Source organism: Balaenoptera ricei, chromosome 5, assembly GCF_028023285.1.
Source record: "Balaenoptera ricei isolate mBalRic1 chromosome 5, mBalRic1.hap2, whole genome shotgun sequence".
Classification (NCBI taxonomy): domain Eukaryota; kingdom Metazoa; phylum Chordata; class Mammalia; order Artiodactyla; family Balaenopteridae; genus Balaenoptera; species Balaenoptera ricei.
Genome location: NC_082643.1, coordinates 92,598,868 through 92,743,046, shown reverse-complemented (window position 1 = coordinate 92,743,046; position 144,179 = coordinate 92,598,868). Strand labels below are relative to the sequence as shown.

Here is a 144,179-nt window from a genome sequence, read left to right as displayed (position 1 = left end):
AGGGGAAAACTGTGTGTCATCCTTAGAAAGCCTTCCTGACTTCACAAGACTCACAACAGTGACACCTCGGGGACTGCTCCAGCGGATGTTTTATGAAAAACCTAAGCATTTACCTTCTTCCATGGGCTCATGTTAAGTCTTGCCTGGATGCAAGTGGGTTAGACTAAATGACCTCTCGACGTCCTTTCTAACCTGGTGATTCCATTTGATGAAAGGTCATTTGGTTGGATTGATTAGAAAGTTAAAATTGCACTCCTGGATCAGTGGATTTGTACTGCAAGAGAGAACCCTTCAGTTCTGTGTGGCCAGTTCGAATTTCATCCTGTTGGCAGCGACCCAAAGTTATACCACACTGCCAGCGCAGCCGGGCACGCTGCACTATCCAAAGTAATAAGCCTTGTTGGCATTGCACTGAGAGTGTTCCATCTTGCCTTTGAAAAAAAATGTTTCAGGGCTGCATGAACGACAAAACCACAGCATCTTTTAGATTTACCTCAGGTACTAAGACAGCAAAGCCTCTGCAACAGAGCATTGTGCCAGAAGAAACAAGACAGTCTAGGCTTTAACCTCTAAGAACTTCAGAGGGTCTGAAACAAATAGAATCAGAATAGGGATTCCTAGAACATGAGTGTCAAATATATATGTGAGGGACTTGCAGTTTCTATATTGTCATCTAAAAGATAGGACGGTCACAAACTAGGGATCCTGAAAAGCTACTCTAGTAAACATAACAGTGAAAAGTCTTCTTGAGAAATTCAAGTACTCCCCTAGACCTGAAATCAAGGCGACATTCTTGACTCCTTCCTCTCTCCCCACAAGTCCCTCCCAAATCTGTATCCAGTATCCAGTTACTCATCCAGCCCTAGGCTTCTTTATTCTGTACAACTCTTGTGCACAGCCCCTTTTTGCATCCTTATTACCACCCTCTGAACCATCTTCTTTACAAATTTCAACTGTAGCCTTGAAGTAACCTCCTCACCTGTCTGCCTTCTTCTTCCAGCTCACAAACCACTGTACACACAATAGCCAGAATTTTAAATTGCAAATCTAATCATATCACTTACCTGCTTGGGGATCCTCAGTTGATTCTCCTGAATTCCAAAATAAAGGTCAAACTCCATCCCAGTAAGACTATGAAAGACTTTCATAGTCTTACTGGTGCCCACTTCCTTAGCCATACTAATATCCCCAGTTGAAAAGTAATTTTCTGTTCCTTCAATGACTCATGGTTTTTCAAACCTGTATGGCTTGGCACATATTACTCCATTTGTGTAAAAATGCCTCTTGATTTCCTACCGTAGCTCCCTGCTCCATACTTCACACAGATAATTTGTTTTCATATTTCCGTTAAAGCACCACTTCCAACAGAAGACTTCCTAAATCCTTCAGGGCTATTCCAGTGCTAACAATGTGTACTTCTACATTCTCCTGATATAGAGCTATTTTAGTGGTCATTACTGTGTTTTTGTTTGTTTGTTTGTTTGTTTTTGTCTGCTCAGAATCCATGCCCTCTTTTTCTAATTTTCTTTTCCCTGTGATGTGAATTCTTGGGTGGTTTGCCATCCAGAATGCCCTGCTTTCCCCTAGCCAACTGGGGAGTTGAGATAAAGCTAGGCCAATTGAGCTTACTCTCTTGGAAACTTGAGATCTTGAGTGGAGAACTTAAGGATGGAGAATCGTTAGTGCTGATTAACCAGACAAAACCACTGATTGGTCCCTGACTTTTATCATGGAGTCCCTCTGGCTCCTATCCATTTGGAAGCCTTAGTTACTCAGATTTCCTTTTAGTACTGTGAGCAACTCCATAGCCTTCAAATAATTTTTTAATTAAATTAACTAGAGTTGATTTCTATTGATTACAACCAAAAATCCTAACAGATACGACTCTTCTAGAACTTATCTCTTATTTGTTTGGCTCACATTATAGGCTGTTTTCTCTTAAAGGGCAGGGAGCAGGCACTTAACATCCTTTTGCACTCATCATTTAATATAATGCCTGCCTTATAATAGGCGCTCATAAATAAGTGAATGAATGATTTACCTTATAGAATGAACACGGGCAAGAAGCAGTGATTAATACCAGCCTAGTGGAAGGATACTAATGTCTCTAGTCTGGTTTACATTATTTGTCAATGACTAGGACGATGATTTAGATGACATACATATCACATTTGCAATCTACACTTAACTGAGAGGGATAGAAAATATATTAAATGACCAAATCATGTCCCCAAAAGATATAAGCAGGCTAAAAGGATGAGTTACATTTTTTTAAAGTTTTATTGAGGTATAATTCACATACCATAATATTCATTTAAAATATACCATACATAGGTTTATAGGATAATCATAGAATTGTGAAGCCATTGCTAAAATCTAGTTTTAGAACATCTTCATCACTCCAAAACAAGACCTCATACTCACTAGCAGTCACTCCCTATCCCCCACTACAATCCTCAGCTCTAAGCAATCATTAATTTACCATCTGGCTCCATGAATTTGTCTTTTCTGGACATCTCATATAAATAAAATCATACAATATACCACATGTGTGACTGGCCTCTTTCACTTAGCATAATGTTTTCAAGGTTCACCCATGTTGTAGCATGTATTTATACTTCATTCCTCCCTATTGCTGAATAAATATTCCATTGTATGAATAAACCACATTCTGTATATCCATTCATCAGCTGATGGACATCTGCGTCATTTTAATTTTTTGACTGGTATAAATAATGCTGCTGTGAACATTCATATACAAGTATTGTGTTGCTATATGTTTTTCTTTTTATTTGGTGTATTTTAGAAGTGGAATCACTAGTCATATGGTAAAGTTATGTTTAACTTTTTGAAATACTACCAAACTCTTTTGCAAAGTGGCTGCATTTCTACCAACAATGTGCAATGGTTCCAATGTCCTGGAAAAATATTTTGCCATTTTTTTAATTGGGTTGTTTTTTATTATTAAATTATAAGAGTACTTTATATAGTCTGGATAAAAGTCCCTTACTGGAAATATGATTTGCAAATAATTTTCTCCTATTCTGTGAATTGTCTTTTCACTTTCTTGATGGTATCATTTACAGAGCCACTATTTATTTAATTCAATTTTTTTTTTCTTCATTTGTGCTTTGGGTGCCATGTCCAACCCAAGGTTACAAAGTCTTACTTTTAGGTTTCTTCTGTGAGTCTTATAGTCTTTGCCCTTATATTTAGGTCTATGATCCATTTTGAGTTAATTTTGTGTATATGGTGTGAAGTGTGTGTTCAACTTTATTCTTTTTCATGTGGCTATCTAGTTGTTCCACACCATTTGTTGAAAACACTATTCTTCCCCCCTATTGAATTGTCTTAGTACCTCTGTCAAAAATCAATCAAACAAATATGCATGGATTTATTTCTAAACTCAATTTTATTCCATTGAACTATACATCTATCTGTATGTATGCCAGTACCGCAATAAGTTTTGAAATTGGAAAGCATGAGTCCTTAAACTTTGGTCTTTTTCAAGATTGTTTTGACTCTTCTAGGTCTCTTGCATTTCTATATGAATTTTAAGATCAGCTTGTAAACGTCTGTAAAAATAAACAGTTGGAATTTAGATGAGTTATATTTTATACTATAAAATATAATCTGTTTAAATACCTAAAAGCATCATTAGTGAATGAGGACGGGGTAATTTAAGGTCCTTGTCAACTCTGGAATAGCAGGATTCTGAAAATTAGCCATGGTAAAAGAGAATAAATATTTACAAACACAAGTACAAAAAATAATAATTTAATTTAATTAATTTAATTCTTAAGTTAGAAATTTCATTTACCCTTTTGCCAGCCCCAAGCTTCAAGTCTTTTTTAAAAAAATTTGCCTGAGGCTCATTATTGTTATCACCATCAAACAATATTTATAGCTATTGATGATCAAGCTGTTAGCTCACCATTGTGATTTTAGCTAACTTAAAAGAATAATAATAATTTCTTTTAGAGAGGCAGGAAAGGTTTCCAATCCTGAGAGGATGGAGACCATGCTCTATTTCCCTTTAGAGAATCAGCATTAAGTGTCTAGTATCTACATCTAGCACTAGTAGATCTCAGATTTTCCAGGCTGAACCTGATGTTTAAAAAGGTTGGTTTATAACAGCACCAAATGACATTCATTTGGTTGTTCACCCACAGATTATCGCAATGCCTCTAAACATGTTTCTTAAGAACCTTTCCCAATTCTAAACCGACCTTTTCTGAAAAGCCCAGAAAATGCTCACAGATGGCCATCAGGACTATCTTCTTGGTTATTAAGCATTATCTGTCATTTTCCTATTATTCAGTTCTAGCTCTCTGAAGAGGTGTATGAGACTTCAAATGCACAGAAGCTCCAGAAAAGTCTGCACAGCTCTGGGGACAGTGCTATCCCATCAATCTAGAACTCTATTCCATTCTCAAAGCTACTATGCTACATTCCCTTGAGGCATTTTGCTTCTCCAGGCTAAAAGTCTTAATAATAGCAGGAAGGATTTTAATACTACTATTAATAATAATGATTTATTGATTTTCTTTTCTAATAATTCTTTATTCATATCTTTTAACTACTTTTTTAAATCAGTTCTTTTTTCTTATCTTTTCTCCTTGACTTGCAGGAGTTTCTTTTATATTCAATATTAATCCTATATTGGCTTGTGATACTGTGAATAATTTTCCCAGTCTATTATCTATCATCATCAACTTTATCAGTGGTTTCCTTAAGCAGATATCCTTTATTTTTAAGTATTCATAATTACCAGTTTTTCTTCTTATGTTTTGCTATTGTCATCTTGTTTAAGAAGTGCTTCATCACCCTTAGGGACAAATATGTCTCCTACTTTTTATCTAAGAGCTTTATAGATTTTTCTTCATATTTAAGTGCTTAATCCACCTGTGGGACAGGGTGGGAGCTCTTTTATATGGTGTAAGATAGGGATCAAGGTTTCTTTTTATTTTCTATAAATTGAGCCAGTCTTTGTTCCTCAATGATTTAAACCAAATTGTGATATATAAATGGGATTTATTTTAAATTCTTTTTCCTAGCTTTCTCTATTTTATCACACTGCTCATATATATTTTCTTTTCCTTTTTTTTTTTTTTAACTATGGCTTTGCAACATAACTTTCCAGAAAGAATTCTCTCTTGCTGCTCTTCTTTTTAATATACTCTACATAGCACTTTCATCTTTCTTTTAAATTTTGGAATAAATGTTTCAATTTTGTCAAAATATTAAGTTGAATTTTTTAGGATTATATTAAATTAATTGATGAAATTTGGAAACTACCCCTTTAAAAATGAATTTCAATCATCTAATAGCATATATCAATCTTTCTACTTGTCTTAGATTTTCTTTTAGGTCAATTCACATAATTTAAGTTTTTCTTTTTAAAAGTATTTTACATTCTTGTCAGATTATTTCCTGGATACTTTATATAAGGTTTTTATTGTTATTTGAATGTTATGTATTGTATACTCTTTTCTAGATAAATATTATTGGTTAAAAGGGAACACAATTGATTTTTATAAATTTATCTTGTATCTGGTAATCTAACAGATTACTCAGGTAAATCTAATATTTTATTTTAGGAGTATGTTGGATTTCCTACACAGATCATCTTACCTAAATCATAAATTGTATTTGTGCTCTTCTAATCTTTGCATTTCTTATTTCTATTTTTTTCTCACAGCATAAGTAAGGAAATCTATGTTAAACAAGAGTGGTTATTAAAAAACCTCATTATTTTATTCATAAACTTGAAGGAATGTGACTCAAGTTTTTCCATTGAATAAGAAGTTGTAGGTTTTAACTATAAGGCCTTTATTTATTAAGCTAGGGAAGTTTCATTCTACAGGTGATGATCTGAGTCTATGTCAAAAATAGACATTGAAATTTAGTAAATGATTTTTTGTACCTATTAAAATAGTTGTATGATTAGTTCTTTACATGGTAAAACAAAAAATGGATCTATAAATGCCTTATTTTGTATTCTACTTATCCAATTCCAAAATCAATATTTTACTAGTCTCATAAAAACTTGGGTGTCTTTCTCTCTTTTTTTAGTTTCCTTAAAGCATTTTATAACATAGGAACCATCTATCCCTTGAAGGCATGGAAGAACTCAGCTATGAAGCTATTTGAAACTGAGGCGTCTTTGGAGGAGAGCCTGAAATTACCGTTTCAATTTCTGTAATGGTTATTGGTCTACTCAGGTTTTTTATTCCCCTTGCTTCAATTATGGCTTTTTTTATAGTTTTATACAAATATCTCTCTTCTTTCTAGGTTTTCAAATAGATTAGTGTATAGCTGCTATAATAATTTTTAAATTATTTCCAAATCTTTTTTGTATATATATACATACAATATTTTTTTCATTCTGTGTTTTGTTGATTTGTATATTTGCTTTCATTTTTTTCCTAGATCACTTTTGCCAGAGATATCTGTACCGTATGAATCCTTTCAAGAAAACACATTTTGGGAACTATTATCTCTGTATTGTTGGGGTTTATTCATTCATTTATTAACGATGTATTGAGTACCTGTAATGTGCTAGTCTTTGTTACAGGCACTCTGATACAGCAGTGAATAAAGCAGACTAAAAGCCGTGACCTCATGGAGGTTACATGCCCATGTTATACTCTAGATCCAGCTAAGATTATGATCAGCTCCTCTTGCTTCACTCGCTTTCTTTTTTTGTTTGTTTTTCCAACTTTTTACATTGGATGCATATGAATTTCCCTCCTCAAAATGCATTTACATTATCATTAAGTGGTTAAGTATTGTATGTTTTAATTTCCTTTATGATTTCTTCTTTATATATATTTTATTTTTAATCTCCAGTTAATTATGTCTAACATAAATATTCACTAATATATCATTTTAAACTTACTAATAGCTATATCTTCCCCCATACAGAGACCTTGCTTCTTTGGACAATAAACTTGATTGAACTATTTATTCATCCTTAATGTCATTTACATATTATATCTATCTATCTATCTATCTATCTATCTATCTATCTATCTATATCTATCTCCTCTAGGATTTCTCTTACTATCTAAGTACTTTCTCCAAAAATAATCTCAAAGAGGGTTATGTGGGGCAAACCTTATGAACACTGAAAATAGTTTTATTTGTTTATGTATATTTAAATAATTTCTAGCTTATTAAAAATTTTAAGTTTGATGTTCTTTTTTTTCAACAGTTTGAAAATATTACCCCATTATCTTTCCTTGTTTTGCTATTGAAAAACTTAATGTTCATGATTTTTTTTTATCTAGAGAGTTTTAGCATATTTTATTTTTGCCATTTTTTAATTCTTGTCATTCACCACAAGTTGTCTATATATAGGGTTTTTTTAATCTAACTACTTGGCACTCTATAATCCCTTTCAAATTGAGGTCTTTCGTTATCCACTAACTCTTACGAATTCTCAGCCCTCATTTCTTAAAATACATTTTCTCCTCCATTTATGAGTTTTCTTACCTTTAAGGAATCATATAAAAAGTTAAAACTGCTAATTCTATTCTTTGTATCCTCCAACTCTTTATTTTTTTCTTTTTCATCTCTCAATTTCTTTCTGTGCTCTTGTGGGGACATCCCCAAACTCTATATTCTAGGTCAGCAATCCCTGTTGGATGGATACATGTTGCTATTTATCCTTTCTATTGAGTTTTTACTCTTAATTCATATTTTTATTTTTTGTATGTGGATGGCACCGGGGTTTGCCTCACCCTGGTTTGCCATTTGCTCCTCTTATAGTTAACAATGCTTCCTATGACCTCGAGATTTTTCACATGTTTAGAATTGATTTGTGTATTTTAACCCTCCTCTCTTTCCTATGTGATATTATCGGGGTGCAATTCAGGGGAGGGAAGCACAGTATACTAATTCCCACTCTTGTCAAGAGTATTCTTTTATATCAAGAGTAGCAAGCAGAAGGGGGTTGAGAATTTAGGTGTGAATCCTAGCAGGTTATCCCCATGGACAGGCTGGGTGTCTTCCAAGAATGTCCCAACCATCATGTCTACCTGGGACCTGCCAGTACATTGACCATGTCTGAAGAAGATTGAGGACTTGAGAAGAGTGACATAAAAATCAAGCGACAGGGAAACGAATTCCAACAACAAATAACATTTTGACTGAGAAACCAGTGATCAATATTCTTATTCTTATTCTTATACCTACAAAGGCAGTGACTGAAAGATAAAAAGAAAATATTCTCTGCTCTCACCTAAGCAGTCACCATGGAGGGTTTTAGGAGGCACATGGATTGATCCTTAGCAATTGGAAGCCTTCAGAATTTGCTCTCCTCTTTCTTCTATCTCCTTTCTTCTCCTTGTCCTTATTTACACACACATACACACACACACACACAGAGCACTTCTTTATTTCCCCCTGAATTCCACATTACTTGAAAACTGATTACTCATGAACAGGTTGTCACAATTGATTTTGCATTTTCTTCCACATTTTCTACCCTCTATTGAGAAGAGCATCTTACTATGTATTCCAAAAGAATATACAGTAAATATATAATAATATGTATTTACTATATAATAATAAAATATTAAATAATAGTATAGTATTAACATATAATGCTTTACTATAATAAAGTATATATTATATACTTGCATATATAATATACTAGCATATTCTATGTTATAATAATTATTATTATTCTGTACTACATAGTATAGTAAAATATAGGGGTACCTGTTTTTCTTCTGATGCATTTTCTAGGTGTCTTTGGGAATCTGTATATTCATATTATAGAAAAAGGAGATGTGGAATTCTCAGTAGTTTTCCACGTTAAAAGTGCTCTTGGAGGAGCTTCAAGATGGCGGAAGAGTAAGACACAGAGATCACCTTCCTCCCCACAAATACATCAGAAATACATCTACATGTGGAACAACTCCTGCAGAACACCTACTGAACGCTGGCAGAAGACGTCAGACCTCCCAAAAGGCAAGAAACTCCCCACGTACCTGGGTAGGGCAAAAGAAAAAAGAAAAAACAGAGATAAAAGAATAGGGACGGGACCCGCACCAGTGGGAGGGAGCTGTGAAGGAGGAAAGGTTTCCACACACTAGGAAGCCCCTTCGCGGGTGGAGACTGCGGGTGGCGGAGGGGGGAGCTTCGGAGCCACGGAGGACAGCGCAGCAACAGGGGTGCGGAGGGCGAAGCGGAGAGATTCCCGCACGGAGGAGCGGCACCAAGCAGCACTCACCAGCCCGAGAGGCTTGTCTGCTCCCCCGCCAGGGCGGGCGGGGCTGGGAGCTGAGGCTCGGGCTTCGGAAGTCAGATCCCAGGGAGAGAACTGGGGTTGGCTGCCTGAACACAGCCTGAAGGGGGATAGTGCGCCACGGCTAGCCGGGAGGGAGTCCAGGGAAAAGTCTGGAGCTGCCAAAGAGGCAAGAGACTTTTTCTTACCTCTTTGTTTCCTGGTGAGCGAGGAGAGGGGATTAACAGCGCCGCTTAAAGAGCTCCAGAGACGGGCATGAACTGCGGCTATCAGCGCGGACCCCAGAGACAGGCGTGAGATGTTAAGGCTGCTGCTGCCGCCACCAAGAAGCCTGTGTGCGAGCACAGGTCACTCTCCACACTGCCCTTCTCGGGAGCCTGTGCCGCCTGCCACTGCCAGGGTCCCGTGATCCAGGGACAACTTTCCCAGGAGAACGCACTGCGCACCTCAGGCTGGTGCAACGTCACGCTGGCCTCTGCCACCGCAGGCTCGCCCCGCCTCCGTACCCCTCCCTCCCCTGGACTGAGTGAGCCAGAGCCCCCGAAGCAGCTGCTCCTTTAACCCCGTCCTGTCTGGGTGGGGAATAGACGCCCTCAGGCGACCTACACGCAGAGGCGGGTCCAAATCCAAAGCTGAACCCCGGGAGCTGTACCAGCAAAGAAGAGAAAGGGAAATCTCTCCCAGCAGCCTCAGAAGCAGCAGATTAAAACTCCACAAACAACTTGATGTGCCTGCATCTGTTGAATACCTGAATAGACAACGAATCATCCCAAATTCAGGAGGTGGACTTTGGGAGCAGGATATATTAATTTTTCCCCTTTTCCTTTTTTTGTGAGTGTATATGTATATGCTTCTGGGTGAGATTTTGTCTGTATAGCTTTGCTTTATAATAGCTTTATTTTACTTCACTATATTATAGCCTCTTTCTTTCTTTCTTTCTATTTTTTCTCCCTTTTACTCTGAGCTGTGTGGATGAAAGGCTCTTGGTGCTCCAGCCAGGCATCAGAGCTGTGGCTCTGAGGTGGGATAGCCAACTTCAGGACACTGGTCCACAAGAAACCTCCCAGTTCCATGTAATACCAAACGGTGAAAATCTCCCAGAGATCTCCATCTCAACACCAAGACCCAGTTCCAGTCAACGACCAGCAAGCTACAGTGCTGAACACCCTATGCCAAACAACTAGCAAGGCAGGAACACAACCCCAACCATTAGCAGAGAGGCTGCCTAGAATCATAATGAAGCCACAGACACCCCAAAACACAACACCAGACGTGGACCTGCCCACCAGAAAGACAAGATCCAGCATCATGTACCAGAACACAGGCACTACTCCCCTCCACCAGGAAACCTACACAACCCACTGAACCAACCTTAGCCACGGTGGACACACAACAAAAACAATGGGAACTACGAACCTGCAGCCTGCAAAAAGGAGACCCCAAACACAGTAAGTTAAGCAAAAGGAGAAGACAGAGAAACACACAGCACATGAAGGAGCAAGGCAAAAACCCACCAGACCTAACAAATGAAGAGGAAATAGGCAGTTTACCTGAAAAAGAATTCAGAATAATGAAAGTAAAGATGATCCAGCATCTTGGAAATAGAATGGAGAAAATACAAGAAACATTTAACATGACCTAGAAGAACTAAAGAGCAAACAAACACTGATGAACAACACAATAAATGAAATTTAAAATTCTCTAGAAAGGATCAATAGCAGAATAAATGATGCAGAAAAACAGATAAATGACCTGGAAGATAAAATAGTAGAAATAACTACTGCAGAGAAGAAAAAGAAAAAAGAATGAAAAGAATTGAGGACAGTATCAGAGACCTCTGGGACAACATTAAATGCACCAACATTCGAATTATAGGGATCGCAGAAGAAGAAGAGAAAACGAAATGGACTGAGAAAATATTTGAAGAGATTACAGTTGAAAACTTCCCTAATACGGGAATGGAAATATTTAATCAAGTCCAGGAAGCACAGAGAGTGCCATATAGGATAAATGCAAGGAGAAACATGCCAAGACACATATTAATCAAATTATCAAAAATACATACAAAGAAAAAATATTAAAAACAGCAAGGGAAGAACAACAAATGACATACAAGGGAATCCCCATAAGGTTAACAGCTGATCTTTCAGCAGAAACTCTGCAAGCCAGAAGAGAATGGCAGGACATACTTAAAGTGATGAAAGGGAAAAACCTACATCCAAGATTACTCTACCCAGCAAGGATCTCATTTAGATTTGATGGAGAAGTTAAAACCTTCACAAAAAAGCAAAAGCTAAGAGAATTCAGCACCACCAAACCAGCTTTACAACAAATGCTAAAGGAAATTCTCTAGGCAAGAAACACAAGAGAAGGAAAAGACTTACAATAACAAACCCAAAACAATTAAGAAAATGGTAATAGGAGCATACATATTGATAATTACCTTAAATGTAAATGGATTAAATGCTCCAACCAAAAGACATAGACTGGCTGAATAGATACAAAAACAAGACCCATATATATGCTGTCTACAAGAGACCCACTTCAGACCTAGGGACACATACAGACTGAAAAAGGTATTCCATACAAATGGAAATCAAAAGAAATCTGGAGTAGCAATTCTCATATCAGAAAAAATAGACTTTAAAACAGAGACTATTACAAGAGACAAAGAAGGACACTACATAATGATCAAGGGATCAATCCAAGAAGAAGATATGACAATTGTAAATATTTATGCATCTAACATAGGAGCACCTCAATACATAAAGCAAATACTAACAGCCATAAAAGGGGAAATTGACAGTAACACAATCATAATAGGGGACTTTAACAGCCCACTTTCACCAATGGACAGATCAACCAAAATGAAAATAAATAAGGAAACACAAGCTTTAAATGATACATTAAACAAGATGGACTTAATTGATATTTATTGGACATTCCATCCAAAAACAACAAAATACACATTCTTCTCAAGTGCTCATGGAACATTCTCCAGGATAGATCATATCGTGGGTCACAAATCAAGCCTTGGTAAATTTAAGAAAATTAAAATCATATCAGGTATCTTTTCCAACCAAAACGCTATGAGACTAGGTATCAATTACAGAAAAAAAATCTGTAAAAAATACAAAAACATGGAGGCAAAACAACACACTACTTAATAACCAAGAGATCACTGAAGAAATCAAAGAGGAAATCAAAAAATACCTGCAAACAAATGACAATGAAAACACGACAAACCAAAACCTATAGGATTCAGCAAAAGCAGTTCTAAGAGGGAAGTTTAGAGCAATACAATCCTTCCTCAAGGAAAAAGAAACATCTCAAATAAACAACCTAACCTTACACCTAGAGCAATTAGAGAAAGAAGAACAAAAAAACCCCAAAGTTAGCAGAAGGAAAGAAATCATAAAGATCAGATCAGAAATAAATGAAAAAGAAATGAAGGAAACAATAGCAAAGATCAATAAAACTAAAAGTTGGTTCTTTGAGAAGATAAACAAAATTGATAAACCATTAGCCAGACTCATCAAGAAAAAAAGGGAGAAGACTCAAATCAATAGAATTAGAAATGAAAAAAGGGAAGTAACAATTGACACTGCAGAAATACAAAGGATCATGAGAGATTACTACAAGCAACTATATGCCAATAAAATGGAAAACCTGGAAGAAATGCACAAATTCTTAGAAATGCACAACCAGGAAGAAATAGAAAATATGAACAGAACAATCACAAGCACTGAAATTGAAACTGTGATTAAAAATCTTCCAACAAACCAAAGCCCAGGACCAGATGGTTTCACAGGCGAATTCTATCAAACATTTAGAGAAGAGCTAACACCTATCCTTCTCAAACTCTTCCAAAATATTGCAGAGGGAGGAACACTCCCCAACTCATTCTACAAGGTGACCATCACCCTGATACAAAAACCAGACAAAGATGTCACAAAAAAAGAAAACTACAGGCTAATATCACTGATGAACATACATGCAAAAATCCTCAACAAAATACTATCAAACAGAGTCCAACAGCACATTAAAAGGATCATACACCATGATCAAGTGGGATTTATCCCAGGAATGCAAGGATTCTTCAATATACACAAATCAATCAATGTGATACACCATATTAACAAACTGAAGGATAAAAACCAAATTATCATCTCAATAGATGCAGAGAAAACTTTCAACAAATCAACACCCACTTATGATAAAAACCCTCCATAAAGTAGGCATAGAGGGAACTTACCTCAACATAATAAAGGCCATATATGACAAACCCACAGCCAACATCATACTCAATGGTGAAAAACTTAAACCATTTCCATGAAGATCAGGAACAAGACAAGGATGCCCACTCTGGCTGCTATTATTCAACATAGTTTTAGAAGTTTTAGCCACAGCTATCAGAGAAGAAAAAGAAATAAAAGGAATCCAAATTGGAAAAGAAGAAGTAAAGCTGTCACTGTTTGTAGATGACAGGATACTATACATAGAGAATCCTAAAGATGTTACCAGAAAACTACTAGAGCTAATCAATGAATTTGGTAAAGTAGCAGGATACAAAATTAATTCACAGATATCTCTTGCATTTCTATACACTAATGATGAAAAATCTGAAAGTGAAATTAGAGAACACTCCCATTTACCATTGCAACAAAAAGAATAAACTATCTAGGAATAAACCTACCTAAGGAGACAAAAGACCTGTATGCAGAAAATTATAAGACACTGATGAAAGAAATTAAAGATGATACAAATAGATGGAGAGATACACCATGTTCCTGGTTTGGAAGAATCAACATTGTGAAAATGACTATACTACCCAAAGCAATCTACAGATTCAATACAATCCCTATCAAACTACCACTGGCATTTTTCACAGAACTAGAAAAAAAAATTTCGCAATTTGTGTGGAAACACAGAAGACCCCGAATAGCCAAAGCAATCTTGAGAAAGAAAAATGGAGCTGGAGGAATCAGGCTCCCTGACTTCAGACTATACCACAAAGCTACAGTAATCAAGACAGTATGGTAGTGGCACAAAGACAGAAATATAGATCAATGGAATATGATAGAAAGCCCAGAGATAAACCCACGCACATATGGTCACCTTATCTTTGATAAAGGAGACAAGAATATACAGTGGAGAAAAGACAGCTTCTTCAGTAATGGTGCTGGGAAAACTGGACAGCTACATGTAAAAGAATGAAATTAAAACACTCCCTAACACCATGCACAAAAATAAACACAAAATTGTTTAAAGACCTAAATGTAAGACCAGACACTATCAAACTCTTAGAGGAAAACATAGGCAGAACACTCTATGACATAAATCACAGCAAGATCCTTTTTGACCCACCTCCTAGAGAAATGGAAATAAAAACAAAAATAAACAAATGGGACCTAATGAAACTTAAAAGCTTTTGCACAGCAAAGGAAACCATAAACAAGACCAAAAGACAACCCTCAGAATGGGAGAAAATATTTGCAAATGAAGCAACTGATGAAGGATTTATCTCCAAAATTTACAAGCAGCCCATGCAGCTCAATATCAAAAAAAACAAACAACTCAATCCAAAAATGGGCAGAAGACCTAAATAGACATTTCTACAAAGAAGATATACAGATTGCCAACAAACACATGAAAGAATGCTCAACATCACTAATCATTAGAGAAATGCAAATCAAATCTACAATGAGGTATCATCTCACACCAGTCAGAATGGTCATCATCAAAAAATCTATAAACAATAAATGCTGGATAGGGTGTGGAGAAAAGGGAACCCTCTTGCACTGTTAGTGGGAATGTAAATTGATACAGCCACTATGGAGAACAGTGTGGAGGTTCCCTAAAAAACTAAAAATAGAACTACCATACGACCCAGCAATCCCACTACTGGGCATATACCCTGAGAAAACCATAATTCAAAATGAGTCATGTACCAAAATGTTCATTGCAGCTCTATTTACAATAGCCAGGACATGGAAGCAACCTAAGTGTCCATCAACAGATGAATGGATAAAGAAGATGTGGCACATATATACAATGGAATATTACTCAACAATAAAAGGAAATGAAATTGAGTTATTCGTAGTGAGTTGGATGGACCTAGAGTCTGTCATAAAGAGTGAAGTAAGTCAGAAAGAGAAAAACAAATACTGTATGCTAACACATATATATGGAATCTGAAAAAAAAAAAAAGGAAAAAAAAAATGGTCATGAAGAACCTAGGGGCAAGACCGCAATAAAGACACAGACCTACCAGAGAATGGACTTTAGGATACAGGGAAGGGGAAGGGTAAGCTGTGACAAAGTGAGAGAGTTTCATGGACATATATACACTACAAAACGTAAAATAGATAGCTAGTGGGAAGCAGCCACATAGCACAGGGAGATCAACTCAGTGCTTTGTGACCACCTAGAGAGCTGGGATAGGGAGGATGGGAGGGAGGGAGACGCAAGGGGGAAGAGATATGGGGACATATGTATATGTATAACTGATTCACTTTGTTATAAAGCAGAAACTAACATACCATTGTAAAGCAATTATACTCCAATAAAGATGTTAAAAAAAAAAAATGTGCTCTTGTTGGAAATCACCAGTCCCACATATTCAAAGCCCAATCTCAGCATTTCTTATGTCCTTTGAAGGGTGTGGGAAGCACAGACGGAGAGAAAACAAGCAGAACTCCATAAATACTCAATGCCTCCCTTAGACTCCCAAGCTTTGTAGGTGGCTGGACTTTCTGTAACCTTAATCACTGGAGCCTTGTTAGTTTCCGACCTGGCCATCAGGAAACAGAGATGAGTTAATCAGACCAAATGTGTTAATAAAAGCAGATTGCACTACTAAAAAAGAAAAATCAGCTACCAGTTGTCAGGTGACTCTTGTACAGTTTTTATTATGCTCTGACAGAATGATACATCCTTTCTTTCATGTGTTCCTGGGGCAGGAGAAAAGACAAAATTCTAAATTAGACATGGTGAGGCCAAGGGAAGATTGTTGTGTTGGATGCGGGCTAGTATTTGTATGGTCTCTGTACAAGCCAAGTACTTTATAAGCATTACTTCATTTTATTTTCCCAACAACACTGTTAGATGTATGTTATTATGAACATTTTACAGAGGATGAGACTGAGCTTAATGACATTCAATATCATTTTGGTTTCACAAGTAACCATGGGGGAAGCAGATTTCCCCAGAAGAATGTTTAAATGTAAAGTTTGTACTCATTTCACTCTTACAAAGAGAGGATTCCTGCCTTAGAGAAGGGTTTGCCCTTGATTAAATATGAAGCAGCTTAAGAATACCTGTGATACCTCCCACCTGTAACATTCCTGTTATAGATCTTATTTTCCCTTTGTAGTACCCCGCTCCCTACCATTTAGGCATCCAGTATTCTTAGCCAGTATCTAAGTTTCCTAGAATATCTCTGATATTCTAATTCTCACTTTGGTGTTAGCCAAGAAGTTGTTCTTTGTTGTTGTTGTTTTTTGCTTGTTTGTTGTTTAGATTGTTTTGTGTTTGCCTTACTTAGAAAACCATAGATAAAGGGTAAATCATTTCTTTCCTATCTCCTATTGTTTAGTTCAAAGACATGAATTTCTGAAGGTAGAGTTTCATTCTCTCGAACCTAAGAACAGACTGTGTAAACCTGGGGTCCCCAATGTCTGGGCCGTGGACCAGTACCAGTCCTTGGCCTGTTAGGAACCGGGTCGCACAGTAGGAGGTGAGCAGCGGGCAAGCGAGCAAAGCTTCATCTGACGCTCCCCATCGTTCCCCATCTCTCACATTACTGCCTGAACCATCCCCCTGGCTTCTGTGGAAAAATTGTCTTCCATGAAACCAGTCCCTGGTGCCAAAAATGTTGGGGATCGCTGATGTAAACATTAAATTTACTATCATCAAAATGCAGTCAAATCTAGGAAATTATCAATGCCCCATGGTCCTTTTGGCACAAGAAGGCCTAATATCTAAAAACGCAAGAGAAAGTAAATCAGGTGATCTTGAAAAACATTCCCTTGAGACAATCAAGGTAGAAATAAAGAAATCTCAAAAGTTTGGTGTGTGGATGTTTATCTTGCTAGATACCGTCAGTAGTTTTCTGTAGCTGCTTATTGAGCTGGCTAATGTTTAATTTGAGTAACCTTGTGGAAAGACCTGTTTAAGTGGCACTATCAAACAATAGCAGCAAGAGGAGAGATAAGGAAAAAGTATAAAAGGATTATTAAAGAAATGCTGGGGGTGGAATTTATCTCTCCAAACAAATCAGGGTGTTCTGGGCTTAATAGAAAAATCCTATAATAGGTAGACAGATAGGAAACTGTTATTTTACAGAACGTAGTAGCATGTAGGTGGTTTAACTCTGATTTCGTGGAGGGGAACTGGGGAGGGGAGACTGACTTTCAGTCATTATTTTTATAACACATTTTCTAAGATCTTGACATCCTAAATACTTTTATTTTTAAACAAGGGATCAAAGTGGAGGGAGGGAGAGGGGTTTGAGAATGCCTTCCCTAACTCGCCTTCCATAATGTAGTTGCATAGGAAAGAAATCTCTGTTGATCCCTTTTGTAACCCTAATACATTTCACAGCAACACTTGGATAAGCTTTGGACAGTTGCATCAGAATAGTTTTACTAAACATCCAGAGTAGAAAAGAGATATAGAGAGTAGAGAGACTAATTACTAAATAGAGGCTGAGTTTGCCTTTCATTGCCTCTGTTACCTAGCTAGACATAATGAAATTTCCAACATGTGTTCCTTGTATTTCTCTATCACAGAAGAGAATTAATAATGTGCATGTATTGATCTTTTATTTGTATAGTTGTTGAAGCAAAGAGGTTGAAGTAAAGAATCCACGATTCTATTTGACCAATCAGTTTATGTTTGTTAAGAACTTAATAAGTAGCCACCACTGTGGGGATTTGGAGAAGGGCTATCAGAAATGGAGTGACATTTTTTCAGGTGCTTACAGAAGAGGTGGGTTGACAAGACATATACACAACAATCAGGACAGCGGAGCAAGATGCTATAGCTTTGACAAGTCTCATTTCTTCTTCTGTGTTAGCAGTAGATAATTACTGGACTTTTTCATAGAAATAAAAAGCTAGGATGAAGGTTTAAACAACTAGCTATGCATCACAGTTACCTGTGAATTTCTAAAAATTCAGATGGACTGGCTCCACTCTAGATGAAACAAATCAGAATCTCTCTGGATAAGTGTTACAGATTAAATGTTTGTGTCACCCCAAAATTCATATATGGAAGCCCTAACTGCTAATGTGATGGTATTTGGAGATGAGGCCTTTGGAAGTAGATGAGGTAGTGAGGGTGGGGTCCTCATTGTGGAATTAGTGCCCTTATAAGACGAGATATGAGGGCTTGCTCTTACTCTCTGTCTTCTCATAAAGAGGAAGTCAGTGAGTCCACAGCAAGAAGGAGGCCGTCTGCAACTCAAGGGGAGAGTTCTCACCAGAACCCAACAATGACAGCATGCTGATCTTGAATTTCCAAACTCCAGAATTGTAAGAAAATAAATTTCTGTTGTTTAAGCCACCCAGTCTGTGGTATTTTGTTATGGCAGCCTCAGCAGACTAATGCAATGAGTCTTGGAGATTGTGATGAACTGAGTTCCTGGTCTTTCTGCCTCTACTTAAACTATTTTTACAAGATAGTAATTAATTTTTTTTCAAAACTTTTCTCAGCATCTCATTGTCCTCCAACCATTCAGCTGTAGTCACCACTGCCTCACTAGGAGAGTGGATATAACTCAGGAAAAAACAAACTTAAGCATGTTGTGGGTTAAATTGTGACCCACCAAAAAAAAAAAAGAGAGAGATGTTAAAGTTCTAACCTCTAGTCCTTATTTGTAGGTAGGGTCTATACAGAGCTAATGAAGTTAAAATAAGGTCATTAGGGTGGGCCTTAATCCAATATGACTTATATTCTTATAGAAAGGGGAAATTTGGACACACAGACATAGAAAGAACACTATATGAGGATTGTATTATGCTGTCCTAAGACAAGGAATGCCAAAGAGCACCAGCAAACCACCAGAAGCTAGGCAAGAGGCATGAAAAAGATTCTCCCTCACAGCCCTCAGAAGGAGTCAACCCTGCTGACACCTCAATTTAGGACATCCAGCCTCCAGAACTGTGAGACAATAAATTTCTGTTCTTTAAGCCACCCAGTTTGTGGTACTTTGTTATTGGAACTCCAGCAGATTAATACAAATCATCTGATAGCTAAAGCCCTTATGATTTCTAAGAGCCAGGATCTTGAGGAAAGATTGCTTGCTTGTTTGTTTGGGATGTTTTTTGTTTTGTTTTGTTTTTTCTAGAATTTGCCAAGACTTAAAGTCCTTTAATACTTAGACCAGTTGTTCTCAAAATTTAATATGCATCCAAATGGCAGAAATTGTTTACCAAAACACAGACTGATGGGTTCATCCTCAAAGTTTCTAAATCAATAGGCCTGAGATGAGGCCTAAGGATTTGCTTTCCTAATAAGCTATTAGGTGGTACTAATGATGCTGGTTGGAGGACAGAGAAGAATGTTGGCTGACAAAAGAGCCCGTTTAATAAGCAAATGCTGATGAGAGATGGAACAGTCAGTAGAGAAAGAATCAATGAGTAAACACAGAAGCCATGCCAACTGGGATATAGTCTTGGTACTCAACTATGTAGAACAAGACAGCTTAATCAGTGGTTTTCTAAAAGAGGGTCAATATAAGTCATCAGGTACTTCACAGATTTAGTAGTTCAGATATTTTCATATATTTGTCCACGTTTACCAAAACATATAATTCTGGGAGAGCTGGATTACTAGAGGTGGGGCTAGAAGGGTAAGCAATAAGAAAGTTTCAGGCAGAGTGAAAGAGTGAACAGCATGTGCAAAGCTCATATAAAGCATGTTATAGTGCGACAGCTCACCTCTGTAACCCTAGAGGTGGGAGAGCATTTCTCTGAGATGAGACTGCAGATTACAGTCTGGGCGGGCATCCCAGGAGGGTCTGTTAAAGCAGTTAACTCACTTTGGTTGTTTTAGAGTTGAAAGAAGCCTCTAACTTCCAGATCATCCACATTTGTACACAAAGGTAAAGATATGATAGGGATTCCTCATGAATTTCAAGCTATCTCCTGAGTCCAACCTCTACAAGCCAGTTGGTAGCCAGGTCAACAGAACAGTCATTCTATTTTTTATAGAAAGCATCTTAGGTCATGTCTCCAGAAGCAGAACCTGAGACAAGATTCACTTGAATGTGGTTTATTAAGGAACTGCTCCTAGGATAAGCTGTCAAGAAGTGGAGGAAGAATAGGGAAGGAGAAGTTAAAGTAGGGTGCTATCTGGATCCTGCTGCTGGAGGAGAGCTCTGGAGTGTAAATTACATTGTGGTCATCTTGGTCTGAGTGGGGTCAGGAGAATACCCAAGAGTTGTCTTCCAAGAAGAGAGCTCCCTGGTAGCTATTGGAAGCCAAAACATACCAAAACTAAGGGAAGAATGCAAAGAAATGGTAAAGGATAGCTGTCTTAGTCTGCTTGGGCTGCCATTACCAAATAGATTGGGTGACCTAAATAATGCAAATGTATTTACTCATGGTTCTGGATGCTGAGAAGTTTAAGATTAAGGTGTTATCCAATTCAGTTTCTGGTGAAGTCTCTCTCCTTGGGTTGCAGACGACTGACTTCTCACTATGTCCTCAGTGCATGTGCGTGTGGGGAGAGAGAAAGATGTATCTCTATCCTCTTATAAGGGCACCAATTCCATCCTGAGGGCCCCATACTCATGACCTAATCCCATTACCTCCCAAAGGACTAGGTCCAAATACCACTACATTGGATGTTAAGGCTTCAACCTATGAATTGGGGGGGGGAGGGCCCCACAAACATTCAGTCCATAACAGGAGCCTAGCGGATATGGTTGAAATGTGGACAATAACATCTGCTACAATATGTCTTTCATGTCTGCTTCTAGTCTTTCCTGATGCTGGCCCCAATCAGCATCACTTAAATCGATCAAATATGTTCTAAATGTTTGGAAAGTTTTACACTGGTTTAGGAGACTCTTTTATTTCTGCAAATTTTCCTGTTTGCCCAACCCTTTATGGTTGTGTGCAGGGAGGAGCACCAAAGACTTCCTCAGCCTGAGCTTGAGCCCTAATGGAGTCAAAAAGACATGCTTCAGATGCACACATTTGGAGAAGAGGTATGGACTTGTGCTACATTTATTTAATTGAAAGATCATAGGGGTGACTCTCTCAGAACAATGGAAGTCTACTACTGAGGAAGCATCTGAGTATGCAACTCCAGAAACAGAAAACAGATAGCAAAGTCCAGATGGGAATTCTCCAGCTTAAAAAAATAAAGTCCCTTCCCTGGAAGTACCACAGTACACCAAAAATAACATCAAGCACCCTTACCTCCAAGGAGCAGCAAGGATATTTTTCTGGAAAAGTATTTTAGTTTTTTCCCCTGCACTGTAGTTCAATTTGTCCCTGAAGCCTATTCCAAGTTAAGGATGGAAAAGAATTACCCAAGAGATCAATGCAAACATCATCCCTTGCAGAAGGTCCTTTCACACTGAGCTTGCTGACGTTGCAGTCTTCAATTTTACACTGTTTCTGGTATATATATGTATATGTATACATACATATATGTATGTATATATGTATATGTATACATATGTATATGTATACATATACATATATATACACATATATATACCCGAACTTTTTTGCTTTACAAGCCTCTTCTGGTCTTCAGGCTGACTGTAGGCATTAAAATAAATAGTTGTAGAACAAATGCATTAGAGTATGGGCTTTGGCATCACAAAGAGCTGGATTTGAGTCCTAGCTCCTCCACTCTTGTGTGTAACACTAACCCTCTCTGAGTCCCCATCAACTCACCTGTAAAGTAGGGCTAATTATACCTTACCTCGATTAGCTGTCATAAGAAATGCATCCAATTACATTTATAAAGCTTTCAGCTCAGTGCTAAGCACACAGTTATAAGATAAATATTTACTAATATAAAATAGCAATATTTAAAGAAAGAAGTAAAGAAGGCTGAGAATATTGATGCACATGCTTAAAGCAAAAATGATCCATTTCCTATTAACTCAACTACCCACAAAACATATTTTTAAATGAGAGAATGAGTCAGTTTGACAATGAAGTTTGTAGAACGAACAAACTTTAGTGCTTGAAGGAACCTTAGAATCAAGTATTCTTCACTTTCAGATGATCAGAGTAATATCAAAGATGCTCTGACTTGTTCAAGGTCAAAAGCCACCAGGCAGAGGCAGCGCTAAAACGCAGTACCACACTGTGTTTGGTACCACAATTTATTCGACCTCAATTCCTATTTGCTGAAGGAGTGGATCTGTTTCTTTTTAGAATTCATGTATAAATTTATAAAGCTGGTTCAGGACAGGTAATTCCATGTAACATGTCACCAAAACAACTGAGCATTGGTTTGACACACATAATTTCTAGCCAACAAAAAAGCTTATGTTGGGACTTCCCTGGTGGCTCAGTGGTTAAGAATCCACCTGCCAATGCAGGGGACACAGTTTTGAGCCCTGGGCCAGGAGGATCCCACATGCGGTGGAGTAACTAAGCCCGTGCGCCACAACTACTGAGCCTGCGTTCTAGAGCCCATGTGCCACAACTACTGAGCCTGTGCTCTAAAGCCCTCAAGCCACAACTACGGAGCCTGAGTGCCACAAGTACAGCAGCCTGTGTGCCTACAGCCTGTGCTCCACAACAAAGAGAAGCCACCACAATGAGAAGCCCGCGCACCGCAACAAAGAGTAGCCCCTGCTCGCCACAACTAGAGAAAGCCCACACATAGCAACAAAGACCCAATGCAACCAAAAATAAAATAAATAAGTAAATTAAATTAAATTAAAGAAAAACAAAGCTTATGTTGATGCCTGAACACATTCCAGAGTCTTGGAAGTAGAAGAGAAGGTTTTAAAATGCAAACAAACCTTAGTCATGCTATTAAAGGACACGTTTTGGAATAGAACTCTGGAGTGCTTAATTATCAACATGTGCCTTTCCATCCCCGGCCTATTAAATCATCTGGCCTGCTAATAATAGCCTGTTTAGCCATCAGGAGAAGATGGATGAGTTTTAGTTCCCATTTTCAAATCCGAGGGATCTGCCCTGTTTCTGAATTATCCGCAGATGAAGATTAGTCACTGAGGCATCTGTAGGTTGTACAGAGGACACTGGAGTCTTGGGCGGCACATTTATCCTCACCACTGTGCTCCTCCCTCTCCTCCCGGGCTTCCACTGGTGAAGAGCGACTGAAAGAGCCAAGGTTAAATGCAGGGAAGGAAACCTTACCAATTAAAAGCTCTTTTTAGCATTTGTAAACTGGATTTAATTGCTTCCTGTTTTTAAGCCATCCATGAATAGATCACCTATTTAGCTTGGCAATGGAAATTGTACATGTAGTATGACTGCTTTTACAAAGACAGCTATTTTTTTTTTTCTTTGTTCTTTTTAATCTGTGTCTAGTGTGCCTGTTATCTGTTGATGTGTAACAAACTATCCCAAAATGTAGTGGCTTAAAACAATAATTTATTTGGATCATGGTTTTGTGGATGAGGAAGTTAGGAAGAGCTTCACTGGGTATCTCATCTCTGCTCCGTGAGGTGTTAACTGGAGTTACTTGACTGGTCCAAGGTGGCTCACTCACAGGGCTAACAAGTTGGTGCTGATGTTGGCTGAGAGCTTAGCCTAGTTTTTTGTCAGGGTAACTTGGTTGTGATTCATGTGGGCCTGTCTGCAGTCTGGTTGGACTTCTTTATAGCAGGAGAAGCTGAGTTTCTAGAATGAGTGTTCCTTCAGCCCAGTGAAAGCTACAAAACACCTTCTGACCTAGCCTCAGAATCCCAGAAAGCCACTTTTGCTGTATTCATTGGTTAGGCACATCACTTAAGGCATGCTCAGATTCTATGGGATGGAAAATAGACTCTCTTTCTTAAGGGTAGGACAGCAAAGATTTTTCAGACATCTTTAATCTATTACATGGGTGAAAATCATAATCGTTCAATTTTAACTACCCCCTCCACCCCAGGGGGGTAGTTAAAATTAAGGAAGTTAGGAAGCTCTTCCTAACTTCCTCATCCACAAAGTCATGATCCAAATAAATTGTTGTTTTAAGCCACTATGTTTTGGGATAGTTTGTTACACATCAACAGGTAACAGGTATCTGACGTTTCTCAGAAGCTTAAAAGCATTTTTAATTTATTCATCAGATCTCTCTCCACTCATGATGTTTAACATGTAACTTAATAAATTAAATATTTGATTTATTTATTTAATTAACTTATTTAATATTTAATTTAATAAATATTGTGTGATGTTTTAAAACAATGATTTCAATCAATCAGTCAATCAAATTCCATTTATTTTTCTGATGATTACTCCTTTCCTTTCCCAGCCCATTTCCATGCTGATTATAATACTTCAAATGCCATTCTGGATTCTAAATAACTAGTAACTGACACATAATGGAAGCTTCAACACAACATTCTCCGTGAATGCAAGAGACAGACAATGCAAGCAAGGCAGACAGGGAAAAAAATAATTAAAAAACACTTGCAAAGCTAAAGAAGAATCTTAACAATGGCAGAGCTTTTGAGATATTTAGGTGGCTTTCATGCCACCCTTTCTCTTTTATGCTCCAAGGAGTAAGGTTACAAAAACTCAGTTTTGCAGATCTTATCTGTAGACCCCAAAGTAGAAATTAACTAGTAGTAAAAATCACATATATTGAGTCCCTTTTCATTTGTATGTATTTGCATATGAATTACCAACTAATTGTTGTGAAGTAACAATTAAGAGAACAATAGAAGAAAGAAAAGGGGATTGAAGCTGCAACAGACACCTGGGAGACTGTATTTAAAAAGCTTTTTAAATATTTGAATTTTTTTCACTAAAGACAAAGGCACTGAACCATGCACAGAAAATGCTACCAAAAGAATCAAAGTGGCAAAATGTTCGTGACTTACTAACACCATTTTCTGATGAAGAGAACTTTAATTCTTCCACCTTTAATATGATTAGAACCTAATGCACTGTCTAGAGACAGTGCTGAAGCAAGTTCTAAGTTTCCTCTGCCAAGCTCATAAGTTTGCACTAACCCTTCTTCAAATGGAGATTTTAAAATAGTTGTTTAATGTTCCTTTAGTAGAGAGCTTGTTTACTGTGCTTGGGACGAGGTTGCCTTCCTTTTTCCCCTTTGTCATCCTGAACAATTCAACTCTGGCCCCAAATTGGCTTACCTCACTCAGCAAAACTAATGACTTCCATTGAACCCTTTCCACTTTTCTTCAAAACCAACTTTGCAAACATCTGTGCTACCTTGAGCACAATCTTTGTGGGATTTACCTCTGTAATAGATTTTTTTTTTAAATTTTGCCTGCCTAGCGTCTATTCCCTCTTCTGGAAATAGAACCCTAATTTTTCTTCATACAACTTTATCTCATATTCTTAGTCACTGTGGCTTCTGAACAGACTCCCACCCTCAGCTTTAAGAATAGAGCCAAAACAAGGGGAGGTATAGTTCAGAGATAGAGATGGACCAGAGTAAGTTGAACATAAGAAAAGAAATGGAGGAAAGACAGAAGGAAGGAGAGAGAGAGAGACAAACAGAAAACACTGATGACATCGTTTGAGATCTTGAATCCAACCATGCCCCAAACTATATTTTCAAGTTATACAATCTTCCTCCCAAACACCCCCCTCACACACACACATGCACACACAAAAGCATTCTGTTAATTTATATAATAATATTAGTTATTATTCTGCTTAAGCTGGTATGATTTGAGTTTCTGTCACTTGAAATCAGGCTTTATGAGTACAATCCCTTACCAACCCCAAGCAGAGTCTCTTCCAACTGTTTATAATACTGCCTTTGAAAAGCACTGTCAAATCTAGACTAGTATGTTAAATTCACTCCACTGACTTTCATATAATAAGTGCAAACCAACCAACGGTAGCCTTTCCAAATTACTTATATCTTGTATGGGATTATTCAGCATCACTAACTAAATTATCCAATATAAAATTATTTAATTTGTCTAGACAAAACTTTCCTGTTAATATACTTACACACACTCACACATCCCTTTTGAGTAAGGGTAAAAGGCCACAGTACTCCAATTCTCTAGGTGGGTGCACATCTAATTAGTGTCCCAGTATGTGTGTGTATTTGGTAGTTTGCTGGAGTGACAAACAACTCCAGTATCTCAGTGTCATACAACACAAAGGTTTATTTCTTGTTTACTTTACATGTAGGCTTTAATCCAATAGAGTTCTGCTCCAGCAGTGGCTCTGTTCCATCTGTCTTGTCAATTAGACCTCCGGACTCTAGGAGCAACTTCTATCTGGAATGTGCCACTCTCAGAGCAGAAAGCAGAAGCAAGAGACTAAGCTGAACCATGCAGTCATATTTAAAGCTTCTGCTCCAACATGGCACACATCATGTTCACTCAGATTACACTGGGCAAGTCTTCCAATGGGATAGGAAATTATATGCCACCTACACACTGGCACAGCAAGTTACACTATAAACACAAGGACATATAAACTCCTTACAAAGATGGGAGTGAATTGTTTTGAACAATAATGTAATCTGACACAAAGATATAATCTGATGCAATAGATTTGTGTCAGATTATATTACTCTCTTTACCTGACTGTGCTCTAGGGCATGTTTATAGCTTGAATCCAGAGCCCAGCCTTTCATTAGATTTCTAGAGTCTCTAATGAGAAAATTTACCTTCAAGATTTAGCACAGAGGAAAACCATGTATCCCTGCAGTGGGAACACATGCCCTAGAGCTATGAAAGCTAAGGGTTCTTGCATTGTGCAAGGGGAGAAGTTCCCTTTCTATCATGAACTCCCCTATGGTCATTGATTTATGACTATAAAGCTTGCTCAGAAAACTATATGAAAATGAACTAACTCTAATGTGTTGGTCTTAGATATGATTAGCAAATATTTTGACTCCACCATCCTATTCCTCTGACTCTAGGGTTTTTTTTTTTTTTTACAAATATGCAAAATATACACCCCTCAAATGTTGACACTATTAAGATGTTGTGGTTATCAGCGAGATGACTTATATTCAATAATTTATTCATACACTCATATACTCTAAGGCATTCTAGTAAATACAGTTTTCTCCATTTCTCTATATATCCAGTAATATTTTAGGAATCCTTAGGTGGGCACTATTCTAGTAACAGTAGCTGTTTAACAAACCACCCTAAAGCTTAGTGACTTAAAACAACAATAATCATTTATTATTTCTCATGATTTATATGAATCAGAAATTTAAGAGCAGCTTAACTCTGCAGTTCTGAATTCATAGACTGATGGTGGCTAGGGCTAGTATGAAAACTTCCTCACTCATGTGTATGGAACTCCAGCTAGAAAGACTTGGATATTTGGGAATAACAAGGGTTCCTCAGGTATCTTTTTGTAACCCTAAGTGGTGTCCTATGTGATCTCCAGCATGGCATCTTCAGACCTACTTACACAGCCGATCAGATCTCCAAAAGTCCAATTACATAGAGAGAGGGAGAGAAAGCGAGAGAGAGAGAGAAGGGCTCCAGGTGAAGTTATATTACATTTTATAACCTAGCCTGAGAAGTCAGGCAAGTGTCAGTTTTGCCATGTTCTCATAGTTGAAGCAGTTACAAAGGTATGCTCAGGTTTGATCGTATGGACCAGAGACCTCACCTCTCAGTAGAGGATTGTCAACATCACTTTGTAAGAAGAGTGTGTGGGATGAGATTAATACTGGTGTTATCATAAGTGGAAAATCCAATTTGCCAAAAATACCTTGGCTTCCTTGCTCCTTAATCTAGTTCTGATGAGATACACTGCATTTGAATCAAAAATGTTATAGCTAAAAGGAAAAGACCATAAAATAATCTCATGCAACGTTTTCCAATTGCCAATTCAAGGAATTTAAGTAATTGCCCAAGGTAAGACAGATAATTAGATATAATATACCAAAATTAGACTAGGAGTCCCTATCCTGAGCCCTTTTCACTGAATCACAGCAGCAGGATTCATTTTATTGGGCTTCTGCTTTATAGGTCATGGCCATGGTGTAGTTAAAATGATAAAAGCTGAATCTCAAGTTCTATTGAAAATCAACTGTTATCTGGTCTTGGATATTTAGTTTTTTAGATTTTTTTAGCTGGTAGTAATACATACTTAAGTCATTGGTCAAAAACAGAACAGACTTCGCACTTACTCAAAATTAACTCCAGATGCACCATAGATTTAAGTGTAAATATAAAACTATAAAACTTTTAGGAGAAAAAAAATCAGAATATAATATCAGATTACTAAAGAACATAAAGTGATACTTAGTATGATTTTTAAAATATTCTTAGCTCAAATCTGTATGAAATAAGCAGTATTAAGATTTTATAAGGACTTCAAACTCAATTCCTTAGTAGTTGAATTCAGATCCATTAATAGTTATAGGGTAATTGCAGTCATCTATTTCACAATCTATTTTATATTGGATGAATAGTGGTAGCTTCTGTTTTTCAATAAAGTGATTTATTTCATCTAAATTTTCTAATTTAGAAAATTATGAAGAATTGTTCATAATTCTTCAATACATGAAGAATTGTTCATAATATATCCATATTATTTTTTGGTATATCTGCATGATCTGTAGTGGTATCCCCTGCTTTATTTCCCTTTCTTTTTTCTTTTTTTCTTTTTCCCTTCCTCAATGTTGCTAGTTGTTTGTCAATTTTATTGATCTTTTTGAAGAATAATCTCTTGGTTTCATTGATTTTTTCTATTGTGTTTCTAAGTTCACCAATTTCTGCTCTTATTATTCCCTTCCTTCTGTTTGCTTAGAGTTTATTTTGTTCTTCTTTTATGGGTTGAAGTGGAAGCTTAGATTATTGATCTGAGACATTTTTCCTAATGTGTGAGTTTAGTTGTACAAATTTCCTCCTTAGCACTGCCTTATCTGTGTCCCACAAATTTTAATAATTGTATTTCCAATTTCATTCAGTTAAATGAACATTTAAAAATTTCTCCTGAAACTCTCCTATTGACCCATGGATTATTTACAAATATGCTGCTTAGTTTCCAAATGTTTGAAAATTTTTCTGTAAATTCTCTTACTGATTTCTAGTTTGATTCCATTATGGTCAGAGAAAAGAACTCTGAATAATTTCAACTAGTTTAAATTTTTGAGGTTTATTTTATGGTTTTCTACCTCAGGATATGATTCATGGGCACTTGAAAATGGTGTGTGTGTTCTGCTGTTGTTGAGTGTTCTAAAAATATTGAATAGATACTGTTGATTAAACACTGCTGTTGAGTTCTTCTATATATTTTCTGTCTAGGTTTTCTATAAACTGCTGAGAGAACGATGTTGAGGTCTCCAAGTATAAGGATGAATGTATATTTTTTGTTTCAGTTTTATCAATTTCTGCCTCACACATTTTGCATATATGTTGTTTGTGTATACACATTTACAATTTCTGTGTTCATTTGTGGGGTTACCCTTTTATCATTGTATGTTACCAGTTCTTTTTTGTGATTTTTTTTTTGCTATAAAGTCTACTTTATCTGATATTAATATATCTATTCCTGCTTTCCTTTAATTAATGTTTGCATTATATACATATATATATTATATAGACGTATGAAACCTAAACCTATTAAAATGTAAACCTTCCCTCCCTTTAAGTACCTTTGCACTCTCCTATTTATAATATAATTGTCTTAAATATTTTCTCAGCATAAATTTAGAACCTTATCACACAATGTTAAAATTTTTGTGTCAATCATCAAAAAAATTAGAAAACTCAAGAGAAGAAGGAAAACCTATTATATTTTCCATATTTTCTTTATTTTGCTCTTTCCTCCTCTCCAAAGTTCTAGGGCTCCTTATTTTATTTTCCTTTCTGCTTAGAGGACTTCTTTTAGCCATTCTTATAGAATAGGTCCAAGAGTGAGAGATTATCTTAGTTTTTCTTCCTCTAAGAATATCTTGGTTTCCCTTTTACTCCTGAAGGATATTTTTGATAGGTATAGTTTTCTAGGTTGAAAGTTCCTTTCTTTCATCACTTGAATAATATTGTCCACTTTATTCTAGCCTCCATCATTTTTGATGAGAAATCAGTTATCATTTTACCTGTTTTTCCCCTACAGGTAAGGTATCATTTTTCTCTGATCACTTTCCAGATATTTTCTTTGTCTTTAGTTTTCAAAAGTTTAATTATAATGTGTCTTTGCATGGATTCTTCTCGGTTTATCCTGTATGGAGTTTACACAGCTTCTTGAATCTGGAAATTTATGAATTTTGACAAATTTGGGAACTTGTTGGTCATTATTTCTATGTGTAACTTTTTCATCCCTGTTCTCTTTTTCCTCTTTTTCTTAAACTCCAGTGGCCAGACTGTTAGGTGTTTGATTATAGTCCCACAGATCCCAAAGACTGTTGATTTTTTCAGTCCATTTTCTTTTTGCTGTTCAGATTGGATGATTTCTATTCCTCTGTCTTCCATTTACTGATGAGTTTCCCTGTCCCCTCCGTTTTGTGATTGAACCTATTCACTAAAGTTTTATTTCAGTAATTTTATTTTCAGTTCTAAAATTTCTGTTTAGTCCTTCTTTATATCTTCCATTTCCTTGCTGAGACTACTTCTTTGCTAAGACTTTTTATTTTTTCATTTGTTACAAGCACATTGGTAATTGGTCATTAAAACATTTTTACTGTTGCTGCTTTAAAATCTTTGTTTAATCATTTTAACATCCCTGTCATGTCAGCATTGGCATCTCTTGATTGTATTTTATTTAGTTTGAGATCCTCCTGATTCTTGATATGACGAGTGATTTTTTATTGAAACCTGGATATCTTTGAATTATGTTGGACAATTCTTGATATTATTAAACTTCACTTTTAGCTGGACTTTTTGGGCATGACTTGTTGAGGGAAAGGAGAAGGTACCATCTTTTTACTGCCACATGGAAATAGAATTCCAAGTTTGCCACTTAGCCTCCATTAACACTCTGGTTGGGCAAGGCTCCTCATTACTGCTGGGCAGAGTTGGAAGTTCTGACTCCCCATGTAGTCCCCACTGACAGCAGTGGGGGTGGCTTTATTACCACTGGGTGATGATGAAAGATACCACTCTCCATTAACCTTCCTCTGATACCATCTGAGTGGAGATTGGGAGCATTACTGCCAAGTATGAATAGGAATCCAGGCTCCCAGGTGGTCTGCCTTTACACTGTGGGTGAGGAGCTTTGTACTGCCAGTAGGGATTACAATTCTTGCTTCTTACTTAACCTTCTCCAACTCCATCCCAGCAGCGGTGTTATATTTCCTCCTCACATCCTCAAGTGGATTCCTACTCAACCTTTGCTGGCATGGGTAGGGTTGGGCCAGACTTTTCTCTGTGTTGTTTAGCTGTCTTATTAGGCTGCCATTTTTCCTGGATCTTTGGCTAGAAAGAGCAGCCTTTTGTTGGGGCCATTTTTGTCAGTGCTGGCTGGTATTTCCAGGTTGCTGGCTTCATCAGCTCTGAGTCAGGATATATGAGGCAAAAAGAAAACCGAGGTAACTAACCACCATGTCGTCCCTTAGGTCCTAAGTTTCCTTGTCAGTCTGTCACCTTCTTTCTATATTTCAGAGTCTTCTTATTTTAGTCTTATATATATTGTTTAGTATTCTTAATTGTACTTAGTGTGATGATAAGGGAAGTATGTCTACTCCATCTCCTAGAAGCAGAAGTCTTATTAACAAAACTTTTAAAAATAAAAATTAATTTATATCACTTTAAATTAAAAATCCACTGTCTAGTTTGTTTGAGAGATTGCCCAGCAAGTGACAGAATCACAAAAATAATATTTGCTACTGTGATCAGCCTATCCTAGAAAGTGAACTCAAATAGTACTTAAAATATTGTTACCCATGCAATCCTTAGCTCCCAAAGAGCCAGAAGACCATTAACATATGTTTGCCTTCAGGTCATATACTGGGGCAAGTACTTGAACCAGTCACATCAAGCAAAACCTTGGGGCAGATATTAAGACCAAACAAGAAATCATGGTCGCAGGTAGACAGACCAGGGAGAACAGGCTTGTCAGTAGTCTTTTACTATCATGTCATCTCACTTCATCTTGACCAAAGCCCTGTGAAGTAGGTACTATTATTGATTTTCATTTTACAAAATAGGAAAGAGGCACTTAGGGACTAAATAATTTTCCCAAGTTTTCACAGAAAATAAGTGGAGGATCTATTCTTTAAAATGTGTCTGTCTGACTCTAGAATCTAGGCTCTTAATTATTAGAAATCAGAGATGCTCAGATGAAGTGACTGTAATATTAGCGTTCCAGATCAGAGAACATAAAAATGATATCCAAGGGTCACAATAACCTCTAATTTCAGACAAAATGATCTACTAAGATAGTGATCCAAAAAGTAGCTAGGGGTTTCCAACAGATGAGCTGAGCTTCAGTAAATGGAATTCCAACACAAATGCTCTGTAGTTGCTGGAAGAGAAGCAAACTGGTAGCATCAGAAAAATAGTCAGGGAGAAGAAAGCCCGAGTTCATGGATCAGGGTCAGAGTAAAAATTTCTGGACCCAGTTGAAGGGACTTGACAGAAATGTAAGGAATAGACAAAAAGCTCATGAGGAAAGGGGAGGACTGCCCAGATGATTAGAATGATGACTCATAATCAATAATCACATTGATAATGACCACCAATTGTTGAGTACCTGCCATATACCATAGGCTGAGCTAGATACTGAAATAAATTTCAATAACTGGAAACTTATTTTAGCAGAGATTCAGATTTGAATTAAGTTCTCTGAGTTCCCTTTATCACAATGGAGCCCCTTAAAAGGATGTACTTGGAATCTCACCATTCAGCACTGAGGGTTTAAAATCCTTATAAGAAAAGACAACTTTGTAAGAAATTTATGAATAAGAAAATGGAAATTCTTATGTACTTGCTGCCTCAAATCATGATCATTTCTAGAACACAGGATGCAACAAAGTCTGCAGTTGAACAAATCAATGATCTGTGAGGTTAGAAATTAAAAAATATATATATTAGGCATAAAGCCTCTCACCTTTACTAGGGACACATATATTGTTCCAAATCCAAAGGGGAAAAATCAATAAAAGATAGCATCCCTGCAATCCATTCACCTATCGAACATTCATTCATTCATTCAGTCATTCAACGACTAGTTACTAAATACCTATTCTATGCTTGGAATCATGCTAAGTCCTCTGGATACAGAAAAGAACAAAAGATGTCTGATTTCTGCCTTTGTTGGGCTCACTGCCTAACACCAGAGAACACAATACAATGAATTGATTGATTAATCAGAGAACACATGAAACAGTAGACTAGCTGTTTAAATGCAGAGGTTTCCCTGCTATGAAGGATGTAATAAAACTGTATAGCAGAGTTACATAACCTTGCTTGGGGAATAGGAAAGCCTTCCCAGAGGAAGTGACATTTAAGCCTCAGCTTGATTTTTAGTGAAGTAAGGAAGGTGAGTGTTAAGAAAGTTCTAGTCATAGTGAATAGTCTGTGCAAAAGCCCTGAGCCTGGAAGTTACACCTCATGCTGAAGAAGCCAAAAAAAGGTCAGAGTGGCTAGAATCTGGGTAGGGCACAGTTCACCTCTCTGACCTTAGAGGCAGGAGAGAATTTCTTAGAGATGGAACAGAGTACGGGCTGGGTGGGTAGCCTAGGAAGTGTCTCTGAAGTGGTTGGCTCACTTTGTTTACCTTATGGGTGGCAGGAAACTCTCTCTAAGGCTCTGCCCGCCTTGCTGTCTTTGTACTAAGCACAAAGGGTGAAGATGTGACAGGACATCTTCTTATGTCTTAAAACCTCATCTTCTCCGCAGCAGGAGTTCTCAAATGGCCCCGAGTTGGTATTTGGAGAGCAGTATTAATTCTGCCCTTGTGAAGAGTCATCTATGAGCAATGGAAGTTATTTCTGCATCAGCTCCTCAGATCAGAGGCAGCCGGGCAGCCAGGATCCACATGGCCTGATCCAGGTTGCCAGGTAGCTGAGGAAGATAGGGTTGGGACTCTGCCAGCTACAAGGTCTAGTACTGAGAAGCCAAATCATGTGTTTTAAGCTGCTTCAAAATCAGTGGATGTTTTTTCCTCCTTTGAAGATCATTACCATTAGTAATCCCACTGACATCTAATACCAAAGGGCAGTTGAGAGGTATAATTTTCCAGCCAATTCAAGCATCCTGTTCTGCTAAAACCCATCTCATTGTAAAACTACAGAATAGTGTATATCATGTATTTCTTCCCCATTTATATTTGGAATTATTTTGGCCGGATTTTGTGTGTTTGTTTCTTTATTTATGTAAAGGATGGTTGTCATAATTTTGATAGAGTAACTACCAACCCTGTGTAAGTAGAATAATTAAATGCATACGCCTATTTTATTTATTCAATAACTATTTACTGATTCCAGCTATCTGTGAGGCACACACCTATGTACCAGAGGTCAATGGGGAAAAAGATACACAAAGTTCTTGTTCATGTGGGGTTTGTAATCTAAAGAGTTGAGAAAGTAGCCAGGTAACAAAGAAAAAAAAGAAAGGAAAGAAAGAGAGGGAGGGAGGGAGAAAAGTAAAAGGAAGGAAGGGAAGGAGGGAAAGTGGGAGTAAAGGAAGAAAAAAGGACATTTCCAGTAGTGTTAACTAGTAGGAAAGTGTAATGTGATAAACCAAACCATACTTGGCATGTGTCTGGTTAACTAGTGCTCTGCAACACACTACTCAAATACTTAGTGACTTAAAACAACATTGTGTTTTGTTTACAATTTTTGTGAGTTGAGAATTCTGGAAGGATTCAGTTGGGTGATTTGTCTGTGATCTGTATAGTGGCAGCTGGGACAGGAAGATCCACTTCCAAAAACAGCTTTTTCATTCACATGTCTAGTACTCAGGACCTCTCTCTCGCTCTCCCTCTTTTGTCTTTCTCTCCCTTTCTCTTTCCACACAGCGTTTCATCCTGAATCTCTCTTTGTGGCTTGGGCTCCTTACAGTATGGTGGTCAGAGAGGAGTCACACTAATTACATGGTGACTTGCTTCTAAGTGTGAGTGAAAGTTGCCAGTCTCTTATCACCAGAGTCCAAAAGAGACTGGCAACTTCTCTTTATATGAGCAGTCACGGAGTCCACCCAGTCTCAAGGAGATGCCACATGGGCCCCCCACTCTCAATGGAGAAGTGCCAAAGCATACATGGCCATCTTTAATCTACCACAGGATCTCTGATATAATATTGAATGATTAGGATAGCTTTCCTCAGGAAGTTATGTTTTAACTGAGTCCTGAATGAAAAGAAGAAACTAAAGTGCTAACTTCTAAAAGCAGACCATAATAGGCAGAAGGAATAGCAAGTACAAACCCCTGATGCATAAATGATTGATGTACTTGAAAAAAGAGTGAAGGCTAGTGTGGCTGGATCTTGAAGATTGAGGGAGAGGCTTTAAAGAGATGAGATAGTAAAAGTAGAGTCATTTGGCCATGGGCAGGAATTTGGATACTATTCTTAGTGTAAGGGAAGGCATTGGAAGCTTTTGAAATTAGCATGAAGTAATTTACATATTTAAAGGATTATAGAAGTGTAAGAATAGCAGTTGGAAGAACAGTTAGGAGACTATCCCAGTAATTCAAGTATGAGATGATGATGACTTAGACTCACTTGAATCCAGTGGAGATAGATTTAAGATGAATGCAGATATAGATATAGGTATAGGTTTAGGAATAGCTGTAAGTAGAGATACAGATAGAGATGTAGAGATAGATTTAGAGGTAGACCTATATAGGTATAGATTTAAATAGAGATAGAGATTTAGATATAGGTATGCACATAGAAATCAATATGGAAATAGTTATATAGATTGAGATAGAGATAGAAATATATATAGAAACTGATATAGAAATAAGTAATAGATTTAAAGATAAGATACAGAGAGACAAAGATATAGAAATATATTTAGATATAAATAGAGATAGATATCAGTGCAGAAGCAGATGAGTTTAGACAGAGATAGAGACACAAACGTAGATGTAGATACACATTTGAGGTGGATACAATAAAATTTCCTAGTGAATTAGGTAAGAGAGTAAAGACACAAAAGAATTCAAGGATGACTTGAGCACTTAGACGCAGAGTAATGTCGCTGACTGAGTTAGAGGAGACTGGTTTATGGAAATTATTCCACTAAAGAGGTAAAAGAGGCCCAAGAAAACCTCTGAAATCAGAAGTACTTGAGGAAGTAATGTCACACCTATGTATGCACCCACTGATTTATCTCCTCTTCCCTCTCACATGAATGCTCTTTCTTGCCTCTATCTTTCATCCCAGCATTTCTCACATCTGGAATACTGGGATTGGGAGAACATCACAGACTCTGGAGCAAGAGAGGTCTGTATTTAAACCCAGTTGCTGCCATTTACAAGCTGTAGCATTTGTATGGGCAAATGAGCTCACTTTAAGCTTTAGCATCTTCCACTTCAAACTGGAAATAAATTTACCCATCTCACAGGGCTGCTATGAGAAGTAAAATTTTAAAATGTGTAAGACGCATTTAGCGCTGTGTCCAGAACCTAGTAGGGCTCAAGAAATGTTAATCTTCTTTTCCTTATATCCTCAAGACTTTTAAAATCCTACTTGTTTACTAAGACCCAACCTTTCTTAGCTTCTTTTTGAAACTTTTTAAATCATCTCCGCTCCTCAATGCATTATTCCATGATTATTACCATTGAGCTAATGCAATTCCTCAACTAAACTGTAATTTCCTTAAAGGCAGGGATTCACTATTAACACATCCTCTTTTTTCCACAACATCCAGCTCAATGCTGAACACTCCATAAGTACTATATAAGTAAACCCTGTTGGTTGATTTTTTTTTCTTTTGGTGAATTAAATAATTCTTCTTCAGTAATGAAGTTCCGATGAAAAATTGACTCTAAAATTATTCAGTGTATAGAGTTTCATGGATTTTCCTAATTAAATAAGAAAAAGACTTTGGAGAGATTTGTTTTTCTTATTCTTTTCAAGTGTTTCTCATATTTAATAGAATGTAATAGATATAAAAACACAAGGTCTCTGTAATGGATGATTTTTTTCTATCAAGGTCTCTGAAAGTTAGTCAACATCTACAAATTACATTGATGTGTTATAGTCTTAAATGAATTATATTAGAATGTTTGTGAATACTAATTCTCAGTACTCTTGATATAAAATTTATGTCTGAAAATTTAACTTCCTGAGACGGATATTGTGTATTATATTTTAAAGTACATATGTTACAAATAGTATTTTTTTTAATTCAAAATGTGACTTCTGGATAAGGTTTCACATTAAAGTAATATCTTACTCTTCTTTCTGTCTCTACTTGTGACCATGAAACTATTCTCTTGCTTACACAGACTATAAAGTCATACTCACCAATGCTGGACTCTTCCTATCACTGCAAAAACTGTGACCACTGAGAATGAAGCTTCTTCTCCAATTCTAATCAAATGTAAGCACTGATATCTTTGTCAAACTTCCTTAATGTGAAGAGAATTTATCTTTTGGTAGATTCTTCATCGTATGTTTGTAAAATTATCTCTTTATGATTAGAGAAATTTTATTTTCAAGAAATATCTCTCATTTTACTTTACTATTGCTTATTGGTCTTGGTATCCATTGATTTCCCACATTAGATGTTTTTATGAAATAATAGTTCCTATTTTAAAAATAATCTCATATAAGATATTTAAAATAACATATGTACAAATATCCCTTTTTTGCACTATGCAAATACCATTGTTGGTATATCCTTTTCGTCAGAGTTGCAAACTGAGTATTCTATAACAAAGGCTATATATAACCATAATAAGAAAAAGAAAATTATGAAATAAGAAATATTAAGCAAAATTTCCTTTCCCTGGTACAAATATAAAAAAGATTCCCTTATGTATAATTTTTAATAGATTCTGGAATGTGGGCTATCCCACTGTTGAAACATTGGCATAAAACACTATGTTCCAAATGGATGATTCAGTAAGTAAAAGGAATAGTCAAAAATGCCCCAAATCCTTTGATCATTTTTCATCTGTCCCTGGTGTGATGTGGATGTTTGGACCCTTCTTTCCTTTCTGTCCTCATGTCAGGTTACTCCTTGCCTTGCTCCGTAAGCTCCAGACACACTGATTCTCTCTGATTCCTTGAACACACATAGCTCTCTTAGCGCAGAGATTTTGACTCTGACATTTCCTCTCCTTCCAACATTTTCCAAATGGCTCTTCACATAGTGCTATCTTTTCATCCTTCGGTTTAAATATCACCTTCACAGTCAGACTTTCTTCAGCTATTTGAAGTACAACTCCCTGTATTGATAGAGCGTCTTCTTTCTTTCAGAGTACTCATCCCAATGTGTAATTGTAATCATACATTGTTCAGTGGTTTATTTTCAGTCTTCCTCATTAGAATAAGACTTCCATAAGGACAGGAAATGCATCTGTTATTGATCATCACTCTCTTTCTGGTGCTTATGAACTGACTGGCACATGGTGGATGGTCAACACATTTTCCACATGTATGAATGAATCATACACTTACACCATGGAAATAAACTGAGTGGTAGGTCTATATGAACCCACCCACCATCAGTTCCAAGAACACAACACTAAATCCTCCTTCTCCAATGTAGTCTACTTTTAGCCTTTTGTTATCCTCTCTAATGTGTGAGAAAATTATACTCTTTGGAGTCAGAACCCAAATTGACAAGTTTATTCATTAACTCATCCAGCAAAATAATATGATATTAAGTATTGGTGAGCTAAATATTGACTGCATGTAAAGAAAATATTGGGGAACTACAGGAATAGAAAGGAACTTATATGTTATTATTTCTCAAATTTGTCTGTTTAATAGAATCCAAGGAGCTTGTTAAAAAGTAGAGATACACAACAACCTACTCCTCTCCCAGACTGACTGGTAGATTGACTCTCCATGTGTGACACTTAGGAACCTGGACATTTAACAAGAACTTACTTATGATTAAGCAAGTTTAGGGAACATGAGTAGACTTCATACTAGAAATTTTTTCCTGAAGATGTGGGGAAAACAGTTCAGGAGTTTAAGCAGGAAGTAATCTTTAGGAAGGATTTCCTGGTGGCAGAATGTAGTAGTCAGAATGCAGAAGAGGCATGACTTGTATGATATTAGGTGGGAAAATGGAGGTGAACTTTGGCCAATGCTTAGATTTATGGGTTGAAACTTTTGAGGGGAAAAATCAGGTGTATAATGGTGCCTTTCACTGACACTGGACTTTCAGAAGATCAACTTCAGAGTAGAGTAGTACGTGTGTGTGGGTGTGTGTGGGTGTGGGTGTGTGTGTCTGTGATTGGTGTTGCTTGGTGGTGGGAAGTTGGTGTACGGGAGAATGAAGAGTTTAGTTTGGGAGACATGAGATTCGAAGCACCTGTGGAGGAGTCAGTTCCAGTGAGCAGCTGGGAATATGTTTCAGGGTTCTGGGGCGTGATCTGGGTTGGAGATGTTAATGGAGAGTGGTCAGTATAGAGACAACTGTTGAAGTCAGCAGAGTAAATGAGATGGGGGAGGGAGAGTGTTTAGAGAGAGAGAGAAGAGGGATGAGGATAGACCCTCATGAAATTCTAATATTTAAAGGAGAGGCAGGGGGAGATTGATCCATAAAGGAAGCTGAGGTAATGACCAATGACATAGGAGGAATCAGATAAATGATGTGAGAGAAAAAAATCAGAAAGGATTTTCAAAAGAAAAGGGATCACAGTATTAACTTTTGCCAAAGTTAAGTAATACTAGAAGTCAAAATGCTCACTGCATTTATTAATAAGATCACTAATGACATTTGCTTATGAACTTTCGATAGACAACAGTAGAAGTTTGGTTATCATAAGTTGCAATATGTGTAAAATAAGAGTACAAATGTCTATGACATTCAGGTTCTCATCTATGAAATGGATACAGTAATACCTTCCTTGAAGGGCTGATGTGAAGATTAAATGAGATCACAGGCTTCTCACACACCATTTAGAACATAACAGCTATCCAAAAAAAATATCTTGAAGAAATATTTTTGTTCAATATTATCAATACAAGGTGAGGGATTCCATATTAATTCAGTAAAATTTAGTTCAGTTTATATGGGTTAAAAGCAAAGAGTCCATTAATTAGTATAATGAAGATAGTGACTCATTTTCATAAATGTTTATTAATGATGAGGACACAGGATAATGTTTTTGAGAGCATAGAACTTATAAAATTAATCTAAGTAATATATGCTAAAATCCTATCAAAAATTAATAATAATTTCAGTTACTTTGATATTCTTTGGGGCAAAATAATGCCCTTAAAACAAAATTATATGTATGCAAGTCTGATATAATGTAATCGCTTTATATTCATGAGTCATTTCTGTACTGCAATCCAGCATTAGAAAGATGTTTATTATACTGTATTGTCAGGGAGAAAAAACTGTAAGATAAGTTACCACTTATTAGGCAGTTAATTCATTTTTTAATTCACATTTTTAGTGAATTTTATGAGTGAAACATATCATTAGGAATGGTATATATCTTCTTACTTAAACTTTACAATAACCTTATTACTCATTCCTCTTTCACAGATGACAAAATGGAGATTCATAGAGAGTAAGAGTATTGCCCAGGACACACAGCTAATTAGTACTAGTACTTGGACTGTGATAGTTTAACTCTTAAGCAAACTATGATGTCTATTTCATTTGTTCTCAGCATCTCCACTCTAAGAAGCAAGGCATTGAGTTACCATCATTGTTCAGCCTCCATAAACATATATCTGCTGATTATGTAATATGGGCAGAGCTCTCTGTAAAATCTGTGTGTGTTGATGAGTATAAGACATCGTCCATTGCTTTATCAAAGACAAATGAAATAATGAGAAATGCCCACAAAAGATATTATTATTAGTTAGAATTTATTAGTATTAGTTCATACATATTGAAGAATGAAAGTTGTATCTATGATTAACTTAATATTTGAAGGTTGGAGATTTTATCTATATTTGAGTCCAGCTTTACTCCTGTACATTGCCTTATAGCACTGGATATTGTTTACAGGAATTAAGAAATTTGTAAAAGTGATGAACTGCTGATACCTAGACACGAGGTAATATATGGAGCCAAGAGTACAAAAAAATAACTGGTATTAAGTTAGGCATGGAGCCAAAGTGGCCAGAACTTGTGCTGTTGGTGAGCTGAATAAAATGTACTTTAAAATATTTCAGCATAGCCCTCTATATTATACTGTTACAGGTTTGTTAATTGGTTAAGCTATAATCACATGCAAATGGCTGCTCTAATCAGGAATTCACACTTCAAAGGTATCTAGCATTTTTAATTTAAAAACTCTTATTCTAGAATTGGCTTCTACCTGTGCTTCTCTTACCCTGATCTCAATTAATAACAATGTTTTACTAAGTAGCTTGGTAATTGTCAGGAAAAGAAGTTGTCAAAATCAATATGCTATTAAATATCATGGTTAATATTAGACATGAGTTCTCATTGGTAAAATATTCAAAATATTTTAGATTGGCAAAAAATATATTAGAGAAATTCTAATCCTTGCATTAACAGGGTGTACAAATCTAGGCTGCACTTTAAGAAACAGTTCCTTAAGTTCCTGTGCCAGCCCACCGGTTAGGAAGATTTCTGGTTGCCAGCTATAGACCATAACGGCCACCAATCTCTACCTCTGGCCTATTGTCACATTTACCTTGAGTGAATGTTTCCTGCAAGGTGATGGTCAGAATACCTAGCAGGATGGAGGGCTGGAACTTATCAGGTTTACAGAACCAAATGTGTGCACTTTCAAAGACTGCTTCCAAATAAATGTTTAGAAAACAAACAAACCCAATAGTTTGCATGAAAGATATTGATCTGAAACTTACTGTTATGATAACCAGGTAGCATGCTTGTAGAGGATTAGCCAGCCCTGACCCTCTTCAAAATTCTTGGTTGACCTGTTTTCTACCAGTAAGAATCTACAAGTTATATATGCCTATATTGATTTGAGGTCATGTGCATAATACCAGTGTACATGGACCAAAACATAGTGGGGAAGAGGTATTTTTGATTATTAAGAAATAGTCATGGCTTTCTATAATAAATATCATCATACAAGAGTGGAAAAAATCTCAAAGAGGTCAACAAGTCTGTCTCCCATGACCCTACCCTTATTCTTCTTTCTGTTTCATCAAGGATAACTTTACCACTTTCACTAACACAAGTATCTTTCCTATACAGTCCAGGGTAATCAGAGAACACTACCAACCATTGGTATACTTTTCTGATATAAAAGCCCCTATTAAAATAGCTCCATATATAAGTACCTGTTTTTCCATGTTTTTCAAAAGTATCTTGCATTCTAATGTGTGCATGTTAAAAATATATATCTCCAAATATTTTGATGATAAATTTCCAAATTAATATGCAAATTTAAAGTGACTTATTCTGTGTTAGATATGGTTATTAATGGATTTTAACAAGAAAGATGTCCACATATGTCATGGTGCCTCATATCTATTTAATATTACATTCACAGGCCGGTTTGGAAAATTGATAGAGTTCTCAAAAATAAAATTACACCCTTTGGATCAGCACAAAGTTTTGGCTTAACATGATAGAAATATAGTTATACAATATTTAGATGATATCACCATTCCTTCTATTGGGATTACCAATCATTAACTTGGAAAGAATGCTTGTACTCAAACAGAGGTTATTCCATAGCATTTAGAGGAGAAACATAATGGAACGTGGTCCATTATTGAATCCATTCTAAAAACGTTTGATTAGAGCACCTGTTAATTCTCTCTGTCCTTAATTTTGCATATGGATAGTACATTGGGTGCCAAAGAACTCAAAGTTTCATTTTTTTTTAATTTTATTTATTTATTTTTAACATCTTTATTGGAGTATAATTGCTTTACCGTGGTGTGTTAGTTTCTGCTTTATAACAAATTGAATCAGTTATACATATACGTATGTCCCCATATCTCTTCCCTCTTGCCTCTCCCTCCCTCCCACCCTCCCTATCCCACCCCTCTAGGTGGTCACAAAGCACCGAGCTGATCTCCCTGTGCTATGCAGCTGCTTCCCACTAGCTATCTATTTTACGTTTGGTAGTGTATATATGTCCATGCCACTCTCTCATTTTGTCCCAGCTTACCCTTCCCCCTCCCCGTATCCTCAAGTCCATTCTCTAGTAGGTCTGCATCTTTATTCCTGTCTTGCCCCTAGGTTCTTCATGACCTTTTTTTTTTTTTTTTTTTTTTAGATTCCATATATATGTGTTAGCATACGGTATTTGTTTTCCTCTTTCTGACTTACTTCACTCTGTATGACAGTCTCTAGGTCCATCCACCTCACTACAAAAAACCCAGTTTCGTTCCTTTTTATGGCTGAGTAATATTCCATTGTATATATGTGCCACATCTTCTTTATCCATTCATCTGTTGATGGACACTTATCAAAGTTTCATTTTTGCTAGAGGGAATCAATATTAGTGATTGAATGGGAAAGTTCATCTGTCTACCCAATATTGAAATATGACTGATGTGGTGAAAATACATCTAGTTGGAGGAAGCAGAGACATTTGATAGCAAAATAGGTGGGATCTTGCCAAAGAGCTCCCCCAACCTTCTCTTTCTCAGTGACATTTGGACCAGACCCAGAGTAAGAACTAACATGTTTCTGAAATGTTCCAAGGTCACCCTTCTGGGAGTTGTTTCTGCTGTCTTCCTTAGATACATGTTTATTCTCATTTTTAAATGAGGTTCATCTATGGAATAAGTTTTTTTAATAGGAGTTGTGCGGTTTAAATCTAAACAATATATTTTAATGGGATGAGGGAGGAGTGATAATTTTTCACAAGGCACTATTCCAAATTCCTCTAGTCCTACACACCACATCTTCCTCATTTTGGATGTATTCTTGACAGAGCCTAAGGTTAACCCCCAGGCATAAATGCACATTTTTAGGAAAAAGGTTTGCATCCTCCAATGCAGATTTGCATCAAGATTTGAGGGGGGGAGGTTTGTTTTGGTTTTGTTTTGACTTACAAAAGGAGTATTTCTTAAAATGCTCTATTAAAAGTCCTTGGCTTAGCAGCAGACATAAATGGTGAATGCAGGCATGGGCACTGGGGATAGCTAAATATATCTGACCTCAGTGGACTCTTTGGTATTTAGGTTTTCAGTGATCTGTTAAATGTTCTGCACATTTGAAAAGCTGTTTTCAGTCAATTCATGTAAGATGGCATAATAGGTCATGGTTTGGATTTGCAAAACATGTTTACTTAACAAATTCAGATTTACTTCAGTTTGATACTTTGGCATATTATATTTTTATCTCTTCAAGATTTAGAAAACTTTCTTTAGGAGCCTTCCAATCTTTCCTACAAAAGAGTAACAAATGCTGTCTTGCCTGGTAATCTTTTGAACGGTATCCTCAAAACAGGATTTTCAGAATTTCTTTTCCTGCTATAGAATCCTGAATCAGCAAAATTTGCAGCTTTGCTGCATACTTAAAATAGGTTGGCATGAATCTAGTATGGTATTGCTGGCATGTGTTATATTAAATAAAAATCTGTAAGGTCGTCAGAATATGACCAGTGCATGGAAAGAAAGAATCTATCCTCCTGAAACACTCCAGTGCCTGCTGCTTTTCTATTGCTTTGCCTTTGTGCTTCAAGACTAATGATTTTGAATTACAGTGACCTGGTGACTTGTCAGTGACAGAAATGAATGACTTCTGAGCTATCCCAGTTTTCACAACTCCTCAGTATTGGTTTCTCCTTAGCCATTCATAATCAACATTCAACATTCTATTTAGATACTCTTAAATCTCTAGATAACCTCTTTAAGATAGGCGACTGTTGGAAATTGGGAAAGGATATTAACATTTGGTAGAAATTACAATTTCTTTAATAACTGAAAGAAAGCTTGGCTTCAAGACAACTAGGGAAAACAATTCAAACACAAAAGAAATCAAGAACAAATCCAGAAGAGTCTTCTTTGTTTCATTTCTGAAATCTACTCTTTTGCTGAAGTGGTACTATCCACCTCTTTGGAGAACTTTCTCTATGAATCCTAGTGGGTTTGTGGTGTGTGGGAGTGTGTTTGGTGGTGGGAAGGTATTTGACTCCTAATTTTGTCTCTTACTCATGGTCTCACTTTCGGCTGCTTTCATAGTTTTTGATCTCTGAGGATGGAAAGAACCACTGGAGAATGTGTTCACGTACTGTGTGTACTTACTCTTCTGTCTGCCTAGCATGCACAGGTGCTTTCCAAAAACTCTTGTATTTCCCTTATGGGGTTAACTCTCCTCCATTGATATCAGTCTTGATGGGACTGTAAATCATTCATTCCCTCCCCTTTAGAAGCCAGTGGAGTCCCTGGAGACACGATAGGCTTCTCCCAGAGGTCTTTTCTCTCCAACTCAGTATAGCCAACAAGTAGGTTAGCATAATACTTAAGTTCAACCAATCAGATTCTTCTTCCTGGAATTTTGAATCTCAGCAAAAGAGTTTTAAGATCTGAATGAAACATGGTTGGTATTGATTTATTCTAACTCTGGCACCCTGATATACTGGCTGAATAGTTTTTCCTGCCCTGATTGTTCTTATTCTGTTTGAAAATATGTGTGGATGTGTGTGTGTGTGTGTGTGTGTGTGTTCTAGTTTTATGGTCTATATACTAATTTTGTAATCTAGTAATATCTTTCCAGTAAATTTATTTTTGCTCAGAAATAATAATAGATTTTTATTATTTGCAACAAAAAAGCAAGCAAACAAACAAGACAAATACCCCTAAAGGATATATCCATCACAAACCCTTTCTAGAATAAAGTAGGAAAGAAATAAATGTAATAATTAAGTATAAAAACAAGCTCTGGGCATAATACATTTCTTCAGGTGCTGGGACTGTTATTAATTCTAGACATCCCCTTGTAGGGATGCTATGAAAAACCTTTCAAACAGTATGTAGCTTCAGACAGTAAGAAAATTTCAAACCAAATGTAGTAAGCACCTACTATATGTCACATTTCATATGAGAATAGATATGAGAGATAAAACAATGAAGAAGTCGCTCTCAAGCAGCTTATAATCCAGCCTAAGAAACACATATAAACTGACGATTTCAAAATAATTGTGTAACAGCTGTAAGCCCATATGAAGCCCTATTTCCGCTCTACGTCAACTTTGACCTAGTGTATCTTATCACCTAGATAGAACCTACTCACATCAATATGTTCATCAGCAATATAGAGTTTTCTCAAAACTGTGTTAGGGAGGAATATGGGTATGGAGGATTTTATATTGCACACTCAAAACTTCTGCCTCGGGGCTTCCCTGGTGGCGCAGTGGTTGAGAATCTGCCTGCTAATGCAGGGGACACGGGTTCGAGCCCTGGTCTGGGAAGATCCCACATGCCACGGAGCAGCTGGGCCCGTGAGCCACAACTACTGAGCCTGCGCGTCTGGAGCCTGTGCCCCGCAACGGGAGGGGCCGCGATAGTGAAAGGCCCGCGCACCGCGATGAAGAGCGGTCCCCGCACCGCGATGAAGAGTGGCCCCCACTTGCCGCAACTAGAGAAAGCCCTCGCACGAACCGAAGACCCAACACAGCCAAAAATAAATAAATAAATAAATAAAGTAGCTATTAAAAAAAAAAAAAAAAAAAAAAAAAACTTCTGCCTCACTTATACATTTTCTGCATGTCTCCTTTCTTACGCTTCTTTTTTTTTTTTGTCCTTTCCCCAGGCAATTTTTGTCCTTTTCTCTCTGTTGCCAGCAAATGTCTTCCTTGACACTTCCCTTCCTCTCACTCACACTTTTTTTTTTTTACCTACAAAATGATTACTCCTCCAAATTTACTTTACCCCCCACCCCCCATAACCCTTCTCGACTAACCAGGGATCTTCTGGTAACAGGATTCATCATCCTTAACAGACAACGGTAGGATACAAATGAAGGTGTTTCGGTAAAGATGATGGTATATGATCTGGGTTTCAGTCTGTACCTAAAATCTGCCAATTAGCATGGGTCTGTGCAAGTCTCCTATCATCTCTAAGTTTTATTTTTTCCAACTTAACCCAGACCTATTTCCTTTAAGTGTCTGTTGTGAAGATAAACTATGTTCTTTGTAAAATGGTCCATATTATAGATGTGTAAGAAAATAAAATGCTATCTAGGTGGTAGTTTGACAAGATCACCTTTATGTTATCTTATTCCAAGATGTCATCTGTTACATGATTCATTACATAGAAGAAACCCAATCGAAGGTACATAAATGACAAGGAGGGCATCTAAGTTGTCATCACCAAAAGTTCCAAAGCAATAATCTTTGCCTTGCAAAGTTCGGTACTTTTATAGCATTGCTGAGTAACCTGGTATTCTCATTCAAAAGTGTTCACTTGGATCACACTAGACTATAATCAAATACTCCTACCCATGGTCACATTTTCTTATCTGTTCAGTGGAACTGGGTCTAGGAGGATGAGATCAGGGACAGAGAGGCAAACACATCGAATACTGAAAATATTCCATTACAACAATCACTCTCCCAAACAATACACACACAAACACACACAGACCAACACAGGCACACATACCACACAAACACAAACCCCTTTAGTGTCAGAATACCTGCTCTCCTGGGGGTCTTTTTCCAGGAGTCAATTGTCACAAAAGGGGTTGTTTCTCCTCTTTCTGAAGACCCACTCTCCTCCCAAAAATGTTGATTTTCTCAAGAACCAATCAAACCTCATCACAAGAAATACTTAAAATCCAGTTTGAGATTCACTACGTTTACAGTATTAGGTTATGTCTGGGGCAACAGGTCTTCCTTCCACTTTCAGAAGTTTCTAAATTTCTGGGACATCAGATCCTATTAAAAATTAAGTATAAGACAAAAGCCCTGTGGTTTCTCTGCCACTGGATTTGGTGGCAGGCAAGGAGAGATTCCGCAGCCAATGGACACGTGCGTTTAGGTCACAGCTCATTACATTGCCTTCTCATGGGGCGTATGTATTAGTGATCACCTCCAAGCAATCAATTTCATCCAGAGTGGACGTAATGGAGTGCTAATATATAGTACTGTATTGAAAATATACACAATGCCCCTTGTGTCTGCACTGACATAAGACAGTGAAAAGTAAGGCATTTATAAACATCTAAGATAAAAATTCTGAGAACCAGTTGCTTTATAAGAAATGATGATTATGGTAACCTGGCCCCAATATGGGAAATAAAACAAGAAGCCTTTGGTTAAGCTTAATACTACATAGAGCTCACCAGAAGACACATGACCTAGGTAGGCCAGGGTACATTTTTCAATTACTCTGCCCCAGCCTGACAGGCTCTACCTTGCCCCACTAAGCAGGTCCCACATAGCAGGTCTGTGTAACGCATAGAACTCTGCCTTTTGTATATAGAAATCTGGTGGCCACACAGACATCTATCAACTGTGCAAACAAGACTATCGGCACAGGATCCCAGGGAGTCATATAAGGACAGGACTGCTTCCTCCCAGCTGTGTGACCTACCACCCCAGAGCCACCAGCACCCCCAGGAAGCTGTCAATGCTAAATGAATGAAAGCCTAGGACAAACCAGTGCCTCCCACAGTGCGACTTGAAATTCAAACAACTGAGGACTTCCCAAGTTTTCAAAGGAGGGACAGCCTGCCCTCCTGACTATTTATTAAATTATGGAATATGAAAATCTATTTTTAAGCCCTAAGGGAGCATTCAGGCAAGAATCAATTTAAGAAATAACTAAGATATGCCTCACATGCAACTCAGAGTTAGGAGGCCAGCCATTCAGTTCTTTCCTCATCCCCACTGTAATAAGACTTCTAAATACACAGACTTGAACTTGAAGCAACCCCATAGGCAATACAGTTTGGCCAGTTATAGTTTTCTAATTCATGAGAGATTCTGATGATTAAAATAGGGAGCGGGTCACTCTCGAACTTACAAGCAGCAAATGGCTTTTAAACTGGAGCTAATGCGTTCCCAGCAGGTTTTATTTATTAGCAAACATGCAACACATACCCGGTGGGCATGAACTTTCTGGGAAAGCATATATACACAGAATGAGGAACTACGAGCACATACACTTAAATGTGCTTAAAAAGACAACAGCATGTTTTTCTGTTGCTTCCTGAATTAACTCTGAATTGGAAAATAAAGTTTCATATTACAGCATGAGTAACGCATGCAGTGTCTTCTTCCCATGCCTCTTCTGGCAGAGGGATGTGTTGGCAAGAGCAGAATTATACTTACAGGTTAACTTGGCCAAATCAGCCTGAGGATTAGCTACAAAAGTGATGGTTACATGCAGATGATGATGTTGGCACGAGGAGGACTCTCTCTCTTTATTTATTTTTAGGTATCGAATTAGATTGACTGAAACAAAGCTTCATAGGCATCTCATATCTGATGTATTTTCATCTCTCTGGGAAGCATTCCTCGACCTCACTTTTCAGTTTGTGGTGAGGGCTGTGGGATGAACTTTTTCTGGTTTATCGTTCCCTTTAGTCACCCATTTTGAGGTCTCTGACTGCAAACGAGGCTTGAATGCAGTTGCTGTGGAATACATTAATTAATTACATTTATTTTACATAATTGGCATTAGGGCTTTCTGAACAAAAATGCAAATTTATGGAAATTGGTTGAAATACTTATGCAAAATTATATAAAAATGGACCCCTAAATTATTGGAAAAAATAAGGTAGTTTTAATTGAACAGCTAAAAGATTTGTACTTTACTATATGATTATATCTAGTAAACTCAATTTAAAAAGTAAGTTCATTTGCTTCTATCTAACCCTTCCATATCTTGCTCAGTATTGTTGGTATAATTATCACCAATAAAGGACCAATCTTCTTTTCTATCTCTTTTTGCATCAAGTGTTAGTTCTGTAAACAGAAATGGAATATGTTATTCTTTTGAACAGAGCCTTGTGCATTACAAATTAGGAAGCATCAGGCCGAAGAGTTGCAAAGCAACCAATTATTGCTTAAAGGGGACATAATGCAGCACCCTGCTTATTTGTTGTTTTGCAGGGGGAATGACTTTGCTGTAGAACAAGACTTTCAACAAAAGATCACTGAAAGGCAGTTGTGAGGTAAATGGCCTTGCAATCAATAGAATATATCTGGCTACGGTGGCAAGGAATGTGTAATATGGAGGGATATGCAGTTAGGGGTGTAATAAAGAGTATTATGATGCTTGTGACATAGGCGTGAATACCTGAATACTGATAAATGAGCACTTAATAAAAAAATGTGTCAAGAAATGTGGAATATGGATGGGTAAGCACTAAATGAAAGGAGTGAGAAATAAAACATTCCCAGGTTAGGGGACAGAGACATTTACATTTAATTAACAGGTTGTTAATTATTGATGGACAACTCCCAAAATTCAAAGAGATCCAATTTAATATACATTCAGCTAATCAAGAAATTAGACTGACCTCCAAACTCCAAGGGTATGGAAGTAGTTTCACAAGATTCAAATAATTATGCTAATGCATTAATTTTCTTATTCCATATTTTTTCCTTTGGAGGGGTGGGGAGATAGTTTGGAACAGATTGAGGGTGAGCTTACTTTTCTGGTGCTATTTCAGTACCTCCACTTGGATAATTATTTCTGAAAACATCCTCGGGATTCAATTGAATACTTTATTCTCTTTAGGTTCCTACCATAAAATGTAATGGGAGGTTGCCTGAGACTATGTAAAGCTTGTCAACCTCTCATCAAGAAATGGTAGGTAAATTGATCTTTATAAATAGAGAGCTACACCCTCACACCTTGTTCCTCTGGAGTGAAAAGTAGCTAAAGGACAAATCTGTAGTAATCTGAAGAAATGAAATTAGTAAGACTTAAAAACTGTTACCTGAAATATTCAGATTTTTAAAGCCAATATGGGGCTGTGATATTAAGATTCTCATCATATATTTTCTGTGTGATGATACATCATTTCTTCCATTTTCCTCTTTTGTTTTACAATGTGATGCACTGCATGTGTATTTTGCCCTTACCATGTGCAAAATAGTACAAGTCCTGAAGAGAAATACAAAAATATAATTCACAGTTCTTGCTCTTCCACAGACACATACAAAATACAAAATATCAAGCAGTGTGTGAAAGGGTTATAATGAAAGTAGTAAAGAATGAAGTTTAAAGAGAGCTAACTTAATTGTTCCTAGATGAGATACATAACAAATTGGATTTAAAGTGCATGTCTCCTTTACTCATCATTGACATCATATGTTTCATTTCAATATTATTGTAGAAAGCATTGAAATAATTATACACATTCTCTTCCTCCCTCTTTCTTGTCTCTTTTCATTCTTTATTTATCCTTAAATTAAAACTATTTGGTGGGACCATGCAAGATTTCCAGGAGAATTGTCTTCTGCCAAAATTGTGGGGAGTTCAAACTAGAAAGATATAATAAAAATCAGTGAATTATTCAGTTCAAATGGGTGAATGATATGGTATATAGGTTAGATCTCAGTAGAGCTGCTAGTAAACCAGCAAAAATACTGGGTTAACTAGTAAATCTGTTGTTGAATGTAAGTTCGTGTGCCCAATGCACAGTGAGGCCAAACAAACCATAATGTCAGAGTTTGGAGCAGAGAAATGCTTATTGCAAGGGCAAAGCAAGGAGAACAGGCAGTTCATGCTCAAAAAACCCAAATTCCCAGATGGTTTTTAAAGGGAAAATTTGGGGGGAGGGCTGCAGAGTGTGTGACTTTCTTCTGATTGGTTGGCAGTGAGGTAACAGGGTAGTGTTCTAGGAATCTCGATCATCAGCCTTCTGGGTCCAACCAGTCTGCTCTCTCAGCATATAGTTACAATCCTCCATCTGGGTGGGAGCTTTAGTTCCTGTAGAAGAACTCAAAGATATATTGTTATGTATATTCCTTGAGGAGGACCAAGGGCTCTGCTTTATAGCTGTACTATTGTGTCTTGACTGTTTTTCCTTTGTTTCTGCATTCCCTCACTTCCCTGATTAGTGCCTGTTTGAATCTACCCTTTGGGACTCAGGGAAGGTCTAGGAGGCTGAAGTCTTTTTCCTACAAACAAGACATGGGGGACATGGAAAGGCTTTGGTACCCAAGAGAGCCCCATAGTGTTCTGCTTGGTTTCAAATTCATACTAATAAAGCTATAAGAATGATTAGTGTTGGAGTCCACTTACTCATTCACAAATTCATTGGGTATTGTTCATCAAACATTTGACTCAATGTTGGAATTATACCCATGAATACAAATCAGTGCCTAGCCCCTGCTTCAGTATAGGAAGAAAAACAGATGTGCAAAAAATAAAAGTGCAAAAACACCATTGACTATACAGTGAAAGGGGCTAAGTGAAACAAAAAGAACAGGTTTCAAGATCTGAGATTGGAGGGTTTCAGGAGGAGAGGTGAGGGTATGAGGATGGTCAGCAGTGTGAAGGGAAGATTCTTGGGTAAGGTGAGTGCTGAGCTGGGTTTTGACTGATGAATAGACATTTTTGGATAAAAAGTATGTGCATTTGTGAATTGGGAAATTCTACATCATACACAAAGATAACAATAAATGTAAATAATAGAAAGATTATATTAAATTATTTAGGCATTAACTATAGTGGAAGAACTCAAAGATGTTAAATATTTCTAGTGTGTAAATTTCCAGGATATGATCTGCTAGAGACAGTGGTCAAGTCATAAATGGTTTTGTATGCCAGAGCAGAGAGTTTGAACTTTTTAACCTGTTAGCAGTTTCTCCCAAAAGACTCCTTTAGGTTTTCTTTTCAATTTTCCATACACCCACACAGTGGGCCTTGTCAGAACTTGCTAGTCAATAGAAGATCATTTTTCAACCAAATCTTTCCATAGTATAAGGTTTGTTGTCCCTTTGCTATCCTGAAAGAGAAAAAAAAAAAAAAAATAGCTTATATTATAGTTTCTCTTCCCCTTGCCAGCCCCAGAATTCTGCCTTTAATTAATTAATCAACATTATTTTTATTAAATATCTACTATATGCTTAATAAGAATGGGGGGAAATGTGATTTTATAGTCTTTACTAATATTAACAGAAAGCATTTATACTCAAAGAAAAGATGGTTCAGAACACACTAAATTTTGTCATCACAAAATGTCACTCACAAAAAAGGTCCAGATGTTTCAAACCAGGAGTAATGGAAATGATACATGATACATTTGATGTTTCTTTCCCTGTACTGTAAAGCTTCGATGCATTCATATGAGAGCACTATGTAAACCAGGATTCATTAACTCCACTTGCTACATCAAGATACCAAGACCCAGAGAGAGTAGGATACTTATTACAATCCCCACAGCTCTCTATGAGCACAGCTGGATCTCAAATTATAGTTCCCTAATTCTAACTCAAAGTTTTTCCAACAAACTAATCATGTTCACATTCCATCCTTTGGGTCTCAGAAACCTCACTGGCAAGAAGCTGAAATGAAGAAAGAGTAGGGGTTTAGTATTGAAGGAATTAAAGGAAAACCTAAAGTTTGGTAAGTATGAGTGAGCTTTAGGAAATTAGCTTAATTGTAAAAGATTATTTTACAAGTCATAGTTCCTAACAATAAAATTCAAAAACCTCCAAATTGTATTTATTATGTTGGTATTTTATAGGATAAAAGTTGGGGAAGGGATACTTAACTTTGATAGTCTTCATAAGTAACCAAATAAAGAACCTAAAAAACACAACTACACGCACATGTGCATGTCCACACACATGTTGTCTCTCAGGGGGAGTGTGTGCTTGACCAAGAGTGAGTCCCCAAAGTAGTGGTGTCCCAATACCTTGCTGTTATTTCTCACATTTGAACCCACACTCAGTGCCAGTCATTGTGCTAAGTGCCATATATAAATATACTCTCATGTAATTCCCACAATAACACTGAGTTGAATTTTACAAACTAGGAAATGTAAGTAATAGGTGTTGAAATTGAAGCAATGTCTGTCTGATTCCAGAATTCACACATTTAATCTTGATGTCACCAATATTGAAATGGGAGGAGGATGCTTTGAGGTTTAAGTTTCTTCCTAACCACACACTCAGACAGCGTGTGTGGGAAAACTAATGAGTCGACTGTCCCACAAGCTAAATTATATTTACAGTTGATTGTTATATAAATAATAAGTGCAAATGATATAAAAATCATTTAAAATACAGAAGATATAAAACAGAAACTTCTCCCACTCCACTGACTTATCCACATTCCCTCTCATCAGATAATTGCTGTGAGTAATCCACTTCAGTTCAAATGGGGACAACTATGTACTTATCAACTTTACGTACAAAACATGTATTTATCAACTTTAAATAACTATTTTTAGCATCCAATTTAAATGATGAGGTAACTTTCAGTTTATACCACACTTATTTCTTCTTCTCTATTCAACCAAGTTCTCTCAGCAATACTATTACTTTTACATTGTTAAGATTTGCACCACTTTCACTGAATTTAGCAGTCATAATTATACTGTCTAGTTTTGCCTACAGTTTGATTCTAAATGCTGAAAATTATTAAAGCGTCTAGCTTCTACCTAGATGGTCTAAATGGATCTGTAAGAAACACTGAACTACACCATTTAAAAGATAATATTTTGTAAGTCTAGATCAAATTATCTTTTCTCAATTGCTCTTGTTTATGCCATTTATTTTCTTCACGTTTGAATCTTGATTTAGTTTTGAACAAAGTTTGATCTGAAAGTTTAAAATGAAATCACTGTGACCATATATGTATTGTTCACTGACCCAAAGTAACATTTCCTCCTTATATAAGACTTGGTCTTTTTGGAAGCTCAAATGCCTTTTATTTCATAATAGTACATTACTTGCTGTTAAGCACTTAGGGTCCAAGGAAACTCCAAACAAGCTCATGGAATCATTTTTTCATTTCATAATAATTTCTTCTAAGAACTGTTTGCCCTTCTCTTCTACCCTAAATTTAAAGTCCACTAGACCTCTTGCACAACAGTTATCCTGGGAATTCCCTTCATTGTTTCCCTTAGTTAGAGCCACTGCTTCTTGGAAACCGTACGGTAAGCACAGTGTAACTATAAACCATGTCAAATAGCTTCCATGCTTAAAATCTTTATGTGTCCATTTTAATTATTAGTTTTATTGATTCTTTTGTGGTTTCCTTTTGTGTTTGAATGTTTTTGATTGTGCATTACACATTGTCTTTGAAAAATTATTTTGGGTCATGGATTCTCTATGACCTAGGATGAAGTTACTTTCTACCAGGTTCTATAAATCCACGATGACCCTAAATCAAAGCTGTGGTTTACTTGGAGTCCCAGGCAGCATGAATCTGATCTACAAATCTGAGCGACAGCAATGAAATAACCACAGCTCTTCAGAGTTGTTGCTGTTGTTAATACACTTTTCTTTTCCTTCCTTTATCTGTTCAGCATCAAGGCAACTTTTTCTGTGTTCTCTGAGGAGAGAATTACTTCCTGTTCACCTTTATCTTCCCAAGTTAATGTGGAGGTGTCTCCTGTTCAGTATTGGATGGGACATTCTTGCCTAACCAAAGGCCCAAGTTTGCCAGCAGTAACAAATGCCCTCAGAGCAAACACTCCTTTATTCCAGTACAGGACACTGCTTGTATCTCTGGGTTCTATATTCCCATAAATTTTTGACTTAGTAGATCCTCGTCATCTTTTCAGCTATCCAATACTTTGATGAATTTTTAAAATATCTTATCTAGCAATTTTTGTCATTTTTAGCAAAATTATCCAAATAACCTGGATCCCTGTGACTGGAAACAGGAACTCTTCTCTTTATTCTTGCAGTTCAGTTATTTCACTAGTATATTTTGGTGTTGATGGGTTAGGGACAGGTGTATTTTTTCATCTACAAATACAAGCTCTTTCCTAAATTTCACAATAGTTTTATTTTCATTTTATATTTTAATATTTTATGTTCCACATGTTCTATTCTCATCTTCAGAAACACCATTTTTTACAGATATTCAATTTCCTTTTTCTGTCTTCCACCGAGTATATTTTTTTATAATCAATTTTAAATGTTATTTTATTCTCTTCCAATTTCCCTAAACCCATTTGCAATATTTTTGACAGCATTTTCTGTTGAAGTTATGTCTTACTGTTGTTTTTTTTATGTGCCTTTTCTCTCTATTCTGTTTTCATTGTTCTCTCCCATATCCTTTCTGAGCTCTTCCTGCTTGGCTTTCATCTCTGACTTTTGTTTTATAATTTCTTCTTTAAATCCTTGTGTCTTTTGGTTGACACCTTGTTTATCTCTTCGTTTTAATAGATAAACAATGTCTGCTATTCTTTTGAGTCTAAGTCTAACTAGTTGTCTGAATCCATCTTGTGTTTCCTTGGGTAATTCTGTTAGTTTATGAAAAATCTTTTCTTATTAAATTATGTTTTGTCAGAAAATAAATCCAGATGACAGATCCAGGGGTGTTGGTTGGAAAAAGTTGGAAGGAGCCTTGGGACTTCCTATAAATCCACTCTTTCTCTATAAACTACTAATGGGACTATGGGACAAGGATTAGGCACTCTGAGTTGATATGCTTAAATTGGAGAAGGACAAGGAAGAAATTTTTTCTATCCATCACATAATTACACACTGTTTTCTTCCTTGCCATAGCTCAAAGTTTTTCTTTTCAATATCCTAATGGATCTAAGACTCACTAACCATTTATAAACCACATTACAGTCTAAAAGGTCACTTTAACAAAGTTTCCAGTAGATGCATAAAAGTATTTTGAAAATACCATATTGTTATTATTTTTATGATTATAAGCATTCAAGTGATTGAAAGGAGGTATTTCTTTATCATAGCCTATAGTAGTTTTCTTTGCTCTAGTTCAGAGAACTAGGAATGACACAAGCATTCATTTTACAGAATTTTGAACAAGATTATGTCCAACTTACCTTGACTCCTCCAGCAATGTAGGGACTTGAGTGACTTCAAACATGTCTTTGGATAGAGGGAATGTAAAGACCCTAAGGTGGGAGTTAACTAGCATGTTTGACAAACTGCAAGGGGGCAGTGTGAACGGAGCAGAAAAAGGGAGGTGGGAAGATAAGGGCCGATAGGTTGGGGGGCAGAGTTACACTGGGCCTTTTTGGGTTTTTGACTTTTACTCTGAATGAGATGGGGAGCCACTGGAGGGATTGTAGCACAGGAATGAGGTAATCTGGCCTATGTTTCAAAAGGATCACTCCAACTGGTATCTTAAAATTACACTGTAAGGGAAGAAAAGTGGAATTAGAGAGACCAGTTGGAAGGCTATTGGAATGATACGGGTGAGAGATGGTGGCAGCTCATAAGGAGCATTTGCAGTAGAGGGAGCGAGCAGTGGCCAGAGTCTACATATAATTTCCAGCAATCATCAAAAGAATTTCTGATGTTTTGGATGTGGGCTATGAAAGAAGGACCCTAAAACGGGATAATTCTTTGTTTCTAGTCCTTAGCAACTTGGATGGATTCAGTTGTTGTTGAACAAAGATGGAAGAGACACTGGGTGGAACGTGTATTTTGGGATAGGGGATCAGGAGTTCAGGCTGGACATGTTAAGTCTGAGATGCCTCCTAGAGATACATCACCTGAAATGGAACTTGGAATCTTAGTATACTGAGTTGGATAGTGTCTCCCCCAAATTCATGTCTATGTGGAACCTTTGAAAGTGGCCTTATTTAGAAACAGGTTCTTTGTGGATGTAATGAAGTTAAGATAAGGTCATACTGTATGAGGTGAGCCCTAAATGCACTATGACTAGCATCCTTATAAGAAGAGGGAAATTTGGACAGACAGAGACACAAACACATGGGGGAGAAATCATGTGATGACAGAGGCAGAGACCAAAAGAACGCAACTACAAACCAAGGATGCCACAGACTGCCAGTAGCCAAAAGAAGCTAGAAGAGCAAGGAAGGATCTTCCCTTAGAGTCTTCAGAGAGAACATCGCCCTGCACATACCTTGATTTCAGACTTCTAGGCTCTACACCTGTTAGGTAATAAATTTATTTTATTATAAGGCACCCAGCTTATAGTAGTTTGTTATGACAGCCTAGGAAACTAATACACCTGTGTATGTTAGTTTGGCCTGACTGGCTCTTAGCAGTTCAGAACCATTAGCTCCTGTATTCTGGATTCTCTAAGTCTCTTGCCCCAGTCACAGATCGTATTCACTCCAGGGGCAGGAATCTCCCTCATACATTTGACTCACATTGAGCTAAATATCTGCAACCACTAGTTTCAGGGGATGCTGATTTTTTTGTTACCATCCTGGCTGGTTAATTTATTCTTCATCTTGTATTTTTGCATATGATATTCTCAACACAAAATCTTTCTGAGATTTAATTTCTTCATGTATATGAGAGAGAGGTTCTAAGAAATGCAGTGTATCCATACAATGGATTTTGGAGTTATACAGGCAAGGTTGAAAACAAAAAACAAAAACTTGAAGCAAATTCAACAGCTTGTCTCGTGTTGTAAATGTTAAATCTAAAGACAGTTTTGTGGGTTAAGAAGATCAGTAACTTAAAAAAAAATAGTTAACATTTTGTCTAGTTCAGATACTGTAAGTCATGGTGATTTAAATCATGATATATCCAAAATGTTATTTCATTAAGCAATCCATTCTTGCTCTTCAGGAAATGAAGACTGCCTTATCCACCTCCTAGGCTTACAAGAAAGTCTAAGCACTCATACTGCAAGTGGCAGTGTCTTATCCAAAAAGACTTTAGTAACTCCTGTTTTAAAATTTTCCATCTGAATTTGCTTATGGCTGGTAAAAAAAATGTTATGCGTGTTTGTCCTTTGCCATGTGCCCTCATCATTTTGAGTTATTTGCAGTTGTAGAAAGAAGGAAAGCTGGGGAAAGACCTCAGAAACTGCTGAATTTCTCGAGGGTCAGAAAGACAATAGGCTTTTTGGAAAAGTAAGGGGGAATTCTCACATGGTGAGGATAAGTTGTTGGGATTGAGCTAAAAACTAAGCATCTGGCTTATGAAAATTTTGCTGTCACTGCTGGAGCTAGTCAGCATTATATAGTTCCTTGATCACTAGGGAGTTTACGATCTGTCTGAAGTTATTTGTGCACTAACAGTAACTTTAACTGTTCATTTCATGATTTCTACTATTTGTAGGGAAAATAACAGTAAACAGTGTCTGAAAAATCTGAACATAAAGACATGTTAAAATAAGGAGATTGAATGTTGAAAAACAAAAAATGCAGAAGAACCCCAGGAGATGCAATAAATCCAAATGGTTTTCCAAACAAGAGGGGGAAAAAACTAGTTAACACAAAACTGAACTGAAATATGCAAATAAATAAGAAAATTTCTCATTCAGGATCCATTTGGACGCTGTATTTCTTGCAGAGTTACTGCTTATTATTGTCATGCTTCTAGTTTCCCATCTCCTTTTGTCAGTCTATTGAAAGCTTGTTAAAATCTTATTTGCTTTTCCTGTTCTTTTGTGGTAGTTGCTCTTGCCTTAACTTTAATGTTAAATCATGTGGAAGTAAGGTAAAAGGGAGAAAAAAAATCAGCACGAATCGTCACTGCAGTGGCCTAGTTTTATGGATATTTTATATATTGATCAGCTTATGTTTTATTCAGACAAATGGGAGAAAACTGGGAAATAAATAATATTTATTTGCATTGCAATTTATATTTCTATTAAATAATAAATTACAATGCTAATGCAAAATGTCTAAGGGTTTCCTGGAGAGACTGGTTAGAGTCTGAAAGGGGCACTGATATAGAAAGGAAATAATTTGTCCATGGATATTCCAAGGAGAACAAGAGGTTGCTACACTAATTTTTGTCTCCTTGTTTTGGAGAAGATGATAATATATTTTATCCTTGCTGTCCAGAACTAAGCACAGTGTTTGACAGATAGTAGATCTTCCATAAATAGATGGTGAAGGAATATATGAAAAAATTGATGATGCCAATTAAGTACACATTCACCCGATTAAAAGTAATCTAGTCCATGGAGGTTCTAATGGTCAGAAATGCTGGATTGTCCACATTCAAACCAAAGACCACTTGAATACAAATCCTATGGCCTTAGCCACTGTCCAACATGATTTGGAAAGTACTAACTGTGTAGTCTTGGGCAGATAACTTTTGTGAGCTTCTTTTTCTAATATTGGGATAGAATGAGATAATATCTCAAAACATAGTTGTGATGATAACAAGTAATAACTAAAGTACTTATCACTGTGTCTGGTGCGTAGTTAACGTCACTGGGGACGATGATGGTAGAAGTAAAGGAGTATTAAGTGTTTTCCTCTTTGTCAGCTACTTCTCTAACATTTTCTCTTTCTCATTCCCAACATTCACTGAAGAATTTTTAAAATCATATTCTCCTTGGCTGCCTCTCACAACGCTGTCATCTGCATCACGGAGGGCCATGAGCACCTTAACATTTGCTCATTCTCCACTGATAATTATCACACCAGTCCCTGATTTCAAGTCTATACACTCCATATTGCTCTAGAGACTATGCAGAATCTGGTGAAGCCTGTCTGGCCATTTTAATCTCACATAAGAAATCCTAATAGAATACCAGTGCCTTGCACATAGTAGGCTACATTAAATATTTCTTTTTATTTAAGAGTCTTGCTTTACTTTCATCAGCTAACTACACCTTACAGCAGAAGGTGAAGACAAATTCACAGACATGTTTTCCCCCTCCCCCCAATTTTAAGTTTGAGTCTGGACTTCAACAGGCCAAATCCAGGGACCTGGTACTTGCGTCAAAAATCACAGAAAGTCTAGCTACATCTCATGAGAACTTCAGGACAATCTCTCCCGATGATTTACCTATGAGATTAATCATTTTTTTCTTCAGGGATATTTTATAGTGCCTCTTTCTAGAAGGTGCTGTGCTGAACATTAATCTGTATTGGAATTCTAAATGAATTGGGCCCACTGTTCTCAAAGGAATGAGAGGAAATGCATCTCTTAAAAAATTAAGATTACCTCCCCTAACTCCACCCCACCCCCACCCCAAGCCTGTTACATTGGTGCTAAACATGATCTCTTACCAGGGTGTGTATTGCATTTCTGAAAATCAAGCATGGTGAGCCTCTGGAGTCTACTCCTTTCTTTCTTTATTAATGAAAGCGTTTTTATTTGTGCCCTCCATTATTCCCAGAAGTACAACACAAAACAAGATGGGGAACCATGATTTATCTTCTGTTTGATGAAAACATCTGCAGACTAAACTGAGCCTCTTGATGCCGGAATTGTCGTCAATGATGACTTTGACAAAATGAGCAATACATAATTTCCTAGCTCCCTCGCAAAGCTGAAACAGATTGTCAAATAAAACACTGGAGGAGATGCATATGGGCTGAGTAGACCAGCCTTGAATAGGAACACACACAGGTGGTGGTTTAGTAGTGGCTCTAAGAAGGAGGACTGCCCTAATTTGGAGGGTCATTTGCATTTGAAAATGTTCATTGCTCAATAGTGAGTATTCCCTGTAGGAGAAGAGAATGGATATGGCCAAAACTTGCATCTATTTCTGTCCTTTGGTAACTTGAATAAATCAGAGAGCCCAAGCAAAGGAGAGAGCAAGTTATGCTCAAACAAACTGTCCTGTAATAGTGGGCTTTACAGAATACAAATCAGTAACATATGAAAAAGACGCTTATGAAAATCAATTGCTTTATGGTTAAAGATGGATTTTCCATCAACACTAAGCATGGAAAGTGTGCTAATGGGTATATTCAGTATGCTTTTTAAGAAATGGCAATCAAATGCTTTTATTAGTCTTTATATCTGAAAACTACAGCAGAAGTCATGTAATTATTTTAAGTTTTAATTTCACAAGCCAATACTAGTTGCCAAGATAGACAATCAAAGCTCCTATACCCTGAAGATTTGGATCCTTTACCTGGGAGAACCTGCCTCCACTGAAATTCCTGTTAAGTTCACTTCTTCCCTCAAAAGAAGAAAGCAATTGATGTTTTTCCATAATAGTTACATCATTTACTCAAAATATTATTCTCCTTTAGTGTATATGTATTTCTAATAAATTTTTTATTCTAGAATAAATTTAGATTTAGAGAAAAGTTGTGAAGATAGTACAGAGGGTTCCATTAAGCCCACAACCAGTTTTTCCTGTCATTGACATTTTACAATAGTATATTTGTCAGAATTGATGAATCAATATTGATACATTTTTATTCAACCCATACAGATTCTCCATACAGATTTTCTTAGTTTTTACCTAAATGAACTATTTTTGTTCCAGGATCTCATCCAGGACCCTGCATTACATTTAATAATCATGTTTCCTTAGACTCCTCTTGGCTATAACAGTTTCTCAGGCTTTCCTTGTTTTCAGTAGCCTTGACAGTTTTGAGGAGTATAGGTCTGGTGTTTTGTAGAAGGTTCTTCAGTTTGGGTTTGTCTTATGTTTTTTCACATGGTTAGACTGGGGTTATGGAGACCACAGAAGTGAAGTGTCATCTCATCCAATCATATTAACAGTGCATGCTCTCAATGTGACTTGTGTTGAGGTTAATTTTGGTCACTTGGTCAAAGTAGAGTTTGTCAGGTTTCTCCACTGTAAAATTATATGTTCTCTCTTTCTGTGCACTAGTCTTTAGAAGCAAGTCATTAAGGACAGCTCATACTAAAGGAATGGAGTGGTTAAACTCCATTTATTTGAGAGGGTATTGTCTACATCACTTATTTGGAATTCTTCTGCACATGAGATTTTTATATGTAGGATCATAATCCAATACTCAGTACCTTTATTATAGTCAGGGTTTTCCAGAGAAGCAGAATGAATGAATAGGTTGTGCGTGTGTGTGTGTGTGTGTGTGTGTGTGTGTGTGTGTGGAGAGAGAGAGCGAGAGAGATTTTAAGGAACTGGCTCATGCAATTGTGGAGTCTGGCAAGACCAAAATTTGCAGGGTAGGCTGGCAGGCTAGGTCACCCACGTTATGGAGAGTGATCTGTTTTAATCAAGTCTAATGATTTAAGTGCTAATCTTACCTAAAAAATATATTTATAGGAAAATTTAAAATAATGTTTGACCAAATATCTGGTTACCGTGACCTAGCCAAGTTGACTCATAAAAGTAGCCATCACATCATCTTATTTTGTTGCTCAAAGAGTTTCAGATTTGGCCATTGGGAGCACTTTCAGTGGTCTCCCATGACCCTCTGCTATACACCTATTATTGTGGATTGTTTTTCTTTTGGGGAGGAACTTCCTTACTTTCTGGCACTATAAGAAATTCAGACTCATACAGTAGTCCCCTCTTATCCATGCGGATATGTTCTAAGACACCCAGTTGATGCCTGAAACTGTGGATAGTACTAAACCCTATATATACTATATATACTATTTTTTTCCTATACATGCATGCCTAGGATAAAGTTTAATTTATAAATTAGGTACAGTAAGAGATTAACAATAATAATTAATAATAAAATATAAATATTTAAAAATAAAAATAAAATTAAAATATCTGTTAAGTACCTAAAAATCCCCAAAATGGAACAACAATAACAATATACTGTACTAAAAGTTATGTGAATGTTGTCTCTCTCTCTCACTCTCTTAAAAGATCTTATTGTACTGTACTCACCCTTCTTCTTATGATGATGGGAGATGGTAAAATGTCTATGTGATGAGATGAAGTGCATTGTGACATAGAGTTAGGCTGCTGTTGCCCTGATGACATGCCAGGAGGATCATCTGCTTCAGGTGATCCTGGGTCATCAAAACATGACAACATTGATGGTTGGAAGTGAGGAGTAGATGACATTGATGGTTGGGGATCCTGGGTGGGATGAAGCAGGATGGTGCAAGATTTCATCATGCTACTCAAAATAGCAAGCAATTTAAAACTTATGAATTGTTTATTTCTGGAATTTCCCATTTAATACTTTTGGACATCTGCTGACAATAGGTAACTGAAGCCTCAGAAAGTGAAACTGCAGTTAAGGGGCAGACTACTGTGCTGTATTTTCCTCCCACATCCCTATGTCAGCCATTTCTCCAAGCATTCTGAGAGAGGGAGAGAGAGGAGAGAGAGAGAGGAGAGAGAGAGAGGAGAGAGAGAGAGGAGAGAGAGAGAGGAGAGGGAGAGAGGAGAGGGAGAGAGAGGAGAGACAGAGAGAGAAAAAAATGCACTTTGGTGTCTCTTCTTTTAAGAACACTAATATTATCAGATTAGGGTCCCTCCTTTATGACCTCATTTAACCTTACTTCCTTAAAGACCCCATCTCCTACTACAGCCACACTGTGGCATTATGGCTTCAAAAATAAATTTGGGGGGGGGGATGCAAAAAACATTCAGTTCATAACATATCATTATCTTTCTGCCTGAAGAATTTTAAGGTTTTTTGCAGGGTAGGGCTGCTGGAGATAAATCTGTTCTTATTAGACTGAGAAAGTATTTCTCCTTTACTTTTAAAGGATAATTTTGCTGAACATAGAATACTATATTCATGGTGTGGGGATGGATGGCTCTTTCAATATTTTAAATATTTTGCTCCGCAGTCTTCCTTTCCTTTTTAAAAAATTAATTAATTAATTAATTAATTTTTTAACATCTTTATGGGAGTATAATTGCTTTACAATGGTGTGTTACTTTCTGCTTTATAACAAAGTGCGTCAGCTATACATATACATATATCCCCATATCTCCTCTCTCTTGCGTCTCCCTCCCATAGTCCCTATCCCACCCCTCTAGGTGGTCACAAAGCACCAAGCTGATCTCCCTGTGCTGTGTGGCTGCTTCCCACTAGCTATCTATTTTACATTTGGTAGTGTATATATATATGCCACTCTCTCACTTCGTCCCATCTTACCCTTCCCCCTGCCCATATCCTCAAGTCCATTCTCTAAGACTGCGTCTTTATTCCTGTCCTGCCCCTAGGTTCTTCAGAACCTTTTTATTTTATTTTTTTAGATTCCATATATATGTGTTAGCATACGGTATTTGTTTTTCTCTTTCTGACTTACCTCACTCTGTATGACAGATTCTAGGTCCATCCACCTCACTATAAATAACTCAATTTCATTTCTTTTCATGGCTGAGTAATATTCCATTGTATATATGTGCCATATCTTCTTTATCCATTCATCTGTCGATGGACAGTTAGGTGGCTTCCATGTCCCGGTTATTGTAAATACAGCTGCAATGAACATTGTGGTACATTACTCTTTTTGATTTATGCTTTTCTCAGGGTATATGCCCAGTAGCAGGATTGCTGGGTCGTATGGTAGTTCTATTTTTAGTTTTTTAAGGAACCTCCATACTGTTCACCATAGTGGCTCTATCAATTTACATTCCCACCAACAGTGCAAGAGGGTTCCCCTTTCTCCACAGCCTCTCCAGCATTTATTGTGTGTAGATTTTTTGATGATGGCCATTCTGACTGGTGTGAGGTGATATCTCCTTGTAGTTTTGATTTGCATTTATCTAATGATTAGTGATGTTGAGCATCCATGTGTTTGTTGGCAATCTGTATATCTCCTTTGGAGAAATGTCTATTTAGGTCTTCTGCCCATTTTTGGATTGGGTTGTTTGTTTTTTTGATATTGAGCTGCATGGGCTGCTTGTAAATTTTGGAGATTACTCCTTTGTCAGTTGCTTCATTTGCAAATATTTTCTCCCATACTGAGGGTTATCTTTTCATCTTATTTATGGTTTCCTTTGCTGTGAAAAAGCTTTTAAGTTTCATTAGGTCCCATTTGTTTATTTTGGTTTTTATTTCCATTTCTCTAGGAGGTGGGTCAAAAAGGATCTTGCTGTGATTTATGTCATAGAGTGTTCTGCCTATGTTTTCCTCTAAGAGTTTTATAGTGTCTGGACTTACATTTAGATCTTTAATCCATTTTGAGTTTATTTTTGTGTATGGTGTTAGGGAGTGTTCTAATTTCATTCTTTTACATGAGGCTGTCCAGTTTTCTCAGCACCACTTATTGAAGAGACTGTCTTTTCTCCATTGTATATCCTTGCCTCCTTTGTCATAGATTAGTTGACCTTAGGTGCATGGGTTTATCTCTGGGCTTTCTATCCTGTTCCATTGATCTATATTTCTGTTTTTGTGCCAGTACCATATTGTCTTGATTATTGTAGCTTTGTAGTATAGTCTCAAGTCAGGGAGCCTGATTCCTCCAACTCCATTATTCTTTCTCAGGATTGCTTTGGCTGTTCGGGGTCTTTTGTGTTTCCGTACAAATTGTGAAATTTTTTGTTCTAGTTCTGTGAAAAATGCCAGTGGTAATTTGATAGGGATTGTATTGAATCTGTAGATTGCTTTGGGTAGTATAGTCATTTTCACAATGTTGATTCTTCCAATCCAAGAATATGGTACACCTCTCCATCTGTTTGGATCATCTTTAATTTCTTTCAGCAGTGTCTTATAGTTTTCTGCATACAGGTCTTTTGTCTCCTTAGGGAGGTTTATTCCTAGGTATTTTATTCTTTTTGTTGCAATGGTAAATGGGAGTGTTTCCTTAATTTCTCTTTCAGATTTTTCATCATTAGTGTATAGGAATACAAGAGATTTCTGTGCATTAATGTGTATCCTGCTACATTTTCAAATTCATTGATTAGCTCTGGTAGTTTTCTGGTAGCATCTTAAGGATTCTCTATGTATAGTATCATGTCATCTGCAAATAGTGACAGCTTTAATTCTTCCTCTCCGATTTGGATTCCTTTTATTTCTTTTACATCTCTGATGCTGTGGCTAAAACTTCCAAAACCATGTTGAATAATAATGGTGAGAGTGGACAACCTTGTCTTGTTCCTTATCTTAGAGGAAATGGTTTCAGTTTTTTACCATTGAGAATGTTGTTGGCAGTGGGTTTGTCATATATGGCCTTTATTATGTTGAGGCAAGTTCCCTCTATGCCTACTTTCTGGAGGGTTTTTATCATAAATGGGGGTTGAATTTTGTCAAAAGCTTTTTCTGTGTCTCTTGAGATGATCATATGGCTGTTCTCCTTCAATTTGTTAATATGGTTTATCACATTGATTGATTTGCATATATTGAAGAATCCTTGCATTCCTGGAATAAACCCCACTTGATCATGGTGCATGATCCTTTTAATGTGCTGTTGCATTCTGTTGGCTAGTATTTTGTTGAGGATTTTTGCATCTATGTTCACCAGTGATATTGGCCTGTAGTTGTCTTTTTTTGTGACATCTTTATCTGGTTTTGGAATCAGGGTGATGGTGGCCTGGTAGAATGAGTTTGGGAGTGTTCCCCCCTCTGCTATATTTCAGAAGAGTTTGAGAAGGATAGGTGTTAGCTCTTCTCTAAATGTTTGATAGAATTCGCGGGTGAAGGCATCTGGTCCTGGGCTTTTGTTTGTTGGAACATTTTTTTTTTTTTTTTTTTTTTTAGCATTACTGATTTTTTTGTTTTTAATTATGAGAAAATCCTATTTGAAATAGCTGTGGTTCATTGTATATTTTTCTATAACTCCTGTTAATTCTGTCAATTTTTTAAATGTATGTTGCTTTGTGTTATTACTGATTATTTTCTTTTTTTTTTTTTCACACACACACACTGTATTTTATTTTTACAAGAGACAAATAGACTGACACCAAGCATTGTACATGGATGACCACAACAAAAGCAACAATGATTGCAATTACCAAACATGAAACACACTCATACTATGTCATAATATTGACATTCAGTCCAGTAATCCTCCACTGTAACAGCTCCTTTACTTTGCAGTGAAAATTGATTTGTATATTCTTTGCCTCTGAGTCCTTGTGGGATTTTTTTTTTTTTTTAATTCAGACAGAAAGTCACAAAAATTATATTCATCCTCATCAGTTCACTCAGTCCCATGTAATTAATTTTTTTTTATCTTGATCTTTTGTTAGCACTTTTATGAGTTCATCAGTTTTTCATTAGAGTTCTGAAAATGCTTATTCATTCAGTTCAGCAGTACAGTCAGTTACCAGAAACCTGTACTTGTCAGAGTCTTTTCCATGAATTTCTTGAAGATGAAACCCTTTTATAGGAACATATTTGCAAAATCATCAGAGTACACCCAGAACTGTCTGTAAATGACAAAAGACTTAAAAATGACCACAGTTAAAGATTTGATGAAAGTTCATAATAATGCAGTTGACAAGAAAATTAGTTATTTCTGAGATATACATTTTAAAGTAATAACTAGGATTATTACTTATAACATTATACCAGAACATATAAGATTTTTAGAAATTTCATGTAATGTCTGAAACATTTATATTAACATATTTCCATACATATTTCCATACAAATACAAATATAAGATTTTTAGAAATTTCATGTAATGTCTGAAACATTTATGTTAACATATTTCCATACAAATAACCCAATGAAAGTTTAGTATTAGTTGTTTTGTTTGTTTTTTTATACTGCAGGTTCTTATTAGGCATCAATTTTATACACATCAGTGTATACATGTCAATCCCAATCGCCCAATTCAGCACACCACCATCCCCACCCCACCGCAGTTTTCCCCCCTTGGTGTCCATATGTCCATTCTCTACATCTGTGTCTCAACTTCTGCCCTGCAAACTGGCTCATCTGTACCATTTTTCTAGGTTCCACATACATGCATTAATATACGATATTTGTTTTTCTCTTTCTGACTTACTTCACTCTGTATGACAGTCTCTAGATCCATCCACGTCTCAACAAATGACTCAATTTCGTTCCTTTTTATGGCTGAGTAATATTCCATTGTATATATGTACCACACCTTCTTTATCCATTCGTCTGTTGATGGGCATTTAGGTTGCTTCCATGACCTGGCTATTGTAAATAGTGCTGCAATGAACATTCGGGTGCATGTGTCTTTTTGAATTACGGTTTTCTCTGGGTATATGCCCAGTAGTGGGATTGCTGGGTCATATGGTAATTCTATTTTTAGTTTTTTAAGGAACCTCCATATTGTTCTCCATAGTGGCTGTATCAATTTACATTCCCACCAACAGTGCAAGAGGGTTCCCTTTTCTCCACACCCTCTCCAGCATTTCTTGTTTGTAGATTTTCTAATGATGCCCATTCTAACAGGAGTGAGGTGATACCTCATTGTAGTTTTGATTTGCATTTCTCTAATAATTAGTGATGTTGAGCATCTTGTCATGTGCTTCGTGGCCGTCTGTATGTCTTCTTTGGAGAAATGTCTATTTAGGTCTTCTGCCCATTTTTGGATTGGGGTGTTTGTTTCTTTAATATTGAGCTGAATGAGTTGTTTATATATTTTGGAGATTAATCCTTTGTCCGTTGATTCATTTGCAAATATTTTCTCCCATTCTGAGGGTTGTCTTTTCGTCTTGTTTATGGTTTCCTTTGCTGTGCAAAAGCTTTGAAGTTTCATTAGGTCCCACTTGTTTATTTTTGTTTTTATTTCCATTACTCTAGGAGGTGGATCAAAAAAGATCTTGCTGTGATTTATGTCAAAGAGTGTTCTTCCTATGTTTTCCTCTAAGAGTTTTATAGTGTCCAGTCTTATATTTAAGTCTCTAATCCATTTTGAGTTTATTTTTGTGTATGGTGTTAGGGAGTATTCTAATTTCATTCTTTTACATGTAGCTGTCCAGTTTTCCCAGCACCACTTATTGAAGAGACTGTCTTTTCTCCATTGTATATCTTTGCCTCCTTTGTCATAGATTAGTTGACCATAGGTGTGTGGGTTAATCTCTGGGCTTTCTATCTTGTTCCATTGATCTATGTTTCTGTTTTTGTGCCAGTACCATATTGTCTTGATTACTGTAGCTTTGTAGTAGAGTCTGAAGTCAGGGAGTCTGATTCCTCCAGCTCCATTTTTTTCCCTCAAGACTGCTTTGGCTATTCGGGGTCTTTTGTGTCTCCATACAAATTTTAAGATGATTTGTTCTAGCTCCGTAAAAAATGCCATTGGTAATTTGATAGGGATTGCATTGAATCTGTAGATTGCTTTGGGTAGTATAGTCATTTTCACAATGTTGATTCTTCCAATCCAAGAACATGGTATATCTCTCCATCTGTTTGTATTGTCTCTAATTTCTTTCATCAGTGTCTTATAGTTTTCTGCATACAGGTCTTTTGTCTCCCTAGGTAGGTTTATTCCTAGGTATTTTATTCTTTTTGTTGCAATGGTAAATGGGAGTGTTTCCATAACTTCTCTTTCAGATTTTTCATCATTAGTGTATAGGAATGCAAGAGATTTCTGTGCATTAATTTTGTATCCTGCAACTTTACCATATTCATTAATTAGCTCTAGCAGTTTTCTGGTGGCAGTTTTAGGATTCTCTATGTATAGTATCATGTCATCCGCAAACAGTGACAGTTTTACTTCTTCTTTTCCAATTTGTATTCCTTTTATTTCTTTTTCTTCTCTGATTGCCATGGTTAGGACTTCCAGAACTATATTGAATAATAGTGGTGAGAGTGGACATCCTTGTCTCGTTCCTGATCTTAGAGGAAATGCTTTCAGTTTTTCACCATTGAGAATGATGTTTGCTGTGGGTTTGTCATATATGGCCTTTATTATGTTGAGGTAGGTTCCCTCTATGCCCACTTTCTGGAGAGTTTTTATCAGAAATGGGTGTTGAATTTTGTCAAAAGCTTTTTCTGCATCTATTGAGATGATCATATGGTTTTTATTCTTCAGTTTGTTAATATGGTGTATCACACTGATTGATTTGCGTATATTGAAGAATCCTTGCATCCCTGGGATAAATCCCACTTGATTGTGGTGTATGATCCTTTTAACGTGTTGTTGGATTCTGTTTGCTAGTATTTTGTTGAGGATTTTTGCATCTATATTTATCAATGATATTGGTCTGTAATTTTCTTTTTTTGTAGTGTCTTTGTCTGGTTTTGGTATCAGGGTGATGGTGGCCTCATAGAATGAGTTTGGGAGTGTTCCTTCCTCTGCAATTTTTTGGAAGAGTTTGAGAAGGATGGGTGTTAGCTCTTCTCTAAATGTTTGATAGAATTCACCTGTGAAGCCATCTGGTCCTAGACTTTTGTTTTTTGGAAGATTTTTAATCACAGTTTCAATTTCATTATTTGTGATTGGTCTGTTCATATTTTCTGTTTCTTCCTGGTTCAGTCTTGGAAGGTTATACCTTTCTAAGAATTTGTCCATTTCTTCCAGGTTGTCCACTTTATTGGCATAAAGTTGCTTGTAGTAGTCTCTTAGGATGCTTTGTATTTCTGCGGTGTCTGTTGTAACTTCTCCTTTTTCATTTCTGATTTTATTGATTTGAGTCCTCTCCCTCTTTTTCTTGATGAGTCTGGCTAATGGCTTATCAATTTTGTTTATCTTCTCAAAGAACCAACTTTTAGTTTTATTGATCTTTGCTATTGTTTTCTTTGTTTCTATTTCACTTATTTCTGCTCTGATCTTTATGACTTCTTTCCTTCTGCTAACTTTGGGTTTTGTTTGTTCTTCTTTCTCTAGTTTCTTTAGGTGTAAGGTTAGATTGTTTACTTGAAATTTTTCTTGTTTCTTTAGGTAGGCTTGTATAGCTATAAACTTCCCTCTTAGAACTGCTTTTGCTGCATCCCATAGGTTTTGGGTCGTCGTGTTTTCATTGTCATTTGTCTCTAGGTATTTTTTTATTTCCTCTTTGATTTCTTCAGTGATCTCTTGGTTATTTAGTAACGTATTGTTTAGCCTCCATGTGTTTGTCTTTTTTACGTTTTTTTCCCTGTAATTCATTTCTAATCTCATAGCTTTGTGGTCAGAAAAGATGCTTGATATGATTTCCATTTTCTTAAATTTACTGAGGCTTGATTTGTGACCCAAGATGTGATCTATCCTGGAGAATGTTCCATGCACACTTGAGAAGAACGTGTAATCTGCTGTTTTTGGATGGAATGTCCTATATATATCAATTAAATCTATCTGGTCTATTGTGTCATTTAAAGCTTCTGTTTCCTTATTTATTTTCATTTTGGATGATCTGTCCATTGGTGTAAGTGAGGTGTTAAAGTCCCCCACTATTATTGTGTTACTGTCGATTTCCTCTTTTATAGCTGTTAGCAGTTGCCTTATGTATTGAGGTGCTCCTATGTTGGGTGCATATATATTTATAATTGTTATATCTTCTTCTTGGATTGATCCCTGGATCATTATGTAGTGTCCTTCCTTGTCTCTTGTAATATTCTTTATTTTAAAGTCTATTTTATCTGATATGAGTATAGCTACTCCAGCTTTCTTTTGATTTCCATTTGCATGGAATATCTTTTTCCATCCCCTCACTTTCAGTCTGTATGTGTCCCTAGGTCTAAAGTGGGTCTCTTGTAGACAGCATATATATGGGTTTTGTTTTTGTATCCATTCAGCCAGTCTATGTCTTTTGGTTGGGGCATTTAATCCATTGACGTTTAAGTAATTATCAATATGTATGTTCCTATGACCATTTTCTTAATTGTTTTGGGTTTGTTTTTGTAGGTCCTTTTCTTCTCTTGTGTTTCTCACTTAGAGAAGTTCCTTTAGCATTTGTTGTAGAGCTGGTTTGGTGGTGCTGAATTCTCTTAGCTTTTGCTTGTCTGTAAAGCTGTTGATTTCTCCATCAAATCTAAATGAGATCCTTGCCGGGTAGAGTAATCTTGGTTGTAGGTTCTTCCCTGTCATCACTTTAAGTATATCATGCCACTCCCTTCTGGCTTGCAGAGTTTCTGCTGAGAAATCAGCTGTTAACCTTATGGGAGTTCCCTTGTATGTTATTTGTCGTTTTTCCCTTGCTGCTTTCAATAATTTTTCTTTGTCTTTAATTTTTGCCACTTTGATTACTATGTGTCTCGGCGTGTTTCTCCTTGGGTTTATTCTGTATGGGACTCTGCACTTCCTGGACTTGGGTGGCTATTTCCTTTCCCATGTTAGGGAAGTTTTCGACTATAATCTCTTCAAATATTTTCTCTGATCCTTTCTCTCTCTCTTCTCCTTCTGGGACCCCTATAATGCGAATGTTGTTGCGTTTAATGTTGTCCCAGAGGTCTCTTAGGCTGTCTTCATTTCTTTTCATTCTTTTTTCTTTAGTCTGTTCCGCAGCAGTGAATTCCACCATTCTGTCTTCCAGGTCACTTATCCGTTCTTCTGCCTCAGTTATTCTGCTATTGATTCCTTCTAGTGTAGTTTTCATTTCAGTTATTGTATTGGTCATCTCTGTTTGTTTGTTCTTTAATTCTTCTAGGTCTTTGTTAATCATTTCTTGCATCTTCTCAATCTTTGCCTCCATTCTTATTCCGAGGTCCTGGATCATCTTCACTATTATTATTCTGAATTCTTTTTCTGGAAGGTTGCCTATCTCCACTTCATTAAGTTGTTTTTCTGGGGTTTTTTCTTGTTCCTTCATCTGGTACATAGCCCTCTGCCTTTTCATCTTTATCTTTCTGTAACTGTGGTTTTTGGTCCACAGGCTGCAGGATTGTAGTTTTTCTTGCTTCTGCTGCCTGCCCTCTGGTGGTTGAGGCTATCTAACTTTTGGAACATTTTTAATCACAATCTTAATTTCAGTGCTTGTGACTTGTCTGTTTATATTTTCTATTTCTTCCTGGTTCAGTCTCAGAAGGTTGTGCTTTTCTAAGAATTTGTCCATTTCTTTCAGGTTGTCCATTTTATTGGCCTATTGTTGCTTGTAGTAATCTCTCATGATCCTTTGTATTTCTGCAGTGTCAGTTGTTACTTCTCCTTTTTCATTTCTAATTCTATTGATTTGTGTCTTCACCCCTTTTTTCTTGATGAGTCTGGCTAATGGTTTCTCTGTTTTGTTTATCTTCTCAAAGAACCAGTTCTTAGTTTTCTTGATCTTTGCTACTGTTTCCTTCATTTCTTTTTCATTTATTTCTGATCTGATCTTTATGATTTCTTTCCTTCTGCTAACTTTGGGGGTTTTTTTGTTCTCCTTTCTCTACTTTCTTTAGGTTTAAGGTTAGGTTGATTTGAGATGTTTCTTGTTCCTTGAGGAAGGATTGTATTGCTATAAACTTCCCTCTTAGAACTGCTTTTGCTTCATCCCATAGGTTTTGGGTCATCGTGTTTTCATTGTCATTTGTTTCTAGGTATTGTTTGATTTCCTCGTTGATATCCTCAGTGATCTCCTGGTTATTAAGTAGTGTATTGTTTAGGCTTCATGTGTTTGTATTTTTTACAGATTTTTTCTTGTAATTGATATCTAGGCTCATAGCGTTGTGGTGGGAAAAGATACATGATACGATTTCAGTTTTCTTAAATTTACCAAGGCTTGATTTGTGACCAAAGGTATGATCTATCCTGGAGAATGTTCCATGAGCACTTGAGAGGAAAGTGTATTCTGTTGTTTTTGGATGGAATGTCCTATAAATATCAATTAAGTCCATCTTGTTTAATGTATCATTTAAAGCTGGTGTTTCCTTGTTTATTTTCATTTTGGATGATCTGTCCATTAGTGAAAGTGGGCTGTTAAAGTCCCCTACTATAATTGTGTTACTGTCGATTTCCCCTTTTATGGCTGTCAGTATTTGCCTTATATATTGAGGTGCTCCTACATTGAGTGCATAAGTATTTACAATTGTTATATCTTCTTCTTGGATTGATCCCTTGATCATTATGTAGTGTCCTACTTTGTCTCTTGTAATAGTCTTTGTTTTAAAGTCTATTTTGTCTGATATGAGAATTGCTACTCCAGCTTTCTTTTGATTTCCATTTGCATGGAATATCTTTTTCCATCCCCTCACTTTCAGTCTGTATGTGTCCCTAGGTCTGAAGTGGGTCTCTTGTAGACAGCATATATACGGGTCTTGTTTTTGTATCCATTCAGCCAGTCTATGTCTTTTGGTTGGAGCATTTATTCCATTTACATTTAAGGTAATTATCAATATGTATGTTCCTATTACCATTTTCTTAATTGTTTTGGTTTGTTATTGTAGGTCTTTTCCTTCTCTTGTGTTTCTTGCCTAGAGAATTTCCTTTAGCATTTGTTGTAAAGCTGGTTTGGTGGTGCTGAATTCTCTTAGCTTTTGCCTTTCTGTAAAGGTTTTAATTTCTCCATCAAATCTAAATGAGTTCCTTGCTGGGTAGAGTGATCTTGGCTGTAGGTTTTTCCCTTTCATCACTTTAAGTATGTCCTGCCACTCCTTTCTGGCTTGCAGAGCTTCTGCTGAAAGATCAGCTGTTAGCCTTATGGGGGTTCCCTTGTACGTCATTTGTTGTTTTTTCCTTGCTGCTTTTAGTATTTTTTCTTGTATTTAATTTTTGATAGTTTGATTAATATGTGTCTTGGTGTGTTTCTCCTTGGATTTATCCTGTATGGGACTCTCTGTGCTTCCTGGGCTTGATTAAATATTTCCTTTCCCATATTAGGGAAGTCTTCAACTATAATCTCTTCAAATATTTTCTCAGTCCATTTCTTTTTCTCTTCTTCTTCTGCGACCCCTATAATTCGAATGTTGGTGTGTTTAATGTTGTCCCAGAGGTCTCTGAGACTGTCCTCAATTCTTTTCATTCTTTTTTCTTTTTTCTTCTCTGCAGTAGTTATTTCCAATATTTTATCTTCCAGGTCACTTATCCATACCTTTGCCTCAGTTATTCTGTTATTGATTTCTTCTAGAGAATTTTTAATTTCATTTACTGTGTTGTTCATCATTGTTTGTTTGCTTTTTAGTTCTTTCAGGTCCTTGTTAAACGTTTCTTGTATTTTCTCCATTCTATTTCCAAGATGCTGGATCATCTTTACTATCAATTTTCTGAAAGCTTTTTCAGGTAGACTGTCTATTTCCTCTTCATTTGTTAGGTCTGGTGGGTTTTTGCCTTGCTCCTTCGTCTACTGTGTGTTTCTCTGTCTTCTCATTTTGCTTAACTTACTGTGTTTGGGGTCTCCTTTTCGCAGGCTGCTGGTTCATAGTTCCTGTTGTTTTTGGTGTCTTCCCCCAGTGGCTAAGGTTGGTTCAGTGGGTTGTGTAGGTTTCCTGGTGGAGGGGACTAGTTCCTGTGTTCTGGTAGATGAGGCTGGATCTTGTCTTTCTGGTGGGCAGGTCCATTTTTGTGTTGTGTTTTGGGGTTTCTGTGACCTTATGATTTTAGGCAGCCTCTCTGCTAATGGATGGGGTTGTTTTCCAGTCTTGCTAGATGTTTGGCATAGGGTGTCCAGCCATGTAGCTTGCTGGTCATTGAGTGGATTTAGGTCTTGACGTTGAGATGGAGATCTCTGAGAGATTTTCACCGTTTGATATTACATGGAGCTGAGAGGTCTCTGGTGGGCCAATGTCCTGAATTTGTCTCTCCCACCTCAGAGGCACTGGCCTGACACCCGGCCAGAGCACCAAGACACTGTCAGCCACATGACTCAGAACAAAAAGGAGAAAGAAAGAAAGAAAGAAAGAAAGAAAGAAAGAAAGAAAGAAAGAAAATAAAGTTATTAAAATTAAAAATATTATTTAAAATATTAAAAAATTAATAAGTAATTAAAAAAAAAAAAAAGAAACAAAGAAGAGAGCAACCAACCCAGAAAACAAATCCTCCAATGATAACCAGAACTAAAAACTATACAAAAGAAAAAAAAAAAAGAAAGAAAAAGGACACACAGAACCCTAGGACAAATGGTAAAAACAAAGCTATACAGACAAAATCACACAAAGAAACATACACATACACACTCACAAAAAGAGAAAAAGGAAAAAAATATATATATATGTCTATATATTTTTTAAAAAAGGAAGACAGAAACCAAATCAATAAACAAATCTACCAATGATAATAAACTAAATACTAAACTAAGATAAACATAAAACCAGAAACAAATTAGATGCAGAAAGCAAACCCCAAGTCTACAGTTGCTCCCAAAGTCCACTGCCTCAATTTTGGGATGACTCATTGTCTATTCAGGTATTCCAGAGATGCAGGGTACATCAAGTTGATTGTGGAGATTTAATCCGCTGCTCCTGAGGCTGCTGGGAGAGATTTCCTTTTCTCTCCTTTGTTCACACAGCTCCTTGGGTTCAGCTTTGTATTTGACCTCGCCTCTGCATGTAGGTCACCTGGGGGTGTCTGTTCTTCACTCAGACAGGACAGGGTTAAAGTAGCAGCTGATTAGGGGGCTCTGGCTCACTCAGGCCAGGGGGAGGGAGGGGTACGGATGCGGGGCGAGCCTGCGGTGGCAGAGGCCAGCATGACATTGCAAAAGCCTGAGGCACACCGTGTGTTCTCCTGAGGAAGTTGTCCCTGGATCACAGGACCCTGGCAGTGGCGGGCTGCACAGGGTCTCGGGAGAGGAGGTGTGGATAGTGACCTGTGCTTGCACACAGGCTTCTTGGTGGCTGCAACAGCAGCCTTAGTGTTTCATGCCCATCTCTGGTGTCCATGCTGATAGCCACAGCTTGTGCCTGTCTCAGGAGCTCGTTTAGGCAGTGCTCTGAATACTCTGTCCTCACACACCCCAAAACAATGGTCTCTTGCCTCTTAGGGAGTTCCAGACTTTCTTCCGGACACCCTCCCAGCTAGCTGTCATGCACTAGCCCCCTTCAGGCTGTGTTCACACAGCCAACCCAAGTCCTCTCCCTGGGATCTGACCTCTGAAGCCAGAGCCTCAGCTCCCAGCCCCCACCCATCCCATTGGGTGAGCAGACAAGCATCTCAGGCTGGTGAGTGTTTTGGGGCACTGCTCCTCTGTGCAGGAATCTCTCTGCTTTGCCCTCTGCACCCCTATTGCTGTGCTCTCCTCCGTGGCTCTGAAGTTTCCCCCCACCACCCACCGTCTCAGCCAGTGAAGGGACTTCCTAGTGTGTGGGAACTTTTCCTCCTTCACAGCTCCCTCCCAGAGGTGCAGGTCCCGTCCCTATTCTTTTGTCTCTGTTTTTCCTGTTTTCTTTTGCCCTACCCAGGTACGTGGGGAGTTTCTTGCCTTTTGGGAAGTCTGAGGTCTTCTGCCAGCATTCAGTAGATGTTCTGTAGGAGTTGTTCCACATGTAGATGTTCCACAAATACTTCTGATGTATTTGTGGGGGGGGGGAAGGTGATCTCCATGTCTTACTCTTCTGCCATCTTGAAGGTCTCTCCACAGTCTTCTTGCTTGCATTGTTTTTGATGAAGGGTCTGCAGTAATTATTATTCCTGTCCTTCTATTTTTCCCTCCCTCTGGCTCAAGATTTCTCATTTTAATTTTTTTCTTCAGTTTTAATATAATATGCTTATATATAGTGAGATTTTTTCTTATTTATCTTGTTTTGTGTTCTTTTATCTTCCTGGATTTGTGGTTTGCTGTCTTTCATTAATTTTGGAAAGTTCTTGGCTTTTATTACTTCAAGTATTTATTCTGCTCAATTTTCTTTTCTTCTTCTATTCCAGTGATGTATATGTTATACCTTTTGGTATTGTCCCACTGTCCTTGAATGTCTGTTCTCTTTCTAAAATTCTTTGAGAAAAAAGAACTACATTTCAGTCTGGGAATTTGGTATTGACCTATCTTCAAGTTCACAGATTCTTTCTTGACCATGTCAAGTCTACTGATAAATTTATCAGAAAGCATTCTTCATTTATGTTATACTGTTTTTGATTCTTTCTTAGGGTTTGTATCTTTCTACGCACATCACCCATCTGTTCTTTCATATTTACTCCTTTTTTTCATTAGAGCCCTTAACATGTTAATTTACCAAGGCTTGATTTGTGACCCAAGATATGATCTATCCTGGAGAATGTTCCATGAGCACTTGAGAAAAATGTGTATTCTGTTGTTTTTGGGTGGAATGTCCTATAAATATCAATTAAGTCCATCTTGTTTAATGTATCATTTAAAGCTGGTGTTTCCTTATTTATTTTCATTTTGGATGATCTGTCCATTGGTGAAAGTGGGGTGTTAAAGTCCCCTACCATGATTGTGTTGCTGTCGATTTCCCCTTTTATGACTGTTAGTATTTGCCTTATGTATTGAGGTGCTCCTATGTTGGGTGCATAAATATTTACAATTGTTATACCTTCCTCTTGGATCGATCCCTTGATCATTATATAGTGTCCTTCTTTGTCTCTTGTAATATTCTTTATTTTAAAGTCTATTTTGTCTGATATGAGAATTGCTACTCCAGCTTTCTTTTGATTTCCATTTGCATGGAATATCTTTTTCCATCCCCTCACTTTCAGTCTGTATGTGTCTCTAGGTCTGAACTGGGTCTCTTGTAGACAGCATATATATGGGTCTTGTTTTTGTATCCATTCAGCCAGCCTGTGTCTTTTGGTGGGAGCATTTAATCCATTTACATTCAAGGTAATTATCGATATGTATGTTCCTATTCCCATTTTCTTAAATGTTTTGGGTTTGTTATTGTAGGTGTTTTCCTTCTCTTGTGTTTCTTGCCTAGAGAAGTTCCTTTAGCATTTGTTGTAAAGCTGGTTTGGTGGTGCTGAACTCTCTCAGCTTTTGCTTGTCTATAAAGGTTTTAATTTCTCCATCACATCTGAATGAGATCCTTGCTGGGTAGAGTAATCTTGGTTGTAGGTTTTTCTCCTTCATCACTTTAAGTATATCCTGCCACTCCCTTCTGGCTTGCAGAGTTTCTGCTGAAAGATCAGATGTTAACCTTATGGGGATTCCCTTGTGAGTTATTTGTTGTTTTTCCCTTGCTGCCTTTAATATGTTTTCCTTATATTTAATTTTTGACAGTTTGATTAATATGTGTCTTGGCGTGTTTCTCCTTGGGTTTATCCTGGATGGGACTCTCTGTGCTTCCAGGACTTGATTAACTATTTCCTTTCCCATATTAGGGAAGTTTTCAACTATAATCTCTTCAAATATTTTCTCAGTCCCTTTCTTTTTCTCTTCTTCTTCTGGGACCCCTATAATTCGAATGTTGGTGCATTTAATGTTGTCCCAGAGGTCTCTGAGACTGTTCTCAGTTCTTTTCATTCTTTTTTCTTTATCCTGCTCTGCAGTAGTTATTTCCACCATTTTATCTTCCAGGTCACTTATCCTTTCTTCTGCCTCAGTTATTCTGCTATTGATCCCATCTAGAGTATTTTTAATTTCATTTATTGTGTTTTTCATCGTTGCTTGGTTCCTCTTTAGTTCTTCTACGTCCTTGTTAATTGTTTCTTGCATTTTGTCTCTTCTATTTCCAAGATTTTGGATCATCTTTACTATCATTATTCTGAATTCTTTTTCAGGTAGACTACCTATTTCCTCTTCATTTGTTAGGTCTGGTGTGTTTTGACCCTGCTCCTTCATCTGCTGGGTGTTTTTCTGTTGTCTCATTTTGCTTATCTTACTGTGTTTGGGTTCTCCTTTTCACAGGCTGCAGGTTCGTAGTTCCCGTTGTTTTTGGTATCTGTCCCCAGTGGCTAAGGTTGGTTCAGTGGGTTGTGTAGGCTTCCTGGTGGAGGGAACTAGTGCCTGAGTTCTGGCGGATGAGGCTGGAGTTTGTCTTTCTGGTGGGCACGTCCACGTCTGGTGGTGTGTTTTGGGGTGTCTGTGGCCTTATTATGATTTTAGGCAGCCTCTCTGCTAATGGATGAGACTGTGTTCCTGTCTTGCTAGTTGTTTGGCATAGGGTGTCCAGCACTGTAGCTTGCTGGTCGTTGAGTGAAGCTGGGTCTTGATGTTGAGATGGAGATCTCTGAGAGATTTTTGCCGTTTGGTATTATGTGGAGCTGGGAGGTCTCTGGTGGACCAGTGTCCTGAAGTTGGCTATCCCACCTCAGAGGCATGGCCCTGATGCCTGTCTGGAGCACCAAGAGCCTTTCATCCACACAGCTCAGAGTAAAAGGGAGAAAAAATAGAAAGAAAGAAAGAAAGAAAGAGGCTATAATATAGTGAAGTAAAATAAAGCTATTATAAAGCAAAGCTATACAGACAAAATCTCACCCAGAAGCATACACATATACACTAACAAAAAAAGGAAAAGGGGAAAAATTAATATATCCTGCTCCCAAAGTCCACCTCCTGAATTTGGGATGATTCGTTGTCTATTCAGGTATTCAACAGATGCAGGCACATCAAGTTGTTTGTGGAGTTTTAATCTGCTGCTTCTGAGGCTGCTGGGAGAGATTTCCCTTTCTCTTCTTTGCTGGTACAGCTCCCGGGGTTCAGCTTTGGATTTGGACCCGCCTCTGCATGTAGGTCGCCTGAGGGCGTCTATTCCCCGCCCAGACAGGACGGGGTTAAAGGAGCAGCTGCTTCGGGGGCTCTGGCTCACTCAGTCCGGGGGAGGGAGGGGTACGGAGGCGGGGCGAGCCTGCGGCGGCAGAGGCCAGCGTGACGTTGCACCAGCCTGAGGTGCGCAGTGCGTTCTCCCGGGAAAGTTGTCCCTGGATCACGGGACCCTGGCAGTGGCGGGCTGCACGGGCTCCCGGGACGGGCGGTGTGGAGAGTGACCTGTGCTCGCACACAGGCTTCTTGGTGGTGGCAGCAGCAGCCTTAACATCTCACGCCTGTCTCTGGGGTCCGCGCTGATAGCCGCAGTTCGTGCCCGTCTCTGGAGCTCGTTTAGGCGGCGCTCTGAATCCCCTCTCCTTGCGCGCCGCGAAACAAAGAGGCAAGAAAAAGTCTCTTGCCTCTTCGGCAGCTGCAGACTTTCTCCCAGTCTCCCTCCCAGCCAGCTGTGCTGCGCTAACCCCTTCAGGCTGTGTTCACTCCGCCAACCCCAGTCCTCTCCCTGCGATCCGACCAAAGCTCGAGCCTCAGCTCCCAGCCCCGCCCGCCCCGGCAGGTGAGCAGACAAGCCTCTCGGGCTGGTGAGCGCTGCTCGGCGCCGAGCCTCTGTGCGGGAATCTCTCCATTTTTCCCTCTGCGCCCCTGTTGCTGTGGGATCCGCGCTGATCGCCACGGCTCGCGCCTGTCTCTGGAGCTCGTTTAGGTGGCACTCTGAATCCCCTCTCCTCACGCACCAGGAAACAAAGAGGGAAGAAAAAGCCTCTTGCCTCTCCGGCAGCTGCAGACTTTCCCGGACTCCCTCCCGGCCAGCTGTGGTGCACTAACCCCTTCAGGCTGTGTTCACGCCGCCAACCCCAGTCCTCTCCCTGCGATCCGACCGAAGCCCAAGCCTCAGCTCCCAGCCCCCTCCTGCCCTGGTGGGTGAGCAGACAAGCCTCTCGGGCTGGTGAGTGCTGCTCGGCGCCGATCCTCCGTGCGGGAATCTCTCCGCTTCGCCCTCCGCACCCCTGTGGCTGTGCTCTCCTCCGTGGCTCCGAAGCTTCCCCCCTCTGCCACCCGCAGTCTCCACCCGCGGAGGGGCTTCCTAGTGTGTGGAAACCTTTCCTCCTTCACGGCTCCCTCCCACTGGTGCAGGTCCCATCCCTATTCTTTTGTCTCTGTTGTTTCTTTTTTCTTTTGCCCTACCCAAGTACGTGGGGAGTTTCTTGCCTTTTGGGAGGTCTGACGTTTTCTGCCAGCGTCCAGTGGGTGTTCTGTAGGAGCAGTTCCACGTGTAGATGTATTTCTACTGTATCTGTGGGAAGGAAGGTGATCTCCGCGTCTTACTCTTCCGCCATCTTCTCGATCCCCAACCAACGTGTTAATTGTAGTCATTTTAGATACCTTGTCTGATAATTCCCAAATCTGTGTTATATATGAATCTAATTCTCATGCTTTCTTTGTCTCTTCAGACTTTTGTTGTTGTTGTTTGACTGTTTGCTTTTGCCTTTTGTCATGCCTTGTACTTTTTTTCTTGAAAGCCAGACATGTTGTATTTACTAATAGGAATTGAGAAATTGGCCTTTAATATGTAGATTTAAATTAATTTGGCTAGGATTTCGACTGTGTTTAATGGTTTCTTGTATCTGTCAATGCTAGAGGCTTTAAATTCCTCTAATGCCCTTGTTTTGGTCTTTTCTATGTGCTATTCCTCAGAGGAGTTTGTACATACAGCTTTTCCAGGTAAAACCCATGGTTATTGTACCAGAGCCCTGTTTGTATACTGGTAAAGTGAAGGGGAAGCAGAGTGTTCTATAATCTTCTGATTAATTTTCAGCCCTTTAATGGGCCTTTTTTTTTCAGGGTTTTTTTTCAGACCTTCATAACTGTTTCCTCCCATGTTAGTTTTTCTACCACAAGCCCTTTATTCCCTTCCATAGCCATAGTGTTCCCAAACTATTTCCTTGAACACTGAACCGTGCAGACTGTATTTTCCTCCTTAGGTGAGACAAGAAGGCTGGAGTGGGAGGAATTCCACTCCTTCAGCTGGGATTAGGCTCTGGCAAGGCTTTTTCCCCCTCAAAGAGTAGGCCTTTGTTATGGAGAAGGCTCTGGGTATATTTCATAATGATTACTCTTCCCTTCCCTTTGCCAGGGCCATGAAGGGTATTTTTCCTGGATCTTTATACGAACCTGGTGGAGTTCCTGGAGGTAAAACCCAGAGAACTGTGCGCCACCTCCCCCAAGACTTTGGTAACCAGGTATTTCTCAATATCCTGCTAGTCCATACTCAGCCACAAGCAAATCATCAAGATTACCACTTAAGTGTTATTGCCAGATTATGGCCCCAGGACTTCTGTCCCTGATAAGCAGATTCAGGCTGTATCTCTTTAGATGTGCCTAGCTCTAGAGATTTCAGGAAGCTGATTTGTCCTGAGACTTCAGTTCTCTGATTGGTCCAAGAAAAAGTCAGTGATTTTTCAGGTTGCCCAGCTTTTCTTGTTGTCAGCTTGGTGCTGACAGCTTTCAATCACTTTATATGTTAGAACTGAAGCCAGCAGTCTATATTTTTTAACTCTATTAAATTTTGCACATATGGTTGATGCTAGTCTTTTAAATTAGAATTTCTAAATGGCCATGTCATAGAAATTGTCTTTTACCTTCTTCTTATGTGTGCATCATTATCTAAAAATGTTCTATCCCTACTAATTCACCATGAGGAATTTTTGTTAATTTATTTCATGTTCCTCATCTACTACAAGTCATATCAACTCTCCATTAAAGGCTAAAGACTAAAATATAGCAAATTTCATATTCTCTTATGATATCAAATAGTAAATAATCATTCAGGACAGTTTATGACTCAAATATAACTCCAGGCGTTATTCATTAAGGGAACACACAGCCTATAATGGCCAAACTAAAATGACAGGACAAGAATAGAGTCTTTAAAATAGCAGTGCATAAATTCTGGCTGTTGCTTTTTTTTCTCTTTTTCTCTACTTCTAACTTTTTTTTCTTTGGTAGTACTTTATGGATTCAGTAATTGAAAATTTAGAGCCTGGGCTAATGAATGTGTCAAAGCATGGGACAAAGTGCAACCTGGTGCTTCCTGACAATAAATGTTTAATCCTCCTTCCTTGAGAGACTTCAGAAAACTCTAGTAATTGAGGAAGCAAGAATATCTAACCCTTGAGTACAACTTTTTATGAACACTGTGTAGTTCATGGCACACAAGGGATCTTTTAAAAACAGAGCATTGGTGTTCAGTAAGTTTACCCTTTGACAAATGACTGTTTTACTGTATACAATACTCCCTACAAAACTTTTACTACTGTTACACAAAAGAGTAATAAAACGAGATACGCCTTTTTTTTCCTTCTCTATTTATAGATCTCTTTTGCCTCTGTAACTAAGCCTAATATTTACCTGAGGGAGAAAAAAAATTCTAGAGAACCCTATGTAGGGTTGATAAAATAAGCAATGAGCTAACCTAAGAAGCAGTTTATTGATTTACTGAATAACCCAGGGATATCCCACCACACCCCCCCATATTCTGCCAGTCCACAACTGGAGAACCAGTAATAGTGACCCTACCAAAAGAATTGTCATCCAACCTAACAGAAAGATGTAGGGGATATTTGTATTTTTAAAGATGAAGGGGTATTTCCCATTTCATTATTTATGTTTTCTTTTGCCATCCTATTGACAAAATGTTCAATATGAATGCAGAAATTTACAAGTGTCCCTCCTCCCCTCTCTCCACACTCCTGCACTGTGTACCTAAAGAGAAATTTTTCCAGAAATGGTATCATATGGAACTAACAATACAGTCCATTAATTACTCTCTCTAAGGAAGAGACATGTGACACGTCTTACAGAATCAGCTCAAAAGACAGAAAATCCAGAGCACTCATTATATATTTTCTCCTGACCCAGCACATTAAAATCTGAAAAAAGAAGGCCATCTTATCATAAAGTCAGCAAAAAAGAAAACAAAACAATGCTCCCATCTGCACACCTCTGGTCATTTGGAAGATTATGCATTATGCTACAAACATTGTTTTCTGAAGACCCCACGTGGTGTAGAGCAGGGAACATAGAATGGTTAATTAAAAACAAATTAAATCTCTGTGACTTCCTAATCCATGTGATCATCTAAGAGTTATTTAACCTCTTTGTTCCTCAAATTAATACCTATCTTCGAAGGTTGTAGTAAGAATTTTTATGAGATGACAAAAGTAGAACACCTAGTAAAGGTTTTAGCCCAGAAAATAACTTAGCAAGTATTCGTTTCTTCTTGCTTGACAGTCTCTCAGTAGGTAAATGAGACCTAAAATATAGCCAGAATGGCTTAATTACTTTAACCACTAGTAGGTTGGGAGATAGTCCCTAGAAGTATCAACTATTTCATTCAGTTAACAATCCTTTATGCTTCATCTGGTAAAAGCTTCTTTTTCCTTCTCTTTTAAGGCCTTTCTCATCAGCATATTACATCACAGGTTTTAAATAAAAGCTGCCATCTTAGATATGTAGTATTCTAGGTACATTGAATGGGCCAAAGCTAGAGAACACCACTTCCTTGGTTAAACTGATTGGCTTGGGGCTAGGAAGGAAACTTAACCAAGGAAAATCAGGATCTTTCACTAGAATTTTTCAAATGGTTGCTGGAAATAGAGAAATAATTTCCTGTCTAAAGAAATATGAGTTTGGAACTTGGGTGGGAAAGTAATGTCCTCCACCAGAGGAGAAATCCAGTTGCAATAGAAAGGAGTGTGCTGACAAGCAAGAGGAAGCTTCAGGTACTCTTATTCTGCTGTGATGTTCTTGAAAATTAAAAAATTCCTTTAAGATTCAGTGCAGATAGTGCCTCCTCTAGGAAGTCTGTTATGATTCTGCCATGCTGGATGTAGGGCTCTATCTTCTGTCTTCACATAGACTCCTGTGACTACTTCCATCCTAAATCTGACCACTTTATAATTGCTCTCCCTGTCATCACCACCAGTCCCTAAGAGTCAAGAAAGACTTGTTTTATCTTTTAATACCCAGTACTTCTCTTGGTACTGAAGGCATCCTAGTCTCTGGGACACAGACATACAATTCTATTTTAACTAACACTTCTGATTTTAGTTGATTTCTTTGTTGCCCAGCAGTCCACAGCTGTGCCACAATATTTGAAATTTCATCTTCATGTGTCTTTGTGGTTGTTTTGATTGCTCTGGTTGATATTTGATGACTTAAATACATATATGGCTTTATTTTTAAATCTTTTTACTATCATCATAGGCAACTAGAAACCTTTCAGCAAAACAATCCTAAGGGGGGGGGGGGGGGGAGAAGGCAAACAAACCAAAAACAAAAAAAAACTGTCTTTCTGGGAAAGTATTCTTATTATGGTAGAAAATCCTGCCCATCTATACACAAATGCTTTGTGTTTAATTTTGGCAAGGAAAGAACCACACTTCTATTTGAACTTTTATCTCATTTTTAAGAGTTACCCTGTTTGATTGTATTAATTATGAAAGTGTTTCAACCCACAAATAAAATATCACATATTAAATGTCAAAGTTTGAGAAAAGAAAAGCCACAATCTTTTACATGTTTTAGTTCAAAAGGTTTTGCTATTTATTTAGACTCTTGAATATGCAAGGTTCTTAAATGAATTGAAATGAATCTAAAGTGAAATGATTTTCACACTCCCTAAACTTTCCTCCAGGAAACAATAATCAGAAGCCAAAGACTGAGGTGCCCACAGGCAAGAAGCAGTTGGAAAATAAATGGGAAATTTTTCTAAGAAGGGCAGAAATAGATTGTTTTGGCTTATCCCTTTCAAGGTTTTTACTAACCCTCCTTTAGAAAGTCATCGCTGAATTCTCAATACTTAACAAATGTTCTTCATAATTTGGGACTTTCTCTTAGATTCAATTTCCCAAAACTGCCTTTTAAGCCAATCCATGTTCAGTGCCACTGAGAGAGGATTTATGATCGACCTCTTCATTTGGATTGCTCATCCAACCCCCCAAATCAGGGAACAATGGGACCTGCCCTGATTTCAGAACCAGGGAGGCTTGTGTTCAAATCCAGTTCTCACTAAATCCAAGCTGTGATCTTTGGCACCTCTCAGTAAAGGTAGTGGTTATTCAACAACATTATGAAAACTTATATTTGTTTGTGCCAGGTATTGTGATGGGCACCAGTAAATAAGGGGTGAGGGCAAGTTATTTCCCTCTGAGAGGTACCTTCTCTAAGGGACAGACCCATCAACAAGTAAACGAATGAAAGAGGGAATAAATGAATGAATACCTACAGATTTTTAAAAATGCTATGAAGGGGAACAACAATGAAGAGAATGTTGGCAATGTAGGGGGAAAAGATGATTTCGATAAGGCTTTCTGAATATGTGATATTTACATTGAAAAGTTCTAAGGATTGTTGTCTAGCCAGTGGAAGTCACCGAGGGAAACAACTTCCAGGCAAGAAAGACACATGCAAAGGCCCTGGGGCAGGAATGGGCTTGGCTTTCAGGGAACTGAAAGGAAACTAGCATGGATGGAGATTAGAGAACAGCTGGATTTTGGAATAAGATTAGTTTAGAGGTGAGCAATAAAAAAACAGGAAGCAATGGCAAGAGTTTAAATTGGATCCGAAGAGCAATGGGGAAGGAAGTCTTAAAAGACCCAAGCAGAAGAGTTACTTGCTCTGAGTAATCTGGTGTGTGTTGAAAAGACTACATGAGGGCAACAGTTGAGACAGGGACACCAGCCAAAACTTTATCAGAGTAGCCCAGTGGAGAAATGATAGTAACATTCACTAAAGTGGTAGTCATGGAAATGAGGACATTTTCACTGTCACATCACACAATTTTCTCCCTTATGATGTTATGATTAAGAACATCAAGACACCCCATCAAAGCACCTACACTCAGCATTGGCTCACAGCATCCTCAAAGTTCCACTTCCTCTACTCTCTATATTTCATTTGCACACGTCTCTCTTGCTCTCTCTTAGATCAAAAGCTCCTGTGAAGTTGGGAGCTCCATCTTAAACTCATCTTGCTTGCCAATTCCCTCCATCCCTTCATTCCTATCCTAAGTACAAGCATATAACATTTGGATAACAGTCAAAAAAATAGCCAAGATAAATAAGGGATGAATGTCACAATGGGCAGTTTGGAAGCTTAACAATTCTCTCTGGTTCTCTTCCCCTCTAGAAAAGTATTGCAAGTCTCCTTGCTCTGAAATTTGAGGTGCCCTGACATCTTTCAGAATGCTACCCATACCAACGGTGCAGAAAATTCTGCCTGATTATCTGGTTTAGAAATAGTTTCTTTGAACATCTCCTCATAATCAGAGGTGAATTCTGGCTCTGACATTATTGCTGGCCATAATTAGCTCTAGTTAAACCGTCCCTGTGCATCCTGGCAGGCAGACCACCTACATCAATACTGCTACCAGCTTAAGCTTGCTCTGGGGAGACATTGTGTGTGACAGACTTTATCTTCAGGGCAAACTGCCACCGAGTGCAGTTGCAGAATCCATCTCTCTGTTCAGTTCAGTTAGAACTGTATTTGATTGGTGGGCCTTATGGTCGACTGTCAGAATAATAAGGATACTAATCATTTCTAATCACATGGCACCATTCATCCAGGGATCTCCGAGGACTTTGCTGGAGTTAATTTTGATGATGCCTCTGTGAGCTAGGTAAGTGTTATCATCCCCATTTTACAGATGAGGAGACTGAGTAATGGAGAAATTAAGCAGCCCGCTCAAGGTCACTCAACAGAAAGATGAAAATTCAAAAAATGCCCCTGAGCCTGCTGAGCCCCTGTTGCGTTGTCAATTAAATACATCAGCTCATCATTACACTCTGCTTCTTAAACGATCATGTTTTATTAATGTACGCTGTTAGGCAGCTGCCATATTTCACCCAAGAGGTGGCCACCTTTCAATCAAGGAGAGTGTAATTCGGGTTTACCGCAACTGTGGTAGTAAATGCTAAGGGAAAATTAAGCTGCCTGTATTCTATTATATCACTCACTCTTTGCCCTTAATGACTTCTTGCTTGGGAGGAAAATCAGGTCAGAAACTTTTGACTGGTTGCTTTGTATCTAAAGGTAATTGGGGGTAATTTTTTGACATAGGAAGGAACTATTAGACAACCATACTCCTCAATAAGGGAGGAAAAACTGCCTTGTTATTAAAAAAATAACCAAACTCATTATTTTACTTCAGCAGCAATAGAAAAGTGACTGAAATAAACATGTGAAATATTCCACAGAATGAACCTGAAAGGAGATGAGAAACTTTGAAAGCTGAAAAAGTGTATCCAGGTAGAAATTTTTAAACCCTCCCTTTGGTCAGGGTGTGATCCAATTTTTGTTCTTTGCAGGATTACAGAGTTAATGGAAAGGTGAAGGGCAGAGAAGCCAAGCCTGAGACAGATGTGAAGAAAGGGAAATTTGTTTTCAAGGCCCAGCCATGACCTTTTCTTTGCTTGCTTTCTTGCATGGTACCGTGTGGCTGTGAGAATGTGGTGCTTAGGAATAGGAAAATATTTTGCCACTTTTATTTGAGTCACCTTGAGAAAGATTTTTTAATTTTCTAAATCCTTGTTTCCTCATCGGTAAATATGGAATATAATCCACCTTGCAGGATTATAGAGAAGATGAAATGGAATAGAGTGTGGAAGATTCTAGTCTTGTGCTTAGCAGGTAATAGACACTTAAGAAAAGGTAGATAATGCAATTACTGTTAGCAGCCTCTTTCTCTAGTGTAAACATCCTCAAGACCCTTCAAACCCTCAAAGTCGCCTTAGCTATTCAACATGCTCGATACCAGTTCAGTAAGAACTGACTCTCCCATATGCTGTCTCACTTCTCCTTCCCCTTCCCCGCTGCTTACTTACTCTTTAATCCATTCCTTGAATTCATTCACCAGTCAGAGCTTCAGTTTCTTCCTCTGTTTGATGAGAAGGACCTTCCCTTCTGCCAACCTTATCTCACATGATTAGTCTAAGAAACAAATAGATAAATAACTCAGTTGGCATTGTATACTCTGACACGCCATCCATCAATTTTCAGTTTTCAAACATCACCACTATTATTTCTTAAGGCTTCACTATGGGAAGAAATCTCAATTTAATTATTCACAGTAAGACATTAGTGATAAAGAGGAAATGGTTTACCCTTGCTAGGTAACACTGGTTTATTTTAACAGAGGCCTTTAGTGCCTTAATCCAAAATTGGAAATATTAGTGAGAATCCAAAGCAGAGGAAAGAACATGGAGGGGATTTACTGGCACGAGGGAACTCCTAAAATTACCTTGCATATGTTTTGCCTTTAAAAAAGGATCATCCGTCCTGGCACATTTTATGCCTGCAAACCCTTTGCACAGTATTCAAATGTGATCTTGAGAGAGAAATTGTAACAAAAAGGTGGTTGATTATCTGGTCATCAAACAGCCAGTATTTCATTTTCCTCTCTTCTGTCTATGCTTCTAATACTGAGAAGGTTTCCTTGTTTGACAACCTCAATTTAAACTTTTTTTTCCCTCATGGTTAAGAAGAATTTTCTGCTGCAAGTGTTAATTGTCCTGATAAGGATGCCTGTTCTCTTAATTTGAACAGCAGCTGTGCTAAATGATGCAAAATATACAAAGATCTATAGTTACACTCCCCCAATAGGAAATGTTGTTATGAAAAGGTCTTCCACTTTTCATACAAAATTCCCTGCTAACTGTTTCAATGGTGAAAAAGTAAGCCCAATACAAATACAAAATCCAAGTGCCAAAAAGCAAATAAAATGATTAGAAGATCCTGGCACTGATTTGCAATGATGTGCTGAAATATGCCAAGTCATGTTCAGGAAGAACATTAGGCTGTTGCTGTAAATGGGACCTATGGATCAGCTAAAGCAATAGAGTCTAATTACTATTATTAATAATAGCAAGAGTATATTAATCTCTCCTATCAGCAAGCAGGTATAATATTGACCTTTTCTTTCAAAGATAGCTCTAATGCTATTATTTACTATACCAGTCATTTTATTCTGCAGTACTAGTCACAAAATGATTAACACAACGATGTCCCATGCTGCACTTTCAAAATTCTTTTGAATTCCATTGGGCACAACGATGGTCATGCCCTTCAGCTGAAAAGCATCAGTGTCAATGCATTAAAAATGTAAGGAAAAAAGTAAACACCAGCCTAGCTAAGATGATCAGCTGAAATAATGATGATCAATGAGGTAAAAGATATCTCACATTTATCCATCCATCTGTCCATCCATCCATCCCAATCATCCTGCTCCACTACCATCACCAGCAGCATGCATTGAAGAATACCTATTGATAGTAGAAGCAGGATTCCCAAGGGAGGTCAGGTGTGGCAAAGATAGTTTGCACCCAGTGAATCTCAGGTATTCTAATACATTTCTCATATCAGGGCATTAAGGCTTGTGTATACCAATGAATTGTGAGAGAAAGTGACATCTGTCACTTCAAGGGCAAGGCAAAAATTAAGTATCCGTATGTCTCCTTTACCTCTCTCTTCTCCTGTTAGAACAATTTTGGAGGCCATGTGTTGCAAATAGCACATCCACACAGCGGCTGAAGACCACCTAGCCCACATCAGTTTCAAATAAGGGAAGAAGGAGACCCTTTTGTTACATTAAGCTGCTGGATTGTGAGGCTTTGTCTATTGGAGCAACTAGTGTTAATCTTCCTGAAACATAAGATCCAAGCATTATCATAACATGTTCAGTGACTCTGGGCAAGTCACTCAGAGTCTTGAGGTCTATTTTTTTCACAGATAAAACAAGGAATACCCTTATTTCTAGCATTCTATACTTTGCAATATGTTTCTTGAGTATATTGGGGGAAAGGCATTTAATTATTGGATTTCATCTATAACTTTCTCTTACTCTTCAGCCAGAATATATTGCCCCACCATTAACATTCTTACAGTTTCTATGCATAACTCTCCTATAATATTTACCCCATTGTATTGCATTTGTTCATACATCTGTCTGTGTTTTGTTTTTGTTTTTGTCTTACATAAAACAGTGAGCACTTCTGGGACGGGAATTGCCTTTTTGATCACTTTATCACCAGTGAGAGAATGCTTAGCAATCAATATTTTTTTGTTGTTGTTGAAATGTAATTATGAATCTTGGAAGGAAAGCTTGCAATAGCTTGTTGTCTCTTTCCTGCCACCACTAGGGGAAAATTACCATATAGGATATATAAAGAGTTTTAGAAAATGGAAGCACATGCAAAGGAGGGACAGAGGTTGAGAGATAGAAAGAATGAAAAGGGAATTGAGAATACTAGGGAAGAGAACAGGAATAACTTATTGATGTCAAAGGGGACACAGAGAAAGTATGAGCGAGTTAAGCCAGAAAACATAGTGAAAAGTCCAGGTCAGGGCACAAAGACCACTCTAGCAGAGCACCTAATCATTTTTGAAGGAGAAAATGAAATGTGACTGAGAATTGGGAGTTCAGAGACGGGATGATCATACATCCAATATCTTTTCCTTTCAAGCAGGGACATGCCATTGCTGGGACTTAGAGGGAATGAAAATTTGAGATCTGATGGCAGGGCCTCAACTCTCCAGATGTCTGGGGCCAAGAAATACAAGGCAGGGTGAATTGGTCAGGATGCTGGTGACAGTTTCAAACTTGTTTGACAAGTAGAACAAGACAGGATGATATGACTAGATGCCAAGTGGAGTATCAAGCCTCTGGTATTGTCTCAACTAATATAATCAGGGAAAGAAAACATTCCACTCTCTCTATTGCTAGAAATGCCCAACCCAAAGTGAGAATATCAACAAAGCAACCACTACTCCTCAGCATGTCACCAGGGTTCTCAGAAGGCTGTTTATTGTAACACCGGTAGCAATTGGTCTTTGCCTCATTGTTTTCTAACAATAAAGCAGGGAGCCTCAGTTTTTCACCAAGAAAGAATCTTCCCTATCTCTGAAACTGGTTCTTGATACACCAAAGTATCTTGGGGTTCAGATATCCCCAATCTGGGGAAAGTGACAAAGCTAGGACAACAACACATGATGACAGCAATCTGCCTGACCCTTTATCAAATCCCACCCAGACTGGGGCGTGGGCAAGCCTGACCAAGGTGCCAGCTACACAGAACTACATTCAGGCTGGGGATTAAATTGTAAGCTGCCAGAAAACAAATAAATAAGCAAAGAGCTAAAGAATATTAGAGGCAAAGTTTTTAGGGAGTGTTGACAGTCAAGTGTAAGCCCTGAATCTAAAAGGCAGCATCATAGGCAAAATAAAGAATGAAGTCAAAGATCAAGGCACAGGTGACCCTGGAATAAATGAGAGGAGATGAAGAGTAAGGAAGAGTGAGGGGATGATGTTTCTATGCCAGTGTTTTCCAATGTTGAGAAGTAACCTTCAAACGGTTCTATACCCTAGTTCAAATACATGCTGTCCTTTCTTAGGACTAGAGCTCCAAAAACCATGTCCCTGAAAAGTTCTGTATCTAAATTCCTTCCTTAGTTTCTTGCTATATTTATTTATTTATAGGCCTAAGGAGGCCTCTTAAAGAATGGAATCCCCTGTTTTGGATTAAACAAACCCAAAAGTTTTTCATCCTCCTTGTGAGTCATCCAACAGGGATTGTCTACCTGATGGTCTCTCTACTAGATGTACTCTTATTTCCCTACCTGTCTCTTTCATGTTGTCTTTGCATTAATTTCCTGGACCTCTTAACCCTCTCTACTTTCTCCAGGACCACTGTGTTTCTAGATCCAGAAATTCTCTCTTGAATGCAGCTAGGTCAGTGTGTATCCTGTCCCCAGGCACTGACTCTAATTTCTTGGTTTCTAGATGAGTTCCAAGTTCCAAATCTGATTGCTGCAGTCAGTTAAGGTTGCTAATTGTATAGCATCAATGTATGTGGTATCCAACCAGTCTAACTAAGTTGTTAGTTGATTTTGCCTGCTTTCTCCATAATTTTTTTAAAAATTTTGCATTTCTTTAACCAATATTACTAGCATAATTACTTTTTTTTTTTAAATTAAGGAAGAAGAATCTCTAGTTCACCAGTTCCCTGATTTCTCCTATTGTCTCTTAACTGGGGAACATGTCTGGCCAAGGGAAATGATACAGTGATGACTGCATCAATCATAATGCATTCTGGGGAAAGAGTCTAAATGCCGTGTAATCAAAGGATCTCCACGTACTGTCTGAACAAATTGGAGTTTGTTAGCAGGGAAGAAAGGGGGAATGACTGATGAATATGCAATGGACTTTGCATATTTTAATTTATAACAACATCATCAAATTAATTGAAAAAAGAAAACTCTGAAAATTAGAATTGTCCAATGATCCAATGGAGTCCTGAGTTCTTGCTCTGGAAATGTCCAAGCAGAGGTCAGTTGACCACCTGAAAGTATAATGTAAATGGGAAGCTGAGATAGATCTTAATATTCCTGCCCCACATAGCAGATAAAGTCCCTAAGCATCTGGGGAAAATCATGAAAACAATGAAAGTGAGGGTAACTGAAAAAAAGGAAAACTTTCAGAAACACACTTGGCTCCCTCCATGACTTTGCCTGTGAACAGATGGCCCCCATTGATTATGTCATAGACTGTTGCTTCCTCCAATTTCCATTCTCACATTCCTACTTTAGTAAGGAAACTACTAAGTTTTCATTGTACATATGGCTGCCCAGCTGATGACTACAGTTCCCAGCCTCCCTTGCAGCTGGTGTGACCATGTTGAGCTTTCTATAAAGGAATGTTTTAAACTTCCTGTGAGTGGCCTTAAAGGCATCAGATTTGCTGTCCTTATGCCCTTCATCCTCCTTCTTCTTGCCTGAAATGTAGACATGGGTGAAAAATGATCTTGGATGATTTCAGAAAAGGCAGAAAAACACAGATCAAGCAAACAGAAAGTTTTGTTCCCCAAGACTATGGGGTCACTAAATAAGTTTGTGTTGCTTACGCAGAGATTATTGCATGAAAGTGATATACACTTCTTCCTTGTTTAAGCCACCATTATTTTTGTCTGTTACACTGGGCAGATGTTTATCCTAATAAAACTATGGCTCTTCTCCATCTCAAGCAGTAGCTTTTGCAAACTTTTTCCAGGTCTCTAATAGCACAAGCCCAGTCTTAACCTCTTTCACTCTCTGTAAATGGCCTCATATCTTACTTTTTGCTGATAATTCTGGCAATTAAGAGAAATTTTCTGAAAAATTTTAACCCTCCAATCCACGAATCTATCTGCATCAATATCTATTTTGATTTAGACCCTCCTGCCATCACAGACCTAAGGGCACAGAGCAAGATTTCTCAAGGACATTATTCTATTCTTTTTTTTTTCATATAATGTTAACATTATTCTCATTGTCGTTATATTGCATTGACATTAATATATATTCAAGTCCTCCAACTGTGTGTGTGTGTGTGTGTGTGTGTGTGTGCAGTTGGAAAGCAGAGGTGGAAGTTAGGAGAGAGCTGCTTAAGAAAGCGATTGAAGTGCATTCCGTATCTTAGACTTCGTGATTTTCATCATAAATATCTAGGAAAACACAGAAAGAGATGAGAGTGCATAATAAACCAAGAAACTAAGATTGACAACTAATCTACTGCCAAAATCTTAGAGGAATTTCCTCTAATTATAATATTCATGGAGTGGAAAAGAGAAAAACAATTGTCAGGTGACATTAACATATACCTTGTCACTTGCAGATCAAAACTGCCAATGTGAAGGACAATGCAGAGGCTCATCAACACACTTGCCTATGCCTTGGCTTGGAAAAGCAGAATCTGTGACAACCACCAACCACCAGATATATTGTATAGCTACAGCCCTATCAAATAGAACATGGAACATGGATTCTAAAGTAGCTGTGTATGTGTGTTTGTGAGTGATGTGTGTATCATATGAGAAGGATTACACACACACACACACACACACATGCACATGTACATATATTCCACTCCAGATTTCAGATTCCCCAGTTTGGACATCTTCCAAATAATTTCAGGGATTACAATTTTCAGGAATCCTACACATCCATTGGCAAAGAAGCTAAGCTATAGCATATTTTCATCTTAGAATAGAATGTGAAAAGAAAAAAAAAAAATGCATGTTAGTAGAACTCCAAGTTTTGCCTTTATTGTTTCAGGAAATGGAAGGACCTCTCACTACTTTCAATTATCTATAAATACATGTTCCTCCTAGTAATAATAATAGCAAATATTTATCAGATGCTAAATACAGAGCACTCACTGCAAACCAGGTGGCCTGGATTCTAATGCCATTTTTACATCTTACAAGCTATGTAACCTTGGGCAAATTGCTTAATTTGTTGCTACCTCAATTTCTTCACCTATAAAATGAGTATAAAATAGTTGGGACAATTCTGTGAGTTAATGTTTGAAGTACTTCAGAACAATATAGGTTTGATATCAGTATCAATTCTCATATGATGCCATAAGGCATGTGCTATTATAGTGTCCATTTCACAGGTAGAGTAAAGTAGGTCTTGTAGAGGTTAAATGACTCTTCTAACAATTGGTAGACCCAGAATTTGAATGCACCATTTTCATGTATACAGTACATCTAATATCCTAATTACTACAGTATGTTGCCTCCTCACAGCAAGTCAAGGATACCTCAAGAATAGATGTTAAATACCTCAACATCATCACTGACCCCTAGACACCATAAATTTGACATTGAGGCATAAATATCAACCAACTTTTTGCTCCAGATCTGGGAAGAAGACTTTAACAGTAATCTAGGGCTGAGTGGAAGGAAATGATAGTCCTCAGTCAACCATCGATAGTTACCCGTTTGTTTAAAGATAACAACACTGAAAACAGAAAAATAAATGGTTCCAATGAAAATGTTGTGCACATTAAAAGGAGGAAAGAGTGATCAAGATGCAGCAAAAGAACAATTTAAAAACTCACTAAAGGAAACAGAAATTGCTGAAATTGTCTGCTTTGTAATCTTAATAGAAATGAAAACTACAGCCTCTGAATAAAGAGATGAAAGATGAGATTATATTAAAATAAGTTGAGATAAGAAGGAAGTTGGCTGAGAGGCAGGTAGAAATAAAAACAGGAGTTTGACATGATAAAGATTTTAAGGAGATTAAAAATGCAATAGTAGAATAGAAATCTGCATTAAAAGCAATAAAGAGCAGAATTAACACTATAGAATTAGTGATAAGTTTAAAACCTAGGATCTGCAGAAAAAATGCAGAATGAAGAAAAACTCAAAGATGCAGACATTGCTAGTAAGGACAAAGAACAAAGAGAGAAGGGTCCAATGTGGGGATTTTTTAGAAGCACACATGACAACAGAAGCAATTAGTAAAGCTACTTTTGAAGAAACGTATATAACATCTATATTCACTGAGTTTATAGATCAAAAAGGATTACTTACAACATGAGTTATATATGGCTGTCATTTTTGTTTTGAATGTATTTATAGGTCAGTGTTACTGCTTATTACATGAGTATAATATGCACATTGAGGAAAAAACTAAAAAATGCAGATAAATAAAATATTTTTAAAGTTGCCTACAATCCTTTTACATAAATATTACTAGCTCTATTCTGTGTATTATTTCAGACTATACATGAAAATTAATTATATCATACAAACATATAAAACATACATAATATTTTATAACATATCTGTATCCATATCTGTGCTATATATTTCATAATCATTTAATCATAGTTAATACTACTCTCAGATTACATTAGGATAAGGTGAGTTAAAGTATACAGAACTTAGAAAAATGCTTAGTACACAGTAAGAATTATATAAGTATGTGATATTTTTTGTCAATGAGAAAACAGTTAAAAATTCATGCAATCCATAAAATTATGAATAAAAATTTAATCACCCCAAATTTCTTTGAGAAACTGTCATCACTTTGAAAATGTTTTTCCAGGTATCTCTTTATACAAATGGAAATCGGTTAATATAGATGAACTATGAATCTGACCAAAAGTAAACATAGAAATATAGATAAATATAGAGAAATTGTTACATAAATTAATCACATAGCCAGTGCTATATTGATATCTAATTTTTCACTTAGCAATGTATTGGACACATTTCTATGTCAATTAATAGAGATTTATTTTATCATGTTGATTCCATCAGATTATCTTGTATGACTATGCCATAATTTATTTAATGCATTGACTACTGATGAGCACTTGGATTACTTTTAAATCTCTCTGTAGCTTAGTTTTCTCATCTGTATAATGGGGATAGCTAATACTACTCTCAGATTACATTAGGATAAGGCGAGTTAATAAGTGTACAGAACTTAGAAAAATGCTTAGTACACAGTAAGAATTATATAAGTATGTGATATTATTTTAATTAATATTGTATTTAGATTGTACATTCTTTTTTCAATCATAAATATAACTATGAGGAAGAAAAATCTTTATGTGTACATTTTTATAAATTAGTTCATCTTTATTCTAGGTAATGCCAGAATCAGATTTAAATGTTAAGTTTGTCCCAGGGTCTTTATTATTTTTGTTATTCGTGGAAATGAAATTTTTCTTCATTTTGTTTTCTAGTTGGCTACTATTTGATATGTAAAAATCTGTTGCATTTATATTTAACTTTGTAATCAGTCTCCTTTTCTCCTTACTTAATTTTCTTAATAGAATTTCCTAATATTTTATTTATAGGTCTTCATTTAATCATATTTACTTATCTCATTAAGTATAATCTTTTTATTGTTTTAGTAATATATCTGCACATTATTATATTATATTATAAAAAGCATAAGTAATAAAACACCAAATTACCTCCAAATAACCTTATTTGCCAGAAATAATATTTGGTGAGGCCTTCATACATATAAGAACTCATATTTTTTAATCTATTTAAATAGACATAGTAGAGGTAGACAGATACATACACAACAAGACATGTTAATATTCTGGTATTAAATTTATAAGGACTTTAATTTTACCTGAATTTATAGAGTATTAAAGAAAATGTAGTCAATCTAAAGGAATTAATATATTTTACTTAAAAAGTTTTTAAATTGATTTTTAAATTATGAGATATTGAATCCTTTAAATTTGTCTGGGTTTAAGGCAAGAAATATTGAAAATATTAAGAAGCTAAGGCATGAAGAATTTAAGCTCACGTTCAACATAGACAAATTTGAATTATTCCTTGTTGTCAAATATGAAATAGACTCATACATTTCCTTATATTTTAACCCTCCCTTAATTATCCTTTTTGATGCACATATTTTATTTCAAATTTTCTACAATTTATATTATGCTCTGTAACCATAGTTATTCCAGTCACTTAGTCTTATTTCTACATTTAAATAGATTTAATGATTTATGGATATTTGTCCCACTTTTGGGCTCTTATTTTAATCCACCTCTTGGTTAGCATTCAGTAGATTTTTTTCAAAGGAGAAATTATGGATTCCATTTTCTCTGAGTTTTTTCAAGTTTATATGTCTTTTGTCCTGTATGTCTATTGTCCTGTCTCCTTGAGTATATCTTGGCTGGGCATGACAATTTTAGGTAATACTTTCTTCTCCTTAGAATTCTGTATATTTTACTATAGTTTTCTAAGAAGCCTGAGGCTCATTTAAAGTTTTTATCTTAGAAAGTAGACTTGGTTTTTCTATATGGATGCTTGAGGAAATCTTTCCTTATGATTAAAATTTAGTACTAAATTAATATATAGTTAGATGCATGTTTGTCTTTTTCAATTCTAATACATGGTGTGCATTTTTATTTTTCCATATAAATTGGAGAATATACTTACAGAGTACCTAAAATGTGAGATTATGGAAAAATTTATAACATTAGTTCATCCCATAGATGGAATACTGTTGATCACCGTAGTAGTTTTGTGAATTTTTTGTTATTTCCTAGATTCAGAATAGTTTTTATCTACACATGAATTGCATTTATTTTTTTAGTGTACTGTAAGCTGATTTTTAGATTACTTTAAATTGATCCTATATACGATAAGCTTATTAAACTTTCTCATTTGATAGAGTTATTTGCTACTTCTTTCTTCTATGTAGATGATCAGATCTTCCACAAATAATGGTAGTTTGAGATTTTCCCTTTCACTCCCTACACCTGTTATTTCTTTTAATTTTCTAAGAAATTCCTCAGGACATCCTGTACTATGTTTGTTTGTTTGTTTGTTTTAATTGATTGACTATATTGAAGTACATTTTTATCTCTCAACAAAACTTTTTTTCTTTTTATTTTTTTTGACTGCGTTGGGTCTTCATTGCTGTGCACAGGCTTTCTCTAGTTGCAGGGAGCAGGGACTACTCTTCATTGTAGTGCACAGGCTTCTCATTGCGGTGGCTTCTCTTGTTGCGGAGCACGGGCTCTAGATGTGAGGGCTTTAGTAGTTGTGGCACGTGGGCTCAGTAGTTGTGGCTCGCAGGCCCTAGACCGCAGGCTCAGTAGTTGTGGCATATGGGCTAAGTTGCTCTGCAGCATGTGGGAACTTCCTAGACCAGGGGTCGAGCCCATGTCTCCTGCATTGGCAGGCAGATTCTTAACCACTGTGCCATCAGCAAAGTCCCGTTCTGTACTATGTTTTTAAAAAAAATGTAATAGTGAGCTTTGTTGCCTTATAGAGACTATATTTAAATTTCTCTGTCATATTTTTACCATTTGTAGTGAATGCTATTGTGTACTGGTCAGAACCTCTCCTTCAATACTGAAACTCTCATTCTCCAGCTGCTGGCATATCAACAGCTCTCATCCAAGTCCCTCCAAAACTTGACCTTGGCTGAAGAGACCCTCCTTGCACAAGATCACAGCCCTTTCCCAGGGACCCACTACAGCTAATGATGGGTAGATTTGGTTGTATAGAATTATCACCATCCTGTTTCAAATGAGCTCAACTCTGAATGGCTGTACCCAGGCTCCTTACAGGATTAGGTGAGGCCATTGTTACAATTTCATAGCAGTTGATCTTCTCTTGCCCAATGCTGCTTTCTTCACTCTCCCAAACCCCAGTATTGTTCATCAGAGCACTCCTCAATAAACTTTCTAAAGGGAAATGTCTGTCTCAGGGTCTGTTTACCATCAGTCACACTACGATAGCAAGTGTCCTTAACTTTTCAGTTTAGTAAGGATTTTTTAATCATGAATACATGTTAAAATCTGTTAAATATCTTTCTTCATCTATTCAGATAATCATTTGATTTTTCTCCTATATAAATGTAATATGTTACCATATTGGTAGACTTTCTGATGTTAAGCCAACCTTGCATTCCAGGGATAAACCTAACTTAGGGATCATAATATATTTTATAAAACTCATTGGATTCGTTTATATATAACATAATATATAATCATATATATGTAGATTTTAAAATTCTACATTCACAAGTAAAGTAAGCCTATCAATTCCTTTTCTTGTACTGTCCTTAATTAAATTTGTAATAAAACTATATAAGACATTAAATTAGCTGTAAGTTTTGGCTATAATATTAATCAGAATAGATGAGACTAAACTGTAAAAAAATTATCAGTGTCTTAAATATAGCATTTTATTTCTTTCTTATGCAAATGAATGAGAAATATTACAGCTCCCAACATTTCTCTATTGGAATTGTGCTCCATGTAGTGCTCTTTGATTTTGCTGCTCTGCCATCCACATATGAGACTTTTTCACTGCCAAGCCTGAAAGTGACAGGTGTCACTTCTGTTCACAGTCTATTAGCAAACTGGTCACATGATCCCATCTAATTATAATGAGGACTAGAAAGTAGAGAATTCTGTGCCTACAGAAGAGAAGAGAACTAAATGTTAATGAGAACAATTTCATTTTCTGTTTTATGTAACAACTTATGTAAGACTTATATATTGCTCCTTAAAAATAAGTTTAAAATAAGTGGGAGATGGTGGGTGCCTGGTAACTATTTCAATTGAAAGTATATTATAAACTAAAAAACAAAAGGTTGGAAGACAATATGTGGCTATAATCTTTCAACTGAATAGGAAGAGGTAGGGAGATTTGGAGAGGAGAGGAGATTAAAAAAAAAAGAAGTAGGAGGAGTAAATGCCTAAGTGAGAAGGAAAGGGAAGGGGAGAGAGAAATAGAGCATCCAGAAGGGTTAGGAGCAAGTTTCAGTCCCTTGGTGCCTTGGTCAATGTCTGGATTTACCTCTTATAAACATATAACTTATATCAAGTTACCTGACCTCAGTTTGTCTTAGTTTCTTAATTTGCAAAATGAAAATAATAATAATAATAGTGCATCTCTTACAAGGTTGTTTTGAAGTCTAAATGAGTTAGTATGTGTAACACATCACTTAGACTGATGCCCAGGACATAATGAACAATAAAAATTATAAACTTTTATTACAAAGAGGAAGAAACTAGACATAAACATGTATAAGAAGTAGAATGTTTGGCTGTGGAATTATGTTTACTGGTTAAGAATTCAGACTCTGAGCCAGACTGCCTGGGTTGAAATTCTACTTTTGCCTTTTAGGGGCTTTCTGTCATGGAATAGATTACTTAACTTTTCTGTGTCTCGGTTTCACATCTTTCAATTGGAATAACAACAGTCACTGCCTCAGAGAATTAACTGAGTTAATAAATATTTAGTTTTGAACACAGTGCTGGACTCACAGTAGGAGCTACAAAAGGACCCCCTCACACCTAAGCAGTTTTTTTCTGAGGATGGAACAAAGTTTATTAACTCTATTTTGTATGCGGTTGGGAGTGCCTGCATGTGTTTTGAGAATTTTAATTGGGTTATGTAGTGACCCTTTCAAACTTTAGCAAAACTGAGTCCCAATGTAAACATTTGTGTTCTTTTTTTTTTTTTTGGTAAAAGGTTGGAAAAGGTAAAACGTTGATCTATATAACAGCTTCTCATTATTAAGTTGTTTCTTCTTCATAGCTCATAAATTCTTTTTGCAATTTGGACTTCCTTATTTTTAAGCAAATATTTATTCACTTGCTTCTTTCTTACTTCTCTAGAGAATTTTGTCATTCAAAACTTAAAGGCCTAAAGGGGGAGTGTCAAACTCCTATGTTTCTCTATAGTTTAGTTAAAAGTTTACAGTGAGAAAGGAGACATTCAGACCCACGTCTGCTATGTAAGATCCAAATGACACCTAGAAATCATGTAGCCTGAACTCAGGATGACTTGTCTGACCAGGAAAAATGCACTTTACATTCAAATTTTGTACTGGTTCCTGTAACTTCTTCATTCCAAGGAAAGTTCTATTAACATTATTGACATAATTCTTTGGTAAACCACCACGGACCTCTGTTATTTAATTGTGCCTCTCTGTGTGCCTGGTACTATTCTGGAATCTGGGAATATAGCGTTGGACAGCAAAAACAAGGTCTCTGTCTTCATGAAGCCAGCAAGTCAATGAGAAAAAGGCAACCAAACAAATAGAGCAATGCAGAATTATATGTACTGAAAATGTAAAATAAATAATGTCTCATATATACACACACTCACTTTTAAACTCATAAACTGTAAAATAAATCAATTTAAAAATGAAATATCATTGTTACCTATCAAATTGAACTTTAAAACTAATAATAATATGATTATTCATATAATCAAAGAAAGGAAATCAACCTAAATATCCAAAAAGAGAGAACTGTTCCAATGACTTATGGTGCCCTCACACAATGAAAGATTATTCAGTCCTCTGCTCTGAGGGAACATGAGATTGAGTAGTCACAGGATTCTACCCTCTGGGCATATCAATAGTAGCATTATGAATTGGATATCATTTCAGCACATTTAAGACTGAAACAAGAAATAGATCTCCACAGTTAGCCACCTTGAGTCACCTGATCCTATTTATAAAGCTCTTGAACATTAAATGACTCTTTGAAAACAGTCTTCTCATACCTTAAGTGCAGCTTGAATCAGAAACACATATATTTTGTAGCTATTTGAATCACAAAAATGATTGAGTTTTTGTCAGTTTAAGAGGGATTATCAACTCTGCATATCATATCTTTGAAATGTCAGTGGACTCTCTCCTACAGGTTTTTTACTGGAAGAAGAACACACTTTATTGTCAGATGCAACTTGGTTTGCATCTCAGCTTTACCAATGCAGCATTACCTTTGCAAATTTCCTACATTCTCTTTAGTGCATTTTGCTTACCTGTAAAATGGGGATTAACAGTGAATGGTTTGAAAGTATTCAATGGGTTCAGGTTTATAGAGCATCTAGAACTGTATTTGGCTCAGAGTTGACATTTTAAGAATGATTTCATTTCTGCTTTTCTTTTTCCTTTGTAACTTCCATATGCCAGGTGGGAAAACCTAAAGATGCCTAGCTCTGGTGGGGAAATTAAATCTTTAAGGAAGAAGAAAAGGAACCCTGGGTGGGAGGGTTGCATTTTACAGTGGCAGAGAATATCAGACCTGTGTTAACTTTAGAACCAAGTCTAAAAATAGAACTCAAACTAGTCCACAGAACTGGCTAGGGATGAGGAAATTCCTAGTAATTAATCGGAGTCAGAGGCAAATAGAATTGGGCAGAGACAAGTTGTGGTTCAGACCAACTGGGTGATCAAGTGTCATAACAAAGTCAGACAGAACTTGAGACCCCAAACTTGTCATTCACATAGTCTGAAGTTGAAGAAAGGATTCTAGTCTTTCTCCAAGTATGGTAGGGACTCAGGCCACTGGTGACATATGATATTATTTTAGGTGATACAGCAATAATTTTAAATTAATAGTTACTTTCTGTAGGTCAAAGAAAATGGTTTTATAAACAATGTAACATTTTCTTTTGTAATAAATTGATATAATTTTTTAAAAGTAAATTGGTTTTAGAAAAAAAATTAAAATAAATAATAGTACAGATGGTACTCAGATATGACCAAAGTAGTACAGGTAATATATCCAAATGTCTAAAGTTTGGGAGCCACTATCCCAGACAAAGTCAAGAAAGAGGGCTTGTCTTAGTCAACTTGGGTTGCTATGACAAAATAACATAATTGAGTTTCTTCTAAATAACAAACATTTAATTCTCACAGTATTGGAGGCTGGGAAATCCAAGATCAAGCTGCCATCAGATTCAGTGCCTGGTGATGGCCTGCTTCACTGAAACCTCTTTTCTTTCCCACTGTAACCCCACATGGTGGAAGGGGTAAGGGAGCTTTCTCTGGTCACTTCTGTAAAGTGACCAGAGATTCCATTTGTGAGGGGAACCTAATCACATTCCAAAGACTGTACATCCTAAATACCATCACCACCAGAGTTAAGTTTCAGCATATGAATTTTGACGGGGGGCATAAACATTCAGACCATAGGAAGGTTTAAGAGGTAAAGCAGTAAGATATCCCTAAGCCAGCATTGTGTGTGAGCTGCTAGGCATTTATTGCTCTGAAAGCTACTTAACTGCTCCTGATTTAGACCCCAGCGTAGTGTCATGTACACAATATATACCTGATGATTGTTAGTTCCCTTCTCAGTCTTTTGACTCTTGCCCTGCTCCTCGTCATTTTGAAACCCTTCCCATTGCGATTAGACCCTCTCATCCTGTCTGTCAAAAGGGCTGTGATGAGAGGTTGAATTCCATGTCTCCCCCGGTCCTGAGTGCCTGGGCCTCGACAATTCAGAGAAAGGTCAAGCTTGGTCAGAGACTTTTCCCAATTGTACACTTTACTAAACTTTAAAGTAGGACAGGCAATTCTCTACCTCAATCTTAGACTATTGGTCTGCAAAATCTTAAAGAAAATCCGTGATAGCAGGACCTTTCCATTTGAAGAATGGGGAAGTCAAACCAGACTGAATATCTTCCATTCTAGTTGAGAGCAACATTAAGTCCTGCCTGGCAAATGATAACCACCGAGAGAGACACTGTTACAGGCTGGAGATCCGAGAGTGAAAAGCAAATGCAGGGATGTAGCTTCTGCTGGTGTTTGGAAGTCAAACACTCCAGATACAATTGGACACATGAGCATACCTAGAACCCAAGAAATCAGCATGACTAATGACAGAGAGGGGGCATTTAAAAATGCTATGGCCTCTTATCAAGTGCATGAGGGCCTGGGCTGGGGAAAAACAACACCCAGAACATACAGTTCAATTGTCGTAACAATGAAAAAGTGCTTCTCTAGAATAAATGACAAAAGAAGGTACTGTCAGTTAAATAACTATTATGAGCTAAGTGTTGTACTCACGTTATATTATTTTATTTACTTATTCATTCAATAAATATTTATTGAGCACCTAATATATTGTTGTTATAAGCCAGGGAATATTAAAGTGAGGAAGACAACATCCTTCTTCTCAGGGAACTCAGATCTCAGTGAAGTAGGTAACAAGTAAAGTAATAAATATGCAATGTAATTTCAGATATAAATAAGTACTATGAAGAAAAATAAAGCAGGTAAAGATTAAAGAGTGACTGAGAAGACAGGCTATTGGACAAAAAGTGACCAGGAAGACCTTGTGACCAAGTGCACTGGAGCTTACAACTGAAGGGAATCACAGCACAAGTTAAATAAAAATGCAAGGACAGTTCCAGCAATGGGAGGAGCAAATGCTCAGGACTTAAGGCAGGAATGGGCTTGACCCATCCAAGCAAGAGCAAAGAGGCCAAGGTGGTTGGAGCTGAGTGAGGAAGGAAAGGTTAGAAAGAAGCAACCACGGAGAAAGCCAGAGATCCCAGCAGGAAACTTGATCATCTCACCCTCGCAGTAATCCGGCAAGGGAGGCTTTCTGATCCTAGATTCTAAGATGCAGGAAGCTGGGAAGAGGGTCTCAAAGTTATTAATATACTATATTATATATATCATTAATATTATAGCATAATATAATAATTATGTAATAATATAATACTATTATTATAATTATTATAATTATATTATAATTATATTATTATAATTATTTTAATACTACAATTATACTAATATAATAATAGTATTATATCATTATATAATTATTATACTAATATAATAATAGTATTATATAATTATTATATTATAATAAAATTTTTATTAATATTATAATATAATATATTAACATATTATAGTATATAGTATGTTATTATAGTATATATATTATATATTATATAATTATATACAATATATTTTAATTATAGCATATAATATATATAATTTTGCATTAAGGAATACTGATACCCAAAGAGACTAAATGATATGTGTAGATCAGGTAGCATCAATGCATGAGATCTGCATTTCTAGAAAGTCTTACTCTCTGGAAAATCACTAGAAGATATATTAAGGGTGTTTATGTACATGATTTTATTTATTGATGAATCATTTAAGTGCAAGTAATAGCCCATAAACACAGGGATCAAAATACATCATGATCTTTATATCACAAAGAATAAACCTTAATACATACAATTTTTTTAAAAATCTAGGATTCTGAAGTATCCTAGAATGGCATGCAGAATGTGACAAAACAATCTAATTACAAATGTATAAAACAACCTCACTGAAGGGATGAGGGGAAAAGATGCTAATCTAATCTAAGTAACTTTGGAAGTGCATGGAGTCTCCAAGTTTAAAGGCAAAAGAAATTATACATAAGCTCTGTACTCTAGTTAACATTATTTCCCATGGGGGTATGATAACAGCTCTGATACTGCAATACATATATACTTGAACAATTAAATAAATGGATGGCAGATGTTGGGAGCCAGGTTTCTGACTGTTGGACTGGGAGGTTATAGGTGGGCAAGAAGAAAAGTCTAGAATGATCTATGTTGTAAGGGATTAGAGTCAGAGACATCAGTATGAATTTGTGTTTAGCTTAATATAGATACAGATGGTTAGACACAGAAATATTTATAGCTATTTGTGTATACACAAGTTAATATACACAAACATACATTTCCTCATTCTGACAACTGAGCTTGCCTAGAAGCAACAGCATTCCAGTAGCAAGAAGTACATCTAGAACCCAGATCTTGGTTTCTATTACTATTCTCCAATAATTGGAGCCAGAATTCCTTGGAGAAATGTTTGATTCTCCAAGGGCAGAAGTATATAAGGCGGACCAGGAACATATGGTAGTGACAGAAATTAAACACACACACAGTGATCAATGATGGGGACATGTGAAAGGGACCCAAGAGCCCAGTGAAAGAACTCCTATTGGACTAAGACGGAACAATTTGAACAACAAAATAAAGTAATAGTGGATTATAACTTAAAGTATAAAATAAATATCCATGGGTCTAAACTGATATAAATAAATGATAAATAAATGGGGAGAAGAGACAAATCTCTTTCACAGAATTCGAAACAATTTATGTAGTTAGTCCACCCTCCAGAAGGTGGAGTATAGCTTCCCACTCCTTCAGTGTGGGCTGCCCACAGTGACCTCCTTTTAAAGAGGAGAGAGTGTGAGAAGGGGCAGGGAAAAGTAACTTTACAGTGGAGAAACCTGACAAATATTACTTAAGGCAGGTGATCAAGGTCTAGAGCTACAGTGATAAGTCATGTTGATAGTGTGTACCCTTGATAGGATGGATTGGAAATGTCTATTTGAACCTATGCTATTCACTCAAAACTCATTAGCCCAATCTAATCCTGAGAAAAATACACAAAACTGAGGAACATTTTACAAAGAACTTGACTAGCTCTCTTCTAAATTATCAAGATCATTAAAAAACAAGGAACATTTTAAAAAAGTCACAGCCAAGAGGAGCTGAAGGAGATGTGACTCCTAAATGTAATGTGTCATCTTGGTTGGACTCCTGGAACAGAAGAAGAGCATTAGGTCAAAATTAAGGAAATCTGAATAAATTATTGGCTTTAGTTAATACCAATGTATTGATATTTGTTCATTAATTAAAGCACATCCCATAGTCTGTAAGATGTTAATAACACGTGAACTCTTTGTACTATCATCCCAATTTTTCTGTAAACCTAAAACAGTTATAAAATAAATTTTATTTCTTAAAAAGACCATAGTAGCATAGGTGTACATTATTTTAGAGCTAAAAGAAATCTAGAGTTATCTCAATATAACCCTACCCTCTTATTTTGCACTGAAGATACCCAAAGAGACTAAATGACATGTATAGATCACGTAGCATCAAAACTTGCTCAGAGTCGTGATTATTTCACTTTATCCTGAATGGTGATATGTGGTGGCCCCCAAGCTGTAAGCTTATTCAGCTTTCTGCTTTCCGGAGAACTGCTTGTCTCTTTCTTGGTATGCACCCCTGACGCTGCGGTATTGAGCGTAAAAAAGGAAAATGGCTTGCGGCCAGTTTCGTTCCAGGTGCCTGCTCTGGATCTAAGAGCCCCTGGTTGTTCCCCAGAAGAAGGACGTGCTGCCCTGAGGGGGAAGTCTGTATCTCCAAAGAACGGCCCATAAGGCATGCTGACGCATAGATAGTGGCGCATAGATAGTGGCGCATAGATAATGGCGCATAGATAGTGGCGCATAGATAGTGGCGACAGAATTATGTGGAAATACAAGGTTTACTGATTTGTTGCCTAGTGTTCGTTCCGTGCTGAACCTATATATACATTCATGCTCTTTGAATAAACTTGCCTTGCAACCATCAGTTGTCTTGACCCTTCTGACCCCATACTGGTGCTTTTCAGTTCCTTACCCCTCACCGCCAGGAACTTCTAGCTTTCTGCAGCCGGTCTGCGGCAGTGATACAAGCTCAAAATGACTTGAAGCCCAAAAGTTTCTTTTGAAAATGTGTGAAATAATTTCTGGTCCAGCACTTCCTTCCAAAACGTTAACCAAAATTAGTCAAATTGTGAAGAGTTGTCCAAAATTGTGTCTACTGAGACAATATTTAGGCCACAGAATTAATAACAGTGTTTCCAATGGATAGCTCCAAAAGAAAGCCAGAAGGTCTTTGTCACATGGTGCAATGTTTCAGTTGGATTTTTGTGGTTTTATCTGTCCTACAATCTTTAAACCCAAAGTTTCAGGGTCTCCGAACTAAGCAGGTTTTGGGAAACGAATTGTGCTGATCAACCGTAGAGGAGACTAGGAGCTAAGTTAGGAAGCCATTTCATTGATTCAGATACAATGAAATACCTAAGTGTCTCAGAAACCAAATCTCTGGTGTTAACACAATCAGCCCAAAGTTGCTCAGTAGTTTGACCAACACAAGGAGCCACGCGCTATATCGAAAAGTGTGCTCGGCACAGAACCACAGCAATGATGCATAAGTTGACTGATTTGAACTGTTAATGGAATTCAACTCACACGCCCTCAGTCCATTTTGCCACAGGAAAGGACTTTCTTTGGCAATGCTAGGAGTCCATCACACTCTGCCCCCTTGGTTCTCCTGTTCCAGGGTTTGTCAACCTGGCTCACATGAGAATCACCTGGGGAACTTTGAAAAACGCTGATGCTGGATCCCCATCCCAGTGTGTCTCTGGCGGTGGGATTCAAACCTTGCCACCTTGGCACTAGTAAATACCTCCACAGATTCATCTAAAAAGCCACAGTTGAAAATCACAGATCAATATCTTCTATTCCCCCTGCGAACCCCCTCATGCCACTTCTGAAAGCCAAATTATTTTGCTCTGGAACTTTTATTTCAAAGAACTATAAAAGCTAGAATGATAATGAGAATTTCATAGTTTAATAGACAAGTGCTACCAGTATAACAACACACATGCCGTATGCTGATGAATTACAGTGTTCAATTCCAATAAAATATATCTTTATTCATATATACTTTTATATCATGCTGTATAAGAAAAGGAATTATATTTCTGCTAGACATTTCCTTAACTTAGAGAAACTCCTGCCAGCCTCTCCTGGCTCTGCTGTAAGGGCAGCCTACGTCATGGTCCTCATCACCAGGGAAATATGAAAGAGAAGGGGGTAAGAAATGGATTTAGTATTTATTAGTTTGTAAAGTATCGCATTACTATTTTGTAGAGTGTTATTCCTGGTTTGGTATGGTTCTAAATGGTCAATTTTCTATGCTGTTCCTTCCCTCCAATTCCCAGCACTAAAAGTGGGGTGTGGAGGTAGCAGGAGACATTGGCTATGACTCATTCATGGGCTTGTTCATATAAATTACCTTCTCCTTATTCTCCCTGCATTACTTATGGTGTGTGAAAAATTGATCAGATCTTCACTTCAGCAAAGAGAGAACAAAGACACAGAGTAGAATGAAAACATGGTCCCAACAGGTTTTTTTCCTTGTTTCTCTTGTTCTTAATGTTTTCTGATTCAATATGAGAATAGATAGGTATTGTGTTTAAAAATTAAATTTGTAAATTTGTAAATAGTTATAAAATGTTATTTCTTAAAATAAAACAATAAGTTAAGCTAAACTAAGGAATTAAACATTTACAACTAATATTAGTAGAGAAGCATAGAAGAGGAATCTAAGACATTACAATGAAAACATAAAAAGGCAGGGGTCAGAACTCCCAATCTGGCTAATATTTACTAATTTCTGTAAGTGGTTTTGTGCATTTCTCTTTGATCCACTATTTGTAGATTGTAAGGTTTAGTACTGAAAAGCTGAGTTTTCCTCATCTGTAAATGTCTAAATGTTGGTGTCTCCTTGGTCACCACGCGCATTTATATGTATATTTACTTTCACCTTTTGCTATTTCCTTTCAAGTGAAAGGAAGATACATATGCATCTGACTGCTCTTATATATCTGGCTTCATCAAACATATCCTTCAATACATCTGTCTATACTAAATATATCTGCCTGAATCAAATGCATGTAGCATTTTTCCCCAAATACAGATTTCCATGTAGCCCCAATTTTACAGTGTTTTAGAATAGATGTAGAATCTGGTTTTGCTCTACCTTATTGCCTTGTATTTCTTTCATCGTCATCCCATGGGTTAACTTCAATAGTGGCCTGGCATTTGTGGTTCTCCCTTTTCCAAAATTCACTGGGAGTAACTTTCATCCCAGAGCTGACACCAGGATTTAGCTCTGAAGTTCCAAGAGACTGAGCCTTAGCTGTATTTCAGGGCTGGGTAAAAAGCAAAGAAAGTGAACCTGCAGAATTCTCGTTCCTGGCTTTCTTTATTTGTGTACCACAGTCTTCCATGAGCTAGGAAAACATCAAAGGAAAACAACCAAGATACTCTCTAATTATCTGTAAACTCAACCTGCGTTAAAGATAAATGAAAAGGGAAAATTTAAGCCTTGACTTGTTCCAGTCGACAACCAGTAAGGGACCTTTTGCAATGCCTAGCCTAACCCCAATCACACCTGGTACCCTTCACTTTTCTTTCAAATTTCATTCCAGCGTACATTTCAGAGAGGTGAACTCAGAGCAAGCAAGCTGTGGCTAGACAGGAACGTTACGATGGATTCACGTGTGACTGCATGCATTTGTCTTTATCTGATTCTTCTCCCTGTCAGTCTCCCTCACACATACCTCTCCACCCACCGCCTCCACCACTGCTTCATGCACATTAGGTTGATATATTTAAAAGAAGTAGCAAGACTTTCTGAAAACGTGGCTAAAATAACTGGAGAAACTTGAACAACGTTGGGGCATGAATATGAAAGAATTTAATAACCAGTAATTAGCTGCTTTGACCAAATCCTCAGAGGCAGTCTCTAGAAGTGTAAACCCACAGTGGTTCCAGCAAAGTAATCCAATGGGGCAGCTAGGAGCAATGGATTCCCATAGTACCCTGCCTCCTCACTTCCATCTCTCCCAATTCTCTATGCAATATCCTAAGTTTCAACGTTTTATAGGAGCTAAGCATACCTTACTACTAAGCATAAATACTACTGTACTTATACCTGCTATCAATCTGGTCAACCAAAGTTCGGTCCAGGTGAACACCTTCTATTCCTCAAGCACTCCTTATGACATTGGAAATTAGACACAGGCTCTGCCCTAGAAGTACTTCTAGTCTAATAGTGAAAGGCAGTTATATATAAATAGGTGATTAATATGATAAGAACTAATGGAAGATGAATTCATAATACATTGTAGCAACACAAGAGGAGCTCTTAAATATACTTAAAATTCAGAAAAGGAGAAGAGATGACACACAAATAAGATAAGAGTTAGGAGAATAAATATGGGAAGGCTTTTACAGAGGGGTGAAATGAATAACGTAAGAAACGGAATAGTAAATGTGGTTAACTTCAAGAAGTTAAGCAGTATATGCCTATCAAGTGTAAGACAAAGAGGGCAGGAATTAAAGCTATAGCAGTAGGTTGGAGATGTTTCAGGGAAGCCGTGGGGAGACTAAGGAATTTAGGATCATTCTGTAGATGACAAGGAGTCATTGAAAGGGTTTAAAGCTTCAAATGATCTCAGTTTCAAAAGGTGTAGGTGGGAATGTCACTGAGAGGACCTGTAATATAAAGACCAATAGGATCCACTATGCTGGTGATATGGAGGTTACTGGTGACTTCTGTTAGAAGGAATCAGGAAGGAAAGGAAGACAAGTGAGATGGCCCTCAAATGCTTTTTTAGTTATCTATTGCTACATAAAAATTACCACAAATTTAGCAGCTTAAAAGAACACACATGCATTCTCTGATAGCTTCTGTGAGAGCTTGAGAATGGCTTAGCAGAATCTTCTGCTTGACGGTCTCACAAGACTACATTCAAGGTATGTCAAGTGGGCTGCATTCTTACCTGGAGACTCAAATGAAAAGAATCCATTTCCAAACTCACTCAGGTTGTTCTCAGAATCTGTTTCTTTGAGGTGGACTTAGGGCCCCAGCTCCTTGCTGGCTGTGGGCTGGAGGCCGCCCTCAACAACTAGGGGTTGTCCAGAGTTCTTTGCCATGAAGGTTTCTCCAACATGGCCACTTACTTCACCAAGCCAGCAAAAAAGAGTCTCAAGAATGAGCATCCCAGCAGGACGGAATCTTTTATAATGTAATATAATCGTAAAAGTGGTATCCCATCACCTTTGCCATATTCCACTGGGTAGAGGAAAGTCACAGGTCCTGCTCATGCTTTAGGGTATGCACTTCCACAAGGACATGCACACCAGGAGATGGAGACCATGGGGGCACCTTAGAATACATCTGCCACAAATATCATACCTTAAACATTTTCTGTGCCCAGGTTTTAATTTTTAAGGTGACTGAGTGATGATATGGAGAGGTCAGTTCATTGAAAGAAAGATTTAATGTTACTCAAAGTTCCTCTAGTGAGGCATGAATTACTGAAGAGCTACAGGAGGAACATCAGGTTTCAGGAAGCAGAAGCAGGACCAGGGGATAGGTTGAGGGCTTTTATTGGGATTTCCATAGGAAAGACATGTTAGGGAGGGGTAAATAGTTTAGGATTGGATAGATTGAATAGTTTTGACTGCCTTTGGGCTAGAGAAGTGATCTCTAGTTGCCTAGCACTTGGCCTTGGGATGATTAAGGCAGAGGAATATTGCCTCCTGGGCTGTAGGAATCAGATAGAGGAGGTCTGGCTCTGGATTGGTGAGTTTGCATATCAAAGTCAGCTCCAGGCTGGGCCCTTTGCTGTCTCTAAGCATTGGCTAGCCCTTGAAGGGGAGTCTCTTCCCAGCCAGAAAAGTATTTTAAGACATCAACACATCATAACATACAGAAAATTTTAAATATGATTAAAATTAGATATCTGTATGTTTTCCTTAGTATATTTGGTACCATGATAGAGGTGGAGGAAAAGTAAAAGAAAACAGAAAAGTAAATAGAAATAAAAGTATGTGACTATACCTCAAGAAATCCATTGGCCAACTGACTGTATCATCACCCATCTAAGCTTAAAATACAGCAGCTTGGACTTCCATTTGATTCCAGGACTAAATGAGGCTGGAAGGAAAACTATCAGAAAGACCTGTATTTAGTAGAGAGAAGAGAGCAACCAGTATAATAGTAATATGTGTGGAGAAATAGAATCCATGAGTGCAAATGAATAACATCTTCCTTTTCCATAGAATTCTTTGGGTTCTCAGTGCCAATACAGACATTAGGCTTTTGCCTAATGGCCTTTGTGAAGTAAGAAACGTAAAGGCTAATGAGCTCTCTCAAATACACCGAATGTGACGATATTCTCTAGTCTTTCTCTTTTCTAACTATGCTTCTCCCAATTTCCTTCTCTCTGCCTTCTCTCTCTCTCAAACACACACACACTTGCCCCACCACCACACACACACCCCTTCTCATGTTCTTTCTCTCCTAAGGTCACACACCACACTCCAGAATCAGATAAATCTGGTTCAATCATTAGCCCAGGCATTTACTAACTATTTTTTTTTTTCTTAATTCTTGGAAATAGGCATGCAAATATCACTTATCTCACGTGGTTATTTTGAAATTTCAATAACATGAGTAACTCACTAAGCACAATGACTGGTGTATAGGGAGCGTACTGTGAATGGTATCAATAATAATGATAATGTTGACGATGGTGATAATAATAATGACAGGGGGAAATACAGATGTGATAATGGTGGCTTCCTTGCAGGGATTTGCAGAGCAGTTGTCTATGAATTAACTATTTCAGCAAGGGAAGCTATCAATATCAGGCACATGATGTCCTAACCCCTTCCCTAACCCTGATTAAAGGGAAAGTTCCAGGGCAAATGATGACTGGCAAAATCAATAATTCACAGTGTGACAGACTGAGATGTTGCCCAATGAAAGGAGGAAAATAAGGTTCAGAGTAGATTTAGCCAAGGTGTGTTGGCTTTGGATTCTTGTTTATGTTTTAAAGGAACATCAACTGATAGATTCGTCAGAAACACTTAGTGACCACACACAGAAGAGAGTCCCAAAGGCAGTGAATTGATACCTGGAATGCCCTAGGTTTAGGCACCTTTGATCTAACCATTTTGGGGGCACTGGGCCATTCTGAATTCACACGAACGATGGGGATTACAAGTGTGACCAATATTATCAATTCCTAGGGAGTGCTAAGAAGGCAAGTCTGGTTTGGAGGCATGAACAAGAGGGATTACTGGTGTGACCACACGAGGGAGAGGAACCAGGAGGGACTCGTGTAGAAAGACTAAATGAGCCATTTAAATGATATTTTTGAAAGCTTTAATGGAGCGAAACAAAGTTTACAGTACAATTTTAAGTGAAAAAAAAAAGCAGTATTTATAATTGTATATTCAGTAAATAATTTGAAAAATACAAAATCTAGCTCATTTCTTCATTACTTCCTCATCCCCCGATACACCCACACCCAAGATAAGAAGAAAAGGTGCCATAATGTTCATGGTTCATATCTGAGTGATAAGGACTTAAGATAATTGTTTTTGTCCCTTCTTTATCATTTTCTGTTTTCCAAAAAGTTCACGATATGTATGCATTAACTACACAATTGACAAAAATAAGAACAAAAAAACCTGTTTCCTTGGTTTGTTAGACTCACCTACTTCACCTAGCCGACTCCTACTTAATCTCCCCGCTCATTTAGCTCTTACTTTATCAAGGAAGACATCCCCCCATCCCAACAATGTAATGCGAAGAGCCATGACATTATCCCCATAGCGCTCGTCTTCATCCACCACTTATTCTATGCACTGTAATTCATTTTCTGTTTCTCTACTAAATGGTAAGCTCTGAGAACAGGGACCATGTGTTTCTACATCACTGTTGTATTTCAGTGCTTATAATACCTGGTCCCTAGGAAGGATAGTAAAAACAAAGAATTGATGCAAAAAAAAAGAGGACATGAGAAAAGTTTAACTTTAGTGAGTAGAACCAGAAAGGGCACCTAAGCAAAAGGGTGTCTGAAGGCAGGAGAACCAGGGCAGGGAAGAGAATTAGTGCCTGAAGCAGTACTAGCCAGCTGAGGGCAAAGGAAGGTGGAGAAAGGCAGGTTGAGCTCATCTTATGACCGCTGAAGTTCAGTAATACAGTCTTCAGCTGACAAAAGGGATGAGGAGACACTGCCCAGGCTTTGGAGGAGAGAATTGGCATGGCTGGGAAGAAGTTAGGAGGAAAGGTTTTACGTCTGGGACTAGACAGCATTATAAGTGGAAACACAGAAGGCATTACTTCAGATCTAAAACGGAAGCAGAGGCTCTTGATTTTCCGGAGTCCTAAATATGCTGTGTCATCCTCCTGCTGTCACCTCTTCAGGAGACCTGGCAGCACCTCCTGCCCTCCTCACCCCAGGTAAGCTGGGAGAGGAGAAGGGATGGAGGGAGGGAGAGAGACTAATGATCTATACAGGGGGAAACAAACGCAAGCTCTCCAGACCCCATCACAACCAGGAGCCTCCTGCCTCACTGCTGTTTTTGAAGGGATGGTGGCTTTGTTTGTATTCTTTTGAGGAAATCTATTTGCATGTCAAACTTTTTATCTTGGTTAACCCACTAGCTAAGCAAATAGAACCAAAGCTGACAAAATATCTCTTTAGGACAGAACTCAAAGCCAATTGTGTCAGCTTCCTGTTTTAAAAGCTGCTTTGGTTTCTGGACCCTGTAAGAGAACGCTTGCCTCATTGAGTTAAAGCTGCTTGAAGCAGGTGAGTGTCTATCCTGGGGAATGTTATTATGTAAAAGACTGTAGGAAACAGTCTTGGGTTTTCTGCTTGGCTCCGCTGTCAGGAGAGAGTTATGACAAATCCAATGCACCACTCCAGGAATATTTTAATTACAAAGGAATTGGAGCATTAGCAGGTTATCTTCAGAACACTGAGCTTAAACTGGCCAAAGTCTATGTCCTTCTCAACAAAATTCTTGAAGAACAGCTAGTGTTAACAACCAGAAAAAAAAAAAAAAAACAAAAACAAACCCGCATCTAGGAGCATAAGATAATCAAGAACCCTGCAATGTACTGCAGCATTCTGCTTCAAATTGGAAAATGACATTTTAATCTCTCTGAGCCCACCCATTCATGGCTACTCTGGGAATTAGTTCTCAGATCATATGGAAGCCTAAAACGTGTTTACGACATTAGAACATTTTAAAGTTTTGAATTGATATATTGTGGCCTGTGGTGTTTTCACTAGGTCCTTCTGGGTGAGGTGTTATGTTACGGCAGTTAGTCTTTATTTTAATTTTATTTGGATGCTGAAATGTTTTCTTGCTAACTTTTGTGGACCTGAAGGAAAGTATTTGCTGATACTCACCATGCAGAATGGTTGTCAGTGTGTGCATTAATCAGCATTCTGGATTCAAAGCAATGGAACCCGATTCTAGATCAATTCAATGGAAGTGAATGATAAGAAGGAAGTCACAGAACTGATAGAAGGCTGGAGAACTAGGCTTACAAATGAACAGGCATCAAAAGAGCTCCAAAGTATTAGGAGGAAACACAGCAGTAGTTCCATAGCAGGAAATGTCTGACCAGCTGGAAATCAAATGATCTTTACCTAACACTCTCTTCTAGAGCTACTAGGTCAAAATTCAAGGCCTCAGCATATGGGTAACCTAGAGGAGGAGAAAGAATGGAAAAGCAGCCCTACCTCACACCCTGACTATATACAATGAAGAGTTGCCCCGAAAGGACATCAAGGTGCTCTTAGGAAGGAAGAATTGCATGTGGCTAGCCAAAAGATGGTAAATAGTCATTCTGGTCTGATAATCATAGGAAAGAGATGCAGAAAGATCCTTTAGAGATCGGTTAGCATAACCTACAAATTGAACACAGCCAGGTTCCCTGATCTCAGGAAAAAATGCTAGCCAAAATATCATACTAGTGCACCAAATGCTTTCATCTGATTTTTTAAAAATGCATTTTTACCTTTTAAAAAATTGGTTTTAAATTACAAAGAAAAAATGGTCATTTTGGAAAACCTTCAAAATGCATAGAAGCAGAAAAAAGAATACATATGTTATTACTCACAATTCCATCATTCCAAATACTGATGAGATTCCAGTTATTTCCTTCTGTTTCCTTTGTATGCTTATTTCTCAAATATATACACTTGTATATTCTACTTTTCTTGTATCTTCATAAAAAGAATTTTCCGTATTATTAAAAGCATCTCGTAAATGTTATTTTAATGGTTGCATAATATTCAATTGCTTTGTCTACCATTAAGTCACTATAGTCTTTGAGAAATATTTACTTTGTGTCATCATTAAAAATAAATATCAATAAACAACTTGGTACGTAAAATTTCTTTTTTCCATTTTAACAAAATATGGCTTACTTGTAGTAGAAATATTAGATAGAAAGGTCTGAAACTTTTCAAACTCTGTTACAAGCAAACCATATTGGATTTTCAATCCACCAGGCAAATTTGAGAAGAGCAAATCACGTATCTCCCTTCATATTTGAATATTATAATAAAAAATACATGTGATCATTTAATAGTCAGTGTGGAATCTCTACTGGTTTAAACGATGCTTCCTTGTTTGTACTTCTCCGAATGTTGGTGAGTTTGGGACTGTTAATGGAAGGTATAGGAAAAGGAGTGCCAGACAGGGACCTAATTCTGAAGTCTGAAGTTCGTTTGCTTATTAACTTGTGACTTGGGCAAGTTATTTAACTTCTCTCATACTCTTTCCTCATTCACAAAATAGGGAAATAATAATAACCATCATAGAGTGTTGTGAAGATTCAATGAAGTCATCATGCATAAAATTGCTTTGTAAAATATAAAACTATCTTTAAATCAAAGCGTTTTCTTAGATGTCAATATATCTTGGAGGTTTGGGTGAGGGGTGTCCAGAAAAAGCTCATCTAAGTTCATGCCTCCTTTCACACGAGTCCAGCATCATAAAGTACAGAAATCCCTGCTGTGTTTATGCATGCCAAATCTAATATTAGATCATCAGAGGGTGTCTGATTGAAATTAGTCCCGCTTTCCTCACCTGGCAATGTAGTAGCAAATTAACTTTTTTCTTATCGTAAAAGAATTGCATCTACTTCTCAGGATTTTACCAATATTAAAACTAGAGTGTGGTATAGTGAAAGAATGAAGAGAAATCCTAACTTTAACCCATTATATCTCCCTCAACATGTTCTCCATCAATAATATTCTCAAGAAGATCCGTTCCCCCCAGATTTCTCCCACCACCTTCTTCCAAGTTCAGGATGAGTTATATCAATGGTTACAGTGCCATACAATTAAAAACATCACAAGGGACAGATATACAAACCAAGTAACCCCACCAGGTATCACAAAGAACACCTTAGTCTCCCAGGACTTAGTGCCAATTGAGTCAGGAAGTTTGTAACTATCTATAAGCCAGGGATTTAATATAGAATCAGGAAAAGGTCAATGATAGGCTTTTGGGGAGATTCTAGTATGCTTCTTATTCCACTTAATAATTCCTAGAGTTCCTGAATCTCAGGACAAAGCTTGTCCTGACTAGAGTGTGATCTAAAATTGATGGAAAGCCTAGAAAGAATCCAGGTGTATTCTTGATTTTGTGTTGTAGTAAATGTGTGTATAGTCCCCAAAGATTCATTTTCAAAAGGAATTAATTAAAAACCCACCCACCCACCTCCCCAGGTAAGGGACAACAGGAAAGCATGGCTAAGGTTTTCTAAGATGTTGTCTTTTAAAAATAAATTGTTTGGTAAGTTCCCTTGTAGAAATAATGGTGGATGCCTCTAAAACATGACTCATTGTCATGAATCCTATTTCCCTATTTTTTAGGGAAATCACATGTTCTAAAACAGCATAGCTCCAGGTAATAAAAGACCAATTCATATAGAAGGCAAGCACTGTTAGGGAGTTCTATATTCTTTGCCAGCTTTTCTTCGTGCTATTCTAAGGAACTACGGGTGGCAAGATCAGGTGACTAACAACAACAGTTCTGGAGTCAGACTGCCTTGGTTCAAAGCAAAGCATCTCCATACAAAAGCAATGTGCTTTGGGGAAGATGCTAAATACACAGAATCATAGTTTTCCTCTCTGTAAAATGAGAGGAGTAATAGATTCTACATCTTAGACTTGTCATGAGTATTAAATAATTTGTGTAAACCAATTACAGCAGTTCCTAGAACATATTAAAGCTCAATTAGTATTTAGTGGTATTATTTTAAGAATTAGAACTTCAAGAAACTGAGTAGAAAAATAAAAGCTTTCCTTAGGTAAGTAAACTTTGGAAATCATGGTATGGTTATACTTTTTTTGAGATTCACAACATAAATTTATTTATTAAAGGCTCTGAAAAGTCCTGCACATGTTTAACACAATTTTACTAAACTTAATTAACCACACACTCATTTGGAGCTTTTTATGTGCTATACCTTTTTGACATCTCTCCTCATCATCCCCTCCAAATTAGCATTTCATTCATTCATGGAGTAATAATTCAAAATCTCCCTTTAGAAGCATACACCTTAAGACAGCATTACAGATGGCAAATCTCACTTCTTAGGAAGTGTGAAAGTGGTCTGACTATAACATCTGTCCCCTCTCTACTCTGTATTTGGGATAGCCAAGTATATGTCCTCTTCACACTTGGTTTGAGAAAATAGCCTTCTTGGAGGAGAAATTTTCTCTAGACATGTTTTATAAGAAGCTTTTGTTTCCTTCTAGAATGACCACTCCATCAGAGAACCCCAAACGCCCCAGGAAAGATAATCTCCATCAATGGGATGATGTATGTGTTTTGCAAGTTACTGGTGCTTGAATTACTAAAATTCCTGAGTCTTCTATGCCCTCTTTTGCTGTAAAGTGCTGGTATGGGCGTGTGCCTCTTTTTATTAAGTGAAGAAGAAAAAAATTTTCTCTCTCTTCTTTTCTTGAGGTTCAGCAGTGTACTTGACTGAGACAGTTTACAGAAAAATGCCAAGGTCATTGGTATTGGTGACCCCAGTATGTAGAGACTCCTCAAGGCTATTCCCAGAGATGTCAGAGTGCAAACCTGACCCATGGAATTCATACTTCCTTTGCCTGCTCCTGGGTCCAGAGATTCCCTGATAAAGTATTTTTTACTTACAGATGTCAGATCTTTTCCACCCTCCTTTAGGCTAACCCATAAATATGCAGTGTGGTGTGGATGTGGGTGACATTTTTCTCTTGGACATTTTTGTCTACAGGAAATACCATTTGTTCCAGGTACACTCCAGACACAATTATGAAGGCTCAGAAGATCCTGTACTATTTCTCTGCTCAAGTTGTTAGTGAAAACAATTTTTTTAATGGTATAACTAGCACTCAGTGTAACTCATGGTGTGAGTTATCACATATCCTTTGCAATTTTAAATAAAGACTAATGATTCAGGAACAAAATTATTGAAAAAACCCTTGACCCATATACTCTGGTTTGAAGCGAGGGGTACTTTGATTGGTCTATCTTGGATTGTGTGGATTCCTAAAACCAGTCACCAGAAGTCAGCATCTGTGATGAGGCTGGGAGTGTGAGCTGAGGCTGGGAGTACCATGATAACCATGGGAATTGGGGAAGAGCAGTTCCTATAAAGGAAATAACTGGTAGAAGTTTCCAGAGGTTCACTTAGGAGGAGAAACACAGTAAAAGAAGAAACTTGGGGACTAGGTAGAGACCAGATAATATAGGACTTGAAGACCACATTATTAAAGGTAAAGCATAATCAAAGACTTCAGTAAGTACCTATCATCATGGCCCAAGATGGCCCTTGGGACTTGGCCTAAGTCTCTGCTTCAAATTCACCATGAACAAATCCCCTTGTCCTGCATACTTCAGCCACGTGACACTATACATCTCACCAAATCACCACGTCCAACCTTCTTTAAGAGATATTTTGGACATATTATTTCTACTACTTTGAATGTTTTGCACCCTCTCATAAGATGATTCTTAAACTTCTTAAGCCTACTGGGGTGACTCTGAGGGTTTTCCCTCATAGCCCTTGTAACTACTTGTAATTATATATTTATCTGTGTGATTATGTGTCTATTGTGTGTCTCCACCAATCAACTTGAAGCCCTCTGAAATCGGGACCCACATTGCTGTTGAACGTCATTTTATTCCCCTGGCTCAGCACAGTACCCCAGCACTCTATATGTGCGATAAATGTTTGTAGAATGGATAGATTAATAAACACACCTTATATTTCAATCATTTTCTGAGTATAGAATATCCTCTCATACTCTTGTGGTGCTGTATGTGCTACACTTCCCTTCCCAGATTTTATGCACGAAAGCTTTCGCTCCTGTGTTATAAAAACTCATTTTCTTCCCCTCTTCTACACTGTCCCAGACTTTCCATTCTCTCTCAGAAAAACAGATGCTTCCGGTATGTGACCCTAATCACCCAGTGCATACTTCCATAATGGCAAGCCATTGCACTTTATTGTAAATTATGCTTCTATTACCTACTTTCACTGCACAGTGTGTTCCTTAAGAGCAAGTAACTTTGCATCAGCAACAACTAGCAAAATGCATGCAACACAGCAGTCATTTCATAAATGTTTCTTAAATTAATGAATAAGGTGAGAAAATAATAGTTTATTACTGAAAGAGGCCACAGAAATCCCTTCATTTTATAAATGAGAAAGTCACTTTGCATAATAATGTTATTTTATCTTCCAAGTCAACCAGAAGATGAATTATGTGTCTCTCTTGGCCATCATTATATCCTAAATGTCTAGTGTTATGCACAGTATATATATCCAATGAATAATGCTTAAATGTTAAAGTTTAAAATCTCATAATCAATTAGTGACAGTGCTAGTTTAAGAAGTAAGATATTCAGAGGCTTCCCTGGTGGTGCAGTTGTTAAGAATCCGCCTGCCAACACAGGAGACACGGGTTTGAGCCCTGGTCTGGGAAGATCCCACATGCCGCAGAGCAGCTAAGCCCGTGCGCCACAACTACTGAGCCTGCGCTCTAGAGCCCGCGAGCCACAACTACTGAGCCCGCGTGCCACAGCTACTGAAGCCCGCGCGCCTAGGGCCCGTGCTCCACAACAAGAGAAGCCACCACAGTGAGAAGCCCACGCACCGCAAGGAAGAGTAGCCCCCGCTCGCCACAACTAGAGAAAGCCCGCACACAGCAACGAAGACCCAATGTAGCCAATAAATTTAATTAATTTAAAAAAGAAAAAGAAATGCTTAAAAAAAAAAAAAGTAAGATATTCAAATGCCAGATTCATTTTCTATTTCTCAATGTGTGCCCCGTTAAAAAGTGCTGTCTTCTTAGAGTTGTTTTCAAAGTAAAGGAAAACACCTATGCATTTCCAACTTAATAAAATAATCCCCCTTTATTCTGTTTCCTCCCTTTTTCTCTATTTTAAGGTTGACCTTTCTCCCTTGAAAGACCATCATAATCTAAACTCTCCAGTTTGGATTCAGTTCAAATCCAAATCAAATAATCAACCCTGAGCACAGGGCAGTCACGGCTGTGGTTCTTGGGAAGCAAACCAGGTCAATGCATATTGACATAAAGCTAGCATACAAGCCCCTGTGTTCCCCTGTCCATTAGTAAAATACCCTCACATCTTTCAAGATCCATCTCTAGCATTCTCTGCTAAAACTGGTTAAATAAATTATAGTGGCTCTTCACCACAAGATATTTTGCAACCATTAGAAATCTTTCAAAGACTCAAAGACTTTTCAGTGAATTGGTGAAATAGTCAGTACACAATACTAGGTGATGAATTGGGAGAGAAAATTATATCTATCATTTGATCTCAATTTTGAGATAAATGGATGAGAAAAAAAAACACATTGAAATATTAAGAGTGGTTTTCAAGAGGGATAATTCTCTAGTAAATGTCTTCCCTCTATTTTTTATCTATTTTCCAAATATTTTTCCAACGAGCATGTAAAAACTCTTGAACCAGTGAAAAATAATGTTGTAATAATTCTCATGAAAGGATCTACCATTAGTCATTTCTACATCAGTGTGGTTTTATTTTATTACTTTACCCCCTTCAGAGGCATTTTCTCTCAAACTTCTTTTCTCATTGTGAAATAAAAGGCTTTCTTTCCATTCAGAGGGCTTTCAAAAATAAGAGGAACAGGAACAAACAGTACTGGGGAGCAAATGTGTATGGTTGGAAAGAGCGTGGATTTTTGGAATCAGAAAAATGTGAGTTGAGTCTTAAGTCTGCCCTTTACCAGGAGAATAATCTTCACTAAGTTGACTGAGCCCGCTAAGATCCAGTTTTTTCATTTGAAAACCGGAATTGTTAATGAGAGGAAGACAGGGCACAGTAAAGAGGAATTAATATGGTACGCTGAAGATAAGATGGACTGGGTTAGTCCGATAAAATGGGAGAAAAGAGGAGCCGTGACCCACCCAGGCTCAAGGTGAGTAAAAAATTACTTAAGTTTACTTAGTGTCTATTATGTCCTGAAGTGTGCTTTGCTTTGAATGTAACTATACTGGTTTACTAAATGACAGCTGTATAAGCAATGTGGTTAAAGTGATTGGCTTGGGATAGGTAATCCAAAGCTGAAGTACTTATAGGTGCCAGGTTACCCAGTGACCTAATTTAGGACTAAGATATGTATATATTTTCTCTACATTAGTATCAGTTGAATACTTTTTAAAACTACTGATGCCTGGGATTCTTCTCAAATCAGTGAAGGTGAGATTCAGGCCTTCATAATTTTTAAAAGCCTTTTAAGGTGATTCTAATGTGCAGACAGATTTGAGAACCATTGATCTGGGCTTATCGTCTTTACTATTTTTCTTGTTGCTTGTGTCTCCCTTCAAACTTTCCTTTCACTGTGATTTAAAGAATGTTTACAATAAGGAGCTTCTCAACTGGAAGATATATATCAGGGTTATTGTTTCAATAGCAGCTGAGCCTACACCTTTACGTCAAGGAGGCATTAGGGAGTGATGGAGACTAGGATAAACTGGAGAGCAAATGTCCTGTCTTAAGAGGCATCTGCTACTCCCTCATCTAATGCCTGTTGTTGCCAGGTGGAATGCCTACCCACTGTTGGAGGTTTTTACCCTTTAAAAAGAAAAACCAGAACTCAAGATTTTCTGTAACATCTCTTGATTTTTAAATGTTGGCTCAATTTTTGTATAATAACGTAGGAGACAACCAAACCATGTCTGTGAGCCAATCCCACATTTTAGCCACTAGTTTGTGATTTGGGGATTAAAATATGACATAAGCATCTATCATAGGACTCTTGGAAGGGCTGGAGGAATGGACTATTTCAATGAAATATATCTGCTATGAAACAGTCTATCTTCAGGCTGTTGAGAAGTTGGTTCTTATCTCTGCACAAGGGACACAGCACTTGCACTGATGTTGGCAGTGTTTACTACTTAAGCCTGTTCACCTGGTTTGGGTCCACTCCCAGAGACCCAAGCCAATCCCTGCAGGGGCCATAATGATAATTCCTAACACCCTAGAGGTAACATACGTAAAGTGCGTATTACAGCACCTGCACATAGAAGACATGCGATAAATGTTTGCTTTCTCATCCTCTCTTAATTGTCTGCCTTTCCTCCTCTCCCAGGCTCCCCTAAACATTTGACATGTCATCTTCTTCTCCAGCATAGCCTTGGTCAATGCAATTGACTGCTGCTCTCATTGTCTTTAGAGCTTTTGAATATCTGATATAAACATTTATTGAGCATCCTCTTCCCTACCCAGAGATCAGCAAGTAATTCTGACAGAGTAGTTCTAAGGCAAAATAGGTGTAAAAGAAGGGCAATTTGACAATATCCATAAAAATGTAAATTACCCATCCTCTTTGACACGTGAATTCATCTAGGAATTTATTCTACAGATAGGCTTATACATGTACTCAGAGACGATGAATTTGGAATGTTCAGTGCAGCATTTTTTGTGTGATTTCAAAAATTGAGAACAACCTAAATATTTATCGAAAGGGAGTACATATTTATATAATAGGGGCCCCTAAAGCCACATGTCTCAACCAAGGGCAATTTTGCACCTCAGGGAACATTTGGCAATTTCTGGAGATAGTTTTGGGTTTTATGACTGGGAAGGTGCTACTGTCACTAGTGTGTTTAGGCCAGAGATGCTGCTAACATCCTACAATTCACATGACCAGCCTCCACATCAAAGAACTATCTGGCCCCAAATATCCGTAGTGCCAAGATTGAGAAACCCTAGCTTTGCAGATACTAAAGAGAATGAGCTTGTCTGTGTAGGCTGATAAGGAGTAATCTTGAAGACACATTGTTAGGAGAAGTAAGGCACTTTTCTATTTTCATTTAGGTAACTAAAGAGAATAAAACACACACACAATGCACACATATGTATACACCCTATGTATACTAGTATATCATATATGCATATATGTTTGTATATTCAAGTATTTCTGGGGAAATAAACTTCAACATTTCCTAACAAGTTGCTTCTGGAGAGAGGTCTAAGAAACTGGTGATCCGCAGTAGAGTGTAAGCATTGCGCTTTATACACTTTTGTATTGTTTGAAGTTTTCAGCAAATCTTCTTATTTCATTTTCAGTTGAAACTTAGATTTTATGCCTGTTGTTAAGTACAATGGGTAAAGGTAAAATGGGACCGTGACCAATATGTCTCCTTTTCTATTCCCTTCCTTTCCCTCCAAAAAGGCATCCTCCCATTCAGGATATCAGGACTCTTCTCTTATCACAGTGGTCTCCTAAGAAAAGCTCAGCTATCAGTAATTTTTACTTTAATAAAAATTTAATTAAAATGTAAGCTCTATTAGGAAGATTTATGTTTTCAACCTTGTTTTTTCAAATTCTACTATGGAATAAAAAATCGTGTCATGTGTAGTGGGATTTTAAGGATGGAGTACATTCTGGAGACGGGAAGATATTTTTGGAGCTGCTGAAATGGTGCCAACTATGGAAGCATCCTGCTTAAATCTCTGGTCAATTTTCTTTTGGGACTATATCTCTTTATTTGCATGCTCAGAGCATTCACAAAACTTTATAACATGTCAGTTCAGTGATATATACTACAAGCTTCAAGGAAGCTAAAATTTTTGGTTTGATTTTGGGAGTTTACTTTTGTTTCCAAAAGTTTCCAATTAACCCTAAAATTAAAACCTCTGTCCCTAATTTCAAGAATCAATCATGGCATTTTCTAGTTAACTGATGGTTATTCTATGCGACAAGAAACACTAAAAAAGTTAAATCCTGTTATAATTGAAAAAGGAAAACCCTTGGACTTCCCTGATGGTCCAGGGGCTAAGACTCCATGCTCCCAATGCAGGGGGCCCAGGTTCGATCCCTGGTCAGGGAACTAGATCCCACATGCTGCAACTAAAGATCCCACATGCGGCAACTAACCCGGTGCAGCCAAATAAATAAATAAATATAAAAAGAAAAAGAAAAACCGCAATTTAAGTAAAGCTTCCTGGTGTCTTCAATTTTTATCAACAAACAAGAAAACAATTTGGGGCTGGTGTCATGACGTAGTTTGTAAGAAAAAAATTCTGAAAATATGGTGATGTGGGATAGGGACTGGTATTAGAGATATTAAATAAAGTTGACATATAAAGGGCTATATGATCTTATTGGCATTTGTGTTGTGCATATTTAGAATCTTGCAAGACAGTAAATACTTTTTTAAAAAATACCACCTCTTTACTATGTAAAATAGTCTTTTATAGATTGGCCTCTTTGTTATATCAGCCCTTCCAATCAAGCATCCAATTGTAATCCTGGCTCCCTTCCTTGAATCAGTTTTCACTAGTTGTATATTCAATACACAGCCAACACTATATAGTTATGGTCTCCATCTGCAGACTCCTATATCTTCAATGGCCGTAGGAAGATTTCCTTTGGGTACTTTGAATAGAGACAAAATAGGCAATCGATGACCCTGAAGCAATTATAAAGCTGGGTTGTTCAATTCTTTATGGTAAGAATTCATGTGCCTAACTCCCAACATAACATCACTGCATATAAATGCAATAAAAACTATAGGCTCAGACTCAATTCTGGCATCACATATCAGAACATTGCATCTTAGCAAAAAAATTTCTCAGGTGACGAGAGTGGCATGGACATATACACACTACAAAATGTAAAATAGATAGCTAGTGGGAAGCAGCCGCATAGCACAGGGAGATCAGCTCGGGGCTATGTGTCCACCTAGCAGGGTGGGATAGGGAGGGTGGGAGGGAGATGCAACAGGGAGGGGATATGGGGATATATGTATACGTATAGCTGATTCACTTTGTTATACAGCAGCAAGTAACACAACATTGTAAAGTAATCATACTCCAATAAGGATGTTTTTTAAAAAAATTCTCAGGTGAAATAAGCTGCATATAGTTACAGAAATGCTTCAGCCATAAATGCGATTGCCATTAAAAAAATCACGTTAACGAAAGGTCTACCATTTAGAGAGTCAAAAGAGCCATCTAACATGCTCTGCAAAAAGAAATTCTCAGTTTCTGCCGGTGAATCCCCAAATTAAAATACTTTTCAGTGAGCCAAATACTATGGATAACATAAGTATAATTACTTACCTCGGGTGACCACTACAGTAGCCTCCTAATTGTTCTCTTTCAACAGAAAATAACAAACGTCTCCAAACTAGCCTCCATGGTTTTGTCAGTGTCATCTTTTCTAAATGACAGTCTCATCTGGTCACTCTCCAGTTTCAAAACATGACTCATCCCTGTGATCCTCAGGGTAAAGTCTTTGGAGATTATCTTCAGAGAACAAACAAGACCTTTCATCATCTTACCCCAGCCAGTTTTTCTAGCTTCCCTCCCTTCAATTCTCCTACTCTTTCCTTGTACTTCAGCAATACCCTAATAATTGCAGTTCCCTGCATATTTCTATTATTTGATGCTCAGGGATAGGACTAGTTTGAGGAGGGTGAGGCTTTTGCCTCAGATGTGGAATTTAAGAAGACGTCAAAAAAAAAAAAATCAGTAATCAAGGTAAGTAATGTTATAATGCAATCTTTAAAAAAATAAATGCAAAAGTCCAAAATGAATAAAATATCAAACTATGTTATATATATATACTATTACGCAAATGTCAAAGGTATTTATCTGTTGATCATCATTCCTCACTTTGTGTATCTGTTCTGTATTTGTTTATTTTATTAATCTTATTCATCCTTCAAGAAATACCTCTCCTAGGAAGCTTTCTCTGATTTTTCCCTTTGCAGAAAGAACTGGGGGCTCCTTATTCTGAACTACCATGGTGCCTTATACATGCTTCTATTTTTGCACTTATCACCCCATGTTTAATTGTAAGTGTGTGTGTGTGTGTTTGTTTGCTTATTTATCTCTGCACCAACTTGAGGTTAGAACCCTGTGGATTCCTTTTACGTGTTTCTTTCAAGTCATTACGCTTAGTGTCCCCAACATATCTTATAGAGACTATGGTAAGCAGAGTTCCAATATGGCCCCATAATCTCTTCCCCCTGGTGTTATGTTCATGATTAAGTTACATTATATGACAAGGGTAATGGGTCCCACTCCCTTGAGTAGGTTACATTATAATACAATTATAGAGGAATTTTGCAGATGTAATTAAAACCCCAAATAAGTTGAATTTAATCAAAGGGGAAATTATCCTGGACAGTCCTGACTTAGCAAGTGGAAAGCCTTTAAAAGAGGGCTTAGGCTTTCCCTGAAATCAGAGATGATCTTGTTGGCTTTCAGAAACAAGTTACCATAAGTTCTACAGCTGTAAGAAGATGAGTTTTGCCCCAAAACTGAATTTATTTATGTAAAAGCATGTGATCACCATCTTCTCATTTAGGCATATATGCATTGACGTTCATGTATCTTCATAGAAAGTTTCTAAAAGTATATACAAATAGTAGTCAATGGTTGTTAAGCCCTGGAAAGCTGAATTGAAATAAAAAACAATTTTTTTTTAAAGTTTTTACTAATCATTAGAGAAATGCAAATCAAAACCACAATGAGATATCACCTCATGCCTGTTATAATGACTAGCCTCAAAAAGAAAAGAGATAAATGCTGGTGAGGATGTGGAGAAAAGAAAACCCTTGTTTACTGTTGGTGGGATTGTAAACTGGTACAATCAGTATGAAAAACAGTATGGAGATTCCTCAAAAAATTAAAAATAGAACTGCCATAAGATCCAGCAATTCCACCTCTGGGAATATATCCAGAGGAAACTAAAACATTATGTTGAAGAGAGAGATATTTGCATCCCCATGTTCATAGCAGCACTATTTACAATAGCCAGGACATGGAATCAAGCTAAGTGTCCATCAATGGATGAATGGATAAAGTATTTGTGGAATATTATTCAGCCCCGAAAAAGTGCAACAAAGTGGATGGAACTTGAGGGCATTATACTAAGTGAAATAAGTCAGAGGAAAATAAATACAATATGATTTCACTTATATGTGACATCTAAACAAACAAAAAAAACCAAGCAGATGAACAAACTCAGACATAGAGAAAGAGATCAGATTTGTGGTTTCCAGAAACAGAGAGTAGGGGTAGGGGGAATTGGATGAAGATAGTCAAAAGTTACTAACTTCCAGTTATAAGATAAATAAGCACTAGGGGTGTAATGTACAACATGATAACTGTATTTAACACTGTAGTATGATATATATATATACATATATATACGCATACACATACATATGAAAGTTGAGGGACTTCCCTGGAGGCACAGTGGTTAAGAATCCACCACCTGCCAATGCAGGGGACATGGGTTCAATCCCTGGTCTGAGAAGATGCCACAGGCCACAGAGCAACTAAGCCCGTGCACCACAACTACTAAGCCTGTGCTCTAGAGCCCGTGAGCCAGAACTCCTGAAGACTGCATACCACAACTACTGAAAAGCCTGTGCACCTAGACCCACTTCTCTGCAACAAGAGAAACCACCGCAACGAGAAGCCCGCACACTGCAACGAAGGGTAGCCCCCGCTCGCTGCAACTAGAGAAAGCCCATGTGCAGCAACAAAGACCCAACTCAGCCAAAAATAAATAAATGAAATAAAATAAATTAAAAAAAAAAGTTGAACAAAGTAACTCCTAAGAATTCTCATCACAGGAAAAACATTTTTATCTTCTTTTTTTTTTGTATCTATAGGAGATAATGGACGTTAACTAAACTAATTGTAGTAATTATTTCACAATATATGTAAGTCAAATCATTATGTTGTACATCTTAAATTTATACAGTGCTGTGTATCAATTATATCACAATAAAACTGGACAAAAATTTTAAAAATATTTTAATTTTGTAAGTTTAAAATATTTTTGATCTGTTTGGCCATTTTACTATGTGCATGTATTACTTTTAAAAATTAATAAAATATGTACATTTATTATAAAATAAATTAATATAATAAATGATATAACTATATATTTATATATACTTATAATACTTGTCTGTATATAATATATACACACCTTCAAAGAAGAAATATAATCACAAGTTCAATATAATCACATTTCCTCTATTTGAGGAAAAGGGAGAAAAAACACACAAACATATAAATCCAAGATAATTATTATCTTCATGTATTTTCCTTGTCTTTCCTCATATGCATACTTTTCTCCTAGTTCTTATTGTATTTGACATTGAATTTTGCATAAACGAATTAATTTGTATAAATTAAGTAACATAGCAAAAATTTGTTGAGTTTATTCCATAATCTTCATAAAGCATAATTTTAATACCTGGAAAATATACCTTGAAGTATTGTGCCATATTTATTAAATCAGTATATCATGAGCTAGCATTTAAGTTGATTTCATTTATTCACCATTGTAAACAATATTGCAATAAATATTTGTTTTGCAAAAATATTATCCTTATTTAGCATATTTTTATTAAGATAGATATCCAGGGTCTTCCCTGGCAGTCCAGTGGTGAAGAATCCACACTTCTACTGCAGGGGGCACGTGTTTGATCCCTGGCCGGGGAAATAAAATCCTGCATGCTGCACGGCGCGGCCAAAAAAGAAAAAAATAAAAACGATAGATACCCAGATGTGGAACTGTATCAAATGTACCAGTTACCATCCTTATAGACTTTCTTTACCCTATTCCCCCCCTAATATAATCTCTCCCTGCTAACACATTTTAGTATGTTGGTCTATTTTTACATACTTGACTACTATCTACCCTTTACAATGCATATATCTATATCCCATAGGTAACTAATTTCCATATAACACACGAATATATAAATCGGGTAGTAATAAGTGGAAGATGTTCTTGCCAGGCTGTTATGATATGAGGCTAATGGTAAGGGGCTACACTAGGGGCTTCAGTCTGTGGTACTTCTGCTTCATGTACCCCTGCTGTTGTATGAAGACTTTCCAAGAGTTCTGAGTGCCCAACTTCCTTAGGTACTCATATAAAATTAGTCCCCTTGAGAACGTTAAAGACATCATGCAATATTTTAAACTTTCCACTTACTTTAACCAAAACCTCTTTTCTTCTTGTTTAAGATAGAAAGGCATAGCTCCCACCAATCCTGGAGTCTACCTCTGGTAAAATACCCCGTATGAAACTCTGTGACACCAAACAAAGGGACACATACTGGTGGAGATGCTGAAAAACTGAATGAATCTAATAACTAGGTGACAAATTTTTCTCTGAAAGCTAGGTGGTTTCTAATTCTTTGCTTTCAGCAAAACTAAGGAGGACTTGTCAACTAATAGATTAAAAATAATTTATGATGCTAGATGACTATGCGAATTCTGGCATTTATCTCTGAAGAAGATCAAAGAATTGAGTAACATTGCTCCTTCCATTCCCATCCCCTTATTTATGTGAATATGATTTCTTAGTGCTTACATCTATAAAAAACAAAAATAGCAGAATTTATGCAGTAACTATATGATTCTAGCAATAAGTAATATTCATTCATAGATATGAGCCAATGAAAGAATAAAAAGACATCTATCTCATTAAGAGATGAATTTCCAATAAAATATTACTTTTATACTTAATGATTATTGATCATTTTTGAAATATAACATATTGTTTTGATCAATGGTGTACTTAAGACAATTGCTGTAACTTAATCTGGAAGATAATTTTAACACTTAACAGTCTTATGGTTACAGGAAACATTTAAAAAATTAAATCTCTATTTATATACATGGTTTATTGTAGAGAAGTATGTTCAGGTGATCTATAAAGTTTTTCAAGCACAAAATACATGAAATTAGGATAAAATTATTCAGAGAAAGTAGACTAAAAAATACTAGTTTGAAGAGTAAAAAGAATTTTATTTTATTTAAAGTTGTTCATGTGTTTTAATGGGACTTCCCTGGCGGTCCGATGGTTAAGACTCTGTACTACCACTGCAGGGGGCACGGTTCGATCCCTGGTCTGGGAACCAAGATCCTGCATGCCACGCAGCATGGCCAGAAAAATAAAAAATAATAAAAAAATAAAATAAAATTTACCACTTTATTTAAAAAAGTAAAGTTGTTCATGTGTTTTAAACAAACGGTGATAAGTATTTATTATTATTATTGTACTTAAATTTTATTGGAAAAGTTTAAAGCATGGTCTAACAGTTTTAAGTTTTTAATATTTCTACCACGTGGAAAATGACATTTTTCAAAGTATTTAAATACATGATGACATGGGTTTCCCTGACGATGCAGTGGTTAAGAATCCGCCTGCTGATGCAGGGGGCACGGGTTCAATCCCTGGTCCAGGAAGATGCCACATGCCGCACAGTAACTAAGCCCATGAGCCACAACTACTGAGCCTGTGCTCTGCGTGTGCCACAGCTATTGAAGCCCACGTGCCACAACTACTGAACCCATGTGCCAAAACTACTGAAGCCACGCACCTAGAGCCCATGCTCAGCAACAAGAGAAGCTGCCACAATGAGAAGCCTGCACACTTCAATGAAGAGTAGCCCCTGCTCGCCGCAACTACAGAAAGCCTGTGCGCAGCAACAAAGACCCAGCACAGCCAAAAATAAAATAAATTAAAAAAAATAAGATAAATCTTTTAAAAACAAATAAATAAATAAACGATGACAAATGTCAGTTGCCAGGTGAAAATTGAACAAGTGTATAGTTTTACTAAATTATTTTAGGGATACTCTGTAATCTACAATTATTAAACTTTATGTTTCATTATAATTATTATCAAGTAGTATGCACAGAAGTCAACCTCACCTCACCCTTGTGCTTCACTCCATACCTATGATACTACCTATGACTGAGTCTCACCACAAACCTTACCCCATTCCAGGTTCTTGAACCATCCTTGACCTCCACCAAAACGGCTCAGTTAAATGACACATATTGAACAAAAAGGACAAATAAACTGCTAAAATTTTCAGTAGATACTGCAAGTTTGCTCCTTTAGTACAAAGGATATCCGGGTGAGTTCCAATGAGCTCCCTGCAGGTGCCAGGCCAAGCACCTCTTCCGCCAAAAAACTGACTCCTCTGATGGTCCAACCACTGAATTCCCCTGTCACTCCTGCTGCTCACAGCCATGGCTGTGCCAGACACTATAGTCTCTCAGTTTCCCAGAAATTTTACGTTCAGGAGGGAAAAATTATGCTCTTGTTAGTTTAATATTTCACAAATCAAGCATGTTTGTTACATAAGATATTTCAGATGTGATTTTTTTAAAGTCTTTTCACTTTAAAATTTTCCTGAGGACTTATGATTTTCCATGTGTGGGTTATTTAGACTTTTATTCTAGGACATTTTTTTCTGGAATCAAAGAATGGATAAGATGGAACTCACGCTGATTTGAAATTTTGCATTTAAAATATAATACGGAAGATTGATACAAGCCTAGGCATGGCAGGCTATACCACAGGTTTGTTACTCAAGATAAAGCTCTATTAAGATGTTCCTTTATAAATTGATCTACTAAAAATTTGAAGTATTTTTTAATTAAAGCATAACTGACTTACAATATTATATTAATTTCAGGTGTATAACATAGTAATTCAATATTTTATAGGTTATACTCTTTGCAAATTTATTATAATATATTAGCTATATATCCTGTGTTGTACATTATATCCTTGTAACTTGTCTATTTTATACCTAGTAGTTTGTACCTCTTAATCCCTCTCACCCGTTTTCCCCTTCCCCCCACTCTGGCAACCACCAGTCTGTTCTCTGTATCTGTGAGTTTGTTTCATTTTGTTATATTTGTTTGTTTTATTTTTTAGATTCCACATATAATTGAAAACAAAGTTTTCCCTCTTTTTATAAAAAGGAGGAAGCATTATATTCTCTTCACATAAATGAAAATGCATCACAAGTCTCAAACTGAATAGAAAGTTCAACCAGGGTATAATTCTCTGGATCCAAGGTGCCTTATAAACTTGTCAGGTTGCAAGAAAGTTATCTGTAGCACAACACACCAGATCTTGATTGTTCTACTTCCTTTCCACCTCTCCAAAATGTAATCATTAAAATGTAATTAAAGCCAGGTAATCCAGTTTAAAATTACAGTGATTTTTTAATGTTAAATCTAAAAGATGCTTAAAAACATGTTGTTACACATTTCCACCTAGCACACACATCTAGAACTTAAACTCTCTACTTGGCACTATAAAGTAGACTCTAATATTTTTATAAAACTCTTTGTGCATATAAAATGTACCCAGCAGTGTTCAAGGTATTGGGGATTAAAAATAAATAAAAAATAATCCCTGCCTTAAAGAGTTCACTGTGTGTAGGGGAGGTAAATTTATAGACCATGAATTTAAAATTGTAAATTGTGAATTTATAACTGTAAAATGCAAAAAGTAAATTAGAAATTGTAGTATATTAAATATTTTAGTGAAATAAATAATAATTTCCCATTATTAATTCTGTTCCTTCTACATAGTAATTATTGCGCCAATCACGTGACTTTCTATTTCTCTTCTCCCAGCCGTGCCCCAAGGTAGATCTTATTATCTACTACAACTAAATTGAGAAAAAAATAAATAAATAAGTAGTCAATTTGACTTGCTAAGTCTGTGATTATGGCATGAGATAATAAATGCATGTAAAAAGGCAGGATTTTGTCCTCAACCCTCTTTTTTCATTCTTATAGTCTCTCAGTAAATGATCTCTTCCATTCCCATGACTTAGAATGCTACTTTTATGTAGATGACTCTCAAATTCATAATATCAAGAGTACCATCCCTCTACACCCCAGATCCATACGCAATTACATATTTTCACTCCCAAACTTGTCTGTTCAAAGTTGAACACTTGTTCTCTCCTGAAATCTGGAACCTGGATATTTTTCCTTTTTGTTGCCAGTAAGGGGCTCTGACATCTATCAGTTGCTAATGCCAGAGACTGGAAGTCATCCATAATTGCTTCTTTTTCCCTACCGAACATTGAATCCATTTAAAGTCTCATTGGTTTTACTTCCAAAAATATATTTTGAATCTGTCCCATCTCTACTATCAACACCAACATCACCCTTGTCCTAGACCACAATAAAAGCTTTCCTCTCAGTGTTTCCCTGCTTTCAGTCTTCTTCCCTCTCCAGCCCACCTAACCATCAATCTATTCCCCACACTATAGCCACGATGCTCTTTCCTAACCCATAATTTTGATCATATCACTCTTTTGCTTAAAACCTCCATTGCCATCTTTTGCTACTTGGAATGAAGCCAAACTCTTTTCTATAATCCAAATATGAATGATATGACCCCTGCCTACTCCTTCAGCCACCTTTTACACCATCATTCTTATGCTCCAGAGACATTGGCCTTCTTTCAGTGTCTCCTCCATGTTAAATGCTTCCCTTTTCAAGACGTTCATACACGTTATTACCTCTGCATGTAAATACCTTCTCCTGTGCTTTGTATGGCTATTCTCTTCTCAGTGTTGGTCTAAGCTTTCAACATAATCTTCTCGGAGAGGTTTCCCCTGATTATCTTATCTAAGAAGAATTCTTGCTGACATTTTTTTAATATTACATCTAAAACCTTCCTATCTCTTCACTCAATTTGCAAATATACATTTCTTTACTTGTTTATTTCCTGTCTTCCCTACTGAAATGTGAGATCCACAAGACCTAAGACTGTCTATTTCATTCATCAAAGTAGATCTAGAGCCTGTAATAATATTTGGCACATAGTTGATACAAGTATTTGCTAAGTATGAATAAATTAAAAAATGAGAATATTATTGAATACATGAAGGAGGCATGGCTTCTAAACATTTGAGAAGCAGTCAAAACTGTGTCTTTTTAGCTCACTTATAAAATAGGGATAAGAATGACTATCGTTCCTAAACTCATAAGGATATAGTAAGTATCATGAGAAAGAAATTGATGTGAAAGTCGGAAAAGTTAAAAGCATTAAATAATTGACTTTTATTATTACTTAATGGTTATCATTTTTATCACTGTCATTGTCCTAGATGATATAACTTCTGATTATTAATAAATAGATGTCACCAAATGTTGGTGTCCCTTTTGAAAATCATGTGACAATATTCTAGTACCACTGCATACATAAGAGTTTCCATGTTAATAATAAAACTGACCCAGCATGACTTATGGACTAAAACACTGCCACACCCCACTTTCTGCTCACCCCAGACTTAATGTGGAACTTCAGGGAATTTGTTTAGTCTCTGGGGGCCTCAGTTTCCTTATCCATAAAATGGAGCCTGCCTCTTAGAAAGTACTCTGTAAAATAACTAATTAATGAGGGCAGTCACTAATTGCTGAGAATGAAATTGGGAATGAGGAGCAATCTGAATGTTAAGGGCTATTAATTGTAATAAAGCACAAAGGTCACTAACTTACATCTCTCTCCTTTGAGGGACTCAGCCAAAAGGATTTGGAGCACTTTTGCAGAAATTCCTATTAGGTCCTTGCATTGAGCTCACAATGTCCCTGGGGTTTGGGGAGGAGAAATCAATGGTTCACTATAATAGGAGTCCTGCAAGGATAATAATGTATTTCAACCTTCTTTATACATAGCCCTTTGATAATCCACACAGGATGCTCGGCAAGCAACAGTCAAGATAAAAAGTGTCCTATTTTAGTGATTTTCCTTTTGATCACCAAAACTCCACATTATTGTGACAGTGAGCTAGTGCTCATGATATCCTGTTAATCAGCTGGATCTAGGCAACCCTCAAGAGCTACTTGCTTTCAGGTAGCCTCTTTCTCTCTGATGCCAATTTCATCTTCTGGAAATACTACATTAAACAAATCACTCCGCCACTTAAAGGTCCTCAGTGCCAGTTGCTCTTGTGGATTTCCAAGGACATTAAGAAATCAAGCAAACCTTGGTTAGCATTCAAGGCTCTCCCTGACTTGATTTGGCTTATCTTCTGATGCTCTCCTTCAGATACCCCACGCTGAAGCCAGACTCATCTGGAATTGTTTCCTCATGCCTTACTCCTCAAGCTGACACTTCTGGGCATTCCATTTTCAGCTAAATAAAACCCTCGCTCTCAAGTCCTCTACAAAGTCTACACTTGCTGCCCCTCTTGCCTGGAATTCTCTTCAGCCATTCATTCATTCAATTCATGTTTATTGAGCACCTATCATGTATCTTGGGCACAGAGCCGTAGAGAAAATAGGCACATTTCTGAACTCACAGAGCTTAAATAATGCTAAAGAGAGTCATTCAATGAACAAATAAAAGAAGAGTACCTCTTGAGGTAATAAACACTATGAAGATAAATGATATGAGGTAAGGGGTGTGGCAGAGAGAGATGATTTGGGAGATGTTATGTATGGTGGCCATGGAGGGCCTGTCTGTAAAAGGTGAGAACTAAGTGGAGACCTGAATAAAGTAAGGGGGAAAAATAATCTATGTATCTATGTATATATCATGGCAAGGACGTAGGGGCATTTTGGGGAAAGGGTTCCTAGAAAAGGAAAAGGGAAGGCAAAGAATCTGCCTTGTTTGAGGAAAAGCCTGGAGTTTCAGAAGCTCTTCAAGCTTCTGAAGTACTTCAAGACGGGATTCCTGTAGGTACTTCAAGAGGCATGAACTAGGAAGAAGGGACTAGGGACAGAGGTATGGCAGGGAGTGAGACTTTTACTGCCTAATAGATGTTTTTTTTCCTGAGGTGGTAAACCATTAGTGGGTGTTTGGAGAAGAGATGTGACATCTTTTGATGTCACATCAAATAGATGTATTTTATAGACTCTCTGATTTTTTCTTCTCTGCTCGATGAGACTACAGTGCTCTGCTAGCTGGTGCTCGGTGCCTGCTCCCTGCACTACAGGCCAGAAAGCCCTTCCACACAGAAAGCCCTGGAGAGCTCACATCATTTATTTCCCCCTCTGTCCTACACTGCCTATTTCCAATGCTTCATACATTTTGACCAGTTTTCTTTAAACTATTTAAAGTAGGAAGGCAGGTCCAGTACCAATTAAGAGGAAACTCCAAAATTATTTGCGTTATGATTTGAATGCTTATAATTACTTTGTTGTCTGCTTTAAAGGAACTGGAAGTGTTGGGAGGAAAATGTTTAAATTGCTCAAATAATCTAAAAAAACTATGATCCCAAGAGAAGTCTGTAAAAATCGTACATTAAGGATTCATTTCTCCTTTCTCTCTGTAGTGGGGAGAGGTACAGCAGATCACTTACACATTTATATTTGATTTTATTGTGTGTGACAGCTATTCCAGGAAGGGTCTCCCTCAGCCTTCCTTGTTTAGCGCTGACACTAAAGTGACTTTCAGATAGCACCCTTTCTGGGGGGCACATTGCCTTCTTTTCTTGTTGCCGTGGTCATCACTGTCTTCCTTGTTGTTATTGCTGTTTTTTGACTCAATAATGGATCTTGAAATAAATTTTGAATGGAAAGGGAGCACAATCTACTAGATGTTAAATCAAATCATGTGTCTAATGCCACCAGTTATCTCAATTAATGTCAGCATCGACTCATCTGCTAAAAGTACTCTCTCACAAATCCTACTTTTTCTACTCACCTGCACACATATATTCTGTCTTCAAGCCATTTGTGCCATGGCTTCCCTCAATCTACACACTGTTCTTCCTTCAAGGCTCAGTGTATGCCCCAAGTCCATCAAAAATATTTGCCAATTACTAGTATTTCCTAGCATATACACTTACTGTCTGTCTATTATACACACCTGGCCCTTAGTTATATACTCTACTATGAATTAGGTTAGGTTATATGATGAATCAACAGCTGTCCACTAACCTTATGGGATCCTTGGGATGTAATATGTTTTGTATCTATCACAAGTCTTAAAGTTAGGATCTCAGTAAATACTTAACAAAAGTTCATCACTATTGTTATATGTAATTCCACCAATCAGTTGCTCATCATGAAAATACAGGAACATTTTTTAAAAAGGAAGATCATTTGAAAAATTAAGGCAAAAGAATTCCCTGGTAGTCCAAGGGTTAGGACTCTGTGCTTTCACTGCTGAGGGTCCGGGTTCAATCCCTGGTTGGAAAACTAAGATCCCACAAGCTGCGCAGCATGGCCACAAAAAAAGGAAAAAAATTAAGGCAAAAAACATGAACCAACAATTCACAGAAGATATACAAGTGGCCTATAAACTTGCAAAACTATTTAGCTATTTTATATATTTATTTAGCTATTTACTATATAAATAGCTATAACTATTTATATAGTAATCAAAGAAATGTAAATCAAAATGGCAATGAATATGTATTTTCAATTTTAAAAATTGGAAAAGATATTTTTAAGTAATAATGTTCAATGCTAATAAAACTCTAGTGAAAAAGGATCATTTTTCAACTACTAGAGGGGATGTAAATTAGCACAACTTTTCTGAAAGTCACTTAGCAATATATATAAATTACTTAAAACAATCCATACCTTTTTATTCTTTTCTTAGGAATCTACCCTATGGGAATAATCATAGATTTACCAAAGAAAGGTGTGGTAAAGGATGCTATTCATAACATTACTCATAATAGCTCATAAAAAGCAAATACAAACCAATAAGGGAGAGGATATATAATGAGCTTTTTACATTGCCATTAGAAATGATGTTTCAAAGAATATTTAAGGACATGCAATATAACATGTAGTGAAAAGTCAGGCCACAAATCAATATATAGAAATGTTAACAATTTTGTTAAGAGTCTACCCATACACTCAAGAGAAAATAAAAAGAAAAAAAGAAATAAAATTAAATGGACTAAATAAAAAAATTAATGAAATGATTCTTTTCAATCCAAATATGCCAGTAATTATATTAAATGGCAATGGATAAAATGCTTTACTGTTTCTGGATAGGAGTTTCTATTGTGTTATCTTCTGTCATTCTATTAAGTTGTTATTTACTAATTCTTTAAATGGCCACCCTAGAAATTACAACTTGCATTCTTGATTTTAAATTAATAACTTTCCTGTCTCTCAAAAAATGCAAGTAATAACACTTTAACTCCATCTTTTGTGCTACTACTATATTTTGAGCCCACTTTAGGATATATCAGGAGATGTTTAGCAACCGGTTACCTGGGAAAAAATATATGCAGAGATACATAAATGAGTTTATTATTGTTTTTCCTGATAAAAAGCATGTGTAGCACTAAATTTTCAAATAAAAATAAAATGTCCAATTTTATCTGTTATAAATTCCATATAGTCAATTGAGTCTCACAGAATGCTTACACTGCATTTTTTCAAACTCTTCTATCCTTAGTCAAACTATGGCTGAATTTGATAAATATATATAGTTATAACACCAGTGGGCTCATATCTTGGTTACATTAACATGAATGATGAAAATGAAACAAGGATAAATGTCAGAGCTTGACAAACTGACGTGAGCTATTTCTTTGCTAAAATGGTTGATAGTTAATCTGCTTTATCAACATTTTTATCACTTTCTAGACAATTAACAAAAACAATAAATCAAGCCCTGATTTGTAGTATATGCCAATTTTCATGATATAAATACTCCCATGAGAGCCAACTCCAAGTTACAGCATGACATCACTGAATGCATGTTGAAAACAGTTGTGCATTAATACACCATTATGTGGTATTTCCATCATAACATATATAACAGATATAAATAATCTCCAGAGCATAGATAAAATGTAGTAAGATAAGGAATGGGAAGTTATGGGGTTTTGGTTATTTATTACATTTGTTGTTGCTATAAATTATTTTATTGGAATATTATACAATTTAATTTTTAATAATAGTTAAAATACTGTGTTCAACAACCAAATTTCAGAACTCCTGAAAACTTAACAGTAAGTTCTTACAAGCCAGCACTAGCTGACTCCAGCACATCACTGAACTCTCTCTATATATATCAATTCCTCAAGACATTATTATCATTTTAAACAGTTATGCTTATCCACATATTTATCTTTTTGATAGTTTTTGTTTCTTCCTGAATTACCATGGTTATTATTAGAATTATTTTCCCTCTTCCTGAAGAACTCCCTTTCGTATTTATATCAGTGAAGGCCAACTGGCAACAGATTTTTGAAGTTTCTATTTTTCTGTGTGGTAGGCAGAATAATGACAGCCAAATATGTTCACACTCTAATGCTCAGACCTGTGAATACATTACAGTATGTTACCTTTCATGACAAAAGGGACTTTGCAACAAATGTAATTGCCTAGGTCCACTTTTGCTGATTTTAAAGATGGAGTAAGAGTGCCACAGACCAAGAAATGGAGGTGACCTCTAGAAGCTTGAAAAGGCAAGGAAATGAATTCTCCTCTAGAGTCTCCAGAAGAAAATTCAACCCTGCCAACACTTTGATTGCATTCAGTGAGACTGGTGTCGGACTTCCAATCTACAGAACTACAAGATGATTATAAGCTTGTATTGTTTATGGGACCAAATTTGTGGTGCTTTGTATTGGCAGCAATAGAACGCTAATACGGTTTGAAATGCCTTTAATTTACCTTCATTTTTGAGGCATTTTTTTAACATCTTTATTGGAGTATAATTGCTTTACATTGTTGCGTTAATTGCTGCTGTAT

At 37.1% G+C, this 144,179-nt stretch overlaps 2 long non-coding RNA genes across 3 annotated transcripts; both read right to left on the bottom strand.

Moving 5' to 3' along the window:
• Positions 1-3,041: 3,041 nt before the first annotated feature.
• On the bottom strand, positions 3,042-9,655 carry LOC132366015 (uncharacterized). The gene is made up of 4 exons (XR_009503332.1): positions 9,445-9,655; positions 8,728-8,999; positions 8,246-8,355; positions 3,042-3,575 (listed from the first exon to the last, which is right to left on the bottom strand). It is a non-coding gene; the product is annotated as an uncharacterized LOC132366015 (long non-coding RNA).
• Positions 9,656-47,325: 37,670 nt separating this feature from the next.
• On the bottom strand, positions 47,326-129,874 carry LOC132366014 (uncharacterized). Of its 2 annotated transcripts, XR_009503331.1 has the most exons (6): positions 129,771-129,874; positions 90,406-90,511; positions 65,422-65,594; positions 53,168-53,321; positions 51,306-51,472; positions 47,326-49,992 (listed from the first exon to the last, which is right to left on the bottom strand). It is a non-coding gene; the product is annotated as an uncharacterized LOC132366014 (long non-coding RNA). The 2 variants fall into 2 exon arrangements; XR_009503330.1 differs by lacking the exon at positions 65,422-65,594.
• Positions 129,875-144,179: the final 14,305 nt, after the last annotated feature.